Genomic DNA, 121,896 nt, shown 5'->3' with positions numbered 1-121,896 from the left:
CACTCACGTTGCCTTTTTCAATGCTCAAGAGGGCCTACTACCAACCTACAATCCAGCTTAACTGATCCCTTACCCACCCCCACTTTCTTTCTTTAAGGGTTTGTGTCTGAGTGTTTTGCAGGCATGTATGTATGTCTGTGTGCAACGTGCGTGCTCGAGGCTCGAGGAGCTCTGAAGAGGGGCATCCGATCCCCTGGAACTGAGATCACAGAAAGTTGTGAGTCACCGTGCGTGTGGGTGCTGCGATCCGAACCCGGACCTTCTGGAAGAGCAGCCAGTGCTCTGAACCCCAGACTGGCCTCCCTGGGGCTGTATAGCCAAAGACGACCTTGAAATGCTGGTCTCCGGGTCTCCACTTCCCGGAGAGCGCTGGGGGGACTGGCACGGGGGGCAGCCGGGACCTGCCGGTTAACCGAGGCCCGGGTCACCCCGGGGCGGGGGCGGGGCACGGCGTGCGGCTGGGCCGAGCGTACGGGAGTGGGCGGGGCCTGGCGATCCGGGTCCCGCGGGCGCGCCGGCTTCCTTGTCTGCCGTCATGGTGGGGCCCTGGGTGTACGTGGCGGCGGCGGTTCTGCTCATCGGCCTTATCCTCTTCCTGACGCGCAGCCGGGGCCGGGCGGCAGCAGGTAGGCGGTGCCGCCGTCCCCGGGCCGGAGGAGTCCGTTTTCTCAGGGTTCCGGGACTTGGGTAGGCCCTGGCGTCGCGACCCGTGCGCATGCCCTGACGGGCCGCGCTGTGCTGACGAGGAGCTGGTGCGCGGGCCGCACGACAGCTCTGCGCACGCGCATGTGGATGCACTGGAAACCAGTGCGGAGCCCAGGGTTAGGGACTCGACCCGGGAACCGAGCCTGCCCCTCTGCTCTTGCACCAATGGGAGAGGCTGCAGGTTTTCTACTCCTGCCCAGTGTGTTCTGCCTCCTAGGCATTGGAGGACGAGGCAGCCTCAGGAAGCTCCTGAAGGCATCTCCCTCCCCGCCGAAGGAGCCACCCATGCCGCTTGACCTCCCCTGCACCAGGATCAGAAGGCCATGTCATTGGCCTGGCACAAAGCAGTCTTCCTTACTGACACTTCATGTATACTTAGGAAGTTTCTGTATGTCTCTGATGCCAGACCCCCATAAGCTACTTCAGAGCACCTGTGTCCCAGGGGCAGAAGAGAGAAAAGCTCAGGGAAAGCTGATAGCCAACAAACCTTCCAGGGAGGGGAGATTCAGCCCCTGACTGTGAAATGTGCTCTCTGGTTGGAGTACCCTATAAAATTATAGCATAGTATCAAGCAAGAAGTAAATGCAATCTTGCAGTGCGCTTCGAGTGAGTTCTGTAAACCTCAGGGTTGAGAGTATCCTAACAGGTCTCCCGCAAAGGGCAGGGGAGTGAGTTCATAGGAAATAAAGGTATTAAAGCGGGTAGGAACTGAGGAATAAGCTTGTAGCATCAGGCCTAGGCATAAGTAATAAAGGCCTTGACTGACCGAAGTTGGAACAGTGTGCTGTGGGCAGCAATAGTCTGGAAGGAGGTTGAGCAGAGGATGAGACTCCCAAGATGCTGTTCCTCCACTATCGAGAGGATGGGCTGCCTGACCGTGTTGTGGTTCCTCCCTCCCGGAAGCTGGTGGGGAACCGCTGCATGCTGAGGAAGAGCGGGCAGGAGCAGGCCAGGTAGCCCAGCCTTGGCCCCGGGAGTCTGAGGAGCCGAGAACTGGAGGCCGGCCCCGGCGTCGGAGGGACTTGGGCAGCCGTCTACAGGCCCAGCGTCGAGCTCAGCAAGTGGCCTGGGCAGATGTGGATGAGAACGAGGATGAAGCTGTTGTTCCAGGTGAGAGGGCCCAGCCTGGGGGAAGGAGGCAGTATTGAAGGGGTTAATGAGTCCCCCAGACTAGATATGGGCAAGGAGCATGAATCTACAGTGTAAGGACATTTAGTGGTGGAACCAGAGCCTTTGGTCCTCAAAGTCAACCTTTCTTAGCTCAGTCCCTACTCCATTGGGCAGTCCCCCTCTTCATCTTGGTTCAGTGGGATTATCTGTAACCCTAGAATAAATGCTTGGAAATAGAGATGTTTCTGTTGACATGTACGTCTGTATGCTAGCTACTGGGAGTCTCACAAAGTCCTTAGGATTATGGAAAAGAATGTCTCCTCTCTGGTACTTGAAGTCTGGCTTCAATATGAAGAAGAGGTTGCTAGACCTTGTTCAGAATTTAGGCGAATTTGGGACTTTTGCCTTGGTATTATTAGCCCCTTTGGCTTAAAAAGAGCCCTTTAGTGGATGTGTGGTATAATTCCTGCACTCAGAAGACGGAGGCAGGAGCATGGCAAGTTTCAGGCCAACCTGGGTTATATAGCTGTTTCAAAAACAGCAAAGAGGCCTTCTCTTCACTATCCTTCCTGTCTCAAATTTTGGTCATATACTCCGAGGTTCAGGCATCAAAGTATTATTAATTTTCAGCTGGCCCTGCAACAGTCCTGAGGTTGGGGTTACTTTTTCAGTCTGGCTCTGTTAAGATAAAGGGAGAATCCTAGCTGAAGGAGCCCATCAGTTCCTAACTAAACATGGAAGGTGTTGAATTTAAGGTTGGAATACATTTACCCATAAGGCCATCCTTCCCTGGAAGGTTTGGCACAGAGACAGAAATCAGGGACCTCTGCAGGTACAGACACCTGCAATCCACAAACATTCAGGTGTTGACATCTTCTTACAGCTGTGCAGTATCTAAAGTCTCACTTGTCGCCATGGCCTTCCAACTCCCCAAGTCCATATTCGTATGTTCTCACACCCACACTTGTGTGTGATGCACATTTGTGGTAGATGTTTCTGAAAGGCAGAGGTGGGTAGAAACCACACTCCACCCTCGCCAATCCATCTCTTGAGGAAGGTGACTGGGGTGTCCTTTCTGTCTGGGACTTAAATTGTTTTTATCTGACCATACCCAGCCCAGGAGGAAGAAGGCGTTGAGAAGCCAGCAGAAGCTCACCCAACAGGGAAAATTGGAGCCAAGAAACTACGGAAGCTAGAGGAAAAACAGGCTCGAAAAGCCCAGCGTGAGGCAAGCACGGGGGTGGGGCATAGCTCCTGAGGGTGGGAAAGGGCCCAACCTTTAGTGCCCGTGACGGACTGCTCTTGGGGTTCATTTGCTGCCTACCTGACCTTGTCTCCTGCAGTCTTAGCCTATATCCTGGCATGGGGCTGGGCAAACTAGCCAGAGGAAGGGGAGACGTACCTATAGAAACTTCTCTCCAGGCAGAGGAGGCTGAACGTGAGGAACGGAAACGCCTGGAGTCCCAGCGCGAGGCCGAATGGAAGAAGGAGGAGGAGCGGCTTCGCCTGAAGGAAGAACAGAAGGTGAGACCCACTCCAGACACGTGTGGGCTGACCCATCATTACCCAGCCTTCTAGATAGTTCCTGTGGCACTGGGTGCCGTGGTGGCTCACACCCGTAATCCCAGCACTCGAGAAGCTGAGGCCGGAGATCCTTGAGTTCAGGGTCAGCTTGGATTAACTAGCTGCCTCCTGTCTCCAAAACAGAAGATAGGCTGTGGATCCAGCACAAGGGCCTGCCCTGGTTTATTCTTTCCCCTGGCCTCACCTGTGGAAACACTGTGGGTTTGAACTCTGGAGCTCATTCTGGAGACCAGGCTGACCTCAGACTCAGAGATCCACCTGCTTCTGCCTCCTGAGTGCTGGGATTAAAGGTATGTACATTATGCCTGGCTCTTTTTTTTTTTTTTTTTTCCATTTTATATGTATGGAGTTTAAAAAAAAAAAAAAAGCCAGGCATGGTGGTACATGACCATCCCAGTACTTGGGAGTCAGAGGCAGGCAGATATCTGAGTTCCAGGACAGCCAGGACTATGTAAAGAGACCCTGTCTCAGAAAAACAAACAAAACAAACTTTATATGTATGGGTGTTTTGCCTGCATGTATGTCTGTTCACCCTGTCACTGTGTGTGTGCCTGGTGCCCATAGAGGCCAGAAGAGGACGTTAGCACTGGAGTTACAGTTGGCTGTAAGTTACCATGTGGGTTCTGGGATTGGAACCCAGGTCCTCTGGAAGAGTGACCAATGCTCTTAACTGCTGAGCAACCTCTCCAGCCCAGAGCTGGGGATTCTTGTGACTATGAGCTACTAAGGATCCAACCTTTGAGGAACATTGAACGTAGTCGAAGCATCTGGACAGAGAAAGCACCGAAGAGAAAAGGAGATGGAGACACAGGGCAGTTCCAGGTCTCAGGGACCTTGAGGTTATCCAGTCTGTTGAGGGCCTGGCACAGGAGTGTTGCTTGGAGCACTGGAGCCACATAGAACGGTGGTTAATGGCTCCTTGTCTGCCAGATTATTCTAGATCCAGGTTTCCAAGAAAGGGAAGTGCAAACATGTAGGGTACATAAAACAAGAGGGCTCTGGCTGGCTCTGTTCCAGAACTCTGTCTGTCTGGAGGACGCCTGGCCGTGGAGGAGTGGCAGTGGGAGGCATGAGCAGAGAAAGTTCTTCACCTTGTTCGTTTGTTTTTGTTTTTCGAGACAGGGTTTCTCTGGGTAGTTTTGGTGCCTGTCCTGGATCTCGCTCTGTAGACCAGGCTGGCCTGGAACTCACAGAGATCCGCCTGCCTCTGCCTCCCGAGTGCTGGGATTAAAGGCGCGTGCCCCACCGCCCGGCAGTTCTTTACCTTTGAGCAGTAGTTGTGCCTAAGGTACCTTCAGTGTTTTGGCTCTCTCCCTGTTTGAGGTTTCTCAGCAGCCCCCCTCACGATAAGATCCTGGCACATTTCTCAAAGCAATAGTAACACACCCTTAAGTGTCACACTTTATTCAGATTTTTTTCTTCCATTTGGTTTTTTGAGGCAACAGGCTGGCCTCGAACTTGCTGTGTAGCCAAGGATGTCCTTTCCTCCTTTTTCTACTTCCCAAGCCCTGAGAGGAGAGACGTGCACCATTATGCCTGCTTCAGATGGGAATTGAACCCAGGGCTTAATGTTTGCTGGGCAAAGATGCTACCAACTGAGCTACGTATATTCCAGCCCTAGTAGTTTTTTGTTTTTTTAAATTTTTTTCCATATTTTATTTTATGTATATGGTGTTTTGCCTGTGTATTTCTTGAAGGCTAGAAGAGGGCATCAGATTCCTTTGGACTATAGTTGCAGAATGTTGTGAGCTACCATGTAGGTGCTGGGACTCAAACCCAGGTCCTCTGGAAGAGCAGCCACTGCTCCTAACCACTGAGCCATCTCTCCAGCCTAAGTTTTTTTTTGTTTGTTTGTTTGTTTTTTGCAGGGTCATATCTAACGTGCTGTGTTTCATTTACTTATCATGAGTCCTTAGGCCTCTGTGGGATTTGATTGTTGGGTTTTTTATATTTATCCTCTTGATAGCTTTGAAGGGTATTGGGAAAGTACTTGTAGATTGTACCTTGATTTGGATTGACTGATTTTTATTTTTAAGTTTATTTATTTGTCTTTTAGATTAAAAAAATAAGAGCCACCCTATGGGTGCTGGCAACCAAACCTAAGTCCTATGAAAGAGCAGCCAGTGCTCTTAACTGTTGAGCCATCTTTCCACCCGGATTTTTATTTTTAATCAATTAATTTTGGGGGGGGGTTGGGGAAGGTTGTTATTTTTGTTTGTTTTGTTTTGTTTTTGAGACATGGTCTTACTATGTAAAGGCAGGCCTCAACTCTGTATAGCACAGGCTGTCCTCAAACTTGTGGTACTCTGCCTACCTCCACCTTTGGAGTGCTGGAATGACTGGTGTCTGTCTTATGGTTAGAGGGGGGGTTAGGTTTTGTTCTTGTTTGTTCCACTACTGAATACTGAACATGGCCAGTGCATTCCAGGGAAGTGCTCCACTGTTGAGCTGTTACTGTATGCTTTAACTATTTTTCCCATCTCCTCATACTTGTTTGGAAATAAATCACTGTTCTGCTGCCATTTAGAAAGTGGAGAGTTGGCTCTAGATCGAAGGGTCAGTGGGTAAGAGTGTTTACTGCTCTGTTGGAGGGCCAGAATTTGGATCCCAATACCCTTATCAAGTGGCACACAAACACTGGTAACCCCAGCTCAAGAGGTTCTGATGTCCACTTTTGGCCTCCATGGGCAATAGGGAGGTGAACAAAGAGACTAGATGAGCAAAAGGCAAGATAGTCTCCTCTGACATGCCCTTCTAATCTGGGCTGCTGCTGGAAGGTGGGCCTGCCCACATCCGTCAAGGCAGTCAGGTCGGTTCTTCAGGTGAAGCTGTCCACTCGGGTGATTCAGAAGCCAGAGTAGAGTGGGCTGGCTGTGTGCATGGGTAGTAGGAAGTAGAATCTGCTCTTTGTTTGTGTCTGGACATGACCAGGGAGAAGTTGTGGCAATGTTTTCAAGATATTTTTCCTGCATTATCTTCTGAGCGTGGGGCCAGGGGCAGGGCCTGAGCAGCATTGCTGGACTGATAGGGCTGGTGAGGAGAGCCTGTCTCTGCCTGTTGTTTAGCTTGAGACCCAAGGGCGAGCGTCTTGACTTAGCACTGTCTCTGGATTGTATGTGCTTGTGTCCTGCAGAGACAGCGGGGACCAGAACAGATGTGAGTGGGCAGCTGCCCCAAATACCTGCCTCTTCGTTCTCTGTGTTCGCAGGAGGAGGAAGAGAGAAAGGCTCGGGAGGAGCAGGCCCGGCGGGAGCACGAGGAGTACCTGAAACTGAAGGAAGCCTTCGTGGTAGAGGAGGAAGGGGTCGGCGAGACCATGACCGAGGAGCAGGTGGGCCCACCACTCCTGGGAAACCCGTGCCACAGGGGTAGCGTGTGTTCTGTCCAAGGCCATCCACACCACCTTAGACACTTTGGGCTGTGTTCCGAGAAGCAGGTTGAGTGCCTGTAAGTGTAGGCCCTTGTGACTGCAGCCTTGGTCTCAGCAGAGAACGTTGTCCTGTGGTCCCTTAGTCTGGGAGGCTCTACCCCTCATGAGAGCAGGTGATGGGTGAGAACACAAAACAGGCTGCAAGCAGGCAGCATGCAGGTGAGCAGGGAGTAGAGCTAGTTAGGGCCGGGCACACAGCCCTGTGTGTGAGGTAGGGGTGATGCTCACTGCTTTCTCTTCCCTCTAGACTCACAGCTTCCTGACAGAATTCATCAATTACATTAAGGTAAGTGGCTCAGAGAACGCTGGTATCTTCTCCTGCCATGTGAGTGTGCATAAGTGTCTATGTGTGCTTTGTATGTGTTCTCAGGACCAAGCAGGGGCTGTCTCAATTAATCCTGGACCGGAATGGGCATGGGGTCCAGAAAGGTTGAGCGACTGGTTCTTGGCTAAGAAAGTCCCTTCCTTCAGACCCAGAAGGTGGGGAAGGACAGTGGTCTGTGTGGGAGGCTCAAGCCTCTGATGGCTTCCTAATTCTTGGTTTGACAGTTCCTCTGCTCTTCAGACCCCACGCTCAATGAGTCATCATGTTTTGAAGTCAATTCACATGTGTTTGCTGTCAGTTCTGTCGCACCGAGGTGCCACTGAATTGGAACAGAGGTCCTGTGCTCGGTGGTCCTGCCTGGGAACTCGGGCCTTCAGGAAGAAATAGGATGGTGTTTGCATTGTAACCTAGGACAGTTAGCAGTGTCCCTCCATCATAGCCGCTTCGCAGGCTGCCCTGATGCTGCTCTGGGTTGCATAAGCACATCCTGATCTGCTTTGCTGCTAAGCAACTTCTCTCCCACAAAGGATGCGAGAAGGGGAGAGGTTTTCAAGTGCAGCAGCGCAGAGGTGCAGAGGCAGCCCAGGGAAGGAGTGCAGAGGGAGCGGGGGCGACGGTGGGGGTGGCATCAGGGCTGCCAGGAAGCTGGGGCTTGCGTAATCCTCCCCCACCTCTCCTAAAAGAGAGCAGGGTTTCGATGTCTCCCAGCAGCAGTGAGGGGCTGGGCACATGTCTGGGGCCCACGATCCCTAAAGGGGAGAATGGGTAGCATCTCCCAGAGGGTCCTGTTCCCTTAGCTTGTGAGCATTCCCCTTCGATGAAGCCCGCACTCTGCCCTGGCACACTGCCCTGGGCAAAGTTTGTCACACTGTCCCGCTGTTGTTGAGAACTTGCTGTCCCTACCTACACGTCGGGAAGCGGCGCTTCCTTCACGTGGCCTCCCAGGTGGATCTAGAGGTCAGCTTCAATGTTGCCCTCTTTTCTGCAGAGGCCAGAAGAAAGTTTCCAGGTAGGTCTGACTCTTGCTTTTGTGGCTCCCTGAAGATTCCTTTTTTGTTTTGTTTTATTTTTGAGACGATTTCTCTGTGTAGCTCTTGCTGTACTGGAAGTCACTGTGTAGACCAGGTTGGCCTTGAACCCAGAGATCTGCCTGCCTCTGCCTCCTGAGTGCTGGAATTAAAAGCATCAGCCACCACCACCCGGTGAGGTTCCATTCTTGATGTTTTCCAAATTCTTGGAGCTTAGGAATTTGTTCAGCCTGTGCTGGCTTATTCTCTTGGAGCTACCATCTTGAGGAAGGAAGAGGACTTGTGAAATTCATTCCATCCACCCTCTTCCTCACTCCAAGGGATCAGCCCTATAGACAGAATTTCAGAACTGGAAGGTTTCTGCACACAGCTCCCTTCATGTGAACACTAAGGACGTCTGTTCCACTTTCTGCCATGACTAGTTATATCTGTTTGTTCAAATACACTTTTGACCCTAGTAGTACCCTTAGGCCAGATCCTCAGGAACCAGGCACCACAGGAGGTGACGAAGGTCCTGCTCCAAGCTGCTGCTGAGAGCCTGGTGCCTGGTCTGATAATAAAGGTAGAAATTGCCGGCTAGATCACCTTGTGTTTGTCCGATCCCTGGTCCAACTGCCTCTTGATTGGATCCTTCCCAGCCCTCCCATCCCCACCCCGCACCCCTGCTTGCATATACGGTTTGGCATTCCCACAAGTCACATGCCATATGTAGCCGAGGAGGCGTCACCATGTCATTACTCCCCCAGCTCATTTGCTGTGGGAGAGTTCACGGAAATGCAAAGGACCGCCTTCTCTCAAAGCATATGCTATATGTAGCAAAGGTGGGGGCAGATGCATGTGCAGACCCAGCTGTGACTCCTGCCTGAGATGCTGGGAACAAGTTTCTCCTGAGGATGTGAGAGCAGCCATGAAACATGGCACTTCCTCCACCATTAGTATGGTTACTTGGTGTGTTTGTGTGGGTGCTCCTATGTGCTGGTGTGTGTGTGCGTAGATATGCACATATTTGGGGGACTTCTGCTATTGTTTGTTCCTCAGGTACTGTCCATCTTTTTTTTTTATCCAAGGAGAGGGGTGATGTACAGTCTCTCACTGGCCTGGAACCCCAAGTAGACTACGCTGGCTGGCCAGTGAGCCCAGTCATCTACCTGTCCCTGCCCTTCCAGCACTGAGGTTCCAAGTGCACGATGTCACCACACCCAGCTGTTTGCTTGGTTTTTAGACAAGTTCTCACTATGTAGACTTGAACTCTGGAGATCCCTCTGCCTCTGCCTCTGCCGCCTGAGTGCATGCACTGCCACTTCCAGTCACGCCCAGCTTCTCTGTGTGAGTTTTGGGATTGGGCTCCAGTCCTTGGAAGCACACAAGCTCTTGAATGACAGCCATCTCGCCAGCCCTAGTGATGATTATTTGGCCATTCCAGGTGAGAGAGGGATGTGCCTCGGACAGTATGAAGAGGATGAGTGAAAAGAGGTGTAGACATGTCAGGACTGTGGAGATCTAGTCTAAAGGGATGGGAAACACACACAAAGGAGGAGTGAGTTTCCATGGGCCCTTATCAAAGACCTCAGGCCTGTTATCTTTCCTTTCCTTTTCTGTTTACTTCTGTTTACCGGACAGGCTTTTAGCTCAGGGGTAGGAACTGTCTCTCTTGTTTACTATTTCTTCAACCCCCCCCTCCCCTTTTAATGTGAGTGAATGTTTTTGCCTCCATGAATGCCCGTGCTCCTGGAGTTCTGTGGAACTAGTTATGGATGGTTGTGAGTCACCATGTGGGTGCGAGGAATCAAGCCTGGGTCCTCTGCAAGAGTACAAGTGCTCTAACCACTGAGCATCTCTCCAGCCCCATCTCTGCGCCTTCTTAACGCTTGTCTGCAGGTCCTCGGCAAGCACAGGGCCAGATAAGAGGTGTGGTTTGGTTTGCTTTTCTTTTTCGAAATGGAGTCTTGTAGCTCAGACAGGCCTTAAACTCAATACATGGCCAGAAATGGTCTTGAACTGACCTTCCTGCCTCTAACTTCGAAGTACTGGGATTACAGGCATGTGCCACAACACCTGGCTTAGGTAACCACTTTTTATTTTTAAGAGCTTAAAAACAAAAGGACCCGCCAGGTGGTGGTGGTACAGGCCTTTAATCCCAGTACTCAGGAGGCAGAGCCAGGCGGATCTCTGTGAGTTCGAGGCCAGCCTGGTCTACAGAGTGAGTTCCAGGACAGGCATCAAAACTACACAGAGAAACCTTGTCTTGAAAAAACCAAAAAAAAAAAAAAAAAAAAAAAAGACCAAAGTTTGGGCTGGCAAGATGGCTCAGCAGGTAAAGGCACTCACTGTCAGACCTCAAGATCTGAGTTCAGTCCCTGGGACTCACATGATGAATGGAGAGAGCCAACTTCTGAGCACTGTCCTCTGACCTATATGTGTGTTGTTGCATGTGTACACACACACACACACACACACACACACACACACACACACACACACATCTAAATCATTTTAAAATGTTAGTTTAAAAAAATGATGTGTGCTGGGCAGTGGTGGCTCACACCTTTAATCTCAGCACTGTGAGGCAGAGGCAGGTGGATCTCTGAGTTCAAGGCCAGCTTGGTCTACAGAGCGAGTCCCGGGACAGCTAGAGCTACATAGAGAAGTTTGTCTCAAAAAAACCTATTAAAAAAACAAAACAAAACAAAAAAAAAAAGGTGTGTGTGTATACATGTAGAAGCCAGAAGACAGCTTTGGGTGTCATTTTTAGGTGCCATTGACCTTGTTTTTTTTTTTTTTTTTTTTTGGTTTGGTTTGGTTTGGTTGGTTGATTTTTCTAGGCAGAGTTTCTCTGTGTAGCTTTGGAGCCTGTCCTGGAACGTGTCGACCTTGTTTTTAAAGACAGTGCATCTTACTGGCTTAGAGCTGGCCACATGGTCTCAGCCTCTCCTCTTCTTCCTTTTATCTGTAGCAGTCCAAGGTTGTGCTTTTGGAAGATCTGGCTTTCCATATGGGTCTGAGGACTCAGGTAAGCCCTGGAACATGGATTAGAATGTAGAATATAGCTAAAAGGTCTGTGTGGCAAGTAGGGGCTGGCCTGAATTTGGTAAGTTGTGATGCCCTTCCAGGCTGTCTCTGACCAAGAGTGAACAGGGTGTAAGAATTTCTTGGCATTCCTGGAATCCTGCATTTCTACAAAGATGAAAAGAACAGGAAAGAAAAAGAAAATTTAAATGCCATACTTTAGCCTTCCCTGTGACCACAGCAGCCCAAATGCAGTTACCTCTTGTAACAGGTTATTTTGCATCAAGACATCTCCACTATTCCCTTTCCACCTTAAAGAGAGCTGGTAGATCCTCGCATCAGACAGAGCCCCTCCACTCAAGAGTCCTCACTAAAGGGAAGCATGGTCACAGCCAGGGGACAAGCATGATAGAGAGGGGGGGAAGGGGACTGTAGTAGTAGAGGGGCAGTGGGGCTGTGGGCATGGGGACCACAAGACAAGCTCTGAGACTTGTTTTCCTCCTAGGACACCATAAACCGCATCCAAGACCTCCTCAGTGAGGGGACGCTAACAGGTGAGAGAATGAGAATCAATTCTGTGCATACAGCCCTGGCCTAGGGGAGTGTGTGACCACTGAAGGCGGCGGGACTTCTTCCAAAGGCCTCGCGGCCTCTCCAGGTTGGGAGGGATATGTGATGAGGGACACTGAGGAATTGGACTTGGTTGTAAGGAAGACATATAGAAGCCCCGGTCTAAGTATAGAGTGAGGAATATGAAAAAAGCATTGTGTGACTCGCCTACATGGGATTTGATAGAAATCCAATCCCTAGGAAGGGCCAGGCTGACAGGAGACCTGAAAGGAATAAGTGGGCATTTTCAGGTTAGGTAGGAAAGCCCGGGAGGACTCAGTCCTACAACATGCATGTCCCCACAGGTGTGATTGACGACCGGGGCAAGTTCATCTACATAACCCCAGAGGAACTGGCTGCCGTGGCCAATTTCATCAGACAGCGGGGCCGGGTATCCATCGCTGAGCTTGCCCAGGCCAGCAACTCCCTCATCTCCTGGGGCCAGGACCTTCCTGCCCAGGCTTCAGCCTGACTCCAGCCCCTACTTGACTGTATCATGTGGCCTACGTACATCACCGTCCTTACCTGCCATCTTGGGGCAGGGATGAAATATGACCAGAAAGTTGTGGATTAAAGGCCTGTGAGCACTGCTGAGCTTCTTGTGGCTTGGTGTAGAAGGCCTGGCCTGCGGTCTCAGATAAGCAGTGAAATCTAGACCTCAGGATGTATCTTAGAGGTGAGAGGGTCCCTTATAAGGTGATTTCATAAAAACAAACAAAAAACCCTGTTACACATTTATTGTATTTGTTTGTGCCCCTCCAGCTCAGCTCCTTGGATGAGTTCCCTTTTTTGGAAAGAGAAAAATGCATATAGGAGAGTCTCTCAGGCTGTATCTCCTCTTAGTTGGGGAAGGAAGTCTCACCATCTTATTACAAACCCAGGAGTTCTGAGGAGAGCCACGAGCCCTGGGAGAAGAGTTGATGAGAAATGCAAGGATGGAGGCCTGGGAGCATAGGTTCCTCTTAAAGGGAGGTCTCTGGAACAGAGATGGGTTAGCTCCTTCCAGGCAGGGAGAGGAAGAAGAAGGCCCCTTTGGGCTGGATGTAATTGTTCTGACAGCACATCACATGAACTCAGCCCTGAATCCAAGTGGTATGAGTGATTCCACCCACTGGATACGAGGAACATATGCTCAGAAGTGGGTGTGGGATGGAAGATGCGAGTCTCTTGGAGGGTCATTTGCTCTGGTTCCCGTGGGCTGTGTATGGAGTGGCCATCATACTGTGCTGAGGATGTGACACATTTTTAAATTACTTTATTTGATGTGTATGGGTGTTTTTGTCTGTGTGGATTTGTGTGTACCATGTGCATGCCTGCAGAGTCCAGAAGAGGGCATCAGGTCCCTTGGTACTAGAGTTATAAAGGGCTGTGAGCTGCCGTGTAGGTGCAGCTCACAGCCTACTCTGGAAGAGCAGCCACTGCTCCTCACCTTTGAGCTGTCTCTTCTCTAGACTCTTGTTTGTTGCTTTGGGGTGTGTGTGTGTGTGTGTGTGTGTGTGTGCGCGCGCGCGCGCGTATGCATGCATGCCTACACAAGATCTCACTAGCTGACTTGGAGCTCATTGTATAGACCAAGCTGGCCTTGAACTCACAGAAATCTGCCAGATTCTACTTCCCAAGTACTAGAATTAAAGGCATACACCACCATGTAGAACCTCCTTCGTTTGTTTGTTTGTTTGTTGAGACAGTAGACACTTCTAGTCAGTGAATAAAGGGCTGCATCCATTGTTGGTGAGGGCAACTGTAACCTAGTCTTCGTAGGAGAGGAGGAGATGCAGATGGCCACGTAAGAGGCAGGGTAAGAGAGGCATAGTTGACAATAGAGTCAGCTCCTCAGTGGTTCCCATTCCTAGTTACACATTAGGACAGCCTGAGGGTTCTCAATACTCTCCCCCTCGACCCAAGGCCAGTTACGGCAGAATCTTGATACCATCAGAGTACAGCAGCAGGTGTGGACTCCACGGTGGAGGCTGGGGAGATGGTTCAGCGGCTAAAAGCACTATCCATGCAAGCCTGTTGACCCAGGTTCCAAACCTAACACCACATGCAAAGCTAGACATGTTACCATGCATCTGTAATCCCAGGATTCCTGCAGTGAGATGGTAGCAGAGCCCAGAAACTGGGGGCTGCTAGCCTGGAATATGCAGCATAACAACAGGAAGAAGAAAGACTGCCTCAGCAAGTGGCCATTGAGACCTGTTCCAGAAAGTTGTCCTCTGACCACCACACAGCTCCGTGGCATACATACAGTCACGTTCACTTAGACACACACAGATAACAAAAATCAAACCTCCAGAAAGAGAGGCTTCTCAGACCAAGACAGCAGCTCCAGTACCCTACCTCCACCTAACCCATCCTCAGATCTGTGTCTAGGTGGCAAGATGCAGCTCTGGCACTGCTAGGCCATTCTCCGGACCAAGCCCCAAGGCCTGAAGTAGGATGAAAGCACATCTTTGACATCTTCTTGTTTTGTTTTGTTTGTTTTTGTTTTGTTTTCAAGACAGGGTTTCTCTGCATACCCCTGGCTGTCCTGGAACTTGCTCTGTAGACCAGGCTGGCCTCGAAATCACAGAGATCTGCTAGCCTCTGCCTCCCAAGTGCTAGGATTAAAGGCATGCGCCACCACTACCCAGCTCTTTGACATCTTCTAAAAATTTTTTTGGGGGTGGTGGTGGTGGCAGAGTCTTATGTAGCCCAGGCTGGCTTCAAATTTAGGATACTCTGGACTCAGCACTTCCCAAGTGCTGGCATTATAGGCATGCACTGCCACCCTCCTGGCCCCAGCCTTTAATTCATGATGTTCCAAAGGCTTGGTGTAAAAAGAAAAGCCTATAACCTCTCTCTCTCTCTCTCTCTCTCTCTCTCTCTCTCTCTCTCTCTCTCTCTCTCTCTCTCTCTCTCTCTCTCTCTCTGTGTGTGTGTGTGTGTGTGTGTTGTCTGCATACCACATACATGTTGTGGCCATGGAACCAGAAAAAAGTGTTGGATCCCCTGGAGTTACAAATAGGAGCTGCAATTTGGATGCTAGGAATCAAGCCCAGGCTGTCTGGAAGAGCAGCCAGTCTTCTTAACCACTGAGTCCTCTCTCCAACCCCTAAAGGCATATGATCTTTTGTGCATTATGTGTTCATTATTTAGTACTTAGTCTGTTAATGTAATAAACTTACTAAATGAACAGTTCACCAAATAATAAGTAGCTAATGTTTTGCTAAACTTACTAAATGAACAGTTCACCAAATAGTAAGCAGTTAATGGTTTGCTAAATATGTGTAGATTGTTTTCACAACTGCTCCGTTAAAACCTGAAGGTGGGCCGGTAGCTCACACCTTTAGTCCCACACTCTGGAAGCAGAGGCAGTTGGATCTCTGTGAGTTCCAGGACAGCTAGGATACGCAACTTAGAATTTTTTAAACATTAAGTGTTAAGGATTTCTAAGATTTTAATTAAAAATTATTAGGGCTGTAGATACATCTCATATAGAACCTTATGTTTGATTTCTAGCACCATACACAAAAAGTTCATATATAATTTTTTTCATTTTATTTAAGTAACATTTTTCTCTTTCATTTTACAAACCAACCACAATTTCCCCTCCTCTCCTCCCATCCTATCCTCCACCCCCACCCCCATTTCTCATCTACCCCCCTCCACATCCACTCCTCCATCTCCATTGAGAAAGGGGCAGGTCTTTCATGGGCCTGAACAAAGCCTGGTACATCCAGTTGAGGCAGGACTGAGCTCCTCCCCTTGCATCAAGGCTAGTGAGGTAATTCAGCATAGGGAACAGGTTCCCAAAAGCCAGTTAAACACCAGAGACAGGTCCTGATCCCACTGCTAGGAGCCTCACAAAGAGACCACGTTAACACAACTGTCACACACACACACACACACACACACACACACACACACACACACACACACACACACACACGCAGAGGGCCTATGCAGGCTCCCTAACTGTTGGTCCAGAGTCCATGAGCTCCCACGAGCTCAAGTCAACTGTCTCTGGGTTCCCCTGTCATGACCCCCCAGCTCGTAAATCCCTCCACTTTTTTTTCAGCAAGACTCCCAGAGCTCAGCCCAGTGGATCTCTGCATCTGCTTCCATCAGTTACTAGATAAAGGCTCTGTGATGACAATTAGGGTAGTCACCAATATGATTATAGAGTAAATGACCAATTTAGGTTCCCTCTCCACTATTGCTAGGAGTCTTAGCTGGGGTCATCCTGTGACTTCTTGGGGGTTTATCTGGCTCCAGGTTTCTCCCTAACCCTAAGTGCCCCCCTCCCATCAAGATGAATATGTAAATGTTTTAAACACTTGTTCTGTTTCTAGATAGGGCCTTATGTAACACATGCATACTTCTTGTAGGCAGCTGAAGCAAACACTTCACAGTACATTACCTACTATATTCTGGTGCATGATGCTTTTTGTCTAGTGTATCTCATTGCCAGTGGGGGCTAAGTTTCCAGCACACCAATGGTGGTTTGATTTTACAGCTCATCAACAAATCTAAACAGGATCTTACTAAGATTCAGCCTAAACTGGCCTTGAACTCTTTTTTTTTTTTTTTTTTCAACTTCTCTGTCTTTGCCCTTCTAACCCTGGTCCAGCTCTCACTCACAGATCCCCGCCTCCCCTGCTCCCCCCCCCCCCCAGCCTTGAACTCTTAATGCTCCTGTCTCCACCTTACAAACCCTGGGGTTTCAGTTATACAGTACTGTGCCTGGCTCCATGAACAGATCTTTAAACCTGTAGATGTGGAAATGTAAATTCAGTATTAGAGTACTTTAATGTGAGACCCTACATTTTATCCCCAGCACCTAAAAATGAGAGAGAAAGAAATAAAAAGAGTCTGAAAGAGCCTTGTTCCTTTCACATTGAGTACAGGGCCAAGAGTAAGTATCTAGGTAAGTGTTATGTATTGTACATAACTGGGTGTGTGTGTGTGTATGTGTGTGTGTGTGTGTGTGTGTGTGTGTGTGTGTGTGTATGTATGTATGTTTGGTTGGTTTTTGTTTGTTTTGGTGATTCATCTCAAACTTGGTTCCTTCTGTATACTAAACAGGTACTCTACCAATATAACCAAATGCATGTACTCAGCCTTCTGAGTGTTGGGATTGAAGACTTGAGCTACTACATTGGCTGGCAATTGTAATGGCGTGCGTGCATGCGTGCGTGCGTGCCTATGTATGGGTACTTAAGGCGGCCAGCAGTGGCCCCTGGAGCTGGAGTTTGAGGCAGCTATGACTGCTAGATATGGGTGCTGGGAACTGAACTCAGGACATCTTTGAGACTTGTAGTGCTCCTAACCACTGAGCCATCTCTCCAGCCCTGTTTTTTGTTTGTTTAAAGATTTATTGTATGTGTGTGTGTGTGTGTGTGTGTGTGTGTGTGTGTGTGTGTGTGTATCATGTGGTTACAAGTATCCATGGAGCCACCCAGTGTATGTGCTAGGAACTAAATCTAGGTCCTCCAGAAGAACAGGAAACTCTTTTAACCACTAAGCCATTTCTTCAGCCCTGTTTGTTTTTTGAGACAGGATCTCTTATGGCCTAGGCTGGCCCTGAACCTGCTTATAACTGAGGATGACCTTGATCCTTCTCTTTCCATGAAAGTACTGGGATTATAGGCATGTGTTAGTTACCATGTCTAGTTTATGTGGTGCTAGGGATTGAACCCAAAGCCTCCTGCATGCAGGCGAGCATTGTACTAAGGTACATTCTCGGCCCTATTTGTTTACTTGTTTTCATTCTGTCTGTCTAACCCAGGCTTCCCTGGAACTCACTATGTAGACCATACTGGCTCTCTTGTCACTTTTATATTGCTGTGTGAAGAGACACACAAGCAAGGCAGTTTGTATAAAAGAAAGCATTTGATCGGGGTCTCGCTTACAGTGTCAGAGGGTGAGTCCATTATCATAAAGGAGAGCACGGCAGCAGGCAGGGAGGTTCTGAAGCAGTAGTTGAGAGCTCTACATCCTTATTGTCAGTCAGCAGACCCAAACAGACAGACAGACAGACAGACACTGGGCCTGGTGTGACACTTCCAACAACGCCACATCTCCTGCAGCAGCCCTAGTGACACCCCCAGCAAGGCCACATCCACTCTAACACGGTTAACACTTAATCCTTCTCTGACATCAGCTGGAGAGTAAAGTATGCAAATATACGAGCCTATGGGTGTGTGTGTGGGGGGGGGGCAATCTCATTCAAAACTGGCAGGAACTTTTGATCCTGCCTGTGCCTCTCAAATGCCTGGCTGCCTTAAAGTCCATAATCTTAAGGAAATTGTTTCCACAACTCAGTTACTGTCCCTACTGAGTGACAGTGACTCAGGAGAAGAGACATTAACATAGCAAAGTGAAAGACACAAAGGCAGATAAAGTTCATTAGGTCATCACCAAATCGGTCTGTAGTAATTATGTAAAACAAGTTTACAAAGAAAACTCGGAGCTGGATTGATTTATTCTAGCTATTACAAAACTTAGAGCTGTTTTAAGTCTGTACATTTCCATGACATTGGTTGAGTCTGTAACCCCAACAGATAGGAGCTATAAGGTGAGGAGTTCAAGGCTCGCTTTGACTCTATAGCAAGCTCTAGCCAGACTGGGGAACCAGAAACTTTTCCTTCAAATCAAGACAGAAAAACCTGTCCTGCTTCTCACACCGGTGTGAGCACAGAGTGCTCGCATGCTTGAGGGCAGTGGTGGGTCCTTCTTTTTATTTCGTGTCTTGCAAAGAAGTTTGCAGTGATGGAGCACAGGTGGTCTGTAGTATTATAACCCATCAATTGTTTCATTATTTAGAAACATAGTCTCACTGTGTAGCCTTGGCAGACCTGGAACTCTATTTAGACCAGGTTGGCCTTCAACTCGTTGAGGTTCATCTGCCTCTGCCAGTGCTCAAGATCAAAGGTGTGTGCCATCCCTCCCAAAACAAAACAACATTGAATGTTGAGACCTGGGGAATATAACAGTATAAACTATATACTTTAGGTAAGGTATATAATTAGTTAAAAAGTGATAAGAATACAGTCATGAATATGGTTTTACGTTTTTCTCCACCTTTTGGTTTTCATGGACTGTGTGTGTGTGTGTGTGTGTGTGTGTGTGTGTGTATGCACATGTAATCAGCTTATAAAACATTATAAAAGATCTCACCATACTTGGATCATGACCATTCCAGTTATATTTTTATATTGATCTGTGTAGTCCTAAGAATCTTTACAGCTAATTTCCATAAATGTTTGGTCCAAGTTCAAAGGTTTTTAGTTCCTCATTAAGTTAGCACTGCTGTAAGTTAAAAAAAAAAAAAGTTTTAAGCCTGGGGCTGGGGAGGTGAGTTGGTAAAGTGCCTAATGGGCACCCATATAAATGCCAAGTGCCAGAATATGTCTGTAACTGGGGAGGGAGGAGCATACACATGCAGATCCCTGCACCCCATTGGCTAATAAGTCTAGCCAAATCCATGAGCTCCAGCTTTTGTGAAAGACCTCGTTTCAGAAAACAAGGTAAGAGTGGTCAAGGTAGAAGGCGATCAAGGCAGGTCCTGCCGCCCTCCGGGCCCCGGGTGTGCATGTGCACAAAACTGTCCTGACTCCTGTGTAAACCTCACAAGCTTTAGTACAAGTGCCCCAAACTAAAATGTGAATTAAAGTTCATCATTTACCAGTTTGGTGTTCGGAGGCACAGTCCTCCCACAGAAAAAGACTGGAGTTCTCCTTTGAAGCTGAAAGTTTTCTACTTCAGTGTGGCCATTTGGGTTATATGAGTGACTTCTTTGCCTGCTCCTCTATAGACCTGAGGCCTTTGTGATTTTATTCACCAGCAATGATCATCCTTCTGTGTCTGTCTTCCACTGCTGCCGTGATGTCATACCCGAAGCCTAGTGCTGGAAAACAACACAGATTTACTTGTGTATGTAGTTATTTCGATACAGGGTCTCTTGTATCTCAGGCTGGCCTTGAACTCTATACATAGCTGTGGAGGACGTTGAACTTCTGATCCTCCTACTTAACTCCAAGTGCTAGGATGACAAGTGTGTCCTGCCTGCTCAGTTTTATGTTGTGATAGAGCTCAAACCAAGGACTTCATGCAAGCACTGAGTTATAACCACAGCCCAATGTAGATTTATTATGTTTGGAGTCTTAGAACCCCAACATAGTTTTTACAGGGTAGGACTGAATTCCTTTCAGGAAATGGCCCATTTCTTTCTTACATCTGCAAATCCAATTATATCATTCTCTCTAGCCAGTTTTCTGTTAGCTTTCCTTCTGTTTTTCTTCTCTTTTTGTTTGTTTAGACAGGTTTTCTCTGTATAGATCAGGCTGTCCTGAAACTCAGAGAACTGCCTGCCTCTGCCTCCCGAGAGCTGGGATTAAAGGAGAGCACCACCACGCCCAGCCACATCAGTGTTCATTTTTAACAGGTCTCAGTGCATAGCCCTGGCAGGCCTGAAACCTGATATATATCCCCAGAGAACTGGGTAACGGCATGTGCCACCATACCAGACCCAATCATCAGTCTTTTCTCTTTTATTTCCCTCCCTCCCTTCCTTCCTGCTTCCTTCCTTTCTTCCTTTTCAATCAGTTTGACTTTTGTTTTTAATAGCTTTTCTTTATCCCATTGATAAGAGAGGGATTCCCAAGTCTAAAGTTACAGGAGCTGCCAAACAGAACACCTGACACTAGACAAGTGAGGTTGATAGCATGTATTTCTTAAATGTGACCACAGTTCAGGGGAAGAAGATACGCAAGCCAGGCACGGCTGCACTGGAGCTGCACCTGGGAATGGAGAAAACCAATGGGAGCTGTGGAGGCGAGCTTCGCAGTACCAAGAGGGTGGTGGTGGTGCCCTCTAGCTTTGGTAGTGAATGTGATTGATTGGCCAGTTTGGATCCTAGAGCTGAGAAAGGAATTAAAATCTGCCGATGGAGAAGTAAGTGCCTTATGTGCTCTATTGGTATGAAACTTGGGGGCTTTACTCACATGTTCAAAGTAGAGGGGCAACCTGCACTTAGACCATTTACACCTTCCTGGGTTTACCAAAGCCAAGGTAGTGCATAATCTTGAGTCTTAGTATCAGCTGTGGTAAGTTAGAGTTCCTTTTCACCTTCCCTAGGATTTCACTCTCTAGCTCAGGCTGGTCTGAAAGTATGTAACCCAGCTTGGCCTTGTGGCAGTCTTCTGCCTCTCTCCTACCCCACTGACCACTGCTAGGATTACAGGTGGCACCTTTTGTGGTTTTTTCCATGTGGATGGGTGTTTTGCCTGCATGTATGTCTGCACCACATGCATGCCTGGTGCCTTTGGAGGCTTGAAGAGGGTATCGGATCTTCTGAGACTGAAGTCCCAGATGGTTGTGAGCTGTCATGTACATGCAGTGACTGGAACTTCCAGAGGAATGGGTTCTCTAGAAGAGCAGCTGGCTAGTTCTCTTAACTACTGAACCATTTCTCCAGCCCATAAATAATATACTATTTTAGATGGAGTCTTACTGCATTGTCCAAGCTGATCTCCAGTTTGTGGGCTTCCACCTCAAGCTCCTGAGTAGCTTGGACTACAGGCATGTGCTAACACACATAGCTATGAATGACTTCTTTTCTTTTGAAACAGGTTTTTGCCAGGTGGTGATGGTGCACACCTTTAATCCCAACACTTGGGACGCAGAGACAAGTGGATCTCTGAGTTCTAGGACAGCCTGGTCTATGGAGTGAGTTCCAGGACAGCCAGGGATACACAGAGAAAGAGGTTTTCACTTTGTAGCCCAGGCTGGCCTCAAACTCCAAGCGCTCTTCCTGCTTCAGCCACCGGAGTACTGGGGTTAGCACATCCTCCTTGGTGCTTTGTATTGCTCTGAAGAGACGAAACCACATCCCCCCCCCCTCTCCATCCCTAGCTGTCCTGGAACTTGCTTTGTAGCCCAGGCTGGCCTCAAATTCACAAGATCCACCTGCCTCTGCATCCGGAGTACTTGGATTAAATGCCTGGCTGGTTTTGCTTTTTCAAGACTGTGTTTCTCTTGAAAAAACCCTGGCTGTCCTGGAACTCACTTTGTGGATCAAACTGGCCTCCAACTCACAGAGATCTGGGATTAAACCCCAGCATTGAGCCACCACACCTGGCATATTATGATTTTCAAAATTGAAAAGACATCTCTTGTTTCTAGAAAGTTAACAAATGGTGCTCCTGAGACATATAATAGCAACATATTTGAGTTCTGAGGATAAAGAAAAACTCTGGGCAGATGAGGGTTCAGCAGGTAAAAGTGCTTGGGACACAATCTAAGTTCTATTCCCAAAGCCATGATGGAAGAGAAAACTGACTTCCAGAAGTTGTCCTCTGACCCCCACGTGCCTGTCAGGGTACACCCACTCTTTCTCAAAAACTCATCAATAATAATTTTTGAAAGGATAAGACACACTCTTAAAAGCATGAGGCAAAGCACTTGCTTTAAACTGATAAACCAGCTCTGCCACCATTTCCAGTGAGAAGACAATGAGATAAGGATGGAAGATGAGAAGAATTCTGTGAACAGGAAGAGTCTATAATGCATTTTCACATAGGTCAGATGTTTAGAAGAACTGTCCTCCTAGAAATTGGCCATTTGACAGATGGGGCCAAGGAAGGAATAGAAAATTCATAGCCTAAATACTGCCAATGACATTGAGACCAAATAAACAGAATGGGCAGAGGCAAAAAATAACTTTTTTTTTTCCTTTTCAAGACAGGGTTTCTCTGTGTAGCCCTGGCTGTCCTGGGGCTATCTTTAGACCAGGCTGCCTCTGCCTCCCAAGTGCTGGGATTAAAGGCATGCAGCATCATTGTCCAGCCAAAAAACAACTTAAAAAGAGGATGTGTGCCGGTGCATACCTTTAGACCCAGGACTTGGGAGGAGGCAGAGGCAAGCAGATCTCTGTGAGTTTAAGGCCAGAGTTCTAGGACAGCCAGAGCTGTTACACAGAGAAACCCTATCTGGGGGATGGGGATCTGTGTGGTGCTGGGTGGAGCCGAGATTCTTATACATACTAGGTTAACTATCCCTGAATCACGCCATCCTCTCCTAGTGCTCCAGAGGCAGAGGGAAAGCGGAGCTCTGATTTCAGGAACATGGTGAGTACATAGTGAATTTAGGGGACCAGGCAGCCAGGGCTACCCAGTGAGAACCTGTCTTAAAAAACAAACAAAAACCCTTACCATAGCTCCTCAAAATATACTTAATTGTGTGTCAATCAAAATTCTCTCCTGCCTGGCATGGTGGCACACACCTTTCATCCTGGCAGCCTGGTCTACATAGTGAGTTCCAGGACAGCCAAGCTCTGTAGAGAGACCCCGCCTCAAACCTTTTTTAAAACAAACAGAACATTTCTCTTGGGAGAATCTCCCCATCTTCCGCCCTTTTCTCGTTGTCTACTCATTGAAATGGGAGCAAAGTGGGGCTCATCGGGTAAAGCAAGTGTGACATGCGGCAGGCACATTACCTCTCTGACTGGAAAAAAAACAAATTTATCTCATGGTATGGTAGTCACAGCCAGGAGGACCACTACAAGTTCCATGACGTGCTAGTTTACAGAGTTCTAGAATATAAAACTGATTTGTCATTGACTAATAATTGTGAAATAGGAACTTAGTTTATTTAATACATTTAGAGGCAATCATTAGAACTGAAAACAGGCATTCATTAAAGTCACCATAGATAATAAAAACAATTATAGAAAAAAAGCAAAAAGATAAAAACTATGACATAGGATGACTGAAGGCCAAACTTATCAGGTATCACAACAGATATGAATTATATCTCATGCTAGCCTTTTGCTGAAGTCTGGGCCTAGCTTGCGTCCCCATCCTGATGAAGCCAAGGCCATAGTTCAAGGCGGACTGCTTCCTCAGGCAGTCTTTCTGCGCGCCTGGCAGTCACTGCAGTATACTCCACGTGCACTTGCCAAGGTGTCGATCTGAGTCAAGATGAAGTATTCACACCACTCAGCCTCTCTGGGATGGGGAACGGGATTGTTAGTTTTACACCAGGCACGAGCACAAGGTGAAAATGTTCAACCCCACTGGAGTATAAAATACATATTTCCTGTAGCGCCAAGTTTTAAATTGGTCGGTGTATTGACTCTTTCCTCCAGCGATAAGGTAACCACAGGTGCCTTCACACCCCGAACGCACATTGCCGATTTGAAGAATCTTAAGTTGTTTGTTTTTCCTTAAATTTTTATATTCTGTGTATGGTTGTTCCGACCGCATATTTGTGCAGCACCCGCGGAGACCAGAAGAAGGTGTGGGATCCCTTGGAACTAGTCACCATGAGTGCTGGGAATTAATCCATGGGGTTAATTAATGGGGTCCGGTGGAAGAGCAGCCAGGGCTTTTGACCACTGAGTCGTCTCTCCAGCCCGATTTGAAGGTTTTAGGACGGCTGCACCACAAATAGCTGGTGCAGGAGTTGAATCAGAGTCCAAGTGGGGTTGTCCCCAAACCAAAGGGCTCATACTCTTTGTTCAAGATGTGGGATTCAGAGAGACTAGGAACATGCTGGAGTTGTTGGAGAGCGGAAACTAGGGGCTGACACCAAGAATTTGGTACAGTGGTGAAAACGGACTGAGGCCGGAATATCTGTGCCACCCAGCCTGTGGGGCAGGCGGGCCAGCGCTCAGCGACCAAAGGGGTTAAGGCACCGAGTCCCGCCCCCGTCCAGGATTGGTGGCTCCAGGGGGCGTGGTCGGAGGGCGGGCTCGCGTTTGCCGCAGCCGCTGGTGGGCGGGCCGGGCGCGGGGCGGGAGGGGCCAAGAGCAGAGCCGGGCCGCGCCGCGAGCCCAGCGGGGCGGGCTTCGGGCTGCGCCAGAGAGCGGGGCAGCTGTCGCTGGTGTCTCAGCCTCTGCGCCGGACTCTGAGGCAGTGAGTAAGTGATACAGGCCTGCCGGGGCGCCCCTCCAGGTTCTCCCTCGGGTCACCATGCCCGCTGCATCGCGTGCCGCTTCTAGTCGGTGGGAAGCTGGGGAGGGGGCGCGTCCCGCTGCTAGGGTACCGGGAGTTGGGGAATGAGGCCGATGATGTCATGGACGCTTCACCCAGCGGGGGTGGGGGGGTGGCGGCCGGAGGGGGTGCGGCCCGGATTATGTCACCTCTTCTCTCTGCACCCCGCCCCCCCTCCTGGGCCACGCGCGTTGATGGGGACCCAGGGAGATTTGGGTGGAATTTCTCCAACCGCAGGGACCTCTGTGGCACCTTTGCAGAGGATTTGTGGCTGGGGTCTATGTGCTAGGAATGGCGACCCTTCCCCCCACACACACTCTGACACACATGCACAGCAGAGGCAGGCTCCTGTGTGAGCGGGTGGGTGGGGGTGTGCTGTCGTTACCCTCAGCCCCTAAGCATCGGCTTCATCAGAGCTGGGATCCAGGGGATGGGCCTCCTCCCCTGCAGGTGCCCACGTTTCCAAGGAAAGATGCATCTCCTCTCATACATCCCAACCAAGAAGTTCTGCTCCCTGAATCCCTTCCCTTAATCCTTCCTGGAAGCCTTTCCTGGTTCCTCTGTCTGAATTCATTTCCTATTTGCATTGCTCATCACCAACATTCCCACATGCATTTGCCTTGCATTTTCTTGATGTCAGGGCCCAGAGACCCCCTAAAGACATCTTTTATGGCCTGAGGTAACACAGGCCTCCTTGGGGAAGCTACACAGTGAAATCTCCCTGGGGCATCCTGAGCTAAGTGCTCCAAGACCCCTGGGGTATCAAGGATGCCAGGCTGAGAAGCAGTATTTGGACTGGTTCCAGAGGAATATAGCATGGGCAGAGAGCTGAGAGTAGGTTGTAAGTGGAGTGAAGAGCTCGTGTCAGGAGAAATATAGGATGGCTATCGGGAGAGGCCTTAAGGACTCTGCTACAAGCTCTACTTGGTTGTGGGTGCCAGAAAGAAGAATATCAGGCATTTGACACATAGTACGGTTCCTTCTTTAAACTGCTGTAAGATAGGTGTGAGAATCTGAGGTGGAATCATCTGCATGAGGTTCCATTCCCATCAGCTGAGCTGTGATTTACACCTGGAGCTGATGCTGCAAGAACCCTATTGCCCGGCTCATGGAAGGGTTTATTAGCCAGAGTCCATCTGGCCCCCTTGACTACTAATGTTGTAATATCACAGACACTGAGGGTTGATGGAACCAAAACAGAGACAGGCTCAGGCAACAGGCTATCATCCCAGAGTGATGCTGTTCAACTGCCCTTGCAGATTACAGTTCCCTCGGAGGCCAGTCCAGGCGCCTGGCCTACAGAGGGAGCTCAGCCCTGCCTCTCCCCTCTGTTCCTACTTACTTACCAGGGAACTATATTCCACTCCTTGTCCTTCCAGATCTCTACTAGGGTTTTGAGGAAAGAGTTTGCAGGAGCTCAAGGTTGGAAGAGGCAGGGGATAGGAAGTAGTTACAAGGGGTTGACTATGACAGGTTAGAATCATGGCAAGGAACTCTGGGAATTGCCTACCGGTTGACTCGGAGCAGTCCTCATGTACAGCATGAGAAGGGGGTGGCTCAGGACGGACCCTAAACATCTGAATTTGACGAGGATCCACTCTCGAGGAGGAGTGAAGCAGAGTGGCAGATGACCACCCCCAAACTGTGGTCTGATCTCAGGAGGAGTGCACTTGGCAGTTCTTTATAAAGCATCTTCCCAAACCTTCATTACGTTATCCCCTGTCACTCAAAATCAACACGGTTGCTCGCTCCTGTGTGTGTTCCTTCCTCCACCCCGGCCTCTGGTGCAGCTCCCTTGCTGGTCCTCTGCCTGTATCTCACTAGTGGCGCCAGCCTTCAGTGTTTCTATCACATCTGTAATTCCTATCAGAATTGTGGCTTTTGGTAAGGTGCATGTGTGCATACACACAGAGGGGTGATGGGGGTCCTACTCCATCCCTCGCTGCCTTATTCCCTCCAGCCATGATCTCCCACTGAACCTAGAGCTAGGCTGGCAGCCAGCCCATCTCAGTGCTCCTCCATTCTCTGCCCTCCACAGTGCTGGGGTTACGGGCGCGGGCTCAGACACAGCTGGCTTGTGTGACTGCTGGGGATTCAAATTCCGGTTCCTGTGCTCCGGCAGCAGCCCCTCCTGCTCACGGAGCCATCTCCCTGGCCTGTGGTTTTATTATTGTGTTTCCCATTTGCGTTTTTGAGACAGGATCTAATGTAGCCTGGACTGGGCTCAAACTCAGTATGTATTCAAGGCAGACCTCGAACTCTTGATCCTCCTGCCTCTGTGCCACCATGGAAAGTTTTCAGGGTTAATTTTAAAAGAGAAAGGAAAAGCCCTTTGATTTCAAACTTAAGTGGGGGGCCTCTACTGTCCTCTTCCTCCCCAACCATTTTTTTCCCCCTGAGATAGGGTTTTCCTGTGTAGCCCTGGCTGTCCTGGAACTTGCTCTGTAGAGCAGGCTGGCCTCAAATTCATAGAGATCTGTCTGTGTCTGCCTCTGCCTCCACGAGTGCTGGATTCCACAGGAGTCACAGACAGCTGTGGGCTGCCACATGGGTGCTGGGAATTGAAGCCGGGTTCTCTGGAAGAGCAGCCAGTGCTCTTAACCGCTGAGCCATCTCTCCAGCTCCACTCTGGCCTCTTTTCACAGAGGATTCAGCTGTCTCCTCTCAGCACCTTTCCATCCCTGTGCTCTGTCTGCTTTTGCTTTGCACCGGTTTCTAAAACCGTTTTGACATCTTCACCAGTCATGTTTTCAGCTGCTAAATCCGGGCCACACTTCAATTCCAGTTTCCCTTCTGGACCCTTTCTTCTTTTCAACACTAGAAACTGCCCCTGTATTCTCTTTCCCTCTTCCCTCCCTCCTTCCCTCCCTGTCTCTCATTTTGTTTTGCTTCTTTGTTTTTGTTTTAAGATGGACTCTCACTCTGTTCTCAGAGTTGTATCAAACTTCTGGGCTCAAGGGATCCCCATACACACAAGTAGCTCAGGCTGCCCTGCAGCTCCCTCTGCCTGCATTTCTTCCTTCCCCTCCTCCTCTTCCTGATTTTTCTATACTAGGGTTTGAACCTAGGGTCTTGCACTTGCTAGGGAAGTAGTTGATCACCGATCACTTTTTTCTTTTTTTAAGACAGGGTCTCACCAGATTGCTCAGGCTGGCCTTGAATTTGCGATCTTTGCTTCAGCATCCCGAGTAGAAGAGATTATGGGCCTGTGCCTCCAGGCTAGTTAGTGCCCCTATTTTGAATCCCCTCCCCATTTTGGCTTTCGGGCACAGTGTCTCTTAGACTTTTTCCTGCTTGCACACTACCTCCCCAGACTTATGGGGCTCCACCACCCTTGTTGCTGGGCCCGCCCACACCACTCTGGGATGCTAACAATCTCAGTCTTTCCACCCTGGAAGAGGTATCTTTGGGTCTTCTCAACAACACCTATTTCTCCAGAACAATCTCCCTCCCCCTGTCATGTTAATGATGTCACACCCACACCTGTGCCCGAGCCGCCTCTCATGTTCCCTCCACCTGAGCTCCAGCTGCATGACGGTTTGCCAGTTCTTCCTGTAACCATGCCCAGGCTTCCTTCTTGGCTTCAAGCCTCAGGCCATTTGATTTTCACCCTGCCAGTCCCAGCTTTTCCCTGCATTGAACTCAGGGAGGATGAGAGAGGGGCCGATGCTTAGTGTAGAAGGGGGTCTCCAGGCTGAGAGCTAGCAGGCTAGAGTATCTCCCACGTGGAGACAGCAGGAGCCAGGGTAAGGCAAAAGAGGCTGAGGGCATAAATGTACAGAGGCCTCACTCTTGGGGTGGCGCACCTGTACATCCCACACTTCAGTGTTTCCCTAGGTGCTTCATGTGCACAAGACTAGTGTCAGCCTGCACGTGAGCACAGAACAGCCCAAAGGAGGAGGGTGGCAACCGTGCTCACCCTCCTCTGCAATGTCGACGACCAGCTTGCTGGTGAACGTACCCGCTACCTAGAGCCACAGTGTAGACTGTGACCAGAAGAAATTGAAGGGCACGTGTGTGGGCAGCCTCCCTGGGTTTGGAGCCTCACAAGAAGGAAGCAGCATCAGAATTAGGCATCTTGGAAGAAAGAGGTCTGCAGAGCATTCAGGGGAGCATGCATGGACCTCTTAACAGGGTGCCCTGCCTTCTCTCTGGGGTTTATAGGCCTGAAGAACATCCCTCTTTCATAACTGACACACATATTTGAGCTACTAGAACCTCATGCCAGTGACCGGGATTTGCCTGGTACTCCTGCCCACCTGTGTAATACAGCTCTCCGCGACAGGTGTTCCAAGGTGCTGGCTTGAGACAAAAGAACCAGGAAGCAAGCTAGGCCTCTTTGAGCGGGGAGGCCTTGCTCCCCCTCCTGTGGGTAAGCTTTGAGGGAGAGAGCACACCCAACCGAACTGGCTCAGAGGACTTCATGGTCAACTGAACGGGGTCAAGGTCCAAAGGGAAAGGGGGGGTGTGTGTGTGGAGGAATGGCTAATCCAAGAACTCTTCCTGGTGGTACTGCATTCTTAGCAAGGTTCAGCAGGCATGGCATCCTCAGGGGTCATCATCACTGGTTGCGCAAGTCCCGCCCCTCCTTCACCCACCTGTGGGAAAAGCCAGGAGGGAGGAGCTGGCTGCTGGTGTTCTGGTGTGGCTGCGTCCCTGGCCCGGTCGCTGCCCGTTTAGGAACTGCTATGGAGTTCTGATATCAGTGAGTGGGGCACTCTGGGGCCAGGCCACCACGAGGCCACGTTAGGAAAACCTCCCTCCCTCCGGGAGGGCTCCCTTGCCACCTGCTGCAGCCGCAGCAGCCCGAGTCTGTCCGTCTGCATAACCACGGCCGAGCTGCGCCCACCGGCGACCTTGGCGCAGGCCGCAGCGGCAGCTCCGCCCACCCACCTCCAAGACTGGGCTTCTCTCCCGCGCCTGCCGCCTCCCGAGCGAGGGCCTAGGCGCTCGGCAGCTCCGTGTTCAATTCTTCCCATTTCACAGAGGAGAAAACTGTAGTACGGGATGGCTTGGTCGGCTAGTCCAAAGCACGCAGCTGCTTCGGGCCTAGCCCGGATTTCCAGAGTGAGCCACATGGCCCCTGCAGACCCGGCCTCGGAGGGTCCCAAGCTTGAGGACCCGCCGGCCCCCCACCTGTTTGCAAAGGTAAGGAGAGAAGTCTCGCCTGTAGTTAGCCTTCACCTTGTTTACCACCCCTGACTGGGGCGGGGGTTGCTGGGAAAGACCCGCACTGTCCGTCATCCTTTTTTTGTGTAGGGTTATTTGTGTCTCTCCTTTGCCCTCTTAGAGTCAGGTGCTTCTTTTCTCGACGAGTCCCGTCTTCCCAGCCCAGGAAGCTGGACTGTAGCAATCATGATCCAGGGTAAATTTAGTGAAAACTCAACTCTGGGAATTGCAGCGCCGTTAAGTCACTGAGTCTGGGAGGCTCATGGGTGGAGTGGGGTGAAGGAGCGAGCCCCGCTGAGAAGGTATGTGCATGGTACCTTGGCACAAAGGCAGAGCTATTCCTTCATCTTGGAAGCCTGGTTATACTCTGGGGTCCGCTGTAAGGAACACAGAGATAAGGTAGGGCCCGGGCCGACTTGCTTGGGGCCGGGGGTGGATTCTGACCTCTCTACCTTCCCACTTGTGCCCACAGTGCCCTTCTGGCTTAGTCATGGCGAAGCTGGAGACGTTACCTGTGCGCGCGGATCCCGGGAGGGATCCTCTCCTGGCCTTTGCCCCCCGGCCTTCTGAGCTTGGACCCCCAGATCCCCGCCTGACCATGGGCAGTGTGGGTAGTGGGGTGACCCATGCCCAGGAGTTTCCTATGAAAAGCGTGGGCACTCGAACAGGGGGTGGGGGCAACCAGGGCAGTTTCCCTGGTCCTAGAGGCGGTGGTAGTGGAGCCGGCCGGGAGAGACCTGGCCGCTACCCATCAGAGGACAAGGTTCTCGCCAACTCTCTCTACCTCAATGGCGAGCTGCGGGGCAGTGACCACACAGACGTCTGTGGTAATGTGGTGGGCAGCAGCGGGGGCAGCAGCAGCAGCGGGGGCAGCGACAAGGCCCCACCACAGTATCGTGAACCCAACCACCCACCGAAGCTCCTGACCACCTCTGGCAAGCTAGACCAGGTTAGTCCCCAGGACCTGAGGGCCTCATAAGCCTGGTTTAGAGTGGGGGGTAACTGAGCCAGGAGGTTAAGGTGGGGCTCCTTAGGGGGAATCTTGGGAGCCGGGATGAGAGCTCTGGTGGGGAGTTCTGGAGTGCAATCCTGGGGCTGAGTCTCTCTTGTGGATCCAGGACAGAGATGCTTGTAGGAGACTTGAGGTGCAGCCTCAGATGGGGAGACTCGGTGAGATCTAGCAGGGGCAGGAGGTGGTTCTCGAACAAGTCTTGGGCATAAGGAAGAGGAGGGGCCAAGGATAAGGTCTCAGTCTGATGCCTCTTCCCCCCTTCCTTTTATGCAGTGCTCAGAACCACTCGTTCGGCCGTCAGCCTTCAAACCTGTTGTACCCAAGAACTTTCATTCCATGCAGAACTTGTGTCCTCCACAGACCAATGGGACCCCCGAGGGACGACAGGGCCCCGCTGGCCTCAAGGGCGGACTGGACAAGTCTCGGACCATGACCCCCGCGGGTGGGAGTGGGGGTGGCCTCTCAGACTCAGGCCGGAACTCACTCACAAGCCTGCCTACCTATAGTTCCAGCTATAGCCAGCATCTGGCACCCCTCAGTGCTTCCACCAGCCATATCAACCGGATTGGCACTGCTGGCTATAGCAGCGGCAGCAGTGGCGGGGGGTCAGGCTACCAAGATCTGGGGACCTCCGACAGCGGGCGGGCCTCCAGTAAGAGCGGGTCGTCATCATCCATGGGGCGGTCAGGCCACCTGGGATCTGGGGAGGGCGGAAGTGGGGGCCTGCCGTTCGCAGCCTGCTCACCACCCTCGCCCAGTGCGCTGATCCAGGAGTTGGAGGAGCGGCTGTGGGAGAAGGAGCAGGAGGTGGCCGCCCTGCGGCGCAGCCTGGAGCAGAGCGAGGCAGCCGTGGCCCAGGTGCTGGAGGAGCGGCAGAAGGCCTGGGAGCGGGAGCTGGCGGAGCTCCGGCAGGGCTGCAGTGGGAAGCTGCAGCAGGTGGCGCGCCGCGCCCAGCGCGCCCAGCAGGGCCTCCAGCTGCAGGTGCTGCGGCTACAGCAGGACAAGAAGCAGCTGCAGGAGGAGGCGGCCCAGCTGATGAGGCAACGGGAAGAGCTAGAGGACAAGGTGGCCGCCTGCCAGAAGGAGCAGGCCGACTTCCTGCCCCGGATGGAGGAAACTAAGTGGGAGGTGCGGGCTGGGGGGCTTAGATCTTTCTTCTCTGGCTCCCTTTCAACTTCTCTTCCTCAGGAGACCCCAGAGCAGCAACTTACTGCTGTGTAGTGGGGGGGGGGGGAGTCGTGAAGGGAGTAGGGCCGAATCAGTTCAGAGTGGCCATGAGACTAGAGGCTGCCCTCGGGCTGTGTCAGATGAGACGCTTCTGTCTGGAGTAAGGCAGGGAGCCCCCGGTGGGCTGAGCCTGAGTCCAGGGGAAGCTCCGTGCCTCCGGAGCTAGATCTGGGAGCTGGGTTGAGATGAGTCCTTACTCCCTCGGCTCTGCCTTTACCCCGGCTTCTGCTTCTGCCTGTCCCTGTCCAGGTGTGCCAGAAGGCCGGGGAGATTTCCCTCCTGAAGCAGCAACTCAAGGACTCGCAGGCCGATGTGTCGCAGAAGTTGAGTGAGATCGTGGGGCTGCGCTCCCAACTTCGGGAGGGAAGAGCCTCCCTCCGGGAGAAGGAGGAACAGCTGCTCAGCTTGAGGGACTCGTTCGGCAGCAAACAGGCCAGCCTGGAGCTGAGTGAAGGCGAGCTGCCCACTGCCTGCCTCAAGCCTGCACTGACCCCTGTGGACCTGGCCGAGCCACAGGAGGCACTGGCCTCCTGTGAGAGTGATGAGGCCAAGATGCGCCGGCAGGCTGGGGTGGCAGCTGCGGCTTCCCTGGTTTCTGTCGATGGGGAGGTGGATGCTGGGGGAGAGGGTGGGACGCGAGCCCTGCGCAGGGAGGTGGGGAGACTGCAGGCTGAGCTGGCTGCTGAGCGGCGTGCCCGGGAGCGCCAGGGTGCCAGCTTTGCAGAGGAGCGCCGGGTGTGGTTGGAGGAGAAGGAGAAGGTCATCGAGTACCAGAAACAGCTCCAGCTGAGTTATGTGGAGATGTACCAGCGCAACCAGCAGCTGGAGCGGCGGCTTCGGGAGCGTGGGGCAGCAGGGGGTGCCAGCACGCCTACTCCCCAGCATGGTGAGGAGAAGAAAGCCTGGACCCCCTCCCGCCTCGAGCGCATCGAGTCCACAGAAATCTGATTCTCTATCTGCGTGCACAACCTTCTGACAAGTGCCCTGTCTGAAGGTCGGAGTCACCAATGTTCCCTTCCATTCATTTCCCTTCCCATGTGTGCTGCATATCCCCAGACCAAAGAGGTTCTCAAAGCAGCTGTGACCAGCCCCCTTTCCCCCAGTCCATGCAGCTCCAGCACTGCCTTTGTGGGGAGCCACTCCAGACCCTCCTGCCAAGGAGAGCGTCGGGGAGGGCAGAGTGCATGGCGGGTGAGGTCCCAGGTACAGGGAGCATGCTCCTTTTCTGGAAAGCCTCTCATTGGAGATGGAGGCAGGCTTGAATTGCCAGGAAGTACCCTAGCCCCCTTCCCGGATCTTGGGCCACTGCTGCTGGCCACCTTGTGTCCAGTGCTACTGTCTGTGCTCTCCTAGGCCACACAGCCTGAAGGAGCCTGCGCGGGTCTACCAATGCCGACAGACCCTAGGCTCCTGGTCTCTCTCCTTCATGTGGTGTTCTCCTTCCCCAGGCAGATTAGCAGGAGAAGTAGGAGCAGATGGCCTGCCTGTGGTTGAGAGGGCTACCTGCCCAACCCCTCCCCCAGCAAGGTATCTTTGGCTCAGCCTTAGAGCCTGGACTAGTCCTGAGCATGTGCCCCTCTGTGTATATTGAGGGAGGTGAGAGTCGGGGCTGGAAGCGCAGTACCCAGGGGAGACCTGCCTTCCTATTCTTGGAAAGGGTCGCCTAGAGGCTTCTCAGCCCCACCCTCACCCTCTGGCCAGGATCCTACAAGGCTATATCCCCTGCTGCTTGGTGACCGTCCCCAGGGTCACTGTTCAGCTCTAATGATAGCTATGAAGTGCTACCTGCCTCTTAGGTATTTTGTTCACCCCATTTCTGAGCTCAGATGGATGTCTGATGTCTTCCTGTGTTTTCCCTCACTGTCTCCACCAGCCTCCTGCTTTCACGCTCACATCACCTTCCCAGGCTGCCTTTTCCTCCGAGTCTCACCTTTGCTCCGAGCAGAGAGCCCTGCTCGACTCTCGGTGGGTGCCCTGCTCACTTCTCAGACCCACTGGCCCAAGTCTGAGCCTGGGCCCCTTGTTTGAGGGGCCAGTCAGGGTTGGATGGGACTGTCCCTGAAGAACAAGGCTAACCTTTGAGGATCACTGACCCTCGGGTTGCTCGCCAGACTCTTGAGTTGGCTTATGTGTCCGGGCAGGGATGGCTGGTATGGGTTGGGACAGTCAAGGTCACTCACTTCCTTATCTAGAATCTCTCAGAGTCTCTCTCCCCAAGACAGGCAGGGAAATTCTAATTTCTCTTTTAAGAAAGTAAAATTTCCAATTCACCAGCAATAACAATCAGAGGAGACTTGGCCCTCAGTCCTTGTATTTCTCTTTTTCACTCCCTCTTCCTGCCCCAAGATGAACTTTTGGGGTCTGGATGGAGAGGATTGGTATCTACTGTGAGCAAGTCCCCAACCCTGACCAGCCTCCTCCCATGACTGGTGACTGTTCAACACGCTGTGTACCGCCCACAAAAACAGGAGTGCCCTCTTTGTGCCCTCCGACCCTTTGCACAGCTCCTTCTGGGTGGTCCTCAACGGGTTTTTGACCTTGATTGGAGGCCACTCTGGCAACCACTGCCCATTCCTCTAATCCTTCACTGTACCTGCTCCAGAGCCTGAGCCTGGTCCACAGGGGCTGGGAGAAGGCATTAACACAAAACAAAACAGAGATGGGGGGAGAAAAAAAATGAACAGCTTTGGAATGTCCAACCACAAAATAAATTATATATAAATATATAAATATATATATATATATATCTACCATATGTGATGGAAAGACTTTTCATTTTCCGTTCCCAAAGAAATAAAATGGAGAAAGCCTCTTAAATGGCATTCTGTGGCCAGCTTGTATTTTTGCAAGTATGGGAGGTAAAGTTTGGGGGTGCAGGCAAAGCTGGAACAAACATTCTCTGGAGGAGGCATGGGACAGGAGGAACTCATTGTGCTATGCAAGGAGATTGGCTCAAAGCTCAAGTCTTCCATGTTTGGCCAGGAGTCATGGTTCACCTTTCCTACCAATGGGGCGTGGGAGCGGAGAAGGCTTCCTCTTCAGCTCAGGCTGTTAGCAGTGCTACCAGCTGGCTCTGGCTCAGGAGCTGTACACTACGCTGCTGTCCAGAAGGCAGGTGAGATGGGACAGCTAGGTGCAGCCTGCAGTCACTTAAAACACGTAAGCCACAGTGAGTAGCATAGAATCACAGAATGGGTTTTCAATTAATGGCAAAGAGACCCATGTATGCCCTAAGTAGTGACCTGTCCTTTATGGTAATTCCTTCAGTCCTCACAATGCCTCGTAGTTTAAAAGATTTTTTTTTTCTGTAAGCATTGCAACTAGATCTACACTTTTTTTTCTTTTGGTTTTTCAAGACAGGGTTTCTCTGTGTAGCTTTGGCACCTTTCCTGGAACTCACTCTGTAGCCCAGGTTGGCCTTGAACTCACAGAGATCCACCTGCCTCTGCCTCCCGAGTGCTGGGATTAGAGATGTGCGCCACCACCGCCCAGCTAGATCTACACTTTTACAGAGTGGTTTGTTTTCCCTTCACCCAATAACTCTAGATATAGGTGTTACAGATACTGGTTCCTTGTGGATCTAGAGCAGTAGTTCTCAACCTGTGGGTCGCAACCTCTTACGGTCAAACAACCCTTTCATAGGGGTAGCATATCAGGTATTTACATTACGATTCATAACAGTAGCAACATTACAGTTACGAACTAGCAGTGAATATAATGTTATGGTTGGGGGTCCCCTGTATTAAAGGGTCACAGCCTTAGGGAGGTTAAGAAGCTCTAGAGTCTAGGTTTTTCATCCTCCCAACCTCCCATCTTACCTTGTTTCCTCTATGCCACAGAGTGCCATAGCTTTTTGATGAGTATGATTTGCATCACTTTATCACGATATTAGAAGGTTTTTTTTTTTTGTTCTTAAACTTATTTATGATGTCTAGTGTTCTGCCTGCATATATGCCTGCAGGCCAGAAGAGGGCACCAGATCTCATTACAGATGGTTATAAGCCACCATGTGGTTGCTGGGAATTGAACTCAGGACCGCTGGAAGAGCAGCCAGTGCTCTTAACCTCTGAGCCATCTCTCCAGCCCCTAGAAGTTTTTTTGAGCCAAGCAGTGGTGGCACATGCCTTTGATCCCACCCAGCACTTAGGAGGCAGAGGCAGGCAAATCTTTGTGAGTTCAATGCCAGCTTGGTCTACAGAGCTAGTTCTAGGACAGCCAGGGCTGTTTGTTACAAGGAGAAGCCCTGTCTCAGAGTGGGGGGTTGGGGAGTGGGAGAACTGAAGTTTTTTTCTGAGGCTGAATGTGATAGCACACTCCTTTAATCCTAATATTCAGGAGACAGAGGCAGGCAGATCTTTGAGTTGGAGACCAGTCTAGTCTACATAGTGAGTTCCAGATCATCTAGGGTTATATAGTGAGACCCTGTCTCAGAAAGAAAGAAAGAAAGAAAGAAAGAAAGAAAGAAAGAAAGAAAGAAAGGAAGGAAGGAAGGAAGGAAGGAAGGAAGGAAGGAAGGAAGAAAGAAAGAAAATAAACAAATACCAATACTTTTTTTTTAAAAAAAAGCTTTTCTGTGGACTGGCAAAATGACTCTATCAATACAGTGCATGCCATACAGGCATGTGAACCTGAGTTTGGATTACTAGCACCCACATAAAAGCATGCCCTGAGGCCTGGTCTGTGTCTGTAACCTCAGCACAGGGGCCACCAGAATATGGAATACGGATGCGTCCCTGGAGTTCCTTGGCTAGCCTGTACAGCCAAATCTGATCCGTGAGCTCCAGTTTAGTGAGGGACATTGTCTCAAAAAGTAAGATGGAGGTAACTGAGACACCTGATGTTGACCACTGGCACGCGCGCGCGCACACACACACACACACACACACACACACACACACACACAGAGCAAAAGTTCCCAGGACCCTGCCATAACTCTTCCCTCCCAGTCCTGTTGGCTAGAGCTGGGCCATAAGCTCCTCTCACTTCAGAGGAGACTAGGAAACAGTATTTGGCAGAGAAATTGGACTTTGATGGCTGCTCAGGAGCAACCAAGTTTTGTCCCCTGGGTGTGGGATTTTTCACTCTGTGTTTGCAGGCAGATTGTAATCCCGTAAGTGAATGAGAAAAGAAGAAAAAGGAAAGGACATGACTCCTCCTAGGTATGGTAGGGAAGAAAGTTTATTGTGGATAAAAGGGAGACATCGTCAGAGGCAGGGACATCTGGGAGAGTCCAGAGTGGGCATGACCCTGAGCCTTGTGAGGAAAGGGAGAAAAGGGGTGGGGAGAACCAGATGCAACAGCCAGGAGGCCCAAAAGAGAGAGACCAAAAGGGACCAGGCAACTGAAGTGGTCGGTGAGGTCCATATATATGGAAGGGTAGGTGGGGGAAGAGCAGCCCAGCTAGAAGGTTGGAGAAGTTTAGGGTAGGAGGTGGGGTAGTGGCTGAGGGGTACTGAGAGAACCTGGCGGCTTGGTCCATTTTGATTGGTTAAACAGGCACCTCAGATGTTTGTCCCGGGTTTGGAACCTACCAGCAAGAAGCCCCTAGTGGGTATAAACCCTGTTACCAATGGTCCAGGGGCACAAATGTTCAAACCCAGGCAAACTGCCTTACATAGAACTCAGAAGCTTGGATGCTGGGTTCCAACTTCTTTGTCACAACCTCTTACATTGCCCTGGTCCTCTCACCAGTGCCCTGGAGGGAGTGTGACATCTCAATTCTCCTTCACAGCTTTTAAATAGATGGCAGCCTGGGAAGGGCCTTCCTGCTACAAAGGACTTGATAGAATCCCTTCCAGCCCAGGTGGGAGACCCTCCTAAGAGAGGTACAAGACCATCCTTGACTTACCCTCCTCCAGTCCCAGCTTCTTGCATCCATTTTTGTTGTGGTTGTTTGTTTCTTTGAGACATGGTTTATCTGTGTAGCCCTGGCTGTCCTGGAATGCGCGCTGTAGACCAGGCTGGCCTCGAACTCAGAGATCTGCTTACCTCTGCCTTCCAAGTACTGGGATTTAAGGCATGCACTACTATGCCCGGCTTGCAGTCATTTTTCTTTATCATTTATTTATTTATTTATTTATTTATTTATTTATTTATTTAGTTAGTTAGTTAGTTAGTTAGTTAGTTATAGACAAGATCGCGCTACCTAGTCATGGCTGTCCTGGAACTCACTATGTAGACCAAGCTAGCTTCCAGTTCATAAAGATTTGCCTGCCTCGGCCTCCTGAGCGCTGGGATCAAAGGTGTGCGCCATCATGCCCGGCTCCTTGAGCCCATTTTTTCATCTACCCATTGCCAGTTCCTCTTCTGAAAGCATAAACATTTTCACTATCGGAAATGCATCATTATCTTCATTGTGTAGATGACAAACTAGGCTTGAAAAGTTTATGCGACTTTTCCAAAGTCATAAAACCTTGATGGTAATACTAGGATTCGAACCTGTGCAAAGCTGCTCAATTGCTTCCAAAGCGATCCATCCAGGGTACTATTTTTCCTTCTGTACATCCTCAGTTACCTCTTTACACTTGACACTAGAAAATGTCAGGGGGAAACGCTGAAGTCTTTTGAGCCTCGGCGGCTTCGGGACTGACGCAAGCGGAAATAGAAGGCCGCCGGCCGGAAGTGGGTTGTGGGGCGGCTGTTGCTGGAGGCTCCGTGTGTTGCCTTCGCCTGTGCGGCCCGGGACTTGCGCTGGGGCGCTACCTCTGCGGGCCTCAGGTGAGTGGGCTGCCTGCAGGACGTGGCTCGGTTTGCTGCCTGCGTCCTGGCCCCACCGGGCCTGTGCCGCGCGCTCCGCCTTCCCGGTTCCTCGGCCTGCGGCGCCGAGGCGGTGCTTCCCAGCCGGCGCCCGGGGCGCCCCCACTCCCACCCCGAGAGCCCCTCTTAGAATCGAGGCCACCTTCGCCCCTCCAGACTGCTGTGACTGTGGGCGAAAGACTGACATTCGAGCCCTCGGAAAGTGACTTAGCCGGTCTGGGATGGGTCCTAAGAGTCGATGTTTCTTAGCCAGCTTCTCGCCAGGAAGCGTTTCGAACCGCGTTTGGTGTAGGGCTTGGGACGGCGTGAGGCGGTGGGACACAGGCCTTCGTTTTTCAGCCGTCCCTGGTTGTGCAAGCCCAGCTCGAGGTAGTCGTGTTTGCCGCCTCTCTCTCTTTTTTCTCCCCAGGAATAGGAAATCATCGATCCTTTTCTGTTCAAGTCATGACATCTCTTTGCTCTGGCTCAAGGAACTTTGGACAGGAGCCTTTATGCTAGTAGATACATTCATGAGTCTCCTCGGGGGCTTCATTGCTCACTCGGCGTAGACATCAGGGCATTGCTTCATCCCGTGGAGCTCGTATCTAGGCACCTAAACGTCAAAGATAACTGATTTTTTTTTTCTGTACTTTGTCCACACTGCGAATACTCAGAACAGTGGATTTCTAGAACTAGGTTCTTAGGCCTACTGCCCTCAGTTACCCCAGGCTAGCCCTAGGTGATTTAGTCCTGCATGGTGGAGCAAAATAAAATCTGAAGACTACTACTTGCTTCATACAGCTGAGAAAGTGAGGTCATTTTGGCAGTTGTCCAGGGCTGTTGTCGGTGTGTCTTCCACACTTAGTGGTTTATTATTGTCTGGTCCCCAATGAGACCTTGGCATTCACCATGTAAATAAGCCAACTTATTTTTTTTCTTTATTTTTCTTTTACGTGAATGGGTGTTTTGCCTTTGTGCATATCTGTGCATCATATGTATGCGGTGCTGGAGGAGGCCAGAAGAGGGCGTCAGACCTCCTGGGACTTGAATTATAGTTGGTTGTGAGCCAAAGTGTGTGCTAGGAATCAAAGAATTCAAACCCTGATCCTCTGGGAGAGCAGCCAGTGCTCTTAAACATTGAGCCATCTCTCCAGCCAGTAAGCCAACTTTTATATAAAAGAATTCTGGCCAGGCGTGGTAGTGCACATCTTTATTCTAGCACTCAGGAAATAGAGGAGGCACATCTCTGTGAGTTTGAGGCCAGACAGGGCTATAGTAAGACCCTGTACTCTTCCCCACCCCTCTAAAAAAAAAAGGAAATCTGAAGTTTCTTACTTTGAAACCTCAAAATTGGAAAAACAGGTAAAAAACCAAAACAACAATAAAAGCCCAAGTGTCTGGTTGTGTGTGACGGGGATTATTGTTGGGAATCTTCTCTCATGGCTGTGTGGGTCTTTAGCTTTACCTGCCTGCTTTCTAGCCATCCTGTAAAGTGGAGGGATGGGCATGCTGCATTCTATCTCACAGGAGTTCAAGGCCTGCCTCTACTGGATACTGTTAGTCTCCAGCTCAGGACAGCTGCCTAACTGAGGTGCCTGTTTAACATACCAGGGTGGACCTGGCTGCTAGGTTCTCCCAGCAACTCTCAGTACCTCTTACAGAGTCATCCTGGCTGTCATACCCTGTTCCTACCCTAAACTCTCCAGCCAGGGGCTGGCCTTCCCTTCCCCCAGCTTCTCTGATTCCTGCATAACTTCAGCCATTTTGCTAAAGACCCTTTTGCCTCTTGGCCACTGCTCTTAGTTCTCACTCTCCTGGCCTCTTGGCTTCTGCCTCTCCTCACCTCGCCCCCCCCCTCACATGACCTGGTTCAGTCTGTCAGCCATGTTCACTCTGGACTCTTCCAGGTGCACACCCCCCCCCTCCCGGGAGCTGAGGACCGAACCCAGGGCCTTGTGCTTGCTAGGCAATCGCTCTACCACTGAGCTAAATCCCCAACCCTTGGATGCCTCTCTTATGTTCTTTCATATTTACAATAAACCTTCTCAACCCATACCTAGGAGCAGTCATGTCCTCAAACCACCCCATTCAGTTACATAGTCTGAGGCCAGTCTAGGATACATGAGACCCTGTGTTTTGTTTTGTTTTGTTTTGTTTTTGTTTTTGGAGACAGGCTTTCTCTGTGTAGCTTTAGAGCCTCTTCTTGAACTCTCTGTAGACCAGTCTGGCCTTGAATTCACAGAGATCCTCCTGCCTTTGCCTCCTGAGTACTGGGATTAAAACTGACTGGCTCAAGACCCTGTCTTTTTTGTTTGTTTGTTTGTTTTATGTTTTTTCAAGACGGGGTTTCTTTGGGTAGCTCTGGCTATCCTGGAACTCTCTCTATAGACCAGGCTGGCCTCAAACTCAAAAGAGATCCGCCTGCCTCTGCTTCCTGAGTACTGGGATTAAAGGCGTGCGCCACCACTACTGCCCAGCTGAGACCCTGTCTTTAAAAAAAGGGGGGGGGAGGGGGAAAAAGAAGAGGGATGGTTTGTGCTGGACTGCCCCCCCCCACTTTGATCTTGTTCTGGCTTAGCTCACAGACCCTGTTTTGACTCTCCACTGCTGCACTTTACCTTGACCTTCCTGGACTGCTGATGGGCTCTGCTCCCATGTGGGAACAAAAGGGGAGAAACAGCCTAGCTAACATCTCCCTGACAGCTCAGGGTCTTGACTGTCAGCTTACAAGCCTTTGTGGCCTTACATTTTGGTAGACTCCCATCAGGAGACTTTAGCCCCTAGAAAAAGTTAGGGGCTAAGGCTGTGTAGTAAGCCTAGCATTTATGAGGCCCTGAGTTTGATTACTAGCACTGCAAAAAAGAAGAGATAGTATGAGAATCAGGCATTGGTCGTTTGTATATACTAAATATGTCATGCACTTATTGATTTACAGTTGCCATGGCTGCCCTTTTCTGCCCGGTTCCCTTTTCCTAACTTCTGGACAGTGGTTTAAAATGGCCTTGCTGAGGCATGTATCTGGAAGATAGAAAGGTAAGATTTCTGGCTTCTGTGTTATCGCATCCTTCTGGGTGGTTGAGTTAGTACCTTTTGGAAATCCCAGCGCTCTGAAACTGCTGTGGTCTGTTAGCAACCATAAAGAGGAGATAGAGAGGAAGGTCTGTTTAGAAATTTTAAACAGACAGGGAGCTTAGTGCAGTGACATCAGGTGAGATCCTTAAATTAAGGAACTAGGAATTAATTAATTTCTAGCGTTCTTGTTTGCTCTGGGAAACCTTGAGGAAAGAGAAGTTAACTAACTGCCTCTGCCTGTTTTCTCTACCTGGCAGCACACGTCTCCTTTGTCCTGGCAGCACAGTGTTCTGCCTCCTGCTGTCTTACTCTGCCTCTTCTCTTCCTCTTTACTTTTTTTTTTCTTTTTAAAGACAGGGTATCTTACTGTGTTGCCCTGGCTAGCTGGTAGCTTGCTGTATAGACCAGGCTGGCCTCAAAACCACAGAGCTCTACCTGCCCCTGCCTTTTTAGTGCTGGGATTAAAGTTGTGCACCACTAGGATTGGCTTTTTGTTGTTGTTTGGTTTTTTCCAGACAAGGTTTCTCTGTGCAACAACAGTCCTAGCTGTCCTGGAACTTGCTTTGTAGACCAGGCTGGCCTCGAACTCACAGAGATCCACCTGCCTCTGCCTCCCGAGTGCTGGGATTAAAGGTGTGTGCCACCACCGCCTGGCTGGCTGGTTTGTTTTTGAGACAGGATCTCATATGTCCTAGTCTGGCTTCAAAGTCAGTATATAATTAGGGTGAGCATGAACTCCTGCCTCCACTCACAAGTGCATGCACCACCACGCCTCTAGCACATGTGATTTGTAAATGTTATTTTTGTTGAAGTTGTGCATGTTTTTGACTTAAATAGTTCAATAGACTCGTAACACTGTCAGTTCTTTCCAGTTTCTTCCTCCATTTTTGTTCCCCCAAATCATTTTCAACAGTCTGTTCTTTTTGGCATCTATTAGCTTATTTCTTTTTCTTTGTGTTTGATTTAGTATTATAGCAACATGATTAAGAGAAGTTCTAGAGTGGCTGCTTCCACAGAACACATTTGTATTGCCCTTCCTTCCTTCCTTCCTTCCTTCCTTCCTTCCTTCTTCCTTCCTTCCTTCCTTCCTCCCTCCCTCCCTCCCCCTCCTCCTCCCTCCCTTCCTGCTTTCATGTGGTGCTAGAGAGTGAACTCAGGGTCTCTGTATGGTAGGCACCGAACAGCTACTGAGCGACACCCTTGGGCCCTTTTTATTGTTTTATTATTATTATTTTTTTAGATTTATTTTATGTGTATGAATGTTTTGGGAGATTTTTTTTTTTTTAGACAAGGTTTCTCTGTGTAGCTTTGGAGGCTTTCCTGGATCTCACTCTGAAGCCCGGGCTGGCCTTGAACTCAGAGATCCGCCTGCCTCTGCCTTCCAGTGCTGGGATTAAAGGCGTGTGCCACCACTGCCCTTGTGTATGAATGTTTTGCTTGAACAAATGTATGTGTACTATGTGCTTGCCTGGTACCCATGGAAGTCAGAAGAAGGCATCATATCTTCTGGAACTGGAGTTATAGATGGTTGTCAGCCACCATGAGGGTACTGGGAGTTGAACCCTGGTCCACCGAAAGAGCAGCAAGTGCTTTTAACAAGGTTGTTGTTTTGAGACTGGGACTCACTAAGTTACCCAGGTAGAATTTTGTATGCTATCTCAGCCTCCTGAGTACCTGGGATTACAGGTATGAGCCATCATATTATAGCTAGTGTTGCTCATCCTCCACCCCTCCCTCTCTGTTTTGATTTTGAGATGAAGACTTTTAGTTTATTTTACTTTTATGTATGTGTATGTGTATGTGAGCAAGTGCCATGTGTATGAGTGTGCCTGCAAAGGCCAGTTTGTAACTGGAGGTACAGTTATAGATGTTTCTGGTCTGAACTGAACTCAGGTCCTCTGGAAAAGCAGGAAGTTTTCTTAATCATGGAGCCAAAACTATCCAGTTCTCCCTCCCCCTCTTTTTTTCTTTTTAAAATTGGAAGCAAGATCTAGCCCATACTGGCATCAGACTCATTATCTTCCTGCTTCAGCCTCTTAAATGCTGGAGTTCTATGCACTACTACACCTGTAGTGCGTACTTGTATACCTGGCAATAATTCCTGTTAGTGTTATTACTAGCTTATTCTGTCAGTCTGTCCATCCCTAGATTATCCATTAGAAGTTCTTTTCCCAGGTACTGCCTATCTTGTCTCTTCCAGCTTGAAATGGTTGCTCTTCTTGTCCGCTCACACAGTTCTTGCCCTGGGATCTTGCTTCTATTTTTACTTTGAGTTTTTTTTTTCCTCTCCTGTGTTGAACTCTTAAGTATTTTTTTTGATCTTTTTGTTATTTTTGGCAAGAGAGGTCTCTGTTTAGTTTAGGCTAGCCTTGAAAGTGTGTCAATCCCGCCTGAGGCTCCAAAGTCCTGGGGTTATAGGTGTGTATAGGTATGTGCCACCTCACCTAATTTAAAACTAACTCACCCTCTCTCCCTCCTGAGACAGTCTCATTGCATAGCCTTGGCTGGCCTAGAACTTGCTATGTAGAGTAGGCTGGCTTCAAATTCAGATTGATCTACCTGCTTCTTCTTCCCCAGTGCATTAAAGGAATGCGTTACTATGCCCAGCATCTTAAAACTCTTAATTTTTCTTTTTAAATTTATTTTATTTTACATATATAAATGTCTTGCCTACATGTATGTATATGCATCATGTGCATGCCTGGTGCCCTCAGTGTTCAGAAAAGAGCATCATATCTTCTGGAATTGGAGTTGTGAGTCGCCATGTGGGTGCTGGGAAATGAACTAGGGTCTTCTGCAAGAAAAAGTGTTCTTAACCACTGAGCCAACTTTCCAGCCCTTAAAACATTTGTTTGTTTATTTGGTTTTTGGTTTTTTGAGACAAGGTTTTTCTGTGTAGCCCTGGCTATCCTGGAACTTACTCTGTTGATCAGCCTGGCCTTGAACTCACAGAGATCCACCTGCCTCTCCCTCCCAAGTGCTGGGATTAAAGGTGTGCCTGTTCTTTTTAGAATTATTTTATTTCATCTGTCTGCAGGTTTTGCCTGCATGTCTTTGTACTATGTTCATGCAGTGCCCATAGAGCCCAGAAGAGGGCATTAGATCCCCTGCAACTGGAATTACAGATGGTTGTGAGCTATGTGGGTTGTCGGAATCAAGCCCCATCTGCAAGACTGCTCTGCTTGAGCAGTCAAACTGCTTTGGAAGAATGGCCGGTGCTCTCAGTCGCTGTACGACCATCTCTCTAGCCCCTCAACCCCTGAACTCTCTGCCAACTTTCAGGTCTTCCGTTATGGCACTGTTTCTTTACTGTAGAATAAATACCCTGCAAAGCCCACACTTTCATGTAGGGGTCAGTTCTTGAGTCTTCTCTGTACTCCTTTCATAGGTAGGGTGAACTAATTATAGTGATAACTGGAACACTAGGGTGTGACAGGCGGGAGATGTTCTTGAGCTGACCCAGTGTTAATAATCTAGCTCCTGGCATCTGCAAATCTGGGAGAATAGCTTCCTCAGGCCTGCCCCCAAGTCTGGCCCTTCTTCCTGAATTGTATTGCTGTCTCTGTATACTAGTAGTGTGGCCTTTGGAGTCTTTGATAGCAAGCTCCACTCTGTCCTTTGGCTTTGTACCATATGAAAGACTTCTTTTTTTCTTGTGAGAAGTGCCTTAATCTTATAAAATATCTTACTCATAAATAATACATAAATAACGAAACCTACCTTACAGAAGGGTTGTTGGAATGAGAATTAAGTGGGGTGTGGTGGCACACTAGGGAGACAGACAGGTGATCTCTCCAGGTTCCGGACCTGCCAGGACTGCACAAAGAGACCTGTCTCAAAAAGCTAAAGGTGAGGTGGGGTGGTGCATATCAAATAGTTCATTTAGGACTCTGAGCCTTGAAGGGAGACTAAGCAGAGGAGAGGAGGACACGAGAGAGGGTGATGGTGGGGAGAAGGACAGGTTGTGTGTCATCTCATGTGCAGAATCTAGACTGTACCTGAAAGCAGGGAGGTGGCCCAGTGAGTAAAGTGGCCCACAAGCCTGAGGGCCCGGGTTTGGATGCCCAGAACTGTCATAAAAAAAAAAAACTGATATGATGTGTCGTGGGCCTGCAATCCTCCTGGGAGGTGGAGGCTGGAGGATCCTCAGGGCTGGTTGGCCAGTCTAGCCAGTTGTGACCTTCGGATTCAGTGACAGATCCTGTCTCAAAAGTAAAGTGGTGAGCCATAGAGGAAGACACCAGATTGACCTCTTGTCTCCACATGTGTGCATCACACACAATAGTAAGAGCAGATGGGGACAAGAAGTATAGTGGAGGGTGTGAATATGAACAGTGTATAATGATGTACATAGAGCAACATGTCATAAATAAAACCTATTATTTTGGGTCATCGAGATAGCTAAAGACATTTGTCATCAATCCTGGCAATCTGAGTTCAACCCTTAGGACCCACACTGTAGAAGAAGAAAACTGACTCCTGCAAGTCGTCTTGTGACGTTTACACATGTGCCATAGTGTGTGTTTCCACATACACAACACATACAAAGTAAGTAATTATAAAAATAATTGTTTTAAAAATTTAAAAACCCATTTTTCACTAACACAAATTTTAATTAGGAAAAGAAAAAAAAAAAGACAGCATTGGTACAGAAGAGACCCCAAAATAGTTGGGACTCTTGTTATTTCCATCTTAGAATATAATCTGTTTATTTTCTGTCTTTGTTTTGAGATGGAGTTTCATGTAGCCACAGCCTACGATTTACTTATGTGTGCATGTATGTCTGTGCACTGTGTGCCTGTGGAGGCCAGAAGAGGGTATTGACTCCCCTGGGACTGGAATTATAGATGGTTGTCAGCCACCATGTGGGTGCTGGGAATTGAACCTCAGATCTTCTGGAAGAGCAGCCAGCGCTCTTAACTGATCGATGAGCCATTTCTCTGGCTCAGCCTTTTTTAAAATACAAGTCTCAGTATGATGTCATGGCTAAACTAGAACTATGTAGACCATGTTTGACTCAACAGCTCACAGAGATCCTTCTGCCTCTGCCTTCTGAGTGCTGAGATTACAAGTGTGCGTTGCCCTGTCCAGTTATAGAGGTAATTCCTCCTCCCTTTTTTTTTTCTTTTATTTTTGTTTCGTTTATTTTTTTGAGACAAGGTCTCTATATAGCCCTGGCTATTCTAGAACTCTGTGGACCAGGCTGTCCTTGAACTCACAGAGATCCACCTGCCTCTGCCACCCAAGTGCTGGCATTAAAGGTGTGGTGTGCGCCACCATGCCTAGTTGATAAAGGTAATTTTCAAAAATGTTTTCTAGATTTCTTTCTTTTAATGTGTATGAATGTTTGGCCTGCATGTATGTGTGTGCTGCTTTCATGCCTAGTGTCCACAGAAGCCAGCAGAGGGTGTCAGATCCCCTGGGACTGGATTTGGTTGTGAGCCACCATGTGGGTGTTGACAACTGCCCTGTCCCCTGTAAGACCAGCAAATGCACTTAACCACTGAGACATCTCTGTCTCATGCACAGGTAGTTTTTAAAAATTATTGTTTATAAGCCTAGGGCTACAGCTCCCTTGGTCAAGTACTGTTTAGGATGCAGGAGGCTCTGGGTTCAACCCCTAATACCTCATAAAATAGGCATTGTAGCACATACTGTAATTCAAGCACTAGGAATGGGAGGTAGGAAGCTCAGAAGGTCAGGCCATCTTCAACTACATAGTGAATTTGATATTAGCCTGAACTACATCACCCATTCTCACAAAATGAACAAACAAAAAAAAAACCTTAAAAATTACCATTTATAAACTATATGTGGCAGTACATGCCTGTAATAGGGGGTGGAGTCAGGAAGATCATAGGCTCAAGGCCAGTGTGGGTTTTATGAAACCCTGCCTGAAAAAAACAAAACAAAACAAAACAAAAACCCCAAATATAAATAAAAACAACTGCAGAGGTAATTTAAAAGTAAACAGAGGATTTGTTGTTAATTGATATGTTCTTTCATATTAACAGTTTTAGTCACCACTAACTAGTGGTCTGTAGCAGGGGACTGAACTATTTCTGTAAAGAGCTAGATAAAAACACTTAATGGCCGGGCGATGGTGGCGCACGCCTTTAATCCCAGCACTCGGGAGGCAGAGCCAGGTGGATCTCTGTGAGTTCGAGGCCAGCCTGGACTACCAAGTGAGTTACACAGAGAAACCCTGTCTCGAAAACCAAAAAAAAAAAAAAAAATTTATGTTTTACATCCATACAATCTCTGAGACAGTTGCTCAGTTCTTGTATTGAGAAAGCCAACACAGACATTAGATATGTCCAGATAAAACTTTACTTATGAAAATCAGGTACAGGGCTTAATTTGGGCCCAAGGATGTAGCTTGTGACCATCTGAGCAGTTGAAGCTGGGCATGTAAACCACCAAATGTAGCACCAGGTATGGTGGCATACACCTTTTGTCCCGGCATTAGGGACTTGGAGGTGGGTGGATCTCTAAGTTCAGTCAAAGTTCAGCCTAGTCTACCCAGTGAGTTCCAGGGCCACATAGTGAGATCCTATCTCAAAAAAAAAAAAAAAAAAAAAAAAAAAAGGAACCCAGTGTATAGGGATTTACCATGAAATTAGAACATACTTTCCTGTTACCCAAAGAAAGAAGCTTGGTAGGCAGAACAAAGCCCTTTGGCCTGCCCTTCAGTCCTGGCTCTTTATGGACCCTGGAAAGAAGAGGCTGAACGAAAAAAGAAAATAAAAAAGGAAAGGACATCAATGGTCCCAGATTTTGTCACCAGATGAATGGGGAAAAAAAAGAAAAGAAAGAAAGAAAAAAGAAAAGGACGGGGCTGGAGAGATGGTTCAGTGGTTAAGAGCACTGGCTGCTTTTCCAGAGGACCCAGGTTCAATTCCCAGCATCCACATGGCAGCTCACAACTGTCTGTAATTCCTGTCCCAGGGCACCCAACACCCTCACACAGACAAGCATACAGTCAAAGCACCAATGTACATAAAATACAAATAAATAAATTATAAAATAAAATAAAAAAAAAAAAGGAAAGGACATTGCAGAGGGACCAGCCTTCTGCAGGTCCTGGAAGAGACTGGGAGCGAGATGTAGTCGGTGAGCAAAACACAGACAGACTTGTTTGGTGAGGATAAAAGCTTCTTCGTTGTTACTCCGTTCTTTTTTATTTCATTCTTCTGCCCTGATGTTCCCCTTCTGTGTCTTTCCTGATGACTCCTCTCTAACTATTTCCTGATGCCTACTTCTACATCTTTCCTGGTCTTTCCTTCTCTTGTGTCTTTATTGTTTCCCTTACAGCTTATATACTGCAGCAAAATCTCTCAAGCAGTATAAAAATTACAATGTCGTTACATTCTGTTTTTCAAGTGAATGATTACAATGAATACAGGTAAAAAACAACATGTTTTCCATATCCCTTACATGATTAAACATTTTATATCCCTAAGAACCCACATACATTCATACCCAAGCAACTTGTTATAGATTAACAGAGTGTAAGCAAGCAGGGTATTTTTTCTCAACCAGTTCTTTTGGTGGCAGACTACATATTGTGATTACAAAGAAAGGATCAATGGCTTTATAACTTATCTCAAAAGGTAATCTTATAAAAACTCTTAAGTCACAAATCTAAACTTTTTTTAATATATTTTATTTTTATGTGCATTTGTGTTTTAGCCATGGGTGTGGGAGTCCCATGAAACTGGAGTTTCAGACAGGTGTGAGCTGCCATGTGGGTGCTGGGAATTGAACTCAGGTCCAATGGAAGAATAGTCAGTACTCTTAACCCCTGAGCCATCTCTCCATCCCAAATCTAAACTTTTATATATGAAAAACAGTCTACTCTACTTTAAATCCTCAGGGTACATACCCATTCATCAACAGTTTTTTACATCAGGAAGCTGAGGGCAGAAATGGGTACAAGGAATTAATCATCACCTTTGATCACCAACTCATCCTAGCCAGCAATAGCCAGCTTGCTATTATTTTGTTCCCTGACCTCAATGAGTCCTTTGTTTAACTGTTTGTCTTTCTAAAGTTTAAATTGTACCCCAAGATTTTCTACCTCAAAGCCATTAACAAAAACAATCTAACCTTACTAACAATTCTACATGTCTAATTTCTTTCTAAGGGTGGTGGTTTAATCATTAATCTGCTCCAGCAGCAATGTTTTGGAAAAAGTCGATCACTATTATTGTAAGTAACAGTAACACTACTCAGTGAGGGGCTAGAAGCCCCCTGAGAGTTTTCATACAACCTTAGATTATGAGGGACATGGTGACCATGAAGGCAACAGTCAGAGCTATGCTCAATAACAGCATGAGGTCCTCGGGACTCATAGCCCTCAGGGCTTTGCCTCTCCAAGGATCACTCAGGTGTGGCTTTGCCAACTGCCCAGCCATGTTCCATGAGTTCCAATGCTGCCTATTGGTCCCCTCACATGGCCCCTAACAGGACATGACTGCTTCTAGGTATGGTGGAGGAGAAAGTTTATTGTAGATAAAAAGGGAGAGCATTGCCAAAGGCAGGGACATCCAGAAGAGTCCAGAGTGCACAAGATGAGGAGGCTGGGAGGGGAAGGGCGAGGGCGAGGGGGTAACCGGGTGCAGCATCCAAGAGGGAAAAGGGTATAAAGAAGAGCGAGTAAAACCAAAATGCCTGCATTATATAGGGAAGAGCCTCTGGGAGAAAGGCAGCCAGCTTCTGGGCTGGAGAAGTTTAGGATAGGGGGTGGGGGGTGCCGGCCAGGAGGACCCTGTAATGAGTAGATACTGAGAGATGCTGGGAGAACCTAATGACCAGGTGTACTTTGATATGTTAAATAGGCACCTCAGTCATTTGTCCAGGGTTTGAGACCTAACAGGCTAAAAACAGAGAGGAAGAGATTTCAGAAGATCATTCATGGAAATTTTTCATCAATAACCTTGTATGGTCCATTGATTGGCTGCTCATATCTCCTTGGACTTTGCTAGTAAGTATGAAAAAAAGAGAAAGGAATGAGCATTGAAGAAAGAAAGACTATGGACTGGAGAGATGGCTCAGTGGCTAAAAGCACTTGTTGCTTTTTCAGGGGACCACAGTTCAGTTCCTAGCACCCATATGGTGGCTAAAATATGAGACTCCAGTTCCAGAGGACCCAACACCTTGCCCCCACTGCACACAAGTGCTACACAGACATATAAGCAGGCAAAGCACGCATATACATACACCATACCTAGCAGGAATAAAAAAAAAAAAAATTAAGAGGAGGTAGAGGAATACAGGAGAGCCAGTTTCATGGCCTGCTCATTTTTCCATGGAAGAAAGTGGAAATTGTACTGCTTCTAGCCAAGTGAGGACCGAATTAATACCTGATTCAGTGGCAGCATTGCCAGGCTACCCTTCCAGAGGAGACCTGTGCTGGCCCTGGGCTTGTCAGCAGGACAGCCATGTGAACATGGGCCTCTTTGAAGCACAGCTTTGAGTGGCTCTCTTCTACCTCTGGACCAACAGTGAACAGGCTTCTAATCAACTTCGCTTCCCCTACCACCATGTATGAGTTTCTGAGTGTCTGTACTAGAGATCCAAACTCTGTTATAAGCATTCTGGAAGCTGGGTGTGATGACACCCACCTGTAATCCCAGCATCTAGTAAGTAGACCGAGGCAAGAATGTCATGAATTTGAGGCCAGCCTAAGCTACATAATAAGACCACTCAGAAAACAAAGCAGCCTAAAGAAGACAGTTGGCCTTTTCTAAGAGGAATAGCACCAGAACTGCCAGGACTGTAATTAAGTTTGTACTGTAAGAACTGGGAGGGTTACTGTGGTTATAATTAATTAGTTAATGCTCACACCCACTTTAAAGCAAATGAAAGGACTGGGGAGATGGTTCAACCTTCTTAGTAGCTGAGATTACAGTCCTCCTTCATGCCCTCATTAAAGTTTCCCAAAGCAGTACCTGAAGTTCAGGATTTCTCCTGTGTTTCCTTCATATCCTCTAAAACGAAAGTCCTCAGTATTTAGATTTTGTTGACCATTCTTAGTTCCCGATCCTTCCTACTATAAAGAGTCATTTCAAGTTGAGTTGATATCTTCTGCTTACTTCTGTGATTCACATTTCTACTCTTACATACTCCTCTTAACCCTAGCATATTTTCATTTTAAAACTGAACCTGGGGTCTGGAGTGATGGCTCAGTGGTTAAGAGCACCAGCTGCTCTACCAGAGGACCCAGGTTCAATTCCCAGCAACCACATGGCAGCTAACAACTGTCTGTAACTCTAAAATCTGACACCCTCACACAGACATACATGTATACACCAATGCACATAAAAAATAAAGATAAATAGTTTAAAACAAAAACAAAAAACTGGACCTGAGCTGGATGTGGTCTGTGTCTTTTATCCCAGGACTTGGGAGACAGAGACAGGAAGAGCTCTGTGAGTTTGAGGCCAACCTGGTCTACAAAGTGAGTTCTAGGCCAGCCAAGACTGCATAGTGAGACCCTTTTTCGAAAAAACTGGACCTAGAAGAATGGAATCACAAAGTGCCTACTGTGGGCTGGAGAGATAGCTCAGCAGTTAAGAGCACCAGTTGCTCTTCCACAGGTCCTGAGTTCAATTCCCAGCTCCCACATGGCTGCTCACAGTCATTTATAACTGTAGTCCCATGGGATCCGATGCCCTCTTCTGGTGTGCAAAACACCCATACACATAAAATAAATAAGTAATTAGAAAAAGAAACTGAAAAGAACAGTGTTTTTTGCACTTTCAGAGAACCTGAGCTCAGTTCCTACTACCCAAGTCCAGTGGCTCACAACTGCTTGTAAGTCCAGCTCCAGAGGATCCACCTCCCTTTTCTGACCTCAGATACCAATCACAGACATACATGCAAACAAAACATTCAGACAATCAAATAAAAACTGAAAAAAATAAAGCAGATCCCACTTTTTCCTTTATACTGTTAGCATGGCAGCTTTTTACCAATGTTCTTCTTCTCCAGAGGACTTATGTTGAGAGTGAAGAAATGGAATGAGTTGCCCACTTTTACCCCCAGCTTCCTTTTGGAAATCTGCCTTCCTCATCATGTCTTTCCCTACAAGGAAGTGAGTTTATATCAAGTAGCAGTCTAGAAACCACCTGATGGTGCTTTGGTGTGAGGTTTGTCCTTGATGGCTGTGCTTTGGGCATTCACTGACGTTGAACATACTTGCATGGACGGTGGTACAGCTTGCATCTTTTTATCTCTTTTTTTTTCACTCTGTCTTTTGAGATGGGGCCTCACAAGATAGTCCTGGCTGGCCTGAAACTCACATAGACCCTCTTGCCTCTACCTACTAGGTATTGATATTAAAGGGTGTGTGCCACCACACCTGGCCACACCTATTTCTTATAATGTGTACATTTTGTGTTATAGGTAGAAGCCACTCATTCTTCATCTACCCTTTTTTCAGTATTTGGCACCAATTCTGGCCCCATCATTTGTGGCCACGACTCTTGTGGTATGCCGAAGATTTACAGGCAGTTTCTGTGGAACATCTCCCTATTCGTCTCTAACCAAGCACCATATAAACAAGAACTTGCCTAGCCACACCTGTGAGGACTGTGCTTTGACTGCCAAAAAGATCAGTACAGACTCCAGAATGGCAGCCACTCTCAAGCTGTTAAAACTGTTAAAATACCAAGCATCTTGTAATCCTTCTGCCTGCCATGCAGTCCAAAGCATGGCATATTGGAATATGGAAAACAGCACATATTATGGGGGACAGAACCTTCCTGAACATAATAGCTCCTGCCATCCTGCCAGAAAAGTTAAGAAGATTGATAATACCACCTTGTCTCAGAGAATCTTCACAACCAGCAGTGCCCACCTGGGTTTGGAATTCAACAAAGCTTCTACCCTTAAGGCCAGCACATTGCATCCAGGCTCACCCAGTGAGAAAAGAGTTGAAGAGGATGTGGAGGTTTTTGATTCCTTTGAAGGAACCCGAGTGTTCTTAAAGTTAAGGCCAGAGTACCAGCTTCACAGCTATAACAGATCTGAGACTCACCAACCCCTGTCTGTTTCAGAAGGTGAACTAATTTTGCACAAAGTCAGAGTTTATCAAACTAAACTCCAGCCCGAAGTCATTACTTCTTATTTTTGTAAGCTGAGCTCTCTGCCAGCGGAACAGCATTCTGTTTTGTTGTCCAGTAAAAGCTTTGCTTTACTCTGCCAACTGACTATGAAAAACATGCAGCTCTTTAATACCTCAGATCTGATCAGTATTTTGAAAGCTTTTGTTGATTTAAGAATCCCTTTCTCCCCTTCCATGCTAGATGCATATGAAACCAGGTTTTGCCGTCAGGTGTGGGAGATGAATCTGGATCAGCTTCTCCTGGTTGCTGATCTTTGGCGGAACTTAGGTCGCAGAGTGCCTCGATTTTTAAATTTTTTTTTTAGTTACCTTCATTTACACTGGAAAGAGCTATCTTTGTCTCAGCTGATTCACTTAATTTATATTATAGGTGAAAATCGTCAGGTACCACAGGACCTAATGCAAAAACTAGAATCACTGATCCTTAAGTATATCGATCTGATAAATTTAGAGGAAGTTGGTACAATATGTTTGGGGTTTTTTAAGTCAAGTAGTAGTCTCTCTGAATTTGTCATGCGGAAAATTGGAGACCTGGCTTGTGCTAACATGCAGCATCTCAGCAGCCACACCTTAGTTCATATTCTTAAAATGTTCCGCTTCACTCATGTAGATCATGTAAATTTCATGAGGCAGTTTGGAGAAATTGCTCCTCAGCGAATTCCGTCCTTGGGGGTCCAGGGTGTTATGCACCTCACTCTCTCCTGCTCAGCCTTACGCTTCCTGGATGAAAGAGTAATGAATGCAGTAGCTGCCTCTTTGCCTCCAAGAGTAACACACTGTCGAAGTAAAGATATTGCCAAATTCTGTGGTCTTTTGGAACTCTGAACTATAAGCCACCCAACACAGAAGAATTTTATTCCAGTCTGATAAATGAAATTCACAGGAAGATGCCTGAATTCAACCAGTACCCAGAGCACCTTCTGACCTGCCTGCTTGGCTTGGCATTTTCTGAATACTTTCCAACTGAGTTTATCAATGTTGCTCTGAGTCCAGGGTTTGTCAGGTTAGCTCAAGAAAGAAGTAAGTTTGAACTCACTAAGGAACTGTATACTCTCGATGGTACAGTTGCCATTGAGTGTCCAGATTATGAGGGCAGTCGTCTTAATTCTCACCTTCAGCAAGAGGCATCTGTAACACTGTGGAATTTAGCAAGCAAGGATATGAGATCAAAGCCCGAGTTCCTCGAAGCTCTCTATTTACTTGAGACCATGTTAGGTGGCCCCCAGTACATCAAGCACCATATGGTTTTGCCTCACACCCGATCTTCTGACTTGGAGGTTCAGCTCGATGCTAACATGAAGCCACTGCCTTTTAACAGTGAAGTGACGCCAACGGAAGACGTAGCCCGATTACCATTTAAGCAGGCGGGAGTCAGCCTTACAGATGACTTGATGAATCAGTTGCTAAAGGGAAAAGCCAAAAGGTATTTCCAGGGCGAAATTGAGGTAGAGACTGGCCAGCCACCTATGGAGTTAAGAAAGAAGACAGCTGTACCCTTGGTGGACTCTGCTTGCAATGTGACAGATAGATTGGGGGATGTGGGGACAGATGGCCTGTGCCCTCTAGCCCACATGCAGCCCCCACTAGTGAAGCTAGCTATCCAGTTGACAAACAAGAACCAATATTGCTATGGTACTAGGGATCTGCTTGGACTGCACAATATGAAGAGGAGGCAGCTGGCTCGAATTGGGTACCGTGTGGTAGAATTATCCTACTGGGAATGGCTTCCACTACTGAAACGGACTCGTTTAGAGAAGCTAGCATACCTCCATGAAAAGGTGTTCACCTCTGCTCTGTAAAGGGCCTTCGTGGGCATTCATGTTCATAAAAACAATAGGTGTACACCCTACATCCTTAACCAGAAAATCCAAGTCAGAAATATTCTAAAATCTGAAGCTGAGCACTGACAGATCTCAGATCAGGGATATTCAAGTGGTAGTCCATGCAGATACCCCAGACTTGAAATCTGAAACACCTCTGGTCCTAAGTATTTGATATAGGGATTCTCTATAACCTATCTTCTAACCAAGTAATTATAAAAGCCAGAGTGTAGGTAGATAATACAGCCATCTATCAAGTAGCTGTGGGTATCCTCTTTTCTGTTGCAGAGCTATTTATGTTACTACAGAGTGTGTATAACCTATGGTAGTGGCAAGCTGCTGTAGTTGTATATTTTGCTCAGAATAAATAAGCATCTTCAAAATGATCTTGAGCCACAAAATCTTATGCATTTTTTCTTTATCTGTTAGCCTTAAGTTACCTTTTGAGGCAGTGTTTTATTTTTGTTTTAATTACTATTATGTATATGTGTGTGTGCTGGGAGCCAAACTTGAGTTTTCTGTAAGAGTAGTAAGCACTCTTTTTTTTTTTTTTTTTTTTCTTTTGGTTTTTTGAGACAGGGTTTCTCTGTGTACAGCTTGTTGCTTAACTTCTCTGTATCAGCTAGCTTGACTCAACTCTAGGTCTAACTGCTCTGCTGTGAGTGCTAGACTAAAGGTTGCACGCTTATCCTGCTTTTTTGTTGTTTGGTTTTTCGACAGGGTTTCTCTGTGTAGTTTTGGTGCCTGTCCTGGGTCTCACTCTGTAGACCAGGCTGGCCTCAAACTCACAGAGATCCGCCTGCCTCTACCTCCCAAGTGCTGGGATTAAAATGCTGGGATTAAAGGGGTGCGCCACCACTGCCCAGCTTGGAGTCTTTCTATAGCCGTTACTATCTTGTTTGGTTAAGTCTGGCAACCCACAGACACAGAATCAAGATAGTATCTTGGGGTTTAGGGTCACAGAAGAAATCTGAATGAGATTGTGTTGAGTTAGGGTTCAGTAGACATAAATTTAAGTTGAAAAATTTAGGAGAAATTTAAAAACACATGAAATAAGGCCCTGAAGAAAAGGAACACAAGGTCAAAGTCGAATTAGCCTCCTCACCTTACTAGGATCCCACAGGGTTTTAAGACAATGTTACTAAAGCATTGAGTAAATTGTTAATCTTGACAGTCTGCTAAGAGGTAAAACTACTCATGTTTTTCCAAAAGGCAAAAACAGGGCTGAGGATGTGAGTCAGTGACTGTATTTGCCACGAATGTGTGAGGTGCTGGGTTTGGTCTCCAGCACCACAAAAATAAAACTGTTCACATGTGCCCCATACAGTGCCTCAAACACTGAGTCTTTGACTTGCCTGCATACAGCATCAAGTTGCAGGGATCTTTTAGGCTCACACCTGTGTTTAGTCTTTCTGTGCTGGTGGGCATTGTGTGGGAAAGGTTAGGAGAGCTGTCTTTCATTTTAACTTGCTCTGAAATTGTTGCAAGTCACGCCTTTTCTTGGATGGACAGGTAACTCAGTTTAGAAATTATAAGAAGTACTATGTGTCTTTAAAAGCTAAAGTGTCCAATTTCTTAAATTGCTCACTGCATCACAGTATTCCACCTACTTTAAGGTTAAATGCTTTTCCAGTATTTGACAGATAACCCCACTTCCCGCTAACCTGTGTGGACCTACTCTTTAAAATATATGTATCTTCCAGAATTACTTTCCATTACATTCTTGTGAAATTCAAAAGTTCCATTGTGTAAGTCACTACTTCTGTGTAGGCCCCAAATGGGTGTTCAAGTGCTCAGAGTGTCATGGTCACCCTAATCTCTTCCAAAGTAGCTCTCTATACTTCCCCCTCCTCCATGTTTTGAATCTCAACAATAACAAAAAGTCAGCTTGGTTGCTTCAAGCTCTGGGGCACACAGAGAGCTACCTTTTAGAGATAGTGACTCATCCCATTTACCCAGGACTTTCCCCACTTCAGCATTGAAAGTTTCATGTTCTAGGAAATCCCTCAGTCCTGGGTAGACCAGTACCTAGTAGATAATCCCTCAACCCTGGGTAGATCAGTACCTAGTAGATAGATAATTCCTCTTGACTCTTCCCTTCCTAAGCCTGAGCACAGGAAGGCAGAAGAAACAGATTTGTCCCTACCCAGAGTGTGAATGTAGATGCTCAGTCCTTACATGTCCAAGACCGTAGGAATCCAGTCCAGTGTACTTACCTCAGCTTTAAACACAAAAAAGAAAATATCCCCAGCTTAACTGTCCAGTCTATTTAATTTCTACATGCCCACAGTACTCTCCAAACTGTGCATTCCTAGATGGGGAGGGATTTGTTTCTTTGTTTCTGGGGGTCTAACCTAAGGCCTATAGATTTGAGGCAAGTGTTCAACACTGAGCCTATATCGCCAATTAATCCTAACTTTGTTTGTTTTTTTGAGACAGACTCACTGTGTAGCCCAGTCTGGTCTTGAACTCTGTAAATTGTCCTGTGTCGGCTTCTCAAGTTGTCCTTCACCTTAGACCTCCACACATGCTTTGGCATGTTGTGTGATACCTCCCCCCATATAAATATTTTTAAATTGATAAGCAATTTTGCTGGCAATAGTTGCTCACACCTGTGATACCAGCAATTGTCAGGCTAAAGCAGGAGGATTGCCTCATATTCCAGGCCATCCTGGGATACAGAGTAAGACTCTGTCTCAGAAAAAGCAAAATAAGCAAACCCAACCAATTTCTTAGAAGGAAGCTTTGAGGGGGCTGGAGAGATGGCTCAGGGGTTAAGAGCACCGGCTGCTGTTCCAGAGGTCCTGAGTTCAATTCCAGGCAACCACATGGTGGCTCACAACCATCTAGGATGAGATCTGGTGCCCTCTTCTGGCTTGTAGGCATGCATGCTGGAACACTGTATGCATAATAAATAAATTAATTAATTAAAAAAAAGAAGCTTTGCGATTTTTTCCAGTGTACTCAAGTAATACATGAGATATAGTCCACATTCCTGTTTCTCTTTGGAATAATATCCCTCCCTCAAAAAATCAAGAGGGAAAATATATCAAAGGAAAACCTGAAACTAAAGGTTTTATCTCTGAGTAGTTTGTACCTTAGTGCTCACCTTTGCTGTCTTCATGCCCTTCCTGTAGAGTAGAAAGGTTGTGAGAGCCCTTCCTTCCACCTGAAGAAAGAGGGGCCTCCGAATTGCTTCTGAGGGGTTCAAAACTGCTTTTGTCACCTAGGAGAGTAATGGCCAACCTCATTAATGTCCTTTATCTCCCTTGTTACAAGCCTTCAATTACTTACCTATGACAGTAGCTTTCAAGCTTTTTTTCCCCGGGGGGGGGGGGGCGGCAGCGGGGATAGGGGTTCAAGACAGGGTTTCTCTGTGTAGCTTTGCACCTTTCCTGGAACTCACTCTGTAGCCCAGGCTGGCCTGGCCTCGAACTCACAGAGATCCGCCTGCCTCTGCCTCCCAAGTGCTGGGATCAAAGGCGTGTGCCACACCGCCTGGCTGCTTTCAAGCCTTTTATATATATACATACATACATACATACATATATATATATATATCTCCAAAGTGTGTTTATTGGGATGGTTCCCACTCATCTTGAATGACTACCGTTTGTGCATGGCTAAAGACCGTGGTGATCTTATAGCACCCTGGGCATTTCACATCCATAAAGTAGGAACTGGGGCTCTGCACCAGGCACTTTTTCTTGTGTTTCCTCTTTTCCTCTTCTGGAGAGGGATGAAGGAGATCCTTTGGGAGAGGCATGTTCTCGTAGGGAGGTTGTCACTGCTGGAAAGGGTTTTTTGAGACAGGTTGTCATCTAGTCTAGGCTGGTTTTGAACTCCTTATGTAGCCAGGGATAACTTTGAAGTACTGATATTCCTGCCTTCACCTCTTGAGTGCTGGCATTACAGGTGTGCGCCACCATTGCAGGCTTATGTGGGAAAGGAATCCATTCTTGAGCCTTGTATATGTTAGACAGGGATACTGCAAATGGAGCTGCATCACCAACTTGAGAATTTGAAGGGCTATTTTGGAGTGTGTGTGTATGTGTGTTTGTGATGGAACTCAGAACCCTATAAGTGATAGGCCATACACTTTACAACTGAGTTATATTCCCAATCCTTATGTGTCTGTGTCTATGTATGCACATGTAGATGTGTGCACATGTAGGTGTGTGTGGAGGCCAGAGGGTGACATCAGGTGTGTCTTCTCCAATCTCTGTTTTGTTTTTTGAGGCAGGGTCTCTCACTGAACCTGAAGCTCATCAATTGGTTAGACTGGCTGGCCAGCGAGTCCCGAGACCTGTATCAGCCTCTTCAGCACAAGGGTGGATTACAGGTGTGCGAGCGAGTATTAGAGATCTGAACTCACTTTACCAACTAAGCCGTCTCCTCAGCCCGCTGTTCGATTTACTACCACCCTTAGAAATGCCTTTCACGCCGGGCGGTGGTGGCGCACGCCTTTAATCCCAGCACTCGGGAGGCAGAGGCAGGTGGATCTCTGTGAGTTCGAGGCCAGCCTGAGCTACCAAGTGAGTTCCAGGAAAGGCGCAAAGCTACACAGAGAAACCCTGTCTCGAAAAACCCAAAAAAAAAAAAAAAAAAAAAAAAAAAGAAATGCCTTTCACATACAAACCTTGAATGAAGGAGTAGGTAGGTATATGTCTTAGGGTTTCTGTTGCTGTGAGAGACACCGTGACCACGGAAGCTCTTTTAAAGGAAGACATTTCATTGAGGTGGCTCACTTACAGTTCAGAGGATCAGTCCACTATTGTCATGGTGGGGAGCAAGGCAGCATGCAGGCAGACCTGGTGCTAGAGAAGGAGCTGAGAGTTCTTACATCTCAACTCACAGGCAACAGGAAGCGGTCCATCTGACTAGGTGTGGCATGAGCATAGGAGACCTCAGAGCCCACCCCCACATGACACACTTTCTCCAACAAGGCCACACCTCCCATTAGTGCTGTTCTGTTTGGGGGCCATTTTCTTTCAAACCACCACAGTATAGTGGCTTTTACATGTTTTACAATTTAATTCATTATTGTACTGTGTGTGTGTGGTGTGTGTGTGAGTTTGGACATATGTATGCTACAGTACACATGCAGAGGTCAGAGAACAACTTTGAGAGTCAGCTCTGGCCTCCCACTTTCAGTTCCAGCAGTCAAGCTCGGGTCATCATCAGACCTGCATAGCAGCTGCCTTTACCCCTGACGCAGCTCACCCGCCTTGTGTGCGTGTGGTTTTGAGATAGGACAGATAGGACCTTTGACTCTTTTTTTTTTTTTTTTTTTGGTTTTTCGAGACAGGGTTTCTCTGTGTAGCTTTGCGCCTTTCTTGGATCTCTCTTTGTAGACCAGGCTGGCTTCAAACTCACAAAGATCCGCCTGCCTCTGCCTCCCAAGTGCTGGGATTAAAGGCGTGTGCCACCACCGCCCGGTGACTCTTAATTCTCCTGTCTCTAGCTCTCCAATGCTAGGATTATAGGCACGTACCACCATGCTTAGTTTATGCAGTGCTGGGAATCAAACCCAGCGCTTCATGCATGTGAGGCAAGCTCTCTACCAATTGAGCTGCATCCTTAGCCCAAGTGAGTGTATATATATTTACACACACACACACACACACACACACACACACACACACACACACACACACGGCCATAACTGAAACAAGTTTCACAAAACAATGCTCACCCTTGTATGTGGTACATTCTGGTGTTTCATTTTTAAACTCCTTAATTAAAAAGAAATGCTTGGTGTGCTGGCTTGCATTTGTAATTCTAGCACTAAGGAGGCTGAGGAAGGACAATAGCCCATGAATTTGAGGGCAGCCTGGGCTACAGAGAGAGACCCTGTTTCAAATCAGTATAACACACTGATTATGACTCAGTAAGTGATATTCTTGGTTCTTTATTTTTTTTTTTTAGATTGATTTATGTGTGTGTTTTGCCTGAATGTATGTATGTGCATCACGTGTGTACCTGGTACCTGTAGAGGTCAGAAGAGGGTGTTGGGTACCCAACAATTGGAGTTAGGGATGGTTGTGAACCACCACGTGTGTACTGGGAATTGAACCCAGGTCCTAGAGCAACAAATTCTCTAAACTGCTGAGCCAGCACTCTTGCCTGCTCTCTGTAAATATTTATTTTTATGTGTTTTAGTGTTTCGCTTACATGTATGAATATGGACCACATGCATGTCTGGTGCCTGCAGAGGTTAGAAGAGGCATTGGATCCCCTGGAACTGGAGTTACAGATGGTTGTGAGCCATTGTGTGGGTGCTGGGAATCAAACCAGGACCCTCTGGAAGAAAGAATCAATGCTATTAACCACTGAGCCATCTCTCCAGCCCCACACTCCTGTCTTGTTTTAGGTTGTTGGTGTCGGTCAGTTGTTTGTTTTTGAGACAGGGTCTTACTATTTAGTCCTGGCTGTCCTGGAACTTATTTGAAGAACAGGCTGTCCTTGAACTCACAGGGATCCACCTGCCTCTGCCTCCCAAGTGCTGGGATTAAATGCATATACCACCATTATACCTTGCTCTTCTTTTTCTTTTAAACTTTTTTTATTAATTCTTTAAGAATTTTACACAAAGTTTTGATCATTTTCACTCATTTTCTTACTCTCTTTTTTCTGCATATGTGCATGTATATGAGACAAGGTCTCAGTTATATAGCCCTGGTTTGCCTAAGATGTTCACTGCCCAGTCATTTTATTTTTGTGTATTTGCTTTTTAAGGTGGAGTCTCATATAGACCAGGCTAATCTCAGTCTCACTGTGTAGCCAAGTCTAACCTTGAGCTACTCACTGACCCTTCTACTTCTGCCTTCTAAAAGCTGGAATTATGGAGCTTGCCCTACTTGGCTAATGTTTTGTTTGTTTATTTTTAAATCCAGAGCCACAGTAAGAAATACATTTTGTTAGGTCATATGTGCATATTAACTATATTTGCACAAATTTGAAGTAAGTGTCATGGTATAATACCCATTTTCTTGTATTTTGATGTTTTGTATTTTCTTCCAGTTACTCTTCCTTTTTTTAACATTTTTTGGGGGTTGTAAACATGCCATGGCTCATGTGTGGAGGTCAAGGACAACTCATGGAAGTTAGTTCTCTCCTTGAATGATATGGATCACAGGGACTGAACTCAAGTCTCATTCTTCCATTGTTATCTGGCTTCAAGCTGCTTCTTTGGGCAGCCAACTATTTTAGCTGTGATCTGAGGTCCCCAGTTTGTATTTTGATATCACATTTGGAAAAGGAGGCTACAGTTTGTAAGTATTTTACTGGACAGAATTTATAGTAAATTTGGGTTGCAAGGCAATTTCCCTGGCAAGACTGGGAAAGCTGTTTTTCTAGGTAGGCCTTTGTCTTTTTTGTATGTTGAGCTCTCCCCTCCCCTCAATAAAGCGTTAAGGTAAGTTCTTGACCTTGAAAGATGAGGGTGTTGAGACTAGGTAGCTAATAAGACTACACCAGTGAAAGACCTTGGTAGAGCCAGCAGTGGTGGAACCCAGACTTAGGAGGGTCGTGTATCTAACCACTACACTATAATACCCAGTAATGTTGCCACCTGGCTACTTCCTTTTTATTTCTGCCTTCAGTGCCTTGTAAAGGATTTATAAGTGTATGAATATACAGTAGGATTTAGTTGTCCATTTCAAGAACTGTTTGGCTGTATTTAATAGTAGAGTATATAATCCCAACCTTTAGGAGGCTACGGCAGGAGGATCTTAGGGTTAGGGTCAGCGTGGGCTACAGAATAAGACATGGTCTCGAGACACACAGAACATGGCCTGGGAATTAAAAAGATAGGTTGGTATATCCTGGTCTGTTATATATATATATATATATATAAAAAAAATATATAAATACTATATATAAAATAAAAAAAGTAACACATATATGTGCATATATATAATTCAGAATTTTCAAGAAAGTATAAAAATTAATGCCGGGCGGTGGTGGCGCACGCCTTTAATCTCAGCACTCGGGAGGCAGAGACAGGCGAATCTCTGTGAGTTCGAGGTCAGCCTGGGCTACCAAGTGAGTTCCAGGAAAGGCGCAAAGCTACACAGAGAAACCCTGTCTTGAAAAACCAAAAAAAAAAAAAAAAAAAATTAATATGTTAATAGCCGGGCAGTGGTGGCACACGCCATTAATTCCAGCACTTGGGAGGCAGAGCCAAGCTGATCTCTGTGAGTTAGAGACCAGCCTGGTCTGCAGAGCGAGATCCAGGACAGGCACCAAAACTGCACCGAGGAAACCCTGTCTCGAAAAAAAAATTGGTATGTTAATAAAAATATCAGCTGTACAATAAGCATTGTATTTAAAGAGAAATTTTTCTTGTAAACAAAAATTTAATGCTGGTACACCCTTCTAAACCCAGCACTTGAAAGGCAGAAGCAGGCTGATCTCTTGAGTTTGAGACCAGCCTGGTCTACATAGCTCTGGTTTCTAGGACAGCCGGGACCACACAGAAAACCCTGTCTTGCAAAAACAAATAACAAAAAAAATTCTGTTACATTTACTGGGTGAGGTGTCTGCCCCTGTGTGTGTGTGTGTGTGTGTGTGTGTGTGTGTGTGTGTGTGTTTGTTCTCTGTTCTCTCCTACCCTGTGGGTCCTGGAGATGGAACTCAGGTCGTCAGGTTTGGTGGAAAGTGCTTTTGCCCACACTGAGCCATATCACAGGCTTTCATTTTCTTCCAAAGAAGCATTTTCTTATAAGAATGAATAAGAGCCGTTGTGGCGCACACCTTTAATCCCAGCACTCGGGAGGCAGAGGCAGGCGGATCTTTGTGAGTTCGAGGCCAGCCTGAGCTACCAAGTGAGTTCCAGGAAAGGTGCAAAGCTATACAGGGAAACCCTGTCTCGAAAAACCAAAAAAAAAAAAAAAAAAAAAAGAGGGGCTGGAGAGATGGCTCAGAGGTTAAGAACACTGCTCTTCCAGAGGTCCTGAGTTCAATTCCCAGCAACCATCTGTAATGAGATCTGGTACCCTCTTCTGGTGTGCAGACATACATACAAACAGAACACTGTATACATAATAAATAAATAAATCTTAAAAAAAAAAAAGAAAGAAAGCCACCATACTTTAAAAAAAAAAAAAAGAATGAATAAGGATAGCAACTCTGTTACAGAATTCTGAAAGTTCTAGTAATGCAGAGAAAAAAAAAGGATTCTCTAAACACACCGGTTGGGACCGAAAAACAAACAAACACAAAAAGAATGATCACTTCGGAAAGTATACCATCACTGTTACTGATACTATAAAACCCCAAGTAAACCTCCCCGACATCTATTAAAATGAGTGAGTTCAAGACCTAAAGATGTCAGTCAGTGGTAGAATGAATGCCTAGTGTGCATGAAGCTCAACTCCCAGCACCACCAAAAATATCCAAAAATAAAAAATGAACAAACTAATCACATAGAATGGCCCTTAAGTGTGTATTTTCCTATATATAGAACAACTAGCCCCAACAAATTAATGGAAGTTGGCATGATGGTATATGCCTGAAACCCCAGTACTAGGGGAATGGAGACCGGAGGGTCAGGAATTCAAGATTAGCCTTGGCTACATAGTAAGTTCAAGGCCAGCCTAGGCTACTTGCCAACTTACTTTAAATAATAACAAAAATTAATAGATTAAAATTCAAGTTATAATTGAAATCTTTAAAAACATGTAGATCTAGGCGGTGGTGGTGCTTGCCTTTAATCCCAGCACTCGGGAGGCAGCGGCAGGAGGATCTTTGTTTGAAGCCAGCCTGGGCTACCAAGTGAGTTCCAGGAAAGGCGCAAAGCTACACAGAGAAACCCTGTCTCTAAAAACCAAAAAATAAAAAATAAAAAAACCACGTAGAATTTGCTAAAAAATGTAAACTGAAGTAAGACTAAAGGGGCAAAGACAGAAATCCACTTAAAATGTTTATGTCAGCTCTGGTGTGGCAGCACACGTATATAATCCCAGTACGTGGAAAGATCAATAGTCGGGTCTCTCTTTGATGCGTAGTGATCTTGAGAGCAGCTACAAGAGTAGAAGCTGCTAACTAGTTGAATATCTACCAAAGGAGATGATTTACTATTGGATTATACTTTATCCATCCAGTTTGATAATTATTTCAAAGCAGTTTTATACTCTGTCATAAATATTTTAGACAAAGATAAATTTAAGCACGAGACTCCAGATTTTATTACTGCGTTTTCTTTTTTCCTTTTTTTTTTTTCTTTTTAATTTGTATTTGGTGTTTGAGACATGGTCTCTCCACATAACCCTGGCTGTCCTGGAACTCAGAGAGCTGCCTGTCTCTGCCTCTAGTGCTGGGATTAAAGGCCTGTGCCAGCAAACCTGATTTATTCCTGCTTTATAGTAGCTGAAGTAAAGGATCCTGGTCACACATTAATGGCATTGAATTGCTAGGGAGAAACAATTATTTTAATATCAAGAACAAAGGAAATATATCTCATGGGTCTCAAAAAGAGCATACCAGGTAGAGAATAATTGTTTTAACAGCTTAAGAAAACTATGTCCCACCTTACAAACTGGTTTCTGCATAGTGTTGTGGAACAGGTAGGTGTATGCATGTGTGCTGAAGTGCAAGGAGCATGGTGATGTTAATAGCTGGAATGGTCTTAGGGATAGGCCAGACCACTACCCAGAGTCAGCTGAGAAAAGATCTAGCTCCGGTATGTTGTGGTTGTTAGCTAATGTATTGTACCACCTTGTGCCTACTGTGCTAGTTAGCTTTTGGCAAACTTCACACGAGCTAGAGTCATCTGGGAAGAGAGGAGAACCTCAGTTGGAAAAAAATTTGGGGGCTGGAGAGATGGCTCAGTGGTTAAGAAAACCACCTGCTCCTTCAGAGGATCCACTATATGGCAGCTTGTAACCATCTGTAATTCCAGTCTCAGGGGCTCCTACATGCCCTTCTGGCTTCCATAGACACCAGGAATGCATGTGGTACAGTTAGACATGCAGGCAAAACAAAAACAAAACAACCTCTAGTCAGCTGTGATGGTGCACACCTTTAAGCCCAGCGCTGGGGAGGCAGAGGCAGGCGGATCTCTGTGAGTTTGAGGCCAGCCTGGTCTACACAGTGAGTTCCAGGACAGCCAAAGCTATATAGGCCCTGACTCAAAAGCTAAAAAACCCTCCATCAGGTAAGCCTGTAGGCAAGTCTGTGGGTCATATTCTTGATTAATGATTGATGTGGGAGAGTACAGCCCACAGTGGGCAATGCCAACCCTGGGCAGGTGGTCTTGGGGAGTATAAAAAAAAGTGGAGTAAGCCGTGAAGAGAAAGTTAGTAAGCAACTTACTCCATGGTCTCTGCTTAGTTCCTGCCCTGACTTCTCACAGTGATGGACTGTGATGTGGAAGTGTAAGCCAACTAACCCCTTTCTCCAGCAACAAAATGCAAACTAATACAGTGTCTTCACTACTGTTCTATTGCAGGGGGAGACACCATGACCAAGGCAACTTATTTAAAACAAACAAACAACAAACAAACAGAAAAAACTGCTTAATTTGGAAGCTTGCTTACAGTTTCAGATGATTCGTTTTTGATCATGGCAAAGAGCATGAAGGCAGGCAGGCAGGGAGGCATGGTCCTGGAGAAGTAGCTGAGAGCTCACAGTTACAGGCAGAGTGAGAAACAGAAACAGGCAGACTGAGCCTGGTGTGAGCTTTTGAAACCTCCTCCAGTGACACCCACCTCCATCAATCCTTTCTAAACAGTTCCAGTACTGGGGACCAACCATTCAAACATAAGTGCCTGTGGGGGCAGTCTCATTCAAACCATCATATATAGCAACTAAATTATTTTTCTCTGTTTTAAATTTTCTAGTGCTAGGGATTGAACCTAGAGGGGTTTTTTTTGTTTTTGTTTGTTGTTGTTTTTTTTGTTTTTCAAGACGAGGTTTCTCTGTGTAGTTTAAAGGTTACTTGTGGCGGTTGGGATTGAGCCCAGAACCTTATGCATGCTAGCTAAGAAGGGCACTACCATTGACTTCTACCCACAGCCCTAAAATTGTATTAACGTGTTATCATTTGTTTTTGCTCCAGGTGTGGATCATCCAAACTCCTGAGAAATCTGGCAGGTAGTAGTATGGGATATGACCTGCCACGGCCCCCAAAGATACCAGGCAGGAAGCAAGAGGTGCCATTGAAGCTAACAATGAAGAGAATTTAATGTGGATGGACAGAACAGCTTCTGTGTGTTCCTTCCAACTCAGTAAGTGCTGTGGAGAAAGGCAGTCCATGTTCTGCTGTCCTAGGCTCATGCTTCAGTAATGTTCTCATGGAGCTGGCTGCCATTGACCAAGTTGGAGCAGCTTTAGGAGCTGGCTAAGACTTTTGGTGAGAAGGCTCTTACACAGGTCTAAAGAGGCAGTAACAATGGGCAGGGCCCATTAAAGTTCCCCTCGAGACTTGATCCAGAATATATTGGAAAGGGTATTCAAGATTTCCATGGTTCAGGGCTGGGAAATGTAACTCATTTGGTAGAGTGCATGTAGGAAATCCCTATTTAATCTTCATTACCACATAAACTGAGTGTGGTGGCACATACTCATAGGAAGCAGAGGTAGGGGGATCAGAAGTTCATGGCCTGGGCCACTAGAGACCTTATCTCAAAACCACAAAACAAAACAACTTCCACATTTCTATGTCATACATTAATTTTTAAATTTTATTTTATATGTGTGGTTGTGTTACCTGCATGGTGTTTGTACCATGTGCATGTCTGGTACCCAAAGAGTCCAGAAGAAGGCACCAGATCCTTTGGACTGGAGTTGGAGTTGGTTGTAGGCCATCATGTGGGTGCTGGGAATTGAACCTAGGTCCTCTCAGAGAACAACCAGTGCTCTTAACTTCTGGCTTTCTCTGAGAAACTACCCTAATTTTAATTCATTGAGTACTCTGGGGATAAGTGAGGTGGCCCGGCCCATAAAGGAATTCTGCCCTTAGGACCCCCATAGTAGAGTGAGAGGACCAGCTTCTGCCAAGTTGTCCTCTGACTTCCCCCACACACTATGTCATTTATGAGCCACACATAGACATGCACAATAAATAAATAAATGTAATTTTACAGAAGTTTCTTCAGTGAAGGAATCTGAAGGATCAGTAGATGAGTCAGATGGTAAAGGTGCCTGTAGTCCGGAGCCCAACTCCCTGAGTTCAATACCTAGAACCCTGTAAAGGTGAAAGGAAGAAATGGACTGTCCTCTGACCTACCTCCACAGTGGCACATGTGTCCTCACACACATCGTATGCACAAATACACAGCAACAGTTCTTACAGTTAAGAAAAAGGGAATCTGGTATACTTAAATAAATGGACATAAATGCCATGCTCATGAGGATTCCATGTCATGAGGGTCCATGATGGCCCCCTCAACTACTGAAAGAATCTGTAAGCCAAGAAAATACCTCAGCCTCCTCAAAAAGAGTTTGGACTCTTCCAGGTGTGTAAACTAAGGAAGCATTTCCACTTAGAAGGGTTAAGAGTGCCCAGCACCACTATGATGGTTTCCATTCACACACACACACACACACACACACACACACACACACACACCGCCCTTCTGTCCTCTGCTGCTTGTATACTATCTCCTTCCTATGGGAGCCTCTGCAGAACCATGTGCTTTGCCAGCCTGGAGAACTTACATCAGAAAATTGCCTTCTCAAGCCTGGGGACATGGCTCAGCAGCTCAGCACACTACTGGTGCAGAGGACCTGGGTTCAGTCCCAGCACCCACATAGTGGTTCAGAACCTTCCGTAACCCCAGTCCCAGGGGACCTGAAGCTTCTTCTGACCTTTTTTGGGTTCCTGCACACCCATGGTACCCAGACATACACTCAGACACACACATACACAATAAATAAAATATAATATTTTTTTTAAAAAGGAAAGAAAATTGTCTTCTTAACTTTTCAGTGAGCATTCTCTCAGCATCAGTAGGATACAGGGAAATGGTGTAGACTGGGAGAATGTACTAGAAGTTCTTCTTCTGCCCTATTTGCTCCTCTCTTAGATTCAGCTCCTTAAAGTTCAAAACTGATACTTACTTATTTTTGCTTTTTTAAGACAGGGTTCCTCTGTGTAGCTCTGGCTGTCCTGGAACATGCTCTGTAGACCAGGATGGCCTTGAACTCACAGAGATCCACCTGCCTCTGCCTCCCAAGTGCTGGGATCAAAGGCATGTGCCACTATTTCTGGCTTTAAAACTGAATTTTAATGTGTCTGGCTAATATTAAGTTTCATTTTTTTTTTTTTAAAGGCTGTTTCTGATGCCTGGAAGCTATTCTTTCAGCCACAAAGATGGTAATAAATCTTTGCCTCCCACAGTTCAGACCAAGAATTCACTGCAATAAGGTAAACCAACCAAATATATATTCATAAATACACAATCTAGTCTTCATACTTCTCCCTATTTCCTGCTTTGTTTGTGTATGTGGCCTTGGTTTGGCTCACTGCACTTTCCCCGTGGATCCCAGCAGACAGCACTTAGACAAGAATTGGGCAGTCACTGGGGTCTCAGCACTGACTGCTGTGAGGTGGCTCTCTGACTTGATTGTGCACGCTCCTCTCGGTGGATCAGTATCGTGGACAGTCATAGCAGAGTAGACTCGGTCGCTCCATCGCTCCCTTCCCTCCCTCTCTCCTCCTTCCCCTCCTTCCTCCCCCTCCCTCCCTCCCTCCTTCCCTCCCTCCCTCTCTCCCTCCTTCCCTCCCTCTCTCTTCCCTCTCTCCTCCTTCCCCTCCTTCCCCCTCCCCCCCCCTCTCCTCCTTCCCCTCCTCCCCCCATCCCTCTCATGCTTTCTGTTGCCTTGTTGTTTGGTTTACTTTTATTCATTTACTTTTGCTGAATGTTGTGGTGAATAGCTTTAATCTTAGCAGGGAGAGGCAAAGAGGGATAAGAATCTGTGAATTTAAGGCCAGCCAGGTACTGAGAACTGGACCTCAGTCCTTTCTGAAGAACAGCAAGGACTCTTAACCACTGAGACATTTCTCCAGACCTTGGTTTTTTTGTTTGTTTGTTTGTTTGTTTAAGATTCTCATGCAGCCCAGGCTGGCCTGCAGTCTCTATGTAGCCAAGGATGACCTTAAACTGTTCGTTCACACCAGAAATCAACCTCCTAAGAGTGGGGATCTGCTGGTGTGAAGCACCACACCAGCACTGTGTGGTGTTGTCTTGTTTCGCTTTGCTTGTTTGAGACAAGTGTCTCATGGAGCCCTGGCTGGCCTCTGACTTGCTATGTAGTTGAGGCTGATCTTGAATTCCTGATCATTCTGCTTTACCTCCCAAGAACTGGGATTATAGATATACAGCATGGTACCTGGCTTATTGCTCGTATTTTTAATAGTGAGTCATGCTTGGGGACATTTACTTTCAGCCTTTGGCATGATCTTGAATGCCTCCAAAAACTTGAGATAATTCAGTTTAACAGATATAATTTAAAAATTAAGAACTTAGCTGGGTGGTAGTGGTGGCGCACACCTTTAATCCTAGCACTTGGGAGGCAGAAGCAGGCGAATCTCTGAGTTTGAGGCCAGCCTGGTCTACAGAGCGAGGACAACCAGGATTACACAGAGAAATCCTGTCTCCGAAAGAAAAAAAATTAAGAACTTAAGGTTTTCTTCAAAATGAAATTTTATGGGACTGGGGAGATGGCTCAGTGTTAAGAGTCTGTTCTTCCAGAGGACCCAGATGCAATTTCTAGCATCCACATGGTGGCTCACAACCATCTAGACCTTCAGTTCCAGGGGATCTGACGCCCTCTTCTGGCCGCAGTGGGCACTGCATGCATGTGGTGCTCAGACATGCAAGCAGGCAAAACACCCATATACATAAAATAAAAATAAATAAATATAAAAAGTATTTTTGTAAGTGACAAGTTCTTGAAAACCCGTTGTCTTCATTTGGATCAGTGTCTCCTCTTTGTCATTAAATGTAGGTGTCAGCTGATGGTTATGAAGTAGAAAACCTCATCTCTGAAGACCTCATAAAGAGAAGCCATGGCTTTAGGACAGAGTATTTCATTAGACCACCAGTCTATGTGACAGTTTCCTTTCCCTTTAATGTGGAAATCTGTAGGGTTAACATAGATCTCACAGCTGGGGGATGTCAGAATGTCACTGGCCTGGAATTATACACATCTGCCTTATCTAGCAGAGCCTCTCGGGATTCACATGAGTGCTGGACTACAGACCCGATGGAGCTATCTGTCCCAGACAAGGAGGCATTCACCTTGGTAGGCAAAGTCTTACTGAAAAACCAGAACCACGTGGTGTTCAGCCACAGGGGCTTCAAGGCCAGGCCACCTTTTAGCCCAATGGAAGTCACACTCCTCTCTCCTGCTGTTGTAGCCCAGGAACTCTGGAATAAAGGGGCTCTTTCCCTTAGCCACGTGGCCCACCTCAAGATCGGAATCACCCATGTGACAGGCAGTGGCGTCTCTTGCATAAAGCGTTTAGAGGTATGGGGTCAGCCAGCCAAGACCTGCTCTCAGGAGGTGATAAATAGTGTCTTGTTGATAGCATCAGAAAGCATGCCTAAGGACTTGGGTCTGCACACTCCGGTCTTGCCCATGGAGAGTGACTGTGACCCTGAGGGTCAATCTGAGGGCCAGCAGGCTCCCTGTGTCTTACAGGAGATGTCTGAGATGGTTAATGATGTGCCAGAGGAGTTCCTAGATCCTATCACCCTGGAGATCATGCCATGTCCCATGCTGCTTCCCTCAGGAAAGGTCATTGACCAGAGCACTCTGGAGAAGTGTAACCTCAGTGAAGCTACTTGGGGCCGAGTGCCCAGTGACCCTTTCACAGGATTAGCCTTTACCCCACAGTCCCAGCCCCTACCTCATCCTTCCCTGAAGGCCCGGATCGACCGTTTCCTCCTCCAGCATTCTGTTTCTGGCTGCCACCTGCTTGGGAGAGCACAAACTACATCAGCAATGACCCCTTCTGTCATTACCCTGCCCTCAAGGAAAAGAAAGCCGGAGCAGGCTGAACACAGCTCAGACTACAGCCTTGGCATGGATGCTTCTTCCTCTGCTCCCAGCCCTCTGCTCTCACCCATTACCTCAGAGCCTACTGCCAAGAAGATGAAAGCCCCCAGTGAGCCCGCCCTCGCGGAGATGGACTGTTCAGCAGGTAACTCTTCTGTGTCACGACTCTGTCATCCCTGCCCTTCCTGCTGACATGATGCCACTGTCCTTGGCTTCATGCTTTACTGCTTAGATCTGTGAACTTGGGGAGCGTGCTTCTTCCTTCTTGTTTTTGTAGGGTATCTCAGTTTTGTTCTTGGTCCATAGATAACTTGCAAGTCCCAAAGGGTTGCCTGTGTTCTCTTATTATTCTGAGATTTCTTTTTTCTTTTTTAAATTTTATTTGTTTGTTTGTTTGTTTGTTTACTTATATATAGGAAACCCTAGGGAAATAGAGTTTCCCTATGTAGTTTTGGAGCCTGTCCTGGAACTCAATCTGTAGACCAGGATGGCCTTGAACTCAGAGATTTGCCTGCCTCTGCCTCCTGAAGGCTGGGATTAAAGTCGTGCGCCATCATCGCCACCACCCAGCTAAATTTTATTTTTATTTATTTTATTTATTTATTTTGAGAGAAAGGGTTTCATTCTGTAGCTCAGGCTTTTTTAAAGCTCACTGTGTAGCCCTGACTGGTGTTGGATTGTGTTGATCTTCCTGTCTCAGTCTCTGAGTGCTGAGGCTACAGGTGGAAATCGCCACATCTGACTGAGCTCTGTCATCGTGCTTTGTGCCTTCATCCAGTAATCGTCCCATTGCTGGACTTACCTGCTTTGTGTTCCCTGGCAAGATCAATGTTTTTCCTCTTTCAAATCCTCCATTCAGACCTGCTGGAAGGAGAAACAGTAGGTTCCCTTAAAGCAGACCATGTCTTCTTCTCTGGAATCTTCTATATGTCATGTGTCTAGACACCTTTGGGGTACTATGTCTAGTCTTCCCAGAGTAGATTGATGGAAATGCATTGTGGTTTTCTTTGCTGCACGTATCCACGAAGTGCTACAACACACTGAGAAGTGGAAAAATGTGGAGTTGGAGGCCTGCCTCTCGGGAAGAAAACATGCTCAGTAAATGTGAGAGTGAGTTGTATTGTTTCTGAGTGTGAGATTTAAGCTGCCTAGCTTCCCGCCTTTCCCCTCTGCCATCACCGATGGTTCCTGGAAGCCGTAGTCCTGCCCCCTGAGCAGAGCAGCCCGGGCTGGCTTTGGAAACTTCTGAACCTGGAAATATCTAGTGTAACTTTTCAAACTGACAAGACATGTTATTCATTTGTTGTTATTGTTGTTTCTTTGTTTTGATTTGGTTTTGTTTTCGAGACATGGTTTCTCTGTGTAGCCCTGGCTGTCCTGGAACTTGCTCTGTAGACCAGGCTGGCTTTGAACTTGGAAATCTGACTGCCTCTGCCTCCCAAGTGCTGGGATTAAAGCATGCTCCATTGTCTTAGAGTTTGTATTGGTGTGACAAAACATCATGACCAAAAATCGAGTTGAGGAGGAAAGGGTTTATTTGGCTTATCCCTCAGCATGCTGTTCATCACTGAAGGAAGTCAGGACAGGGACTCAAGCAGGGCAGGAATCTGGAGGCAGGAGCTGATGCAGAGGTAATAGATGGGATCTGCTTACTGCTTTGTTCCCCGTGGCTTGCTCAGCCCACCTTCTAATAGAACCTAGGGCCAGCAGACCACGGATGACATCACCCACATGGCCTGGGCCCTCCTCCATTGATTACTAAATGAGGAAATACCTCACAGCTGGATCTCAAGGGGGCATTTCCTCAGCTGAGGCTCCTTCCTCTGATGACTCTACTGTGTCAAGTTGACACACATTCAGCCAGTACAGCCACCATGCCCAGCTGACATGTTATTTTTGTAAAAGACAGGAAGATAAGAAAGAAAGGAATATTGCAACTGGAGAGATGACTTACCCATTAAAAGCACTCATTGTTCTTCCAGGGGTGAATAGTCACATCAGGAGACTAAAAACCTCCTGTAACTGCAGTCCCATGGGCCTGATGCCCTCTGGCTTCTGCCAGCACCTGCATACAAGTAGTACACATAAACCCAAATAGCTGGGTACACACGAAAATAAATAAAAAAATGTTTAAAGGAAAAAAATATAAAGTATCATTTCATCTGACACCACCTGAACAGAAATTCTGGTGCCTTAATTAGAAAAATTGTCTCTAGGTCTCTTATAGTATGTTTTGAAAAATAGAACTTGGCATGTGGGCCTGGAGAGATGGCTCAGCAGTAAATAGCACTAGCTGTTCTTTCAGAAGATCCAGGTTCAGTTCTCAGCATCTACATGGCAGCTGACAATCATCTGTAACTCCAGTTCCAAGGAATCTGATTCCCTCTTCTGGCCTCTGTGGGAACCAGGCAAACATACATGCAGGCAAACACTCGTATACATAAGTTTTGTTTTGTTTTAATTTTAAAACAAACATAAAGCAACTTAGAGCATAGTAGCACATACCTTTTATACCATAACTTAAGAGGCAGAGGTATATAGATCTCTGTGAGTTCAAGGCCAGCCTGGTCTACATAGTGAGTTTCAGCCCAGCCAGGGCTACACAATAAGAACCATCAGAAGAACAAAGTCAATCAAAAACAAAAACCAACCAGAAGAAAAAGCAAAATCAGTCAGATCTTTGGCTTTTTTAAAAATTTATTTATTTATTTTTTCTATTATCAGCTTGATACAGGACAAATTCTTATCCTAATAGTGAAATGTTTCACTGAGGTTTACCTAGTGATTGGGCAAAACCAAAACTTATTATAAGCCACAGTCACCCTAGGGTCCCCCCTGCTATGTAGCCTCCCTGGTTCTGTGGGTTGCAGTCTGATTGTTCTTTGCTTTATATCTAATATCCACTTATGAGTGAGCACGTACCATGTTTGACCTTCTGGGTTTGGGTTACCTCACTCAAGATGATATTTCTAGTTCCATCCATTGCCTGCAAATTTCATGCTGTCATTGTTTTTCTCTGCTGAGTAGTACTCCATTGTGTATATATATGTACCACATTTTCTTAATCCATTCTTCAGTTGACGGGCATCTAGGTTGTTTCTAGGTTCTGGCTATTACAAATAGTGCTGCTGTGAACATAGTTGAGCATGTATCTTTGTGGTATGATTGAGCATTCCTTGGATATATGCCCAAGAGTGGTATGGCTGGGTCTTGAGGTAGATCCATTCCCAATTTTCTGAGAAACCACCATACTGATTTCCACAGTGGTTGTACAAGTTTACATTCCCACAACAGTGGAGGAGTGTTCCCTTTGCTCCACATCCTCTCCAACATAGACTGTCATTGGTGTTTTTGATCATAGCCATTCTGACAGGTATAAGATGGTATCCCAGAGTCGTTTTGATTTGCATTTCTCTGATGACTAAGGATGCTGAGCATTTCTTTAAATGTCTTTCAACCATTTGTGATTCTTCTTTTGAGAATTCTCTGTTTAGCTCTTTAGGCCTTTTTTAATTAGATTGTTCAGTATTTTGCTGTCTAGTGTCTTGAGTTCTTTATATAATTTGGAGATCAGTCCTCTGTCAGATGTGGGGTTGGTGAAGATCTTTTCCCATTCTGTTGGCTGTCTTTTTGTCTTATTGACCATGTCTTTTGCCCTACAAAAGCTTCTCAGTTTCAAGAGGTCCCATTTATTAATTGTTGTTCTCAGTGTCTGTGCTACTGGTGTTATATTTAGGAAGTGGTCTCCTGTGCCAATGCGTTCCAGGTTACTTCCTACTTTCTCTTCTATCAAGTTCAGTGTAACTGGATTTATGTTGAGGTCTTTGATCCACTTGGACTTGAGTTTTGTGCATGGTGACAGATATGGATCTATTTGTAATCTTTTACATATTGAGATCCAGTTATGCCAGATTTGTTGAAGATACTTTCTTTTTTCCATTGTATAGTTTTGGCTTCTTTGTCAAAAATCAGGTGTTCATATGTGCATGGATTAATGTCAGGGTCTTCAATTCGATTCCATTGGTCTGTATGACAGTTTTTATACCAGTACCAAGCTGTTTTTTTTTACTATAGCTCTATAGTAGAGCTTGAGGTCAGGGATGGTGATGCCTCCAGAGGTTGCTTTATTATATAGGATTCTTTTAGCTATCCTGGGTCTTTTGTTTTTCCATATGAAGTTGAGTATTGTTCTTTCCAAGTCTGTGAAGAATTGTGTTGGGATTTTGATGGGGATTGCATTGAATCTGTAGATTGCCTTTGGTAAGATTGCCATTTTTACTATGTTAATCCTACCTATCCATGAGCATGGGAGATCCTTCCATTTTCTGATATCTTCTTCAATTTCTTTCTTTAGAGACTTAAAGTTCTTTATTTTTTATTTATTTATTTATTTTGCTTTTTCGAGACAGGGTTTCTGTGTAGCTTTGGAGCCTGTCCTGGACTAGCTCTGTGGACCAGGCTGGCCTCGAACTCACAGAGATCCACCTGCCTCTGCCTCCTGAGTGCTGGGATTACAGGCGTGCGCCACCACCGCCCAGCTGAGACTTAAAGTTCTTATCAAATAGGTCCTTCACTTGTTTAGTTAGTGTTATCTCAAGGTATTTTATATTATTTGTGGCTATTGTAAAGGGTGATGTTTCTCTGACTTCTTAGCCCTTTTATCATTTGTGTATAGGAGGGCTACTGACTTTTTTGAGTTGATCTTGTATCCTGCCACTTTACTGAAGGAGTTTATAAGCTGTAGGAGTTCCCTGGTAGAATTTTTGGGGTCACTTATGTATACCATCATATCATCTGCAAATAGTGAAAGTTTGACTTCTTCCTTTCCAATTTGTATTCCCTTGATCTCCTTTTGTTGTCTTATTGCTCTAGCTAGAACTTCAAGTACTATATTGAATAAATATGGGGAGAGTGGACAGCCTTGTCTTGTTCCTGATTTTAGTGGAATCGCTTTGAGTTTCCTCTCCATTTAATTTGATGGTGTCTGTTGGCTTGCTGTAAATTGCCTTTATTATGTTTTGAAATGTTCCTTGTATTCCTGATCTTTCTAAGACCTTTATCATGAAGGGGTGTTAGATTTTGTCAAAGACTTTTTCAGCATCTAATGAGATGATCATGTGTTTTTTCTTTCATTTTGTTTATATGGTGCATTACATTGACAGATTTTCGTATGTTGAACCATCCTTGCATCCTTGCATTTGGAATCCCCTTTACAATACATAGCCCTGATTGGCATTTAACTAAATCACTTTATAGACAAGGTTGGCCTTACATTTGTGACAGCCCTCCTGCCTCTGCCTGGCAGTTTCGGAATTATAGGTTATACCACTTTGTTTCACTCAGGAAGATTTTAAATGCCAAACTGAAGCAAAGTCAAAGTGGGTGGGTTTGGGAATCTAAGACCAGTTAAGAGCTTTTTGTGTGGGGTTGTATGTGTATGTGATGACGACTTCCGGAATTAGTGCTCTGCTTCCAGCGTGTGGGTCCCAGAGGCTGAACCCAGAGGATCAGTTTTGGAGCAGCCACTGTCCTAGTTAGATTTCTACTGCTGTGACTAAACACCATGACCAGAACTTACAGAGGAAAGTGGTCATTTCGCCTCACAGTTCCTAGGTCCCACTCGGTCACTGAGTAAAGAAGGGAGGCAGAAACTGAAGCAGAAGCCACAGAGGATCTGGTTACCGGTTTTTGCTCATCATGTCTTGCTCACACTGCTTTCTCATACCATCTTATACTAGGACCCACCTGCCCAGGGGTAGCAGCACCCCCAGTGGTCTGGCCCTCCATATCAGTTAGTAATCAAGAAAATGTCTGCAGACTGGCCTCCAGGCAGTCTGATGGAGGCGTTTTCTCAGGTGAGCTCCTCTTCCCAGATGACTGTAGCTTGTGTCCAGTCACTAAACAACCAAACAGGTACTTTTTTTTTTTGCCTGCTGAGTCATTATGCTGGCCTAGATTAAGAGTGTTTTTGTTTGTTTGTTTGTTTGTTTGTTTTTGAGGTAGGGTTTCTCTGTTTAGCTTTGGTTGTCCTCTGTAGACCAGGCTAGCCTCAAACTTAGAGATCTGCCCACCTCTGTCTACTGAGTGTTAGGATTAAAGTTGTGTGCTACTCTTCCCAGCTCCAAATGAAGAGTTTTAAAGATGACTTTTTCTTTTCTTTTTTCTTTTGAGACAAGGTCTTATATAACATAGGCTGACCTGGAATTCTCTGTAGTACTAGGATGACTTTGAACTTCTGATCCTCTTACTTCCCCCTCCCAGGTGCTAGGATCCCAGGTGTGATACAGAGTAAAACATACTCTCCTCCCTTTGTCTTCCTGTTGGTAGCCACTTGGGTTGTTCAGAATTGTTCCTCAATTACTCTCCACTTTTAAAAGGTTCTATGTGTTATCAGTGTGTGTGTGTGTGTGTGTGTGTGTGTGTGTGTGTGTGTGTGTTGTGAGTGTGGGCATGTGTGTTTAGGTCAGAGGACAACTTGCAGGAGTTAGTTACTTTCTTTCACTATGGGTTCTAGGGATTGAACTTGGGTTGCCAGGCTTGAATGACCAGCAGGCTCAGGGCATCTGCCTCCCCAGCACTGGGTTGCAGGTGTGATCTAGTGCTGCTGGATTTTTGACATGGGTTCTGGGGGTCAAACTCAGGTCCTCCTGCTTTTGCTGAAGGCACTGTACCGACAGAGCCATGTTCCTGGCACTTGAGCTTTTCCAGACAGGTTTTCTCTGTGTAACAGCCCTGGCTGACCTGGAACTCGAGTTGTAGACCAGCCTGGCCTTGAACTCACAGAGATCTACCTGCCTCTGCCTCCCAAGTGCTGGGATTAAAGTCGTGCATCACCACCACCTGGCTTTTTTTTTTTTTTTTTTAAAGAAAGGTATGGTACCAGGTGGTGGTGGTTTTGGTGCACGCCTTCAATCCCAAGCACTCGGGAGGCAGAGGCAGGTGGATCTCTGTGAGTTTGAGGCCAGCCTGGTCCATGGAGTGAGATCCCAGACAGGCACCAAAACTACACGGAGAAACCCTGTCTCAAAAAACAAAAATCAAAAACAAAAAGGTATGGTAGTAAATACCTGTATTTGCTGAAGAATCAACATGAGTTTGAGGCCAGCCTGGGCTACATAGTGATACCCCTGTCTCAAAAAAAAAAAAAAAATGCAGAGGGAAGGGCAGTATGCTGAGGCAGAGGATAGAGTGGGTAGGGAGTGAACAGAGGTGGGATCTGTTTCTCTTATTTCTTTGGCCAGCAGGCAGCCTTTTGAATGTAACAGGGCTTTGGGATGTAGCTAAGTGGTAGTGTGGTGTCTAGAGCACAAGTCCAGGACTCTATCCTCAGCACTCCAAAATCAATGAGGGGAGGGAGAAAAAGGAGGCGCAGTTCTATATGGCAGCCTCAAGATGGCGCTCTCCTGCACAACACTCTGTCTAGGGAAAGCTAGAGAACACCTAGAGCTTTGTAGATGGGGAGGAGTTGTCAGGATTCCCAGGACGTTGACTGCTTGTTCTGCAATCTCAGTCCTGGGAGACATAGAAGAGTTTTCTTCATACTCACATGTCTGAAGTCCGGAGGGTCGTTTTCTGGTCCTCCAAGAACTTGTCGCTGTTTCTCTTTTGCTAGGCCTCCCAAGATGTTATGGTCTGCGTGTCTCTCAACAGGTCCAGTGTCCCATGAGCAGAAGCTGTCGCAAAGTCTAGAAATTGCCTTGACTTCTACCCTTGGCTCCATGCCTTGCTTCACTGCCCGGCTCTCCCGGGGGCAGCTCCAGCAGCTGGGCACAAGAGGGAGCGGTGCTGCCAGGAGACCAGCCGCCAGCTCCGGTAAGCTGTGCTCCGGCCTCTCCCTGTGCGGGATGGGGGCCTGTCGCTTCCTGTGCTGTGGGCCTGCAGAGCCAGCTTCCTTAGGTAACTCCTGTTCTGTGGAGAGAACTTCTCCCCTGTCTTCTCCAGAAGGGGCTGTGGGGCTGCCGGAAATGGGACTCATCACAGGCAAGATCTTCAGCCCTGTCATTGTGTGGACTCTAGCCTGGCTGTCCTTTGCTATAGGTTTTTGTTTTGGTTATTTTGACATGGGGTCTTGCTGGCCTGGAACTTTGCAGTTCCCGAGTGTTGGGTTACAGAGGTTCCCGTCACACTTGGCTGTGGTGGGCTGACAGTTCTCTCCTGCGACTGACTGTACTGCCCCTCTCGTCTGACATCCGGGTGATTTATCGACATGTGAAGAGCGGTGTAAGGTTCAGATGTCATCTTCTGCCCTTCTTGGTAACATTTTTATCATTGCACTAGAAAAGCACAGTGGTAGATTAATGGGCCAAATTTTGCCAAAAAACAAAAAAATAACCTAGGATCATATCGTATGGTAGATACAAAGTGAGGAACTGACTAAATTTTTTTCATTTTATGTGTATGAATGTTTTCCCTGTATGTATGTATGTATGTATGTATGTATGTATGTATGTGTACCATGTCCAGCCTGGTGGAGGTCAGAAGAAAGTGTCAGTCTCCTGAGACTGGAGTTACAGATGGTTGGGAGCCACCATGTGGGTGCTGGGATCAAACTCAAGTCCTCTGCAAGAGCAGTCAGTGCTCTTTAACCACTGAGCCGTCTCTCCAGCTCCCCGAGCCCCTGTTAAACAGGGACACAGGGAGCCTGCTGAGGCTGATAGGGAAGGCTCTTGACTCCTCGTGCTGAGGCAGAGCCTGCTCCTCCTCCTGTCATCTGGATTTCCATTTCACTCTCGCCCACTCGGATCGCTTCTTCCCTAACTATTCCCAAGAACATGTCTTTTTTTTTTTAAAGATTTATTTATTTACTATGTATACAGTGCTGTGTCTGCATGGCCAGATGAGGGCACCAGATCTCATTACAGATGGTCGTGAGCCACCATGTGGTTGCTGGGAATTGAACTCAGAACCTCGGGAAGAACAGCCAGTGTTCTTAACCTCTGAGCCATCTCTCCAGCCCCCAAGAACATGTCTTTCAGAGTGCCCAGTGAAGCCATTGAGTCTCATGCCGCTTGTCCTCTCGGCATCTAGGGGTGTGGTTGGCAGGCTGTCTCTCTCTTTTGTCCTTCAGCCATTTCTTCCTAGTCTCCATTATTAGAGTCTGTCAGTGAGTGCCCTCATCTAGTGCCGCCCTTGTGGCTCCTGCAGCTCTTTGGAACTCAGGCCCCACCCTCCCTGACAGCTGCTGGGATCCTTCTCATTGGCATCTCCAACACCTATAATTCTGAACTGTCCTGTCTGTTTTCAAAGCTCTCCTCCCCAGCACCCTCTGAGCCCATTTGGTAAAGAGCCTTGTCTTCTGCTGGAGTCCATTTTTCCTTCAATGTCCTTACTCTGACGGGCCATTCACTATTAGGTCCTTTTATGCTGTGTGTGTATGTGTGTGTGTGTGCGTGTGCGTGTGTGTGTGTGTGTGTGTGTGTGTGTGTGCATGTACGCGCGCACGCCTGTGAGCAGTACACACATGCCATAGCACACACGTGAAGGTGAAAAGACAACTTTCAGAAGTTGGTTCTCCTCCACTGTGGATTCCAGAGATGGAACTCAGGTCATCAGGCTTATGCAGGAAGGACTTTTGCCCACCGAGGCATCCATCAGCCCCTTTTGTGCTTTTCTTCACTGTCGTTCTGGGGGACACTCTGGTACTGACTCTGCATCCTCTTTCCCAGCCCTGCAAGGCCCCTGTAAGCTCTCTACTGTGCTCGTCATCGTCCATGGCCCCATTGTCCTACACAATCAGAAGATTCTTTGACAGTTAGTAGATCACAGAGGTATTCCACTTCTTAAGATTCACGTGGCGTGACCCAGAGCCCCAGTGTCCTGTGGTGTAGACCTTATCTCCTTTCCTCTTGATCACACCAAGGGAATCTTGTAGTGCATCTTACAGTGGAAAGGCCTGCCCAAGGCCAAGGCGTTTCAAGAAAAGGACTGAGGGGGGGTTAGAAGGCAGCTGCCGACAGATTGAAGCTCCCCTCTGGTGATTTCCCTCCACCCTGACTGTCTGGACCCTGATATTTGGGCCACATTTTGCTTTTCCCTCTTTTGGCAGCTTATCTTGTCAGGGTAAGCTTGTACCCTGCTCTAGCTTTGGCCGGGGAATGTACACTTTGTGTGGGAGGCCAGGGGGCAGACCTGGTCCATGCACTGCATGTAGAGGCCAGTTCTTAAGCATTCATAGACAGCATCAAGACTGATAAAGATGGTAGGAGGGAGGCCTGCCAGTCCCCAGCTTCCAGGGAAAGCTTGCACTGAGGACCAGCCTCACCTAATCCTGCCTTGTTGTTCTGACTCACCAGAGCACCCCAGGAGTGTTTGTGGTCCAGAGTGTGCCTCCTGCAAAAGAGCGTTTTCTTCCTACTCCACCAAGGAGCCTGTGTACCAGCTGCCCTGTGGCCACCTTCTGTGCCGACCCTGTCTGAATGTGAAGCAACGTTCCCAGCCCATGATGTGCACAGCCTGCCAGCAGCCAGTCACCAGCCAGGATGTGTTTCGGGTCCACTTTTGAGTAACGCGAGCCTCAACCAGAGAAGCCCCATTTTGGGGGAGACCTGCAGGTGGAGGAAGCAAGAATAGAACCCCAGTGCCCCTGTTCTCTCTTGGGTTTTAGCACCTCCTGGTGTGTTACGGAGCTGGGCAGGACACCCCACTCCTGCTTAGGCAACAACAGGATAATGAAGCCATAGGCTGGCTAGGGAGACATCCCTATCCTCCCTGGCCGGCCTTGCCACTCTCCAGCCAGAGCCCCATGTTACCTGCACACAACCTTTTGTTTTATTTCATTTTGTTTTGATTTTTTGAGACAGGGTTTCTGTGTATAACAGTCCTGACTGTCCTGGAACTCACTCTGTATACCAGACTGGCCTCGAACTCAGAGATCCGCCAGCCTCTTCCTCCTGAGTACTAAGATTAAAGGTGTGCGCCACCACCACCTGGCTGCACACAACCTTCTAATGGAGCTTTGTGGGTGGTGTTCAGTAGACTGTGACTTGGGACCTCACACAGCCTTCTCTGCCTCAGGGTCACTCCGAAGTAGACCATTGTAGGGGTTGTTAAGCACATGACTTAGCCATGTGTCCTCCCAACCCTGCAGACACTTGGAGCCTTAATACAAAGACAGTTGACATTCACTGAGGCTTCCTCCTGGCACACAGGCCAGCACAGCCATGTGCAGTGCCTGCCGCCTGTCAGGCAGTGGTTTCGATTTGTCCAGCACGGGTGTGTCAGTGCTAGGGATGGCCAGTAGCTTCTATCAGGCCAGGTGCCGGAGTCTGTCTGGTTGCTCTGGTGCCACTCTCTGAAGGAGGAGATTCCTGTTCTGTATGTAGCCCACTGCAGGAGAATATTTGTGTATAGGCAACATCTTTAACCAATTCTGTCTATGTATATGGCACATGTGTGCCATGGTGTACCTGTGGAAGTCAGAGTACAGCTTCCAGGAGCTGGCTCACCCCTTCCTACTGTGGGGTTCCAGAACTGAAATTCAGGTCATTAGCACGTGGCAGTCTCCTCTAATCTCTGAACCACCTCACTGGCTCCGTAGGCTACATTTTTTTTTCCATTCAAAATTAAACTTTATGGAGTCCCAAAGAAAACAAGGATTCTGTGCAGCTCTGTCCACTGTCAAGAGCTTCTAGACATGAGAATATCTGTGCAGATGACCGCACTGTCCCAGTCCCTTCCAGGCATGCTCCGCCTTGTCTTTAAGATAAATTACAGTCTCTTGAACCACATGTTTTTCCATCCTTCAGGTCGCCAGGGCTCCGTCCTGAGGCTTAGGGAATCTGCTTTGAGAGTCCCCAGGGGATGTGTCCACAGCCGTGGCCAGTAGGGGATGTCGCCTCCTTTCTCCTGCACACCAGAGCCAGCTGTGCCGCGGCCGGCCGTCATGGGACCTGCACGGTCTGGGGGCTCCGCACATCCCCACTCTGCCCCCAAGCTGCCGCTCCTCGGCCACAGTTATACCAGAGGTCCTTGTCCTGTTCTGCTGCAAAACGAGGTCTGGGAGCCCCTGGGGTGGGCAGGACTTACCCTGAGTCCAGTGGGGACTCACCCCCACCCCTTTAATGTGACTAAGCATTTCTCTTCAAGATCTGACCCCCGCCCCCAGGAAGTGTTCTTTTTCTCCACCCTTGCCAGCACCACAGAGCTGTTTTTCTTCCCTAGAATACAAGAATGAAAGCCTGGGGTGGTACAAGCTTGTAAACCCAAACACGAGGAAGACTGCCATGAGTTCAAGGCCAGCTTGGGCTACATAGCAAACACTTATCTCAAAGACACCAAAATAAAAAGAAATATGTTATTTGGCCCCATGGGCATTTTATTTGTCATTAGAGACTGGGCCTGAAACCAGGCCTAAAACACCTTCCCAGGAAACATGCGGAGCTCCACTCCTCTGACCAAGAAGACTCAGCCACAACAGTGCCTCCACCTGGCAGCCTTCCATAGCTGTCCTGGCCTTTGCCTGGTAATGGGGTCATGTACTCAGTGGAGGTACAAGGCTGGACCCTCTGGAGACATGCGGCACTCCGGTCTTCTGAGAGCAGAAGGCAGGCCAGCTGGAGGTGCCAGGCACACAGCGGCTGCTGCAGGCTCTGGGTCCTCATTCCCTAGGCAAACAGGTGAGCTGCCCTGGGGGGCCAAGGCTCTGACCCTCAGCCACCCCCTGAGCAGCTGGAAGGGAGGCTCTGTCACAATTAGTCTTGAAAGTAGAAGAAATAGAAGAACCAGAGAGCCAGGAAGAAGACCAGCAGCTGCTCAGTGCTCACGGAGAATCCCTGTTCCCTGCAGGTGGCCGGCTGGTCCCTGCAGACCCTGGGTCCTGAGACTGACTGGGCTCGTCCAGCCCCACATCTGTTCGACTTCTTCCTATAGGTCTCCATCTTGAGGCCCCTTTCCAGTCCCCAGGAAACAGGGTCCTCTGACGCTGAGTGCCTGTAACTAGGTCTGCAGACAAAAAGACCAGCCCCCCCACTGCCAGTGGCATTGTGACGCACAGTGGCATTGTGACAAAAACCTGAATGCCATTGTGATGGCCACTGGGGCGGGAGTGGGGCTCCTGTGGGCTGGCCTTCTCCCACAGAGCTCCCACGGGGATTCTGTAAGGAGGACCCGGCCCGCGGCTCCCCCCACCGCTCCCTATTCAGACCTGCTGTCTTCTCACCTGGCCTCTAGGCCGCTCACACGTGCAGCATCTTCTCTCAGGTTCTGAGTGGAAAGGGAAGAGCCAGGCTGGGAAGTGGCCAAAGCCACGCTGTTGAGAAGAGTCAGCTTTAGTGACTGGGTGGCATGTCTCATGTCTGTATTCCCAACCCCTGTGCATTTGAGGCCAGCCTGGGGAACAGAGAGAACCCTGTCTCAAAACAAAGCAAATTGAGTTTACGTTCCTAGGGTCACCAGTCGGCCACATTGCATGGGAGCTATTGGTTTGGACAGTTGAGATACAGACCAGTTCTGCCGTCACAGTTAAACTGATCACAGCGCAAGGCCAAGAGATGGTGTGTCCGTCACGTCCTAGAAACCCTTCTCCGAGGGTGGAAGACTCCTAAATGAAGGAGAGAAGAGCACAGGCTGGCTTGGGCCGTCAGATGGGCACAGGCTGGCTTGGGGCCGTCAGATGGGCACAGGCTGGCTTGGGCCGTCAGATGGGCTTGAGCCCACTGTGCTAACCATTGACTTCTGCCTGGCTCCACTTGCTGAAGTAGCTCTACCTGCCACGCCTTCCTCTTCCCCATTCTTGGGGTGACACCTGGGGTCTCATTCTAGGCAAGTGTTCACCACCAGGTGACATCCTCATGATCTTCCCAGAAGAGAGGATTCCCAGAGGGCACAGAGGTGACGAAAAAGGAGAGGGACAGCTTGTCACGACTGCTTGTGTCTTCGAGCAGCAAGACATCACTACTTGCTGCCACTCAAAATACGTCGGTGGTGTCTCTCCCAACACCCCCCTAAAAGCCGTTCCCACCGGGCACCTGTGCTGGGGCATCAAACCCCAGGCCTCGGGCACTTGAGGCAAGTAAGCTGCTACTGAGCCACAACCCCAGCCCCAAATGGGGCATTTTATATGTGTGTAAGGGTGTGCGTACACACACACACACACACACACACACACACACACACACACACACACGCCCGTGGCGGCCAGAAGAGGACATCAGGTCCCCCTGGAACTGGAGTTCTAGGTAGTTTAAGCCGGCAGACAATGGGTGCTGGGAATCCAACTCCCCTGGAAGTGCAAGAAGAGCATCTAACCACTGAGCTACCTCTCCAGCCCCAAGAACTGTGTATATAGCATGCTTACTAGCCATTCTGGGCACAACTGCCTGTCCTTCCTATCAAGCTTACTGGAAGAGCTTGAAGTTTGGGGCCTGGTATAGCTTAATGCTCAGCCCATTGTCCGCTGCAGTTTGCTCAAGAAGCAAGAGTCCAGAGCTGGGCTTGGGTGTTTTTGGGAGAACTAATCCATTATAGATTAAAGAAACAAAAATCCCAAAGTAGGCCCAGTTGTGTATGAGAATTAGCATAAAGATGATAGCACAGTAAAGGGTGTGTGTGTGTGTAGCTCATTTGGAAGGCTGCTTGATTAGTACTCACGAGGCTCTGGGGTCAGTTCCCAGCACTGCACACACTAGGCATGGTGGCTGGCACATGACTTTAAGACCAACAATCAGGTGGTAGAGATAGGAGGATCAGAAGTTCAAAATCACCCTTGACTAGATACTAAATTTGAGGGCAGCCTGGTTACATAAAACCCTGTCTCAGAAAAAAGAAAAAAAAAGGCGGCAAATAGACCTTTCAACCTGTCAATAGGTAGTTTGGGAGTCCTGGGAAGGGTGAGGATGGGTAAAGGAACACAATGGAACACAGGAACGAGCAACTCGTCCCAGTGAGAAGAAAACTGATGAAGTCTCAACATGTTAACTCCAGCCTGTTGGTGAGCTAGCTGCACATTCATTCACAGGCTCTGTCAAGTCCTGCTGGAGGGAACACAGGCATGCAAGCCCTGTGGAGGGGAGTGTGACACTGTCCAGCCAAGTCACATAGTGAATGGCCTGGTCACGTTCCCTCTGGGATTCTAGTCCAGAAATTCTAATGGGAACACACGGAAAGAATTCCTACCTCGGCGTGGCTATAGCCCCAGGTGTCTAGGGTGAAGGTTCAGCTGAGCCCTGAGTTCAAGGTCAGAGTGGGCAACATAGCAAGATTCTGTCTCAAAAAACAAAAACAAAACAACCAGCTTGGCTTGGTGACACAGGTCTTTAATCCCAGCACTCAGGAGACAGAGGCAGGAAGATCTCTGTAGGTTTGAGGCCAGCCTGGTCGACATATCCAGTTCTAAGACAGCCAGGGCTGCATAAAGAGACCCTGTCTCAGGAAAGAACGGAAAGAAGGGGGGGGGGAGGAAGAGAATGGTCCTTCAGGGAACTTGAGAGACGGCTCAATGGTTAGGAACACGTCCTGTTCTTGCAGAGGACCAGGATTCTGTTTCCAGCACCCACATGGTGGCTCACAACCTTCTGTAACTCTAGTTCTAGAGGATCCCTCCCCTCTTTTGAAAAAGAATGGGCCCATCAACCATCAGGCATGGCTGGAGGGAGGGCTTAGGATCCCTACCTTTTACTACTGAACGGTTTGCTGCCGAGGGATACAGAAACAGAGAGGAGATAGTAGTGCCTTCAGCTCACACATAAGGCCCTGGTTAACCCAAATGGATCACAAAACAGAATCAGCCGGGCAGTTTAATCCCAGCACTCAGGAGCCAGAGGCAGGCAGGTCTCTGTGAGTTCTAGGCCAGTCTAATCTACAGAGCTGATTCCAGGGCTACACAGAGAAACTCTGTCTCGAAAAAACAAAAGACAGAAAAACCCCAAAACAAACAAACTAAAAAACCCCAAACCAACCAAAAGTTGTGAATCTGAGGAGACTGGTGAAGAAGAGCGGAGGGGGGGGTGAGGGAGGTGGAGGGGGCGTAGGTAACAGGATGGGAGGGAGGTGGGGAGAGGGGAGAGTCATCAGAATGCATTACATACGTGTATGAAGTTGCCAAAGAACAAAATTGGAGCGACGGCCCGGCAGTTAAGAGCACTGGCTGCTCTTCCGCAGGACCTGGGTTGACTCCCGACACCCACACGGCCGCTCACAACCATCTGTAGAAACCCAGTTCCAAGGGGATTCAGCACCCTCTTCTGGCCTCTGGATGCACCAGGCACAAACTAGTGTGCAGATAGACCTGTAGGCAAAACACTCATACACATAAAATAAATTTTTAAAATTAAAATAAAAAAATTCACAAAAATGCCTATTCTACCGGAAAGCAGCATAGGCAGCTGGGGCTGGTCCTTTAGGGACTGGGGAGCCACGTCACCCCATGGAGGGACCCAGAGCAGGTGGCACATATGATTTTACACATTGTTTAGGAAATTATGAATACCTTGAAGGGCATTCATGCTCTAAAAAATCATTTGCATTAATATGCTTAAAAGAGGGCTGAGGTACTTCCTTGGGTTTGATCCCCAATATCTCTTTCTTTCTCTCTCTCTCTCTCTCTCTCTCTCTCTCTCTCTCTCTCTCTCTCTCTCTCTCTCTCTCTTCTCTCTCTCTCTCTCTCTCTCTCTCTCTCTCTCTCTCTCTCTCACACACACACACACACACACACACACAGGGGGAGAGAGAGAGAGAAGAGGAAGAGGAGGAGGAGGAACGTATTGAGGTGGTGTCCTGGGTTCAGCTGCACTTTGGTCTCCCATAGATCTCACTTGTCTGCCTATACTGAGCTGGTGAGAGACCACGCACGCTATCTGTATAGAGCAGGGTTCTCAACCTTCCCAATTAGCTGCGACTTTAATACAGTTCCTCACTGCTGTGGTGACCCCCAACCATACAATTATTTTCATTGCCACGTCATAACTTTAATTTTGCTACTGTTAGCCAGGCAGTAGTAGTGAATGTCTTTAATCCCAGCAGAGGCAGGAGGATCTCTGTGAGTTCGAGGCCAGCCTGGTCTACAGCATGAGTTCCAGGACAGCCAGAGCTGTAACACGGAGAAACCCTGTCTTGAAAAAACAAAAAGAAAGGGGCGCAGTGGCAGCGCCGTGTCCCAGATGGAGTCCGGGAAGGAGTCAGTCGGGCCTGGGAACTGTTTGGAGTGACCATGGCCTTCGCTGTGCTCCCCGCTGCAGCCCCCCCCCAGCTGTGCATGGCCGCCATCTCCTTGCTGCATGCACTAGGAGCTTCCTGGAGAACACCGGCTGGGGAACAGAGCAGGGGATTGGCGGATTCAGAGAGGGGTCAGGAATTAAAGCTCAGCTAATGAGCCTTATTTGATCTGTGAGGATGCCACTGATAACAGTAAACTCAGTTACTATCATGTTGCTTTTGTTCTTCGGCTGAACACAGGGAAACCAGAGACTCGGAAGAGATGCCCCAGAAGTTACTCTTTCCGTTGTGACTGGAGTATTCATGTTTTAGCAGGCTCATCTTGCAGCTGACAAAAAGTGTAAAGTTGATGATAAAACCATTTATCTGAAGAAAAAAAAAAAGAATTTTGCTACTGTTATGAATCACAATGTAAATATCTGTATTTTTCAATGGTCTTAGATGACCCCTATGAAAGGGTCATTCGACCCAAAGGGGTTACAACCCACAGGTTGAGAATCACTGATCCACAGGACCCTCCACTTGAGTCCATACCCTCCATGAAGAACCAGAGGGTCAGCAGAATTTAAGCACAGAATAGCAACCACATGACCCACCTACAAAACAGCTTTGAGATTTTTTTCCCATTCCATCTCTTGGTGCAAAATATAAAAATGCTTCCCCAAATAAACACTCTGTAGAGTCAGCTTCGGCCTCATCAAAGTGGGTCCATCTCCGGCTACAGTGTGAATGGAAGAGTACCATGCAGTTGCTGGGGGAGGGTGTAGGGAGGTTCTTAGATTGCATCTAGGGGTAGGGGATGTCAGGATCCCGATGAGGTGGGCTTGTGCTTCATGGGGACTCCAGGTGTGTGATACATGTGGTCAGAGACAAGAAGTCTGGCAGAGGATCTGCAGGGCTGGAGAAGTATGTGTGATTTGGTGCCCAGTGACCCCTGGGGGGCCCTGGCGGAATCTGAAGGCGTGAGAGAGAAAATGGGGGGATAGCAGTCCCAGAAATAATTCATGACTAAGAAGGGTGGCCTGGGGTGACTCTCACCTGTGGGAAGAATCGGGCTTCATTGGGAAAAGGTATGTCAGGTGTAGTGGCAACCGGCTTTGGGATCAGCACTCTGGAGGCAGAGGCAGGCAGATCCCTGTGACTTCCCGGCCAGCTCTGTCTACAGAGTAAATTCCAGGCCATCCAGGGCTACAGAGTGAGACTCAAAAGGCAAGGAAGGCTGGAGAAAGGACCGTGCAGTTAACTCCGGTTCCAGGGGATCCAGGCCGTCTTCTTCTGACCTGTGGGCACCAAGCATGCATTCGGTGCACAGACTCATACACATAGACTACATAAATGGACCTGAAAAGGTCGAGGGGCGGGGAAGGGCAGGAGTCTGGAGAGAGAGCCCAGTGAGTAAGAGAACTCACCCGGATTCAGCTCCCATGTCAGGGACCTCACAAACACCTGTAACTCCAGCCTCGAGACTCAATGCCTCTTCAGGCGCCTGCCTTCACAAGACAGGGGGGACACACGCATACACATGTACCTGAAAAATAAGTTTAAAAAATCAGAAGGGTAAATGCAGAAAATCAAATGGGTTAGATAGCAGCCCCAAGCTGGCCTCTACCTCCCGTGACCCTCCTTAATTCTTGATGCCCTCTCTCTGGGCCCAGAGTGAGACCCAGACTTGCATGACTCAGTTGATGAAATGCAACCCCATGGCTCATTAATTAGGAAGCCTGTAATTAGCCTGTCTCACAAGCGGGAAGCCTCCAGAGAGAACCCCTTTCACCTGCCTTCCTCCCCCTCACTCAGGGGATGAGCTCAGACAGGGGAGCTTTGCCCCCAAGACGGAAGAGGGGAGGGAGAGCGTGAGCAACGGGAAATGAGATGCTCGGGCACACGCGGATGCGTGTGATGCCTCAGAGAGGTCACCTATAATGAGACCATGGAAATGAGCTAAACTCTCAAAGTTTCCTCCTGGAAACCCGTAGGGAGATTGGGGTGTGGCCCAGCCCAGCTGCTCCAGCTCTGCTGACAGAAGCTGAGGCCGCAACCATTTATTTTATTTATTTATTTATTTTAATTTTTGGATACAGGGTCTCATTCTACAGCCCTGGACAGCCTGAAACTCACTATGTATACTTAAAACTCGGAGGTCTGCCTGCCTCTGCCTCCTCTGTGCTGGGATCAAAAGCCTGAGAGACACCAATACAAGTAATAAATACGTTTTTTTTTTTTTTTCGAGACAGGGTTTCTCTGTGTAGCTTTGGCTGTCCTGGATCTCGCTCTGTAGACCAGGCTGGCCTTGAACTCACAGAGATCACCTGCCTCTGCCTCCCGAGTGCTGGGATTAAAGGCGTGCGCGCTGCCGCTGCCGCCCAACCCACCAATGAGGTTTTGAGTGTTCTGTTACTGTAAAATCCTCACGAGGGCAGTTAGGATGGCTGGAAGGGCAAATGCTTGCCTGATGACCTGAATTTGGTCCCCAGAACCCATGAGGGTGGAAGGAAAGAACTGATTTCACAAAGTTGTCTCCTGAACTCCGTATGCACACAGCCCCCCCACACCACATACACACATAATAGTAATGAAAATTAAAAAATAAAACTAATGAAACTGTTACCATGTTTGGGCAATGGCTTTGAGAGTAACCTGAATTTGTGTTTCTGAGCCTTGGTACTCAGCTGTCAGGATCAGTGCTGGTCAGACACCGAGGTTGGCAATGGATCGCTAATGGGGCGGGGCCGGGGGACAGGGGGGGGGCTGCAGATAGCCAAGGTAGTTGGTCTTCAGATTCAGAACATTCACAGAAGTTTTAGTCACTAGTCCTTAACACAGGTAAGGCTTTTCCCCGGGCACTTCATTTCAAACAACACCACTGTGGGTTCAGTGCCCAGCCCCTCAAAAACAAAATTTGAGTGCATAAATGTCTTCATGGCTTAGTCAGCTTCAGCTATGGGGATTTTCAACAGAGGCATGATTTCTTCCTTCCTTCCTTCCTTCCTTCCTTTCTTCCTTTCTTTCTTCCTTCCTTTCTCTATTTGTTTGTTTATCTATTTACTTATTTTTCTGTCAGGGTCTCTCTCATTCTGTGACCCTGCTTAGTTTGGAACTTGCTCTGCAGACCAGGCCTTGAATTTACAGAGATCCACCTGCCTCTGCCTCCTTAGTGCTGGGATTAAAGGCTTAAGCCATCCTGCCTGGTTTTATTACTTTGTATTCTTGGGCATGCGACTCAAATTTGATGGCACACTTTTCTAAGAACAGGGAGGAAATACACTTCTTTGTGGGGTTTTATGTGAATTGGGCAAAGAACTGCCACACACACTAATGAAACCTATGTGTGAAGCCAAGAGTGGTGGGTGGCACATGCCTGTCGTCCAAGCACTTGGTAGGTAGAGAAAGATGTGCACATACACACATACCGAATGCTCACACAAATGCACACACCCACACACCCCAAAACACACACACTACAGGTAGGCATCCATGCACGTATGTCTGGATCTGGTTTCAGACCCTTGCAAGTTGTGTATCCTTCAAGTCTGTGCCCTCCTGCTCTTTCCAAGGACTGCAGTCCTCACACCGAGGGCAGGTAGTCCACCATCTGCACAGTGGCTTCCCCTTTGCAGAGCCAGGGGCTGAGGGTGCAGGGAGGTACCCAGCGGCAGGCTCTCCGGTGTCCAGCCTGGAACTGCAGGCCTGGGACCGGCTGTGCGCAGCCTCTTCGCGCCCTGATGGCGCTGAGTGATGCCGGGTCGGCTGTCTCATGAGCCCCCCACACACACCCACTCCAGGGCAGTCGGGGCACAGCGTGCCTCTACCTGGCCAGCCTAGTGTGGGTGCTAGCCGAGCCCCACATTTGTATCCAACCCCAGCCGTAACACTTCCATGACCTTGGAGGCCTTTTGTCTTTCCTTGTGAGTTTCTCTTCACCTAGCAGTGTTTCTTGCCTCTTTGCTTGGCTGCCTGTACTAAAGAGGTCTGTTATGTCCCCTTGGGGGCCCTTGTCCCTGTCAAGTGCAGCAGGCCACCAGACCCAGAACTGTGAATCTACTCAACTTGTCTCTGTACAGAGTTAAAAATATTTTTTGTTTGTTGTTGTTTGTTTGTTTTTTGAGACAGAGTTTCTCTGTGTAGCTCTGACTCTCCTGGAACTAGCTATGTAGACCAGGCTAGCCTCGAACTGGAGAACCGCCTGCCTCTACCTTCAGAGTGCTGGGCATACCCCACTTCGTCCCGCTGAGTTGTTAAAGATTTCGTAGTTTTTATTGTATGTGTATGAGTGTTGTTCACATGTGTGTCTGGGCACCAGGGGCATGTCTGGTGCTCACAGAGGCCAGAAGAGGACACTAGATTCCTGGAACTGAAGTTACAGACAGTTGTGAGACATCCTGGGGATGCTGGGAACAGAACCTGAGTCCTCTTCAGGAGCAGCAAGTGTTTAACTGGTTAGCCCGCTCTCCAGCACCCGCTGCACAGGATTTTAAAATAGATCATGGTTTGTCACCTGACTTGGTGACCCTGGCCTTTAACTCTAGAACTCTGGAGCCGGAGGCCGGGGAATCTCTATGAAGTTCAAGCCAGCATGGTCTACATAGAGTGTTCCATGATGGCAAGAGGGAGATCCTGTCTTTAAAAAAGACAAGACAGGCCGGGCAGCAGTGGCTTGTGCCTTTAATCTCAGCACTTGGGAGGCAGAGGCAGGCAGATCTCTGTGAGTTTGAGGCCAGCCTGGTCAACAGAGCGAGATCCAAGACAGGCATCAAAACTACACAGAAAGACCTTGTCTCGACCCCCCCCCCCCAAAAAAAAAGACAAGACAGAGTTGGGCAGTGGTGGCGTACATCTTTAACTCTAGTACTCAGGAGACAGAGGAAGCAGGTGAATCTGGTCTACAGAGAAGGTTCCAGACAGCCGAGGCTACACAGAGAAACCCTGTCTTGAAAACAAACAAATAAAGACAAGAGAGAAAAACTGAATGCCCCAATCTAGAACACCTCACGTGATTTTCTTAGACCTCAGTGAAACTGCATGGTGGCGCACGCCCATAGTCCCAGCACAGGGGGTGGTGGAGAAAAAGGCACAAGGCCAGATTCAGCTACAGAGCAAGTTCATGGCGAGACTAGGATACTGTCTCAAGTCTACAGTGAGGTCAGATGTGGGGTTGCCACATCCAGAAAGGAACCCTGAAAACGAGTTTGGCTTGCCCAAGGTCACACAGCAATGCCCTGCAGAGCTAAGGCTGGTCCCCAGGCCTCCCACCCTCCCTTCATTCTTTCTAGAACTGAAAAATCCACTGTTCGGGAAAACTCCCAGGAGAGGAATAAATACAAATGATGGTGTCCTCCATGACTTAGGGCTTTCATTCTAGAAGGAATGCAAACATACACACATGCGCACCCCACAGACAGGAGAGAGGTACAGGTGGAGGGGCAAGAGAGGGAGGGAGGGAGGAACTTCAGGGTAAAGGAGGTTTTACCCAGCTGTGCACCCCACCAACACAGACCCACGTTAGGACAGAAAAAAAGGAGTGAGGTGTGGACAGACAAGACTCATACTGCTCTTGCAAAGGACCAGTTTGCTCCCCAGCACCCATTTCTGGGCCTCACAACTGCCTGTAACTCCAGCTCCAAGAACTCTGATGCCCTCTTCTGTACTCTGGGAGCTCCTGTATTCATGTGGACATACATACAGACAGACAGACACTATTATATATATATATATATATATATATATATATATATATATATATATATAATTTTTTAAAGTGAGAGATGCTCTAGATGGGGCAATGTAACACGAATCTTAAAAGGTCTTATTAATAAAAACAAACCTGGAGCCAGGTATTGGGGTGAATACTGAAAGATCAAAGAAGCAGAACAAGCCAGCCAACCTCACCTCACCAATTCCTCAGCTGATCCTGTTTCTTCAGACTGGAAGCCTCTGAGATGGATCTCAACTAAACTGCCGCTTAAACTAAAAGCTTAACCAGGCTCTAGTTCCTGGTCCTCATGCCTTAAATACCTTTCTGCTTCCTGCCACCACTTCCTGGGATTAAAGGCGTATGTGCCACCATTTTCTGGCCTCTATGTCTATCTAGTGGCTGTTCTGTTCTCTGACCCCAGATGAGTTTATTAAAGTGCACAATATATTGGGGAACGCAATATCACCACAGGACAGTGGGTGTTAAGCTGTGGGAATGGTGATACCATTGCAGACTGGACCCCTGGAAGAAAACCAGGAGCTAAATCGGACTATGTTAAGTCATAACGGCAGATTCCAGGCCAATGGGACCTGTCATTGGGCGGTTCTAAAAACGCTCAGAATGAAGACATGATCTGGGACATCATTAGTTTGTAAAAAGTATAAAGATACCCTAGGAGGAAGAGAAAAGGAGGGACACAATACCAAGTCTTGGGATATTCCAGCGTGTAGAAGCCAACGTGAAGCCAGAAGAGGAGGCAGAGAGAGTGTGGTAGAGGACCCAAGAACCAGAATGAAACCAGATGAAGTGTGTTGTAAAAAAGGACAAAGTCTTCATCATGTGAAATTCTGCTGGGAGAGGCCATGTAAAATAAAGACACGATGGGCCCACCAAAAGGCAGCATACTTTACGATTATAATAATGTAGTTTCAGTAGGCTGGTTTGGGCAGAAATCTTGAGTGGCGGGAGTTTCAGGGTCAATGTTGACTTTTGAGTAAGAGTGACAGATAACAGGACAGACTGATGGCTCACTATCTTTAATGGCACCACTCCCAAGGCAGAGGTAGGCTGTGAGTTTGAGGCTAGCCTGGTCTACTTAGAGATTTCCAGTCCAGCCAGAGCTACAGAATGAGAGACCCTGTCTCAAAAAAAAAAAAAAGTTATTTGAGAAAAATAAGCTATGAGGAAATACAGAAGGTGTGGGGTATCTTGGGAGTCCATGCAGCATGTGGGGTGGGGGTATCTGAGATGAAAAGAGCCAGCACACTCCTGGGACCGTTCCTAGCCAGCAGAAATGCCGAGAAGGTGGAGATTAGGCCTGATGCACCTCTGACATCCATGCTGGGGGACAGAGCATGGCGTCTTCACAGGGGCCTTAGAATGACAGCCCTGGTGGACATGGCTGGTGAAGGACTCTGGGCCTTCCCAGCCTGGTCCCAGGACTCGTGTCTTTCAATCAGGCCCCATCAGCTTCCACATGATAATTTGGAACCAAAGTACAGAGAGGGTAAATTAGGGACAAGGCCACACAACAGGCCTGAACCAGGCTTCTGCCCCACTCCCCCCCCCCAGCAGCAACCCGCCTCACAAATGACCAGGATAGCCATCTCCCCCAAAGCTCATTCTCATCCGTAAGTGGGAGAAGAAGGTTTCTTCTGGCCAAGGAAGCTATTCTCTCTGGAAAACAACCTCTTCTCTCTTAATGAGGACATTAATAATACAATCCTGCTGTCAACTAACATCACCATGACGCAAGCACTTCCCTTAAGTTTCACGTTAAGTGATTCAGCGCTCAGAGCCCCACGCAGTGGTTACCCGGCTTCACTACTTTATTCTGGAACTGAGTGGGGAGTCAGACATCCGGTGACCTGCCCCAGTCAGGAAGCTTCAAGACACAGAAGTCAACGTACTTGGCTTCCTCTCTATCGGCTGCCTCTTACAGAGGCCTCGAGAGCCGACAGTCATTCCTGAAAAGGTCTGGCCTCCGAGCCTGAGTATGGGAGGCCACCTTGGCTACCAAGCCCCACTGTACTTGGTGAGGTAGAGGCCAAATGGTTCTCTGGAGCTCCCTTGAAGCACACTGATATACTCAGGAGAGGTAGCAGAAGCCTTTGGGAGCTGGAAGGGTCCTGGCCTGGGCACAGTCCAGAAGGAATGGACTGACTAGTCTGGGCCAAAACCAGAGGGTTTTTCTGGTAGCCCAAAGAAAGGAGGCTGTGAAGGACCAAAGCTGAGTGTGGTGGTGCATGCTTATAATCCTGGCACTGGAGAGGTGGAGATAGAAAGATTAAGAGTTCAAAGCCTGCTTCTGCCACATAATAGGTTCAAGGCCAGCCTGGGCTACATTAGACTGCCTTAGAAAGAAAGAAATGACTTACAGCCTCAAGTCAGGAACTAATTCCGCTTCTTCAGACTGGACCTGTCTGGCTGTGGTTCCTCCCACTTCCTCCCACAAAACAATCTTCTTCCACTCCTGCCTTAGGCCTGAGACCGTAGCAGCCTAGGGGCATGGGTCTCTCTCCTCAAACTTTTCCTCTTTTTAGTACCCGGGATTTCACCCAGGACTACTCCTGAGCTCTATCCTCAGCCCTCTGCCTATCTATCTATCTATCTATCTATCTATCTATCTATCTATCTATCTATCTGTTTATTTGAGACAGGATCTAATTATGAAGTCCCAGGAGGCCAGGAACTCAGAGACCCGCCTGCCTCTGCCTCCCTAGTGCTGGGATTAAAGGTGTGCGCCACCACCGCCCGGTTCCTTCTTTTATTTTTTAATATTGAGACAGGGTCTCACTAAGTCACCTAGTCTGGCCTGGCACTTTTGGCCTTCCTATTTTAGCTTCCCAAGTAGCTCAGACCACAGGCCCATGTGCCAGATCTTCCACATGATCTTACTGAGTCTGGAGTTCTCATTCTCACAGTAGCTTCCCAATTCATGTCCTTAGTGGGAACCAGACAGGCACTATCCCCAAGACTCCATTTTCGCCGGGCGGCAGTGGCACAGGCCTTTAATCCCAGCACTCGGGAGGTAGAGGCAGGCGGATCTCTGCGAGGTCGAGGCCAGCCTGGTCTACAGAGCGAGTTCCAGGAAAGGCATAAAACTACACAGAGAAACTCTCGAAAAACCAAAAAGAAAAAACAAAAAAGACTCCATTTTCAGAATCTGAGTCCCCATACTTGGCTCTACAGGGGCATGCATGCAGGTTGAAACAACCTGGTCATCTTGAAGCCAGCCACATCCAGCACAGGACAGACCTTTGAATCTGTGTGTGCTGCCCTTGATGTCATAACTGTGGCTTTGGGCCAATGAGGCTGCAAATGGGAATTACCTTCCCAAAGTCCACCTGGTGTGTGTGATCCTCTCACTCACCCTACCCCGAAACTAACAAGCTTTTCCCACCCGTCCTGGTCCTGACCTGCTTCCATATGACAGCCCTTACTGGATGGGGCCCGCTGACCCCTATGACCTGTTGAGAGCAGCCAGGATGCTCAGATGTGATTTCCAGGTGATCCTTGCGCCGGCTCACCTCCCAGATCATACAGCACCACAGTAACTGTGGCAGTTGCTCCAGTCACACCGTGGCCAATGACAGCCTGCTGGCCTGCCCCCTCCTCCAACATGCTCTGCACAGACAGGCCCACGTGTGTCCCCAGACGCCTGAATCACTGCTGACAGCTTGGGACCTGTCGGCCGTGGGCTCCTGGGGAGCCACCGGGGAGGGGGTTAGCAGCCACGTTGTCGCCTCCTAGGGAACACCTGCAGACATAAATAGACAGCCCGCCAGGGCAGCAGAACAGAGCCAACAGAGCAGCTGCGCACAGTGCCCACCCGTGCCCGCCAGAATGCTCAACGCTACGCTGTCTGCTTGCTTCCTGAGCCTGCTGGCCTTCACCTCTGCCTGCTACTTCCAGAACTGCCCGAGAGGCGGCAAGAGGGCCATGTCTGACATGGAGCTGAGACAGGTACCACTGTGGTCCGTTTCGGGGCCCCTGGCTGTGCCCTAGGAATGGCTGATGGGCTAGGAGAGGGAGACAAATTGTCAGAGAAGTCAGACTTTAGGGGAGGTTCCTGGAAAGAGGCAATATAGCATAGTGGACGGACCGCTGAAATGGGGGAGAGGGGACCGAGTATCAGGGAAGCGGCATGAAGGACACTGTCCCCGTGCAGCGGGTATGCCAGAAATGAGAGATTTCCTTATAACCGGGCTTGGGACGGGAGCAGGCTGAGCTGGGTGCCCAGGCCTCTCTGCACACCTGGGGGAGGGAGGTGGGGTGTCAGCTCATCAGGACGGGCTAGATTATACAAAGATCTGTTCTAGCCTGAATCTAAGGCCCTCCCCACCCAGCTCAGCCTCTCAAAGCTCCTGTTTTGACGGCCATTGCCCTGTGCATGCCTGAGTGGCGCATGTCCCATACTTAACCCCGGCTTCTTGCCCAAATCTCTTGTCTGCATGTTCAGCTGTGAGTCTCGCCCTTCTGGCAGAGCTCAGGGCAATTCAGCAGCACCAGGCTCGGTTTTGTCCAGGCCACAATTTGAGTTATCGCACAGGCTGGAGCAGTCAGGTCGACAGCTCCCACAGTCCACCTTCTGTTTGCAGAGCTCCTTTGGAGGCTTGAGGCACCAGGTGCCCGGCACGCATCACCCTAATTTGGTCCCTGCCGCCTACCTAATAGCGTAAATGAGGTGGCCAGGAGGTTAAGGCCCAGGTGAGGCCCACCGGCTTGGGCCAGGGGTAGGAGAAAGGCCGAAAATGAGAGAAAGGGCGTGAACCCTCTACAAGAAGCCGAGTGCTCTGTGGGGGGTGATGGAGGAAGAGGGGCTTGGGATGTGTAGGAGAGCCATCTGAATGTCAGAGAAGTAAGCCTCCGAGAGATTGCTGCACACCAGTGACACCTCAGAGCTGAGCTCGGTCCCCAAGTGCTGCAGCCCCGGGGAGACTCCGCCCAGGCAGGTGAGGGTTTTGAGAGCGCCTAGTGAGAACCGACCCTCCTGATGACCTAGCGGTTCAGATTTCCACTCCTGCCCTCGACTGCTCTTTCTCGGGCTGGAGAGCGCCGGGGCACCTGCAGCGCTAGGCTGGGACAGCAGCGGGGAGGGGGGCTGGGTTCCCACCGCCACTCTTATCCTCGCTCCCGGTCCACCCGCGTCCTTCCCCGCAGTGCCTCCCCTGCGGCCCCGGCGGCAAAGGCGCTGCTTCGGGCCGAACATCTGCTGCGCCGACGAGCTGGGCTGCTACGTGGGCACCGCCGAGGCGCTGCGCTGCCAGGAGGAGAACTACCTGCCCTCGCCCTGCCAGTCGGGCCAGAAGCCGTGCGGGAGCGGGGGCCGCTGCGCCGCCGCGGGCGTCTGCTGCAGCGACGGTGCGCACGGGGCCGGGCGGGGTGCGGGCGGGGCTGCGGGGTGGGAGGGTGGAGGCGGGTGTTAAGCGGGGGTGGGTGGGAGTGAGGGCGTGAGGTGGGGGCAGGGACACCGGGTTGGAGGGTGAGAAGGGGGGCGAGGGTTGGCACGGGGCGCGGGGGCGGCCGGGGCGGGGCGGTCAGGGTGGGAGGGCAGCGTTGGGACCGCACCCCCGGAGCTGCGCCCACCCCAGGGCGTCTGCGCTCACAGATCCTTTCCCTCAGAGAGCTGCGTGACCGAGCCCGAGTGTCGCGAGGGTTTTCTGCGGCTCACCCGCGCCCGCGAGCCGAGCAACGGCACACAGCTGGACGGGCCCGCCCGGGCGCTGCTGCTCCGGCTGGTGCAGCTGGCTGGGTCGCGGGAGGCCGGGGATTCTGCCAAGCCCCGGGGCTACTGAGCCGTCGCCCCCACGCCTCGCCCCTACAGCATGGAAAATAAACTTTAAAAAATGCACCCTGGTGTCTGTCTCTATCTCTGGGGTGGCGAGGGCAGGGGAGGGGAAGCTTGGAGTGAGAACTTTCTACTCTGCACGGCTAATCCCTGCACCCGAGGTCGCGGATAGTCCACGCCTCCATGCCCAGAAAGGGCAGGACCTGTAAGACTTACAAGCGAAGCGTTCTAGAGCTCCTGATAACCCACATCACACTCAGGACAAAGGCAGCCCCAAGCTCAGAAGAAGGGCAAGGCCTGAGGCCCGGGGAGGCTCTGAAGAAGGTGGTTTAGCGATTCTCTGGCTAAGACCGAAATAAAAGCAGAGAGCTAGGACACTGGTGGATAAGGGAGAGACAAATCAGCGAGCGTGACAGAGAAGTAAGGGGACGAGCCAGGGGGACCATCTCAGGCCCAGTTTCATCCCAGACTAAGATACAAACAACTTGAGCGACCTCTCCTGGTTTCCAGTGCAGAGTCACTTTTGCCCAAGAGGTGCTTGGGTGGGAGAAAGAGCAGAGACTTAACCCAGACCTAAATGAGACACAGTGCCACCTGCTGTCTCGATCATCGGGACCCAGCCACCGAGAGGCAGACCCCCTGAGAGCCCAGCGGCAAGACCCCCACGGCACATATTCAGACCGCTAAACCTGCTCTCAGGGATACGCCAGACAGGCTGCGGCTGTGGCTCATTAGCAGAATGCTTCCCTAGCCTGGATTTGGTCCCCAGCACCACCGAGGAAGGAGGAGGAGGGGAAGACCAGAAGATAACAACTTCTGGGGGCGTTTCCATGACTCTTGACCTCAACCACAGCTACAGACCCAGACAAGCACACAAGTCCAGCACCAAGGCACACACACAGTAGCTCCCGGACATAAGCGCGTTTTCCCTTTAGTACATCCGATTCTGGAGCAAAGTTGGCACCAGCACTTGGCCTCTGTCCCTCCTCTCCCCGCTTCTCCTCATTAGCTTTTCTTTCATTCCTAAAATTTCAGGTTTATTTACGTGTACGCGTGTTCTTCCGTCGTGTATGTCTGTGCACTACAGGTGTGCTCAGATCAGCTCCTGAGCTGTCTGGTGCCTGCAGAGGTCAGACGAAGGCATCGGGTTCATGAGGGCTGGAATTACAGACGGCTGTGAACTACCGTGGGGATGCTGAGAACTGAATCCCAGTCCTCTCGACCGCCCTGAGCCCCCAGCTTCAGCCCTCAGCACTGGTCCTTCCCCCAAGCCTGCCAGTGTCTTGGCCTTCTGGCTGCTCTCCCAAGCCTTTCATCCTTTTCTGGTCTCTTCTGCTCCCCCCCCACACACTCCTGTTAGCTTCCTACCCTTCTCTCTGCCTCATCTGTCTTGGGCATCCTCTTCATATGCAGGTATAGGGGCCACAAGATGCTGCATCTCCTTTGGGATGCTCTGCAGGCTCTGAGGTCAGGGGCAACTGTGGAAGTCAGAGGTTAGTCTGAGTGACCTGACTGGGTGGCTGGGCATGGTCAGTCCTGGACAGAGTCAAGGTGCCTTTTGCTTCTCATATCAGCATCTTTTTTTTTTTTTTTAAAGATTTATTCATTTATTATGTATACAGTGTTCTGTAGGCTTGTATGCCTGTGTGCCAGAAGAGAGCATCATATCTCATTACGGATGGTTGTGAGCCACCATGTGGTTGCTGGGATTGAACTCAGGACCTCTGGAAGAGCAGCCAGTGCTCCTAAAGGCTGAGCCATCTCTCCAGCACCCATCCCAGCATTTTTAAGTCTATCTGCATGCCTTGGTTTAACCAGGGTACAGCGGCCAGGTGGACTTCTACCCCGGCCTTCTTCCCATGTGGCCTCTCAGGGTCTGACCTCCATGAGGACAGGACCAAGGAAAGACCAGATGGAAAGGCCAGCGGAGGAGGTGGGTGTGGCTGTGACTTGGCTGCACTTGATTTGATTCCTGGTGTACGAGCAGCTTCAGGATGAGGTTGAGACCCGTCATTCTGCTCCTCTGCCCAGGTGGAGAATAGTAACCCCTCTTTCCCCCATCTGCTTCCTAGAAGAATCATTCTCCTATTCCACAAGGAGAGGAATTACTTTTGCCCACTGACTTTCTATTCTCTCCCTTCCAGGGAGGACCTTACCCAGCTACAGAGCCACTGAAAGGCAGGCACTCCTAGAATTCACAGTAAGCACGTACCTCCCCTGATCAGCCTCCAAAATCAAGTGGGCTTATATGAGCAGATGCCTAGAGTTCTGACTTCCGCATGCGTGCTGTGGCTTGTGCGCACCATCCCCCACCCACATCCACACAATAACGAAATAATGAAATATAATTAAGAAAAATTCAGGCTGGAGAGATGACTCAGGAGTTAGAAGAGCACATTGTTTTTGCAGAGAACCTCAGTTCTGTTCCCAGTGCCCACCTAGGATGACTCACAATCACCTGTGACTCCAGGCTTAGTGGTAGTGACGCCCTCTTCCCGTCTCCATGAGCATTGTGCTCGTGTGCACATATTCTCACAGAGACACGTACACAGAAATAGAAATTTAACAGAATAAAAGTCTTAAGATAGACAGTCTTCGAAACCCAGCCCCAGAAAAAATGAACAGCCACACCAAAAACAAAACAAGAAACAACAAATCAATCTTGAAGTTTCTTTCATGTATCTTTTTGGCTCCACCCTGTCTGTGAGTTCCACATGTGGTGATGGGGGTCATTTGTGTTCTTTTTGCTGGGTGTGAGACCCACAGGGAGTGTTTGTTTGTATGTTTATTTACTTGTTGTCATGGCATGGAGCCCAGGGCCTTGCCCTCCCCCACGGATCTCCACCCAAGCCTTCCCTTTTTATTCTAACAATGAATCACGTGCCCCTGTGTGGGAGTGGAGTAGGGTCATGCGCCTTCTGCCATCATTGCTGAGAACCCCGGCAGCTGAGCGAGGCGTGTTTTGTGGCACGGGGAGTGGATTTGATCCAGCAATGGATGAGCAGTATAGATTGCGGGTTCCACTCTTTGCCTGTGGGCTCTATGTTTTGTGGCCCTCTGTGCCCACGGGCTCTTAAGATTCCATGCTGCCCCAGGGAATGCTGGTCTGCAGAGGCGGAAACGGGGCCCTGAGCTCAGGCCCCGCACTGAGGACAGCTGGTTCTTGATCTTTCCAGGGGTGGCCTCCTTGAGGCCCGTGTATAGAAACCTTATGGCTCTGTAACTACCCTCCCCGGCCAAGACCCTTCTTTCTAGGCCAGGCTTGCCCCCTCAACCTGAGGGTGTGGCTGAAGTCTCCTCTCAGATCAGCAAGCGACCGGATGAGTTCCCCTGCCCAGGCCTTGTCTTTTCCCACAGATGTCCACCGTTGCTGTTTGGACTTTCAAATGCTGCTCTAAGTCTGTCTGCCACAGGCCCACTCCAGTAGGGTGGGTGGTGACAGCCATAGAGGACCCCTCTGTCCCCTGAGCGTCTGCTGGGCTCTAATTGCCCTGAATTGCCAGGGCCCGTAATCCCTCCCGTTTCTGACAATTAGACACCAGTCAAGTTTGAGGAGGAAATCTGCTTTATTTGTCATTTCTTTCTGGCGGTGGTCTTGGGGAGTGAAGGGTGAGCTCTAAAGGTATCCCCGAGAGGGCTCAGTGCTCGGAGAAGGCAGACTCAGGGTCGCAGGCGGGGTCCGTGCGGCAGCCATCTGCAAGAAAAATGGGTCAGTGGCTGGAGCAGCAAACCCGAAAGTCCCCTGCCGGGCGGTGCCGCCGGCCCCCCACCCTGCTCACCCGGGCTGCAGCAGACGCCCGCGGCGGCGCAGCGGCCCCCGCTCCCGCACGGCTTCTGGCCCGACTGGCAGGGCGAGGGCAGGTAGTTCTCCTCCTGGCAGCGCAGCGCCTCGGCGGTGCCCACGTAGCAGCCCAGCTCGTCGGCGCAGCAGATGTTCGGCCCGAAGCAGCGCCTTTGCCGCCGGGGCCGCAGGGGAGGCACTGCGGGGAAGCACACGGTGGGCGTAGTGCACGGTCCCGAATCGGGACTGTGGCGGGGCGAGGGACAGTGGGTGCTCGGGCGCTGTCTCCGCCTTCACGGCGTCGAGCGGGAGCCTAACCCTGCCCGACGCCCTGGCTTCCCACGCGAGGCTGGGGTAGGGCTGGCCAGAGTGCCGGGATGCTCTCTGCGGGTGGGAGTCTTCTCTGCTGGAACCGGACGGATGGGGGAGACTCACCTTGCGCATGTCCAGGTCCAGCACAGCCCTCTTGCCGCCCAGGGGACAGTTCTGGATGTAGCAGGCGGAGGTCAGAGCCAGCAGGCCAAGGAGGCAGCAAGCGAGACTGGAGCAGGCCATGGCGTTGGTGCTCTGAGTCCTCCGACCCACCAGAGGTGATGGTTGCTCCAGCCGGGTCCGACCTTTTTATGTCTGGGCACTGCCTTGGTGGAGCACTGTCTTAAGAGGGCGACTGCATGACTGGTCACAGCAGGTCACTGCGGGTCAGATCTATCCACACTGCTTAGAGGCAGGCCCTTCATTTGCAGGGTCTAGTTAGGGTCAAGGTCACCGCCTCAGCTAATGGCCTGGAGCTCCACGGGGAAGCAGCCTGGAAGGGGTGGCCTGAGTTACAAGAGGATAGAGAGAACTGGGTGGAGGTGGAGGTGCAGCCTGGCCTGGAGCTATTTTCACAGATGTCGGGTACCTCAGAATGGGGCAGGATAGGGAAAGTGGATGTGGGAGTGCTTAACAGGCCCTGAAACATGGATGAGGAAAAGATCACATCCTCCTTCAACTTCTGAATGCAGCTCAGCCCTTCTTCCAGCTAGACAGTAAGACAAAATACCAATAGAGGTCAAAACTAACACAAAACAAACAAAGCAAGATAAAAGAAGAAGAGAAATCAGCAATGAAACAAAAATGACGTTTGTGTTTTAAATTCTGTATTAAGAACTCTTTATGTAGACCAGGCTGGCCTTGAATTCACAGTGATCCACCCGACTCTGCCGCCCAGGGTCTGGGATTAAAGTTTTTCACCATCATGCTAGGTGCCCAGACTCCTGCTTGAGAAAACATTTGACATCAGCCGCTGGAGTGTGGCCAACAGGTGGCCTCAGCTGCAGAGAGCCACCTGGCCCGAGGTCATACCCTTCCCAGGTGGCCACACATAATGGTTGGTCCAGTTTGGTACAAACGCTGGGCACCTCTGGCTGCATTTCAGCTTTGAGCTGTAGGTCTGCTGAGGTCTGCATGGGAGGGGTGCCTCATGCAGCTCAGTAGCAGACTGCTTCCCTAGTGTGTGAGAGACCTTGGGTCCGGTACCCAGCACGCTAGCAGTAATACGTTTTGGGGACAGTTTTTGCATTGCATTTTTAATTTTCATTCTTATGTGTGTGCAGGTTTCCTTGGAGGCCAGAAGAAGATGTTGGATCCCCAGGAGCTGTAGTTAGAGGGGGTTGTGAATTGACCTATGTGGGGCCTGGGAACAAAATTCATCCTCTGCAAGAGCAGTGTGCACTCTTAACCACTGAGCCATCTCTTAAGCCCCTGTTTTTTGCATTTTTAATACAGTTTAAAATGAAAACATCATGGCAGGAAGGCGTGGAAGATTCAACCCCTTTATTTCATGGCTGATAAATAAAGATCTCCAGGAGGGACTAAAGACTCACTACCCCCTTCGAGGGCTTGCCTCAATGACCTGAAGATTATCTCTGGGCCCCTGTCTTAAATATCTTATCATCTTGGGGGCGGGGAGTTGGCTGAGTGGTTAAGAGTTGCCTTTGCAGAGGACCCAGGCTTGATTTCCAGCACCCACATGGCAGCTCACAGCACCTATAACTCCAATAGTGGAGCCAATGCCTTCCTCTGACCGCCAAGGGCACCAGGTTCACACATGGTGCATGACATACATGCAGGCGGAACATGCAGACATATGAAATAAAGTAAATAAATCTAAAAAAAATAATAAAGAAAGGAGAAGCATTGCCCAGACTCTTGTTTTTTGTTTGTTTGTTTTGAAATGAAGTCTCATTATATTGTCTTGATTGGCATGGGACTTGCTGTGTAGACTAGACTGGCCTTGAACTAATGGTGATCCACCTGCCTCTGCCTAACAAGTGCTGGGATTAAAGACATGTGCCACCAAGCTAGGTACCTAGACTCCTGTTTAAGAAACAGCTGCTGAAGTATGGACAACAATGGTCTCAGCTGCAAAGAGCCACCTGTCCCTGTCCCTTCTCAGGTGGCCACATGTAATGGTTGGTCCATTTTGCTACAAATGCTGGGCACCTCTAACTGCATTTCAGCTTTGGGCTGTTGGTCAGCTGAATTCTGCATGGCGGTTGTACTCATACATCCCTTCTCTTCCACAGAGGCGGGTCCCAGGCCCGTGTTCTAATCTCCATCTCAAGCTGCTTCCTTAGGAAGAGACCTGCAGCATCCAGGGTAAATGACAGCCAGTGTCCCAGAGACCAGCTCACGCCCCTAGGGAGAATGGAAAAGCCCCTGGGGTCTTTGTCTTCATGGTTAACCTCCTGCACAAGGGACTGCAGCCCGCAGGGCAAAGCATGTTCCAGAGCTCATCTGACCGAGTTACAGATCCTGAGTCACTGTGCAAGCTTTCAAACGCTGGGTTGGTGGTCAGGTTGACCTGTATTACAAATCAGCTCATTTCTTATCCGGATTAGCTTATTGGCATTCTTGGCATAGAAGGCCAAGAGCTTGACCCCCAAAATGGCCCCAGAGAGACCTCCCACATATTCTGGGCACAGTGATCTCATCTAAGGTAATCTATGCACATAAATTAGCATATAGTAATGTGCATATAATGCTCTCATAAGGCCAGCATGCCTTCATGTGCTCACCAACTTATCTGTGCTTGGGAACACCAGTAGACGGCAGACAGACTCCTTGGCCTCAGGCTGGGGCTGCAGCGAAGCAGGATACTTGTCTAGCATCTATGCAATGTTGTGTACATGAAGCCTTGGGTACAATGTCAGCTCCAGGAGAAAAGTCACTGTCCCCATGGTGTTCATATGTCAATGAAGGAGGCAAAATGTGAAATGAGAAGCATATTATATTGGGTTATTACTTTAGTTTGGAGCTGAGTGTATTCCAAGGATCCATGTGCTATACTGTAGGTCCTCAGGAAGGTGTATTGGGAGATGGCAAGACTTTTAAAATAGAGACCCAGTGGAAGGTCAATAGGTCATTGAGGGCATGCCCATGAAGGAGGTAGTGAGACCTTGGTCCCTCCTAGGTCCCTTTTTTGGTTTCCCAGCCATGAAATGAAGGAGTTCATTCCTCTGTGCGCTCCTACCATGATGTCCCTGGACCTGGAAGCAGCAGGCCAACAGATCCTGGACTAGAGCCTCTGAAACTGTGAGCTGAAATAAACTCTTTCTTCCAGGCATGATGGCAAATACCTGTAATCTCAGCATGCTGGGAATGTAGCAGAGGATCAGGAGTTCCAGACCAGTCTCAGCTAAAAGAGAGTTCAAAGCCAGGCAGAAGTTTATGAGATACTATCTCAAAACCTACCAAATTAAACCTTTTGTTTTTACAAGATAAAAATTGTCAGGGGTTTTTCTATAGCAATTAGAAGCCACCGTGGGAAACACAAGCAAGCATAACATACTCCAAAGGCAACGTGTGCTAGCAGGGGCTGGTGGCACCAGCATGCTGGGTGCCTAGACAAGGTCTATGTCTGGATCCCCTGTGTGAACGTGTACTGTCTGACATGGGCCTCAGACGTATGAGAATCTGGCAACCCCCACCCCCTGAGGGGGAGGCAGCAGAGACTGTGAATAGGGGGGATATGGAAAAGCCTTCCTCTGGTTTGAGTGCAAATGCTGACCGTGTGTTAGTGCTTACAAAGGACTCACCAGTGTGTGCTTTAGCCAATAGAAATCGCAGCCTCCTCCTGGATGTTTACAACCTGGGATTGCTGCCTACAGAGAAGGTACAGCCAGCCCCTCCCCCTGTGCTGTGCCGGTCCTGGGTTGCTGCATACAGTCCCCTGACCCCAGCCTTTCCCTGTGTCTGTCTGTCCTTCAGTCTCTCACCACCCTACTTGGGTTTCCAGAGCCAAGTCATGCAGGTGGTGGTAAATGCTACAGAAAGAGAGGTGGCTTCTGTTGACATTCCCCTTAGGGGGACCCATGAGTACTCAGAGGAGAGGAAAGAAGCTGTGTGTGAGAGGAAGACTCAGTGTTCTGCAGCTGTGAACAGCCTCTTAAAACAATATCTATTTACCATGTCAGTTATGGGGGCAAAAGCTGGGCAGGGCTTCTCTACTCATGGTCTTGAGCAGCAGCCAAGCTGTCAGCAGGTGTGAATTCCTTACCAGAGCTTGGTGATCTCGGGCACAATCATCACCCTGTGGCTACAAATCACATGACAGCGCATCTCTAAAATATTGTGCCACGAGATGGTGGTGTATGCCTTTAATCCTAGCACTCAGCAGGCAGATCTCCGTGGGTTCAAGACCAACCTGGTCTACAGAGCTAGTTCTAGAACAGCCAGGGCTACATAGTGAAACCCTCTTGAAGAAACAAACAATTTTTTTTTTTTAAAGAATTTATGTGTGTAAGCCAGGTGGAGGTGGTGCATGCTTTTAATCCCAGCACTCAGGAGGCAGAAACAGGAATTAAAACTACACAGAGAAACCCTATCTTGAAAAACCAAACCAACCAACCAACCAAACAAACAAACAAACAAAAAAACCCTGACACCTGTTCCTAGCATTTGGAAGGCTAAGACAGGAGGATTGACATGAATTGTAGGTCTGTCTGGGATACATAGTTAATTATACTTCAGCTTGAAGTACAACATGAGATTCTATTTCAAAATAATTATCAGAATAATTTAGAAAAAATGCCTCCAAGAGAGATGGGAGAGTGTGTGCATGACTGGGCTACTGTGTGCTTCTACCAAGGAATCCACATGAATGAGTTGGAACTAGAGAAAACACCATGAGAAGCTGCACAGTAGGACGGCTAGCCTGCTGACTCAGTTTCCTCCTCCTCCCCTGTGGGTGCTGGGTACTAGTCCAGGTTATCAGGCTGGCTGGCAAGCTCCCGTACCCGCTGGGCTGTCTTGCTAGCCCAACCTATCTGGGTTTGAAACCCAGCCACTTCCATTCCTACTCCAGTATCTTCACTAACTTTTTTTTTTTTTCTTTCTTGAAACAAGGTCTCAAAAAGAAAAGAAATAGGACCTCATTCTGTAGCTCAAGCTGGCCTGGAATTCATCATCATCCAGCCTTTCTCCCAAGGGCTAGTATTAATGACATGCTATATGTCTTCATACATGCCTCAGTTTTGTCAAAAGGAGTAAACAGGAATAATACCTACAAGATTATTGTGGGGGCTGGAGAGGACCTGAGTTCGGTTTCCAGCAACCACATGGTGGCTCACAATCATCAGTAATGAGATCTGGTGCCCTCTTCTGGCCTGCAGGCAAACATGCAGGCAGAACACTGTATACGTAATAAATTTATTTAAAAAAAGATTATTACGATAAAGGAGAACATTATATAAAACTAGGCTTAGTGCCCAGCATATAGTAAATTCTCAAAACGTGTTAGATACCTTTCTGCTTTTTTGGTCCTCATTCAAGGGCTCAAACCCAGGGCCTCATACATGCCAGGAATTTGCTCTACCACTGAGCTATGCCATCAATCCCTGTTAATTATTGTGGCCTTGGATTCATGCCATGGAGCCGCCAGATGGCATCAGATTGGAAATGAATTTCTGAAAGACTTGCCTGTAGCTCCCTTTATCACTGTCAAGGACAGTCTCATCACCGTAGTGACAGGGCCTTAAGATAGCAAAGGAAAAAGTTTACAACTTTGATTTCATTATTTGAGAAACAAACGTAAGGAAGACCATCAGGTATGTGGGTTCTAAAGACTATGGGATATTTTCTATGTGTGGGATAAAACCCAGGGCCTTGGGACATGGTAAGCAAGCTCTCTACCATCAAACTACACCTGGAGCCCAATAAGGCTATTGAAACACGTCTTAGATTTTTATAATTTATTTGTATTTTATGTACATTGGTGTTTTGCCTGCATGTATGTCTGTGTGAGGGTGTCAGATCCCCTGGAACAGGAAAGACAGTTGTGAGCTGCCATGTGGATGCTGGGAATTGAACCTGGGTCCTTTGGAAGAGCAGCCAGTGCTCTTAACTACTGAGCCATCTCTCCAGGCCCCCCAAAGGCTATTGAAATAAAATTTGAGATAGTAATATGTTTTAACAATTAAAGATTTATACATCTGAAGTTCTGGAACAATATAAGCTGCAAATTTTGTATATAACCAACTTGTTTTCCTGAAAACACCTGTTCTTGCATGTAATTTTGTCTAAGAGCAAATACAACTTGCTTCTGACTTTTTAACAACAGAGACTGTCCAGAAAGGTTTTGTGGAAATGTTCAGTCCCCCAGGAGACCTGCCCTCTGCTGTACCAGCTCGTGGTCACAGGCAAATCAGCAGATGCGCAGAACTGAGGGTGGTGTGCTGTGAGGAACACTGCAGGGCTGAGAGGTGGCTGGGCAGCTAAGAGCACTGCTGCTCCTCCAGAGGACCCGGGTTCAATTCCAGCCTTGGGCACTGCAAGGGCCTGATGCAGGCTGACCTCAAGTTCTCCGTGTAGCTGAGTATGACATTAAATTCCAAATTCTCCTGCCTTCAGCTCCTGCGAGTCCTAGGTTTACAGTGTGTACTATTTCCCCTCTCCCCCCGCACCCCGTTTTTTTGAGACAGGGTTTTATGTAGCCCAGGCTGGCCTCACACTGACTAAATAAGTGAGGTCAGCTTTAAACTCACCTTTAAAGTGCTGGCAGGGGTGTCCACCATGCCCAGATATTTTTATTATTTTGTGTCTATGTGGGAAAGTGCACGTGCCCATGGAGGCTAGAGGCAGTGTAACCCCTGGAGCTGGAGACCCAGGGGATTGTGAGCTGACTGGCATGGGCGCTGGGGACTGAATTCAGACCATCTGGAAGAACAGTACTGGCTCTCAACCACAGAGCCATCTTCCCAGTTCCCCCGGCAGGTTCTACACTTCAAGGTTTTAGAAATTTAACCCTTAACTGGCCTTGAGGCACACACCTTTAATCTCTGCACTTGGAGACAGAGGGAAGTGGATTTTTGTAAGTTTGAAGCTAGCCTAGACTACATATGGAGCTCCAGCACAGCCAGGGAGAGACCTTGTCTCAGGGGGGAGAAAGAGAGAAAGAAAAAGAAAGAAAGGAAGGAAGGAAGGAAGAGAGAGAGAGAGAGAGAGAGAGAGAGAGAGAGAGAGAGAGAGAAAGAGAGAGAGAGAGAGAAAGAAAGAAACAAAGAAAGAAAGAAACAAAGAAAGAAACAAAGAAAGAAAGAAAAAAGTAACTAAGTAAGTTAAGTCCAACAGACTTCACCCTGAAGCTGGGCCAGGCAGTGTTCTGGTTCTGTTCCTTGACAAGGATAAACATTCAAGTTTCCACTCACTGTTTATGGACTTTCCTGTGTCAAATGTATTTGTTAAGGCATCCAAAGAGGAGATGGCCAGCATCATCAGTAGACTGGCCAGATTTGGGGTGGAAATATTGCTTTTGACTTCCTATTTGGCAAGAAAAAAGAATTCCAAATTTGATTCTTCTTGCCAGACTCACCCTTGAGCATTCAACTAGGCTTACTGAATCTGTTTTCATTGTTCTTGCAGTCTCAGGGGAACGTTCAAGACTTCTGGGCCTGTTCGATACCCGTGCTTCAGGAAAAACTGGGCAATGGCTTTCGGTTTAGCAAGGTCATCCATAAGACCTGGATGAAACAGACTGACAAAACACCCAACTCCGTTTGAGCTGGCAAGTGCAGCTTTCCTTAGCCTTCGAATCACCTACAGCGTTTGCCTCCACCCAGCCGCAGGACCAGCAGTAGGCACCTTCACATCCTGTCTACCCGGTGAGCACTCGGGCAGTTTTTTGAAGTCTCATGAGGAACCAGGTTGATATCAAACTCCTATGCAGCTGAGGATGACCTTGAAACTCTATTAGTCCTCTTGCCTTTCCCTCCAGAGAGCAGGTGTGAACCACACACCTGGTTTATGCAGTGCTGGGGACTGAACCCAGGGCCTGTGCACACTCGGCAAGCAAGTACTCCGCCACTGGAACAACATCCACAGGCCGCCTCCTTCGGCTTTGCATGACCTAACCTAACCCCAAAGGCCAGGACCACACCATTCATCCCCAGCACTTACTCATCATGCTGCTTTAGCCTCAGATGGAAGGGGCAAGGACCCAGAGTGTCTTGGTGGAATATCAATGCTTCAGTGCTCGACTGTGACTGGGGAGACAGACCTGGGCAGGGGTGGGTGGGGCTATCTATTGAGTAGAGTTCCTGGGGTTCAGGTCAACTCCTCACTGAGACAACAAAGTCAGGCATGGACTAAGTTGCTCCTGACATGATCCCATCAGCTTACCTCAGCTATTGAATGCAGGACCTCACTGTGTCCTGACCAGTCAGGGAGAGATTATGAGCCTGAAGGGTGTGGGGTGCCATGGCCCTCAGTGCAGGATGCCACCTCTATTTACACCGTAATACCTGCTTCTTCACTGGAATAAGAGGCTGCCATAGTGCCTGGGTTTCCAGGGAGCCCCAAACCCTCAGAACTGTGGAGAGTAACTAGGATTCTTTTTCTTTGATAGTAACTGGCGTTCAAGTTCATGGGGTGACAGTAAACAGGCAGCAGCAGCAGGAGTTGGGGAGCCAGCTCCGTCACTAACGTGATGTAATGCAGTCAGGAAGGTCCGGGTTTAGTCCCTGGTACCACATGAAAGCCGAGTGTCACGGCGTGTGCATCTGATCCCAGGGCCAGGGAAAACAGACCAAGGTGAGAGTCCTGAGGAATGACACCTCAGGTCACCACTGACACACACACACACACACACACACACACACACACACACACACACACACACACACGGCAGCATCTGGCTGGAAGAAGTGTGTGTTGCTTGAGGGCCTAGAACTGAATAGGCATCTGTACTGTCAGTGTGTTTACTGTTCCTGGCGCTCTAAGAGCTTTGCTAAGTCAAGGCACTTTTGGGCAACCAGGTCTTCCCAGACAGTAGAACCTGATGGGTAATCCAGTGACACTGTATCAGGACAAGGGCATGTCACAGAAGCTACTCCTGAAGGGCTACCAGGAGAAATAGGGCTTTCTGGCTCTTGGACACATCAGTCTAGTCAGCAGAACCCGGACTGAGCAAAGCAGGTAACTAACTTGTGGCTCAGTCAGGTGAAACTTGCTTCCAGCTAGTAAGCTAAAGACCCACCCCCAAATTTGGGACAGATAAACTTATTCTACAAAATGTGGTGGTATTGTGTTCCCCAAAATATTGTGCAACCTAATAAACTTATCTGGGGTCAGAGACAGAACAGCCACTAGATACAAAGGCTAGAAAATGGTGGCACACACGCCTTTAATCCTAGCATTCCAGAGGCAGAAATCCCTCTGGATCTCTGTGAGTTCACATTGGAAACAGCCAGGCATGGTGACACATGCCTTTAATCCCAAGAAGCGAGCCTTTAATCCCAGGGAATGATGGCAAAAACAGAAAGATATATAAGGCGTGAAGACCAGAAACTAGTTTTCCGTTGGTTAAGGTTTCAGGCTTTGGAGCAGCAGTTCAGCTGAGATTCATTTGGATGAGGACACAGAAGCTTCCAGTCTGAGGAAACAGGATCAGCTGAGGAACTGGCGAGGTGAGGTGGCTGTGGCCTGTTCTGTCTCTCTGATCTTCCAGCGTTCATCCCAATAACTGGCCTCAGGTTTGGTTTTATTAATAAGACTCTGAGATTCCTGCTACATACAAAAAGTCATATAACAAACGCCTTTGATTTTACAAGCTGTTCAGGCTCTGCTGTAACTACTTCTGTCATCAGGGCACTATAACAACAGTCAGTGAATGGGTGAGACCGGGTTCCAATAAAACTTTATTTATAAAAGCAACAAACATTTCGCTCACAGTACTCCATGAGACTCAGAGGATAGCTTGGCTGCTAGAGGGGAAATAGTCCAGTCTGGTCCTGTGTGACAGGAACTCCCCGAGTCTAATGCTGTCCTGAGTCTGTATGTGGTGTCAGAAGGTCCTGGTCAGGTGGTGAGTGCAGAACCTAGAATGAATGGGGCCTGCTCTGGGAAAGGCTGAGCCAGCCTCCTAGGATGCACCAATTCCTGCCCCAATACACATGGTCCCTGGGCAAGCACTGTCCTTACTTTGGCCCCTAGGAGCCTCTGTGCTCAGTTCCTGACCACCTGCCCTTCTCTGGTGATGGCCCAGTTATAGTTCTTCGGAGAGTCCAAGGCTTCTTCTATCCGTGCCTCCATGTTCTCCCGGGTGATGAAGTTCTTTGCCTCTTCCTATGGAAGGGAAAGGTTAGCTCCATGGGAACTCCACCAGAGCTGGCACTCCGCCCAGCTTACTGTCTCTAGCCCATGAGGGCTGAGGTTCCCAGTATCCTTAAAGAAGGGCGTCTTAAAGAGTCGAGGGCCCTTTTGAGTGTCCCATCATTCTTGCAGCAGAACAGCACTAGGTGACCTCAGCCATCATATTCCTGTTTTCTGGACAATCACCCACCGGATCTCTCATCCAGAACCCAAGAAGCAACTGTGACAACCTGATTGGAGGGGGTGGCCTCCCAAGCCCGCCACTCCCTCTTACACCTAAAAAACCGCTTGTCTCAGTTATGGGTTTCCCTGATACTAGCCTGTAACCTTTATTGACTATCAGCCGCGAGGGCGAACACACCCTCCCCGTGCAGAGCGGGAAGACTCCTGAAGACGGGGGGTCCTTGACTCCCTGCTCTCCCGGGGTCTCCAATGCCCACACTCCCCACAACCTCGGCCCACCTGCAGTTGGAGCACTTCTTGCTCTTTCAGTTGCACCCAAGCCTGCTCCTCCCGGGCCCGCCGAGCCTGCTCCTCGGCTTGTCGTAGCTGCTGGTCCTGAGCTTCCAGCTGCAATCTAGCTATCCTGAAAGGGCCAAGATGCCGAGGGTGAGGGGGCCCGCGGCTGAGCCCAGCCCACCCAGCCCTTCGCCCTTCGCACCTCAGCTCCTGCAGGCGCCGGTTCTCCTCCCGGTTCCAGGCCATGAGCTCCCGGTGCTCCGCGGCGGCCTCCTGCGCCCTGCGCTCAGCCAGGACCCCGGATCGGGCCTCGTATATCTTCTTTCGCACCTCTGACATGAACTCTTGCCTGGGTGAGGACGAGCTTCAAGTCGACACCCACCCTCCCTCCCTCCCCAAGACTTCCCAGCGGGCGCCGAAGCCCGCCTGCCCTTCACGCACCTGAGAGCGCTCACGGTCTGCCGGTACTGCCGATAGCGCTCCGTCAACACGAAGAATTCCGCCGGGTCCACCGCGGGCGGCATTTTCACGCGCCCGACCTTGGACTTGGCAGGCGGGTCGTGGCGGGTCTTGCGGCCGCGCGCGGGCAGGAGCAGCACGATCGAGGGCCGGGCCCCGGGCCGCGCGGCCAGGCGGTCCAGAGCGCGGAACATGACAGCGGGGACCCTGCGCCGCGCCCGGCCCGGAAGTGGCCGCGGAGCACCACGGGAGTCGCGGCCCCGTGGCCCCGCCCCCGATGGGCGGAGCTTTTGTCGTCTGGCCTATTGCCTCCTCGGAGTCTCGGGTGGAGTGGGAGGGGCTGACAACCTTGAAGGCCGCAGCTTGCTGGGCGGTGTCGCCGGCGAACGCCCCGCCCACCGCCGGACGCCGCCCACCAGTTCACACGCTGGGACACCGCCCCCAAGCGTTGGGCTCCGCCGCTCCCCGGCGGGCGGGATGCACGAAATTCCGGGCTTATAGCCACTTAAGCTAGGCTTACACTTCCTCTTCTAGTAAGCGCTCTCCAGGCGCACTTTAAACTTTAGATTTTCAAATTACAAATAATGTCCTTGCACTGCCCTGCCCTGTTGTGATCATGGGCAGCTCTGCGGTTGCCAGAGTTCTCAGTTCTCAGTGACTTCTTCTGATTGGACGGCCTTGTCCTCTACAACCTGACCCAGGGCCTGCCCACCTTGAGTAATAATGGCTTGGCTGTCAAGAAACCCGAGGGACTCAGCTGCTACTCTTATTTCTGAAGTGTTTTTAGTACTATTTCCTATAGAACGGAAAAAAAACAGTTCATCAGTATTGAAGGAGAGCGCCCCCCTCCCCCGCACAGCAAGGGCTTCCTCCCGACGCGGGTTAGGCACAAACCACACTCAGAACACCTCTTTTCACAGAGAGATCCTTTATTAGGCATGGAAGAAATTTTGAAGTGACTGATTTCTTTCTTTTCTTTCTTTCTTTTTCTTTCTTTCTTTTTTTTTTTTAAGATTTATTCATTTATTATGTATACCGCATGTATGACTGCAAGCTAGAAGAGGGCACCAGATCTCGTTACAGATGGTTGTTACCATGTGGTTGCTGGGAATTGGAACTCAGGACCTCTCTCTGGTAGAGCAGTCAGTGCTCTTAACCTCTGAGCTATCTCTCCAGCCCCCAAAGTGACTGATTTCTGACTCAGGCAAAAAACAGCAACAAATGACCTTGCAAGTGTAATTTCTTTAAAGATTTATTTATTTATTATGCATACAGAAGAGGGTGCTAGATCTCATTACAGGTGGTTGTGAGCCACCATGTGGGTGCTGGGAATTGAACTCAGGACCTCTGGAAGAGCAGTCAGTGCTCTTAACCTCTGAGCCATCTCTCTCTCCAGCCCCCAAAGTGTAATTTTTAAGAGCAGAAAAAGGGGAGGTCTGTGTAAGAATGGGCTTAGAATGCGGTGGTATATTTTGATTGGGCATATTAATTATGTAAACCAAAGGAGGCTTTTGATTGCTGGACTTTGGTATTCATCCTCAGGAATGAGTCTGGCATAAGAAAGTGTCCAAATAAGGGAATAGACGTTGGTGGCTAGTTTTAGGGATGTAATCTAATGGTTTTCAGCAAGGTGGAGGGAATGGGGGAAGGGGAAGGGCAAGGCCAGCGAGAGCCACATGCTGCAGTGGGCTAGTGTCCCTTCATGTACTCAACACCAAACTCTGCAGAGAACAGCAGGCCATGGTCCTGTCCTTCCAGGGCATTTGGGAGGCTGTGAGTGGCCTAGGCTGTGTAGTGGCTTCAATATCTGATATTTTTCTCAGAACTGAAGATGCCTATAATCTGCTCTCAACTCCCAGGCCCAGGACTAGCGGAGGAGTCCCAGGCAGCACTCTCTTCCTCTCAGGCTTGGGGGACCTATTGCCCATTTGATGCCAGAGGGTACTCTGGGTGAGCTGGAGTCTCGCTTTGAGGGTGCCAGCTATGAGATCACTGCTGAGCCCTTGATGGTCCAGGATGGATGGTCAGTGGCAAGGGCACTGATGCCACCTAGCTGGAGCTGGCCACTGAAGGGCTGCTAAGGCCAGAAAGCCTGGCATTCTCTCTCTCCTTTTTTTTTTTTTTTTTTTTTTTGTGGTTTTTCAAGACAGGGTCTTTCTGTGTAGCTTTGTGCCTTTCCTGGAACTCGCTTTGGAGACCAGGCTGGCCTCTAACTCACAGAGATCTGCCTGACTCTGCCTTTCGAGTGCTGGGATTAAAGGCGTGCGCCACCACCGCCCGGCAAGCCTGGCATTCCCGCACATAGCCTATCCCTCCCTGTTTTTGAGAGGTCTTGCTACATAGCTCTGGTGGCCTAGAACTCACAATGTAGATCAGGCTCACAGAGATCGACCTGTCACTGCTTGGAATTAAAAGTGTGTGCCACCACATCTGGTCTAACCCTTGTTCAGGGTCACCCTAGCTGACCAGCACCTCAGATAATTTCAGTGTCTGAGGCAAGAGAGTACTCCTGAGTATAAGCCATTTCCTTGTTAGCTCTCCTCAGCTGACCAGGTCCAACCATACTTCTTTTGGGGGCTTTCCTAAGTCTAAGTGCAGAGAACAGAGATTTTAGGCCTGAAACAAATGAACAGTGTGGAGATTTTGAGTACCTGAAGCTAGAAAACTAGTGGGCAGGCTCTCTGCTCCCTTTCTCTGGCCTGTGGGGATGTGGATTGGTATACAGTGGTGACGGAATCAAGTGTTTCCATTTGCTGATCCTCCCATGCCAAGGTGGCAAGCATAGGAATTGACAGGATTGTTGAGGGCAGAAGTTAGAAAAAGAAGTTTCTCTGGGCAGTTCATGGGTAGAGGGAAGTGGTACCATGCACTTGGGACGAACTGCAGTAATGAAAGCCTCATTTGTTCCGTCGGAAGCTCCGCCTCAGCCCCGCCTCCCTCTCCAAACCCTGCCCCCTTTCAGAAAGCTGACAAATGGCAACTCCTCCCCCGGAGCTGTTCAAGACCCGCCTACAGGGTCCCTAGTACTGCTCCGTGATTTTTCTTCTCTCCCTTGCCGCCCCTGCCGCCCCTGCCGCTGTACTTCTGGGGGGCTTAGGAGTCACCCAGGGGCACTTTGCTGGTTAAACTTGGACTTTTAATTAGGCTTGATCTGGCTTATTGCATTGGAGGAGAAACCTACTACCTGGGATTCAAAAATACTTATCATTTACCAAGGGGTAAACTATGGATGAGGTGGTTCTAGGTTGCTGCAGGACCCTATTCAGATGGCCCTAGGATTTAATGATCAGGAGCTCCAGATCCTCTGGTGTCAAATCCAGTGATGGCTTCTTTTTTTTGGAGGGGGGAGTTTCAAGACAGGGTTTCTCTGTGTAGTTTTGGAGCCTATCCTGGAACTCGCTCTGTAGACCAGTCAGACCTCAAACTCACAGAGATCCGCCTGCCTCTGCCTCCCAAGTGCTGGGATTAAAGGTGTGCACCACCACTGCCTGGCATGTCTTAAAAACAACAACAACAACAAAAACCTAAACAGGGTCCTATTTGCTGGCTTATATTTGCAACTTAGCCCAGGCTGGCCTTGAACTTAGAGTAATACTCTTGTATCTGTCTCTTGAGTGCTAGGCTTTGTTGAAGTGGGTGTGGCTTTGTTGGAGGAAGTATGTTACTGTGGAAGCATGCTCTGAGGTCTCATATAGGCTCAGGATACACCCAGTGTCTGAGATCACTTCCTGTTGCCTGTGAAGACGTAGAACTCTGAGCTACCTTTCCTGCACCGTGTCTGCCTGCACAGCTCCATGTCCTGCCATGACAATAAAGGACTGAATCTCTTAACTATAAGCAATTAAATGTTTTCCTTTATAGGAGTTGCCATAGTCATGGTGTCTTGTCACAGCAATAGAAACCCTAAGATACCAGGGATCTGAGGCTGAAACAAAAATTATAACGGAACTGGAGAGATGGCTCTGCAGTCAGATTAAATTTGGTTCCCAGTATCTGCATCAGATACCTCAAAATCCCCTGTAACTTCATTTCCCAGGGATCCAACACTTTCTTCTGGTGGAAACTCACATGTATGTGTGCATACAATGCATCAAAAAAAAAAAAAAGTTGAACCTGCAAGATGGGTAAAGGCACTCGCTGTCAAGCCTGAGGACAAGTTCAATCCCTGGACGTCACATGGTGGAGGGAGAGAACCAGCTCCTGCGTTTTGTTCTCCGACCTCCACACGTGTATTCTATGGCACACACACAGACACACACACACGCACAGACACACATACTAAAAGATATTTAAAAACTCAAAATGGCTACAAAGTGGTCAAAAGGGGCGCACAGATCTTTCCCCAAACTTCTCAACTTTGCTTGACAGAGATGTTACCATACAGACATGTTGGGAACAAATCCACAAGTAACTATTTTTGGAATCTTTTTCTTTCCTTTAATAGGGGCTGGTCCTGAACTTCTGAGCCTCTTTGTTCCACCTCTTGACTGCTGGGATGACAGGTGTGACCACCGCGGCCAGTTCCTGCAGTTCTGAGAGTTAAACACAAGCCTTCCCACAGACTAAGCGGGCAGGCACTCCATCAACTGAGGCGAGTCTCCAACCCAACGCTTTGGATTCTAACAATACCTCCTAAGGTTTGAGAAACACCAAGGGCCAGCTCTGTCCTGTGACCTGGACACTGCAGTGAATTTACAGAACTCACAATCACCCTGACTTGTGCAGAATGTGTCTCAGTCTTTACATTTTTCAAAAACGTGCTCGCTTTCCTCCTCAATGTCCAAGCACACCAAGCTTGGTGGACACTGGTGTAGTCTAACTGGACCTGTTTGAAAAGTTTATTACAGTGTGTGTGTGTGTGTGTGTGTGTGTGTGTGTGTGTGTGTACGTGTACGTGTGCCACCAGAAGTCCAGGGACAACCTGACAACTTGCTGGAATGCATTTTCTTTCCTGGGGATTGAACCCAAGGTTGTCAGGCTTGGTAGCAAGC

At 48.5% G+C, this 121,896-nt stretch overlaps 7 protein-coding genes across 14 annotated transcripts; 5 read left to right on the top strand and 2 right to left on the bottom strand.

The window, feature by feature from the left end:
* Positions 1-472: 472 nt before the first annotated feature.
* Ddrgk1 (DDRGK domain containing 1) lies at positions 473-12,516 on the top strand. Its single transcript, XM_028878578.1, has 9 exons — positions 473-626; positions 1,609-1,815; positions 2,931-3,043; positions 3,238-3,339; positions 6,608-6,730; positions 7,077-7,115; positions 11,136-11,192; positions 11,694-11,742; positions 12,103-12,516. The coding sequence occupies exons 1-9, from the start codon at positions 536-538 to the stop codon at positions 12,267-12,269; spliced, it is 948 nt and encodes a 315-aa protein (XP_028734411.1). The 5' UTR covers positions 473-535; the 3' UTR covers positions 12,270-12,516.
* Positions 12,517-24,585: 12,069 nt separating this feature from the next.
* On the top strand, positions 24,586-35,004 carry Lzts3 (leucine zipper tumor suppressor family member 3). 3 transcript variants are annotated; one of them, XM_028878577.2, is made up of 5 exons: positions 24,586-24,700; positions 29,761-29,922; positions 30,416-30,892; positions 31,229-32,020; positions 32,432-35,004. In XM_028878577.2, exons 2-5 carry the CDS (start codon positions 29,782-29,784, stop codon positions 33,128-33,130), a joined length of 2,109 nt encoding a protein of 702 aa, XP_028734410.1. In that variant the 5' UTR covers positions 24,586-24,700; positions 29,761-29,781; the 3' UTR covers positions 33,131-35,004. The 3 variants fall into 3 exon arrangements, with proteins under 3 accessions (XP_028734410.1, XP_028734408.1, XP_037061116.1); XM_028878575.2 differs by having other exon boundaries at positions 31,229-32,083; XM_037205221.1 differs by lacking the exon at positions 24,586-24,700 and adding an exon at positions 27,336-29,479 and having other exon boundaries at positions 31,229-32,083.
* A 3,812-nt stretch (positions 35,005-38,816) lies between these two features.
* On the top strand, positions 38,817-84,672 carry Ubox5 (U-box domain containing 5). Of its 4 annotated transcripts, XM_028878573.2 has the most exons (8): positions 41,862-41,950; positions 60,183-60,281; positions 68,001-68,169; positions 70,216-70,310; positions 71,894-73,091; positions 78,685-78,801; positions 80,597-80,758; positions 83,239-84,672. In XM_028878573.2, the coding sequence occupies exons 4-8, from the start codon at positions 70,257-70,259 to the stop codon at positions 83,445-83,447; spliced, it is 1,740 nt and encodes a 579-aa protein (XP_028734406.1). In that variant the 5' UTR covers positions 41,862-41,950; positions 60,183-60,281; positions 68,001-68,169; positions 70,216-70,256; the 3' UTR covers positions 83,448-84,672. The 4 variants fall into 4 exon arrangements, with proteins under 4 accessions (XP_037061115.1, XP_028734406.1, XP_028734403.1 ...); XM_037205220.1 differs by lacking the exons at positions 41,862-41,950; positions 60,183-60,281 and adding an exon at positions 38,817-38,899; XM_028878570.2 differs by lacking the exon at positions 60,183-60,281 and having other exon boundaries at positions 41,867-41,950.
* Fastkd5 (FAST kinase domains 5) lies at positions 41,862-56,325 on the top strand. Its single transcript, XM_028878569.1, is given in 3 exon segments — positions 41,862-41,950; positions 53,436-54,918; positions 54,921-56,325. Coding segments are annotated over 3 exon segments (2,502 nt in total). The 5' UTR covers positions 41,862-41,929; the 3' UTR covers positions 55,919-56,325.
* Positions 84,673-99,335: 14,663 nt separating the features above from the next.
* Positions 99,336-101,632, top strand: LOC114699463 (arginine vasopressin). The gene is given in 4 exon segments (XM_028878533.2): positions 99,336-99,752; positions 100,950-100,977; positions 100,980-101,150; positions 101,412-101,632. Coding segments are annotated over 4 exon segments (492 nt in total). The 5' UTR covers positions 99,336-99,632; the 3' UTR covers positions 101,585-101,632.
* A 3,492-nt stretch (positions 101,633-105,124) lies between these two features.
* On the bottom strand, positions 105,125-106,000 carry Oxt (oxytocin/neurophysin I prepropeptide). Its single transcript, XM_028878534.2, is given in 4 exon segments — positions 105,125-105,271; positions 105,357-105,527; positions 105,530-105,557; positions 105,794-106,000. Coding segments are annotated over 4 exon segments (375 nt in total). The 5' UTR covers positions 105,914-106,000; the 3' UTR covers positions 105,125-105,215.
* Positions 106,001-115,515: 9,515 nt separating this feature from the next.
* Positions 115,516-117,137, bottom strand: Mrps26 (mitochondrial ribosomal protein S26). Of its 3 annotated transcripts, none has more exons than XM_037205219.1 (5): positions 116,888-117,137; positions 116,649-116,795; positions 116,450-116,573; positions 115,817-115,960; positions 115,516-115,734 (listed from the first exon to the last, which is right to left on the bottom strand). In XM_037205219.1, the coding sequence occupies exons 1-4, from the start codon at positions 117,097-117,099 to the stop codon at positions 115,841-115,843; spliced, it is 603 nt and encodes a 200-aa protein (XP_037061114.1). In that variant the 5' UTR covers positions 117,100-117,137; the 3' UTR covers positions 115,516-115,734; positions 115,817-115,840. The 3 variants fall into 3 exon arrangements, with proteins under 3 accessions (XP_037061114.1, XP_028734364.1, XP_028734363.1); XM_028878531.2 differs by having other exon boundaries at positions 115,516-115,713; positions 116,888-117,136; XM_028878530.2 differs by having other exon boundaries at positions 115,516-115,960.
* Between the last annotated feature and the right edge of the window lie 4,759 nt (positions 117,138-121,896).

This window comes from Peromyscus leucopus, chromosome 4 (assembly GCF_004664715.2).
Source record: "Peromyscus leucopus breed LL Stock chromosome 4, UCI_PerLeu_2.1, whole genome shotgun sequence".
NCBI lineage: Eukaryota > Metazoa > Chordata > Mammalia > Rodentia > Cricetidae > Peromyscus > Peromyscus leucopus.
The sequence above is the reverse complement of the archived record's forward strand: the minus strand, read 5'-3'. Positions and strand labels throughout refer to the sequence as shown.

Bases quoted from the DNA above. Each gene is read 5' to 3' on its own strand.
- Ddrgk1 (XM_028878578.1), top strand. From the start codon at position 536: ATGGTGGGGCCCTGGGTGTACGTGGCGGCGGCGGTTCTGCTCATCGGC. The intron at 3,044-3,237 runs GCAAGCACGGGG...ACTTCTCTCCAG, and splicing joins CTCGAAAAGCCCAGCGTGAG to GCAGAGGAGGCTGAACGTGA. The intron at 7,116-11,135 runs GTAAGTGGCTCA...TTTTATCTGTAG, and splicing joins AATTCATCAATTACATTAAG to CAGTCCAAGGTTGTGCTTTT.
- Lzts3 (XM_028878575.2), top strand. From the start codon at position 29,782: ATGGCTTGGTCGGCTAGTCCAAAGCACGCAGCTGCTTCGGGCCTAGCC. The intron at 30,893-31,228 runs GTTAGTCCCCAG...CCTTTTATGCAG, and splicing joins CCTCTGGCAAGCTAGACCAG to TGCTCAGAACCACTCGTTCG. The intron at 32,084-32,431 runs GTGCGGGCTGGG...GTCCCTGTCCAG, and splicing joins TGGAGGAAACTAAGTGGGAG to GTGTGCCAGAAGGCCGGGGA.
- Ubox5 (XM_037205220.1), top strand. From the start codon at position 70,257: ATGGTAATAAATCTTTGCCTCCCACAGTTCAGACCAAGAATTCACTGC. The intron at 78,802-80,596 runs GTGAGCTCCTCT...GTCTCTCAACAG, and splicing joins TGATGGAGGCGTTTTCTCAG to GTCCAGTGTCCCATGAGCAG. The intron at 80,759-83,238 runs GTAAGCTGTGCT...CTGACTCACCAG, and splicing joins GAGACCAGCCGCCAGCTCCG to AGCACCCCAGGAGTGTTTGT.
- Mrps26 (XM_028878530.2), bottom strand. From the start codon at position 117,099: ATGTTCCGCGCTCTGGACCGCCTGGCCGCGCGGCCCGGGGCCCGGCCC. The intron at 116,574-116,648 runs GTGCGAAGGGCG...TGGCCCTTTCAG, and splicing joins CGGCGCCTGCAGGAGCTGAG to GATAGCTAGATTGCAGCTGG. The intron at 115,961-116,449 runs GTGGGCCGAGGT...TCCCTTCCATAG, and splicing joins AAGAAGTGCTCCAACTGCAG to GAAGAGGCAAAGAACTTCAT.